The sequence below is a fragment of the Aegilops tauschii genome, chromosome 2 (genome assembly GCF_002575655.3).
Source record: "Aegilops tauschii subsp. strangulata cultivar AL8/78 chromosome 2, Aet v6.0, whole genome shotgun sequence".
Taxonomy (NCBI): Eukaryota; Viridiplantae; Streptophyta; class Magnoliopsida; order Poales; family Poaceae; genus Aegilops; species Aegilops tauschii.
Genome location: NC_053036.3, coordinates 314,542,812 through 314,686,990, shown reverse-complemented (window position 1 = coordinate 314,686,990; position 144,179 = coordinate 314,542,812). Strand labels below are relative to the sequence as shown.

Below are 144,179 nucleotides of genomic sequence, written 5' to 3'. Positions count from 1 at the left end.
GTGGCTCTCCACTCGTCGAGCTTCTCCGCGGCAGGAGGAAAGTCGAGGAGCAGTTGCACGCGCGCCAACGCTTCTGCTGGCGTGGGTTGCGGCGAAAGCTGCGTGGACCGAGACGGGCTCTAACTTCTAACCACGTTAGAAGGAGCCCTACCACGGTCTCGCGGATGCGCGCCGTTTCTGCCAGCGTCTGGGCGCGCATGCTGGCTCGGTGCATCTCGAGAGTGACGCAAAGGGCTCTTCCCGCGGCGGCGCCCGGGGGCACCGATGTCGCGGCGTTGCTCGTCATGCGCAACATGGGAAGACCGCGACGCAGGCGCCGGCTGGGGAATCCTAGAGGTCGACGTGCCACCCGTGGGCAGCACGGCCCCGCCCCTGGACCCAGCGGCGTGCAGCTTGTCGTCTTGGGCACGAACGACGCCGCTCGCCTGGCTCCGATTGCCAGAGTGTCATGGATGCTCGCGGGCCACGCCTCCGCCATCATCCGCGGCCGCCCCGTCGCCCGCCCGCGCTGGTACGGGCGGTTCGGCTCCAGACGAACCGATCGCTGTGATCCCCTTCTTCTTAGGAGCCATGGCGATGAAGAAGTCGATGCACTAACTTCTAGACCAGATTTTCACAGGCCTCTACCCCTACCTGGCGCGCCAAAGATGTCAGGGAAATGACACCTATGGGATCCCGAGGACTGCTTCTACGGTTGGCGGGGGTGAAGAGCTGTGCAAAGAGCAGGTCTAGCAATCAGCGCGAGGGGATTTTTACCTAGGTTCGGGCCGCAAATGATGCGTAAAACCCTAGTCCTGCTTGTCTGTGTTTATCTTATGTTCTTCAGTTCTTGGACTAGCTATTATGTGTGCCCAGTCCAAAAAGTCCAAATCCTTCCGCAGTACGCCTCGGGCCTCCTTTTATATGTCAAAGAGGTCGCCACAGTGGCACACAGAAGGTGGAAAGTATCTACAGTGTACAAGTTTAATGCGCTGCCTGCGTGCCCTCTTGCTTTATCGGGGACGGCAACAAAGCTCGCCCTGTCCGTCGCCGCCTCGCCTTGCTTCGATGCGCGTCCAAGCTGACGAGGCATGCAGCACCATGCTGGCTGGCTGATCGTTGTGCTGGTGTGGTGACAGGGCCTTCACGAAGATCTGCATGCCACCACGTAGGTGCTTGACTAGTTGGCCTAGAAGCTGCATGCTGCCATGCAAGCGCTTGCCTAGTTGGCGGGCTGGTTGCCGCGTCGGAACGGCCGCCGGGGCAGCAGAGCTTTGGTAGGTGTGGGCCTGGCCGCGGCCCCGCAGATGCCCCAGGCAAGGTTCTTGCCGGGGTCTCGCGGCCGTCCCCGGCAAGGATTTTGCCGGGGGTCTTCGTCTTTTGGTCCTTATGTAAACTCGCAGGCCTTTGGTCTTCACAAAGATCTGCATGCCACCACATAGGCGCCCCTAAATCGTGGTTGCGACGTTGTCGATGGTGTCAGAACTCTCAGGCTCAAGGGTGGTGGCCTTGCTGGTGTTGGGCAAGTCGCCCCGGCAAGGCTCTTGCCGGGGCTATGTAGGCCGCCCCGGCAATGGTGTTGCCGGGGGAAGTCCATATTTCCCCTTTGCTCTTCATGCCTCTGGCTTGGGTGCTGCCTTGGCAGTCTCGTACCTTTCCTTCCTCTGCCCCGCCCAGCATGGCCGCAGGTGTGGCTACGACTGCCCGTGCACAAGTAAAGGGGTACAGAAAGGCCCCTACTTTTGTACACCGACAGCAGGACGACGAGATCGACGACGGATCCTTACCCGCTACGGTGGATGAGGGACGTCGAGGTGTTGGTGTGGATGACGTCGTCGGGGAAGAGGCTCCGGCTGGGTGGCGGACGGAGGAGGGTGTAGGGCTTCGCAGGTTTTCGCGGCCTCGGTGTATGAATGGGTGGGCAGATGGGATGGGAGTGGGGAACCATGGCTTAGGGACGCGCTTGTCCGAAATGTGGGGCAAGTTACGAAAGTACCCCTATCGATTTGAGCTGGGCGGTTGTTTCGGTTCAGGGGTATCACGGGCATTTCGCGTGCCGGGATTTCATAGGAGGTGGGAGTTTTCGCGCGCGTTGTAATTTTGGAATAGCAAGGCGCGGGTTGAGATGGAGGGAGTTGTCGGAGCACAACGAGACAAAGATATATCTTAAATATTTCGGGGTAACAAGGTGCGGGTTGAAGAGGCGGGAGTTTCGCAGCACGATAGAAAGAGACGCTAGCTTGAAATTTCGACATAACAAGGCGCGGCTTGAAATTTCAGGAGAACAAGCTTAACGTGTACCAAAAAAAGACAATTCGCACCTCATCACTAGAGAGAGCCATGTCCCGTTTTACTATACTAGGTAGGAAGTGCGTCTTGCCGCACCCAGCAGCACCGCTGCCGGGTACAAGTCATATCCAATCCAGTAACAGCAATACAGTCATTGAAGCATTGCAAATATAGGTGCTGCCGGGTACAAGTCACATCCAATCCGGTAACGGCAGTACAGTCATCGAAGCATTGCAAATATAAACAATAGCATGCTATTGAAGTGACATAGGTTCAATCCTTAACTTAATACTATGAATAACCCTATTAGGACCCAACTTGATAACCCTATGAATAACATGCCAAAAAACCTAAGTAAACTTGCTATAATTTAATACTCCTTACATGATGTATGAACCTGTCACAATTATACAATTTAGCCAAAGGAAGTATTTGCATCACAACATGAATATGACCTTGTAAATACTCACTGGCTCAAGTAGAAATCAGAGTAATCATTGGAAATCACCAGTATAATATAGCAATATTATATCAGAAGCACAACATTGATATAAATATGTTCAGTACACAGAAATTGGCCCAAGCAACAACACAAGGTAGTGGAATCAGGTGTGCCAAAAGCAAGCCAAGACGATCCATCACGACTAAACAAAAATAATAATTGTGCCACAACATGGATCGAGCCATGGTCACAACGAGTGGAATCACAAGTAAGAATAAACGGCAGAAGTATGTGCCCGTGGGTAACTACCCTGAAGGGAGGCTGGTGGTGCAAGAGCGGCCTGTCCGGCGTCATCGCTGCTTGCCTGGTCTGGAGAAGAAGGAAATGAAAAACATTAGGTCAGATGGTGCCAAAACAAATTGCATAGTGGTAAAGAGAGGTGGGCTTTCTACTATGCTTAGATGGGCCTTTGGTATTTTCCAGAACTGCTCATCCTTTTACAATTCTCTTGCAGGGTCAAAGGAAAAAACACACATCCGGACTGTCAAAGATATTTGTAAAATGTTTTGTAGACCAAACTGCTCTGTATTTTGTAGGCAAAACTTTCATGGTCATATAGCATAATGTATACACATGATATCTGATACAGGCTCAATTGCCTGTGAAACTAAACCATCAAATCTACAGTCGTTTAACATTGCGACATATTTTGTATGCTACCATATTGACCAATCAAGATCGTCTCTCTGGCCCAATTGACAAATAACCTATTCTGTCTAGCCATGGTTGGATCTGCTGCTATTCTGTCAAAGATAACTGGAAGTTGTGTTTTTCAGTTTTAATTCCAAATGGAGGCATCAGATTTCCTCTATAAGAATATTGATTCCTATTTACTCTTTAACATTTGGCATTGTGCTTACTCACATGACATAAGCAGCCATGAATCTTGTTTATAAGCTCTGGTCGACCAAAAAAATAGAAGCATTAAAATCAAACATGAGAAGAATGAACGCGGGCAAACTGCAAGAGGCCACGATACAACTACTTTAATAGTTGTTGTAACCTAAACCAAGATTTCTAAATGTATGAACAAAAAGATACAGAGTTGCAACAGAAGAAATGGCAGGTAAGTAATTTGATGATACCAAAATAACATTGATAAACATGTGACCCACTATCAATCTCACATCGCTTATTAAAAATAAATCAAACCAAGGACCAACATGCGGGGTAAAGTCATACCTGTCGTCCACTCTAACGGGAGAAATTGGCTCGTGTGTACCAGTCAAAGATGCCTCAACCGCCGGCACCTGCTACTTGTTTTTATTGACCTTCGCAAAGTGAATAATCTGTGTATAGAAAGGTAAGCAAGGGTACATAAGTCAGGATTCACTTTCAGGACTTACAAATTTTTCAATCGCACAGAGCTAATCAAGTTAGTGTTCCTAAAGCAGAAAGATAATTATTCATCCATCGAACAGTTAATGGAGAAAAGGGAGTAAAAATGTTCTGCGCACTTCTGCCACTTACAAACCACTTCTATGAAGAGCTTATATAAGGTATCTTCATATCATCCTAGAAAATTAGTCGACTGAACCATATACATTGGCTTTAATGTCTATTGATAAAGTAGATGTTACCTTTATGAGAACCAGTGAGTTTTATGAATAAATCATCTACATGACCATACATGCTGCTGTTGAAAAATAAAAAAAGCTAACATATCAAGTGTGAGGTGAACTGGTAACTTTCTATGAGTTTGTTCATTTGTTGAGTTCCTTTGCTGGATTGCAATCCATGTACCTCGATTTTAATAGTGTATCTGGGACAGAATAAAGGTTGATGTAACATTAGGCACTCTCCAGATTCTCATTAACTATTCCACACCAAATTCGACATCCATCGCGGACAATCTATATATTTTCAGCGAGGGACCAACTAAATAGATAAACACATAGTGTGCAAGTATTAGGTGTGCGACAACAGAATAAATATTTCAATCAGTGTCGGTGATGGCTAATCGAAAAGGAATTGTAAATATCAGGGAAGGGAAAGGGAGTCATAGTTGCATATAATTTCACAAGCACCCCCTATCCGAAACATACATTCGGTGACAAAGCTATATAAACTATATGATGGACAAAAATGAAGCTCTTGACAACCTGCATATCAACTTTTCCTACTACAATGTGACAAAGCACATGAGTCCCATTTTTCAGTTTTATCCCGACCATCCGACGATTATGTACACCAGCTCTTTCACCCGTTGTTATGTAATGCATATTAAGTTCAAAAGACACCAAGTATGAGGTTGTACACTAAGGAAGCAAAGGTAAGAACATGCACAAAATATATCTAACCAGCCAGAGTACATACTCAAATAGCATCCTATTAGTAAGCAGAGGTGTATACTTTCATGTATTAGGCGGTTTTAGCATAAAAAAATCGTGAACATGAATGTATATGTGCTGACAATTAACCTGTAAAATATGTGACTTTATTTGTGAACTCCAGCTTAAAATGGTCTGTTGATAATCCAACATTAGTATATACTCCCTCCGTCCCAAAATAAGTGTCTCAACTCTAGTACAACTTTGTACTAACAAGACACTTATTTAGGGACGGATGGAGTATGTGAAATCAGAAGTCCTCTAGAAGAACTTTGTGTCACTTGCAATCTTATGAAAATGTGGCCTGAAAATATCGTAAGATCTCTCTCAGCCTACAATGCTCACCCTTATTGCAAATTGGAAATGGCATGATCGCGACCAGAAAATTAGGAACAGAATAATGGTTGCGAATCCAAGATTGTATGAAATCCATTCTTGGAACTGAATAAACAGTTCTTGGGCCTGCAGAAATCAAACAAAACCCATTAAAGATTTAAAATCCAATGTAAACTGGTAAGCCGCCACCATTGTCATTGAGCCACCATGGTAATTTAAGATGGCCGCCATGTGGTAAATACAAATCAGAAACATCCTTCAACTCATGAATTGCGAACAAATAAAGGGACTACTCGACTTGGTATAATTTATTGCAGTTAAACACCAGTGGGTTGGCAGATGAAAAGGCATACCATAATCAGCCAACAGGGTATTTTCAAAATAATATAGAAAATACCAACGGTTTTGCTCGCTGATCTACCACCATATGGCGCTCTGGTTACGAACCATATACCAACAGGGTATTTTCAATGTGGTATTATCGAAATATATATAGAAATTAAATACTACCGGCAGCAAAGTAACCAAGGCACGACTCATGGCGCATGATATCCGTCAAAGAAAGCGGTCCAGCGTTTGGTATTTCTTAGGGAAATATGCAGGTTCAAGCAGAATTTACATATGGTTCACTTAGAGAGCATCAAGATTAAGTACAAAGCAAAATATATATTGTGTATGTAGTTCAAGACAAAGCATAAAGATTCACAATATTACCAAACGTATAGCTTATACCATATCTTAATCCAATGCATGTGGGCTACATGCTTTTAAACAAACAACTTGCTCCCAAAACATAACAGTGAGATGATCTTTAATATAACAGTCCAGTTCGACTGAACCACAAAAACATCACCATATGACACAAAAAATGGCATGTGGAACCCTAGCTCGCAGACTATGTGCACTTGGAGAGAACTGGTCTTCTCCATTGATTTAAAAAATGCAAGGTTGGACAAAACAGTAGAATTAAGATGTAACTTGCCTACCCGCACAAATGCCCAATAACAACAAGGCACATGGATCAGTTCAGCAGTTGGCACACTTATGCAACAGAAATTATAAGATATATCCAAAGCAAGAGGGTCATGGCTGTAACCTCAGCAGAGGGCCATGTGCTCAAAAGCATAAATTAGAAGAAAGCACATACATCTCAAGGGAACGTAGTCGGTAAGCTTATTTTTTATGCTGAGAGTGACAGGTGTTTGTTCAACCACTACCTTTAATTGATGGTATTTCTGTGTGAAACCTTGATAGCAAAGAATAAAATTGTCTGACTAATGTACCCCAACCCCCTATTGGAATAGTCCTGCTATCTAAGGGAATATGATGGCTACAGTACAGTGTTTATCAGAGGCATCCTAGTTATTTTGTTCCAAGCTGTCACTGGTGCATCCAGAGGAAGAAGCCACCAGCTTCAGGAGTTCAGCAAAGCACGACCATATCCAACATTAGCACTACAATTTCATTAAAGGAGCTAGGTGGATTGTCTCCAAAACTGTGCAATGGAAACAACCAGAAGGTACAAACAAACACCGACTACTACAGAAATACTTGGATCATGTGTGTGTCAGCAACCATGTCTTTATTATCTATTTTCTACATAGTAATCAAGGACAAAATACTATTCTTGAAACAAACTTAAGTAAGTTGGCTGCAAAATAAAATATTTGTAGCCCGATAATTAAGCTACATAATCTAAATAGGAATTATTTAATCTAAATAAATGCTAGTAACTACATGACAACATATTTGAAGAAATTTAGAAGGTTACCTTCTCTGCCCATGAATCCATGTGTTGCAGGGCTTGGCAATGCAGTAATATGAATCATCCATACCACATAGGCCAATCAGCACCATCGAACATACTCTCGACCGCCCTGAAATAGAAAGTGGTGATTTCTTGCCTTAAACGTGTGCAACATTTGACAAAAGCAAGTAAACAGATCGTAAGGATGATAATGGAATCATAACTAAAATATCAACCCACTCTTCACTCACATCGACGGTATGTGTGTAACACAAATTGAGTTTTTAACATCCACTTCATTCAAAGCTAAACCAAAGTCCAAAATCAAACCTGTCAAGGTAGTACTTGGTTCATTAACAAAAATGTAATCACTTCAACTACCAAACTCTTTGAGAGTTTTTTCTTTCTCAAATGCAAAGCTAAACCAAAAACAAGCATGGAATACGACCTGATCTTAGAGTCTAATCACTCTCCACTTCATATAGGAATTAGTATGTCTTGAGAGTTCAGTTCGGTCAGAATAGGTGCTGTGGCCACTCCTTTTGTATTTACAGTAGCAACACTTGTATTTCCATAACAGAAACAAATATGTGCTCTGGCCACTCCTTTCTAATTTACTATGTTAAAGCTTTCAAAGTAAAACAAAAATGCTTCTTTTATCATCAAAGCTCTTCACAAGGATTACACGCTGCATCTCATACACTTTGCTGTGTCCATCACGATTGCATTCAAACAAAATTGCAAACTATCGAAGTGCTTGTCTTAATTAGTGGACATGCACACAATTTTTTTTGGCAAGATGAGAATTTTAATATTGGTTTATAATTTGCAGGGATATATGAATCTGAGATTCCATCATTCGAGAAGGTTCATAGAAGAAAAATTGATCTGCCTGTTGTTGTTGTTGTTGGGGGAGGGAGGGGAACCAAGACCTGGCTGCTGTTTCTCCCTGAAGATGCAATTGGAGAGGGAGGGGAACCAAGACGTGCCTGTTGTAGTGGTTGTTGTAGACGAGGAGGGGACACCTTGCCGCCGGAGCCGCCGGACCTGGTGAAGAGAGAAGAAACAGGACGGTCAGAGAGAGAGAGAGAGAGAGAGAGATAGAGAGAGAGAAGAAGAAGAAGAACCTGGAACAGCAGTAGATGGCAGCGCGACGGAGAGAGCAGCGCCGGCAGCGAGCTCGGCGGCAGGAGAGGATTGGGGAGGAGCCCGGCTTCCTCTCGTCGACGGCGCGACGACCCACTACTGCCGTCTGATCTGTAGCTTCTGCTCCTCCGTGGCAACCGCTTCGACAGGCAGCTCCTCCATGGCTGACGCGCGCCTCCTCGTCGTCTTGCTCCTGTACGCGGCCGCTTCCTACCGCCGGCCGCGCCAATCCATTCCGATGCGGGGTTTGGGCAAGTCACTGTTGTTCCTTCCCCGCCCCCGCCGTGACTCCTGCGATGCATGAAGATATTTGGAAACAGTCAATCAACTTTGGGAAACATCAATCAACCAGTTTTTGAAACAATCAATCAATTTTTGGAATAAATCAATTAACTTTGGGAAACAATCAATTTTTAGTGCACAATCAATCAATTTATTTTGGAAACAATGCTGCCATTTTCTATATATAGAAGGCCTATATATTCAGATTACATGAACATAAATGCAGCATCCATTTTTATCATATTGGAGAAGAAAATTATTGTAAAGAAATGCTTCCATATATTATATACAGACCGTACACATAGATCATATGGACAAAATACATGAACAGAAAAGGGAAAGGGGCTGAACCTGGATAATTGAAGCACAAAGAAGGTCGAAATATCAAAGGCAAAAGTAACCCTGCAATGAAATTGGCTAAGTAGATCGGGATAAATCAACCAACTGTTGTGGTTGGATCTGAGGGACAGCTCCGGTGCTCGGCAGATTCACTCCTGCCATTGAAAACATGAGAACTTTTCAAACTGAACTGAGGAAAAATGGTTGTTTAAGTAAATTTGCCATCTACTAACTGATGAAGTACAACAACATTCAGTTAATGAGACATTAAGAGAACTTATTTTCATACTATAAAGATTCTTTGTGAAACTAACTTCTAAAGGCAAGTATGTGACAATTGTTGGATGCGCCATATTACAATTTTTCTTCTGGACAATACCATGTTGTTCCAACAAAACCAAAAGAACTGTATATGAATCATTTTGTTAAGACAACCTTGCCATACAAGTATATACAACACCAGCAAGACCTAAGATTTAAATAAAATCAATCAAATCAAAAGGGAAAGTTGTTTCTAATTAAGCAAAAGACTGAACCAGTCCAGACTTTCTCAAATTTCTAGTTTGAAGTGGTTCCATTCGTAGAGCCATGCCACATAGGGATAATAAAAGGCAGAAATCAATAAACAAAAGTATAACCTGCCCCAATACATACACAATTATAGCACTACAAACTTATTAACGTCCTAAGCGGCTGTTGAGGCATACACCAAATCCAACATACAAAACTGCAAGTGTCTTTTCTTTTCATTGACATAAAAACCTTTATTATCTCAACCAGAACCAAAACAAAACAAAAATTATCTCACTATCTTTCTCTAGCTTACAAAATAATTATATTTTTTTACCATAAAACTGTAAGGCAAATGCCTTACTGTAGATCTTTTTCATATATATAAAAAGGGAGAAACATAGTCTTTACAATGGTTGTTGGGGAGACAGCCAGGGGAGATTATTGAAAAATACAAAAGAGTGAAAAGGAAAAAATTATTATATTGGTAAACATTTTTTCATCACATTTTTTCATTACTATATATGACTCTCCCATCGTAGTGCCTATGGGAGACGCAACGTGCCGGTCAGGCTCTCCTCTTCCTCACCCTTCTCCCTCTATGCTTCCTCCTCTTCCTGCTTGCTCTGACCGGCATCGATACAATATAGTCATTACTTGCGTTTGCTTTACTCAGAAGAGCCAATGGGAAGATAAACAATAATAAGTATGAATGTCTAAAAGGCATATATGATATGAGATCACAGGCAGAAGAAAGCAATGGGGAGGGAGACAATTACCTAGCCAGTTTGCTTGCAAGGTAAAGGATGGGCTTCTCAAAGTTGTAGTCGCTTTTGGCAGAAATTACATACTACTAAACCTTCCCATTCTTCACATCAACCTTGTTACTGCAGACAACCACGGGAATGTTCTCACACACCATGCAAGAGTTAGTATACATACATCAGAACTCCAAAGCACAATAACCTGCAACAAACATGATTTATTCAGAAGCAAACCTGCACATGTCCACGTGCCTCTATTTCTTCTCCTAAACAGATGTAGGCGAAGTTAGAATCATATTGGGTCAGCAATGTCCAACCAATCCCTGCAGAACAGTGAAAAATAATAATTGGGCGATTAGATAAAAGTTGAATTTATTAGATCCAACATATACACAAAAGCACCGAGAGGCAATCATATCATGCTGTACAAGCCAATAGACAGTGCCAATGCAATAGATAGTTAAATTAACATGAAGCTGGGAAGAAATGTGTACAAATATTATGTGTCCTTTGAATCTGAGTACAGAACCTAAGCAAGCACATGATCCTCTCTCTACCTACCTCTCTGAACCCAAAATCTTGATCCTAATCCACTGCACACAATAGAAATTTACTTAGGGGAGCAGCCGACTTCCACACTCTAGTCTGCACAACAATCCTGCCACTCAAATCTATGATAAGTATTAGATCAGGGGACTAAGACGTGGGTTACCTGAGGCGGAAACACTTTGTGGGATGGAGAGGCAGCACGAACACCCCAGTCTGCATCTGCAAGCTGCACACGGGCATATGGTGGAGCAGGAGGACGAGCTTCTCGTCCTGGATTGAGGCACGGCAGGGACGGCGCCGCAGATGGCTAGACCTCCTCGCTCATCCCGCCCACGATTATGCCGCGGATAGCTCTCCACTTTGCTATCTACGCGGCCCACGCTTGAACCTGGCCGGCCTCGAGGAGGAGGAGGAGGAAAGCGGCGCAGAGGAGCGGCGCCCGACTGGGCGGAGGCGACGGCAGCGACATGGGGTGCACGAGGACGGCGACGGCCCACGCTCCTCTCACCCAACTCCTCCGGTGAAGGGAGAGCGCCAGCCGGCGGCTTCAGGGGAGGTGCGATGGGGACGGGGGATGAGCGGCGGCTTGAGTTCGACGGTGGGGAGGAGAATACGTCGCGTGGCGGTCGGGAGAGCCGCTAGGAAGGGGAGCGGGGAGGAGGATGAGTGGGAGAGGGCGGCGGCTAGGGTTCCCGCGAGGGAGGAATGGGAGCAGGGAGGAGGACGAATGGGAGAGGGCGGCAGTCAAGGCAGGTTGACTAAACGTGAAAAGACCAAAATGCCCACCGAGGGGCACCGAAATAACAGGCGGTGGCACACCAGAGGACACACTGCTCATTGTAGCAGGGTCCAGCCTCGATCCGACGGCGCAGATTGTCTCACTCGAAGATCTGACGGCCAGGATCGGTCCACCCGGATATCCGACGGCCAGGACGCGCTCGGGAAAACGATCGGACGGCTGTTAGGGCATATGGCCTAAGGAGGCTTCATTTTGGTTCAGACTTTAACAATGGGATTACTAGAAATGCATTCAAATACAACAAAAAAACTAAAAAAATCAGGACAACAAACATAACGTGTACAGTACCAAAACAATTTGCACTTTCCTCAACAATAAAAAAATAATGTGTGTTGTCTAGCATATGGACTAAATTTGAGTACATTTTCCCTGTTTGAATGGGATTGTACTCGGGTTAGTTATACAACCATCTAAATATTATCTTCAGAACACATGACATGAATATAGGAGAAGTAAATTCATATATAAATACGAACTACATGTACTTACAATCTCAAATTCAAATATATATATCCATTTTATGTTGAATTCAAATCATAGTACATGTATGCTCTAGCTAGATGTTCGGAATCTAAACCATGTATGATATACTATCTACAATGTGTTTAACACGCACAACACACACACAAACACCACTTAGACTAGTAAGGTACACGTGCATTGCACGCATGAGATTTGGCAACCAAATTATGAATAAATACCACATTATAGCATGTAAGCTTTGAGTCATATATACATGATGTAGATGTTCGTTTAATTTTTATAGTTCATTTCATTCAAAATCATCTAGTTTTTATAAGAAAGTTAATCTATTTTAAGATTCATGGAATTGTGCGTTGTAAGGCATAAATTAAAAAAAATGATGGCAAATCATGTAGAAAAATATTTGGGCAATTATGATATGAAAGATTCTAGAACAAAGAAGTGCTTGTGTTTTGAGGTTTGTGCATTATGCTTAAGTTCAACCATGGAGTCTTCTAGATTGTACATGTGGCAAAATCTGGTGGAATCTAGATGATATCCAACGGCCATCTAAATATTATCTTCAGAACACATGACATGAATATAGGAAAAGTAAATTCATATATAAATACGAACTACATGTACTTACAATCTCAAATTCAAATATATATATATCCATTTTATGTTGAATTCAAATCATAGTACATGTATGCTCTAGCTAGATGTTCGGAATCTAAACCATGTATGATATACTATCTACAATGTGTTTAACACGCACAACACACACACAAACACCACTTAGACTAGTAAGGTACACGTGCATTGCACGCATGAGATTTGGCAACCAAATTATGAATAAATACCACATTATAGCATGTAAGCTTTGAGTCATATATGCATGATGTAGATGTTCGTTTAATTTTTATAGTTCATTTCATTCAAAATCATCTAGTTTTTATAAGAAAGTTAATCTAGTTTAAGATTCATGGAATTGTGCGTTGTAAGGCATAAAGTAAAAACAAATGATGGCAAATCATGTAGAAAAATATTTGGGCAATTATGATATGAAAGATTCTAGAACAAAGAAGTGCTTGTGTTTTGAGGTTTGTGCATTATGCTTAAGTTCAACCATGGAGTCTTCTAGATTGTACATGTGGCAAAATCTGGTGGAATCTAGATGATATCCAACGGCCAGTAGTGCTCAAATTTGCCATATCTGCACCATCGGATTGGCCTCATCCAACGACCATCTTTCAAAGTTAAAGTTATCCGCACACTATATAAAAAATATAAAATATAATATATAGGGGTATAGATATAGATATATGATGCGAAAGCCACCCATCATCTCCAATTAGAATGGTGTGTCCATGCACAGATGCAATGTGGCCAAACGATGTCTGCCATCGGTATCTCAAATTCAAATCAATCTGACCTTGTTCAATGTGTATACAGTACAACATGCTCGTTTCCAAACCACACCGCGCATATCTCAGTTATATTCATGCATGCATGGGTTTCAAACATCATGATCTCTTATTCAAATATTTGAATTCAACTTTACATTGATTATGACCTCACCTAGTCTTTTACACCCACACAGACGTCTTCTCTTTATAATTGTACCACTAACTTTCTCTCTTGCATGCATGCACACACACTACCAGTCGGCATTATCCATCGCACACATGCAATCTTTTTCTTCAGGCCGGTCTCCCATGCATGCACACACACACACACTCCTCCTCTCTATATCGGGCATTCCTTATCTCTCACGTGCATGTGCAATGATCGATGTTCCTCTATGTGTGTGTGTATATAGCTAGGTCTTTCATAGTTTTCCACACAAATCGATCAATCTATATATCTAGTGAGGTCTCACCTTCTTTACCATGTCCACATCGATCAATCTATACCTCTATATATAGGATTACATAGCTAATACACCCACATTAATTATATATCCAACGTCCCCCTCTCATCATCCATGCCTTCCGCTTCATGTCTCAGACACGCGCACAGTGGTGAAGACAGGGGGCAGCAAGGGCCCTGCCCCCCTAACATCACTATATATCGAGGCTAATATGAATGTGATCATTAGACAATTGCTGGTAAAATAGTTTAAGTTGATGAATTGGCCCTCCTCGTAAAGGATTAACAATGCTTGGCCCCCTAGCTCATTTATTTTTCATAGCTCTGCCACTGCACGCAACAGCGCACGTTCTCGCCCCCTCTCTTTAAATATCGATCTCGCACTTGTGCACTCCTTCATAGTCTCCCTCCACTTGGCCCCTCGCACCATCTTCTAGCCCCCACCAGATTTTGCCACATGTATAATCTAGCAGACTCCATGGTTGAACTTAAGCATAATGCACAACCTCAAAACACAAGTGCTTCTCCTTTGTTCTAGAATATTCTGTATCATAACTGCCCAAACTTTTTTTCTAGTTGAATTGCCATTATTTGTTTTTACTTTATGCTTTACAACACATAATTCCATGAATCATAAAATAGATTAAGGGCTTCTTTGATTCAAAGGATTCTCAAAGGAATTTTGGAGGATTCTAATCCTTGGGAATTTTTCCTATGTTGGTTGTTTGATTTGTAGGACTGTAAACCATATGAATTTTTCCATAGGATTCATTTGCACTAGATTTCATAGGAAACATCCCATCCACTCAAACCTCTTTGAAAGAATCCTGCGGTTTTTTCTATGCACAATTAAACACTCATAAAATCCTGTGGGATTCAAGATGACATTCCACTGTAATCCCATGTTTTTCCTATTCCCGCGTTTTGGAAATCCTATAAATCAAAGAGGCCCTAGCTTTTTTATAAAAACTAATTGATTTTGAATGAGATGAGCTATAAGAATTAAACGAAGGTCTACATCAGGCATATATGACTCAGAGCTTACATGCTATAGTGTGGTATTTATTCATAATTTGGTTGCCAAATCTGGTGCGTGCAATGCACGTGTACCTTACTAGTACTTCGAGTATGTGCAAAACACGTAAATTAGAATTCCAATGGCACGCTACATAGTGTCTCTCTTACAGTTCATGAAGCCACGTGGCACATGTGGAGGCGTTGTCACGACCTCCTTGTGTGGATTGATCACAGTGACGTGTTGTTGATTCCAGAAGAATGTACTCGTCCTCTCTGAGGCACACTAGCGGTACATGCACGAAGCGAAGATGTGCACGCACGCCACGCACGCACTCATTCCCTCGCACGCACACGCGGGTACACGGGGGGGACGCATTTTTGTACGAAGATCCACCCCATGTGATAATTTGACGCGTGTAAAGTCCTTCACTTCATTGATGGTCAATTAATATAGCGCATGCAAATTGAGTGGACGTGAGGGAGGAAGTAGTTGAGAAAGACATTACTACTCCACTGCGCGCATGCGAGTAGTTAAATCATGGGTTGCTACTTCCATTGGTCTCCTTCATATTTTGTGCCAATTTTTGACCATATTTGTAAGTAACAAAATATTTATGCATGTCATAAAAAGTGGCACAAAAAAAGGGGGCCAATAAACCAAGACGCAGTAGCATGATCAATTTTTGCCAGGGCTACTGTTGGTGGCCTTTGTATTTAAATATGGACGGAGTGGAGTAGTACTATCTTTATCTTAGCCTCGTAGGGCTCTCCCAACGCCTAGGCTCGCCTCCCCGCCTCGCCCACCGGATCCCGCCATGGATAAAACCTTAGGTCCCAGGATCCCGCGGGCTGCCCTCTCGCTGCGGCCCGCAGCACTGCCGCCTTTGAGAGAAACCCACATGTGTTTTAGAGGGGATCCATTGGTCTGGAATCACAGATCGGTGGCGCCGGAGGACATGCCAGGGCTGCGTTTCAGGTGGTGGGCAGCAAGGGCAAATCGGATCAAGGAAGCGTCGCATCAACTGGAGAGAAGTTCCAAGGAGCTGCGCGTGGCGCAACACAAGGCAGAGGCGCAAGCCGATCTCAGGGGAGAGATGCTGAGGGATGTCAGCATCTGGCAGCGTCGCGTTGGTTTCGAGCTAGGGCTAATGGCAGAGATCATATTCACGGAGTCGACTGCGGAGGAAAGAACGCGCATGCCTGCGCAATGGCATGAGCAGCCGGTGCAACTGTTTAAATGGGCGGTAGGAGAAGCCAAATCCCGCGACCAGTTGTAGCGGCGCCGCTGGGCATGCATCGTATCCGAGGTGAGCTTCCCTCCTTCCCCGCCAGCGATGTAGTGACCTAGTCGGTTGTTGCTGCAGTGAATTTGCAACGCCATGTCGGTTTGCAACCTTGACAATCACTCCATCTATATGTATTATATTCATGTGAAAATACTTGGTCGTTTGGAAAAAGATGGTAATTGATTTATCACTAGTTTTAGAATGCTTGGTCGTGACAATCAACCGAAGCCACAACCAGAAGTCTCCATTGCGTAATACTTTACGGTCGGTCGCACCAACAGACGGTCGGTCGGACCCGCGTCTCACCGAAGGGACACACATCGGCTTGGTCTAACATGTACGACCAGTTACATCACTGACTTGTGCGGCCGCATTTGAGCAGTGTAGTACTCCCTCTATCTCAGTTTACAAGTCTTGCACGTGTACCTAGGTCGTTAATTTGACCAACTTAATAAGAGGCATACATTACGAAAAATATATCATTGCAAACTTCAAATATTCTATTTTTAATGATATATTTTTTATGTTAAACAATTTATTTTATATAAGTTACATTGATGACCTAGATACACGTGCAAGCCTTGTAAATTGAGATGGAGGGAGTACTTGAAATTTATGTTCCACTAAACTCATCGGGAGTTGTTTCGGGCCTCGAAACCAAAACCATCAATTAATCTTTACCTTGTTCCCATCACATTCCAAAGTACTAGTGCTACAATTAAGTGCAAGCCTGCTCACACCTAATAGTACGTACCAAACCTGAACGTGTTCCCACTATGTAGGTTTTAGTACTAGTGCTAGTACTTAGGTTATAAAAAGGGGAACTACCTAACCGGAAATTACTCTACCTTCCTCCTCATAAGTCCTTCTTCGTTCGTCCTTGCCATGGCCGGTGTGCAGAGCTCTAGGTCAAGAACTACTCGTAACAAGGGAGCGGCAACCAAGGTTGCGGAAAAAAAGAGGGCTCGCCGCCACGCAGAGACCTCGAAAGATCTCTCACGGGCAGGCGATGGCTCCCAGGAGCGCCCTAGCCGCGGAGGCGAACATGCTGAGCTGGTGGCGCTGGAGTCGTTATCCCTCGACGGCATGCCCGATCAGCTCAATAAGCACCTCAATAAGCAGAAGGAGTTCATCCACGGCTTGGTGGAGCTGCTGAAGGAGAGCCTCGACGACATGCCCGCTGAGCTCAATGAGCAGGGGGAGTTGACCGCCGGCTTGGTGATGCTGCTAAGAAGAGCATTGCCTCGGGGAAGAAGGCGACCAGTGAAATCCTGCAACTTTAGGAGGACAAGGCGAAGCTCTGCCATGAGCTCGACCTGCTGAAGGAGGAGAACGCCGGCTGGAAGAAGCTGCATGAGAATAGTAGTTCCTCGATGAAGATGCTGCAGGCCCTCATCATGGAACAGAAGGAGGAGTTGGCGAAGCTCCGCATCGAGCACCCGGCTGCTGTCAAGGTACGTAATGCGGTTGTGGAATAGATGATGAAGGCTCGCGTCGAGAAATCCCGCGTCATGGACAGAATGAAGAAGATGGCGGAGGACACACACAAGGAGATCGAGGTCGTGGAGGCGATGAAGAAGCAGTTACGACTCCGCGGCCAGCAACCCTTCATGTAGTGGGAGCAGCGCCCCAGACTTGTGTGTGCGTCTTCCTTCTTTTTTGGGGTGATAATCTTCCTTCTTCTTTTGCTCATGTGTTTCTTCTTTTGCTTCGGGTGTTTCGCCGCACATGTCACGTTCTCTGCGAGGCATGAATAGAACAATGCTAACAATGAGATGACTAGCAAATTATATCATTTTTTATCACCACTAGCAAGATGCCCGTGCATTGCACGGAACATCAAGATGCATTTTTTATAAAACACCTGTTGTGATTGACCCATGCAGGAGTAATCCCATGTGTAAAAACTAATGATATCTCAAGAATTTTATCGAAAAAATGGTATCTCGAGAATTTCATAGAAAAAATGATATCTCGAGAAAGGTGAGAGATAAGGTGAGGAGGAGTGGGGCGTGGTGGTGACTGGTGGTCGGACTGGGCGGTAATGAGTCGTCAAAACACAAAGGCCCTCGCCTCTCTTGAAACCGACCTAGCTAGACTGCCCCGCCCTCTAGCAGTAATGAGCTGTCAAATCACAAAGGCCCTCGCCTCTCTTGAAACCGACCTAGCACTACAAAAAAAAGACACATCCGTGATATTTTGGGCCAAACGAAAATCTTTTCTGTCATACTTATGACACTTCTATGACGATAATTGTGACAAAACCCGATATCATCATAGATGTGGTGGGGTCCTACTTCTATGACAAAAAATCATGACAGAAAATGGGCTTTTCGTCCTGGGCGGGCCGTAGACGCAACTGCATGACATTCTTTGGGCCGTCCATGACGGAAAAAACCGTGGTAGAAGCGAGGGCGCGGAAAATATCGGGGAGTCCCCGGTTACAGTGGGTGGTTGGGGGCTGAGCGATGCGTGTTTCTCTCGTACGTACGCGCGTGTGTGCGAGGCATTGGGCTCTAACTGAGCCCGAGCGAGGCGTTGGGCTATAAATGACCCGAGCGATTGCACTGCAGGCTACGCGTTACTGAACCCGAGCGATCGATCGATGGCTGTTAACTGAACCCGATCGAGTGATTCCTTCGTTACTGCTGCTAACTGAAGCCGATTGATGGTGCCTCTAGATGAACAGTGAGCGTTGCTGGGGGGGTTTGGATGAACAGTTCCCGGTGGGGGTGGATGAACAGGACCCCATGGCGTTGCCTCTGGATGAACAGTGAGCGTTGCTGGGGGTTTGGATGAACAGTTCCCGGTGGGGGTGGATGAACAGGACCCCGATCGTTCGAGCCGGTTGGGGCTGGATGAACAGGACCTCGTGGAGGGCAGGATGAATAGGACCACCCCGTGGAGGGCAGGATGAACAGTAGACGGTGGAGGGCAGGATGAACAGTAGCCCGTGGAGGGGTGGTTGAACAGGAGCCCGTGGAGAGGGGTGGTTGAACAGTAGCCGATGGAGTAGCGCGCGGTGGAGGCTGGATGAACAGGAGCCCGTGGATGAACAGTCGCAGGTGGAGGCTGGAGGAGGTCGACGGTGGATGAACAGTAGCCCGTGGAGGCTGGAGGGGGTCAACGGTGGAGATGAACAGTATCCCGTGGAGTCCAGTTTTGCGGTACGCCACACCCCTCCCGATGAACAGGACCCCCGTTTCGACCGTAGCGCTCCAACACAAGTCCGTTTCCTCCGTTTTGCGGTACGCCACACCCCTCCCGATCAACAGGACCCCCGTTTCGACCGTAGGAGGTCCGTTTCCTCCGTTTTGCGGTACGCCAGACCCCTCCCGATGAACAGTATCCCGTTTCGAACGTGGTTGGTCGAACACAAGGCTGTTTCCTCCGTTCCGCGGTACGCCAGGCCTCGTTTCCATTGGCTGTTCCGTCCAAGCCCTCCCGATGAACACGACGACGCATTTCGTTCCGACCCAGCCTGTTGGCTCCCCATGAACACGACGACGACGCTGTTTCTCCGTTCTGACCCAGCCATGTACACGAGCCCTGGCCGTACGCACGCGCGAGTAGGCGTTCGAGACCCCGCCCGTATGTACGTACGTGGCCGTATTTACTTTCTTGCACCCTGGCCGCTGTACGTACGTGTACATGCTACGTGCGCGCCTCTACTACGACACGTGCGCGCCTCTACATCGACCAGTATGTATGTACACGTTCGCGACCAGAATGACAACGCTACGTACGCTTCGACCAGGTGGGTCCTGACTGTCAGGCACTTCCTTGCGTGCGAAGATGTAGCTGGTGGGTTCTAGCAGTCAGGGGAAAACGTTTTTTTCGCGAAATACGGTGGCCCGTCCGGTGGGTCCCCGCTGTCAGGTGGAGGAATAACTATTTTGCGCGTAATAAGGAGGCACTTCCTTGATGCGGCCGTGGACCCAGCTGTCAGCCTCTCCACGTATAGTCCACGTCCGATGGAAGTCGTTCCTTGACCACGTTGACCACGCCGCGCCGAGAGCACCAGGGCGGTAGACGACGACGAGGCCTAGGAAGGGGACGACGCGGAGCCAGGGAAGACGCGGCAGTGGATGCCCACGCGTAGAGCAGTATGAGGGTTCACTGGTTCGCTGCGGTGTGAGGCTGCCGTCACCGCAGAATAACAGGGGGTGTGGGTGAGTAGAGGGATGGCCTGGCCAGCGGTGGGAGTAGTAGGGGCGGTGAGGCCTCCGCCGCATCGCAGCCGGCCACGGGAGGTAGGAGCACGAGGCACGACCGGCACTGCTTTGGGCGTTGGAGCAAGAAGACCAGAGGTTGAAGAAGCACTACGGCCGTTGGATGGACATCGTACGGTCACTGGAGCTAGAATCGTGCATATTGACTAAGTTGACAACGCCCTCCGTCCCCGTCAACTTAGTAGGCCCACAAGTCAGCCTGCCACTATACTGGGTCCCAGCTAGCAGGGGGTATTCATTTTTTTGTGCGTAATAAGGAGGCACTTCCTTGCGTGCGAAGATATAGCTGGTGGGTCCAAGCTGTCAGCGGCGGTAACGTTTTTTTCATGAAATACAGAGGCCCTTTCGGTGGGTCCCAGATGTCAGGTGGAGGAATCATTATTTTGCACGTAATAAGGAGGCATTTCCTTGCGTGCGGCCGTGGACCCAGCTGTCAGCCTCTCCATGCACAGTCCACTTCAGATGCAAGTCGTTCGTTGACCACGTTGACCAGGCCGCGCCGAAAGCACCAGGGCGGTGGACGACGGTGAGGCCTAGGAAGGGAACGACACGGAGCCAGGGAAGACTCGGCAGTTGTTTCCCACGCGGAGCGGAGTACGACTGTACGAGGGTTTACTGATTCATCTGCCGTCGCCGGAGAATAACAACAGGTGTGGGTGAGTAGAGGGATGGCTAGGCCAGCGATGGGAGTACGGTGGTAGCGGTGAGGCCTGCGCGGCAGCACAGCCGGCCGCGGGGAGGAGGGAGCAGGCAGTCCCGCCAGCGCTTGTTTGAGCGGCTGGAGCAGGAAGAGCAGAGATTGAAGAAGCACGACGGCCGTTGGATGGACATCCAACAGTCACTGCTTGTGCGTCAACCTATTTTTAGGAAAGCCTCAAATCTGTGGAAAACATCATACAGCCCATCTGCCATTATTTCTAATAATTTACAGCCCATTTGCTAATTCTTAAGGGTTTTTTGGAGCCCATATTCTTTTTGTTAGCATTACAGCCCATATTGTGGCCACAGTTAAAAAGTTATACGAAATTTTGCATATTTCGGTGCGGTCCGAACTGTTTTTAATCCCGAAATTTCGAGTCACATTCAAACTGATTTTAAAAATAAATTTATATCAATATAAAATCCAACAAATTGTCCACGCATAAAAATCAATGCAATTTAAAATCTCAAAATGAAAAAAAGAAATTTGAAACTAATTGCCGGTTTGATGTGTTCTAAAAATGTACAGCCCATTTCTCATTACTGATAGGCCATTTTCTCGGCCAGCCGAATGAAGCTCTCCTCGTCTTGAAAGATTTGTAGCACAACAGGCCTGACAAAGCGACTTACTTAGTAAATCACAAAAAAACTGGGCTGTGGCCGTGGACCCAGCTGTCAGCCTCTCCACGTACAGTACTCTTCCAATGAAAGTCGGTCGTTGACCACATTGACCATGCCGCGCCGAGAGCACCAAGGCGGTGGACGACGGCGAGGCCTAGGAAGGGGACGACGCGGAGCCGGGGAAGACGCGGGAGTGGATGCCCATGCGGAGAGGAGTATGAGGGTTCACTGGTTCGGCTGCGGCGTGAGGTTGCCGTCGCCGCAGAATAACAGGGGGTGTGGGTGAGTGGAGGGATGGCCTGGCCAGCGGTGGGAGTAGTATGGGGGCGGTGAGGCCTCCGCGACAGCACATCCGGCCACGGGAGGCAGGAGCGGGCGGCACGACCGGCGCTGCTTTGGGCGGCTGGAGCAAGAAGACCAGCGGTTGAAGAAGCACTATGGCCGTTGGATGGACATCGTACGGTCACTGGAGCTAGAATCGTTCATATTGACTAAGTTGACAAAGCCCTCTATCCCCGTCAACTTAGTAGGCCCACAAGTCAGCCACCCACCATGGTGGGTCCCAGCTAGCAGGGGGTATTCATTTTTTGTGCGTCATAAGGAGGCACTTCCTTGCGTGCGAAGATATAGCTGGTGGTTCCGACCTGTTAGCGGGGGGAACATTTTTTTCACGAAATACAGAAGCCCTTCCCATGGGTCCTAGCTGTCAGGTGGAGGAATCATTATTTTGCGCGTAATAAGGAGGCATTTCCTTTGTGCGGCCGTGGACCCAGCTGTCAGCCTCTCCACGTACAGTCCACTTCTGATGGATGTCGTTCATTGACCACGTTGACCAGGCCGCGCCGAGAGCACCAAGGCGGTGGACGACGGTGAGGCCTAGGAAGGGAACGACATGGAGCCAGGGAACACTCGGCAGTTGTTTCCCACGCGGAGGGGAGTACGACTGTACGAGGGTTTACTGGTTCGTCTGCCGTCGCCGGAGAATAACAGCAGGTGTGGGTGAGTAGAGGGATGGCTAGGCCAGCGATGGGAGTACGGTGGGGCGGTGAGGCCTGCGCGGCAGCATAGCCGGCCGCGGGAGGAGGGAGCAGGCAGTCCTGCCGGCGCTTGTTTGAGCGGCTGGAGCAGGAAAAGCAGAGATTGAAGAAGCACGACAGCCGTTGGATGGACATCCAACAGTCACTGCTCTCGTGTGCATTATTTCTAATAATGTACAACCCATTTGCTAATTCTTAAGAATTTTTTTGGAGCCCATCTTCTTTTTGTTAGCATTACACCCCTTATTGTGGCCACGGTTAAAAAGTATACAAATTTTTTGCATATTTCGGTGCGGTCAACTGTTTTTAATCCCGAAATATCGATTCGCATTCAAACTATTTTGAAAAATAATTTATATAAATATAAAATCCAAATAATTGTCCACGCATAAAAATCAATGGAATTTAAAATCTTGTAATGAAAAAAAATTGAAACTAATTCCCGGTTCGATGTGTTTTAAAAATGTACAACCCATTTCTGGGCAAACCGAATGAAACTCTCCTCGTCTTGAAAGATTTGCAGCCCAGCAGGGCTGATAAAGCAAGTAGGTCTCGTTTGGGTATTTCTTAAAAAAAATAGAATTGGGCCAGCCATTTTCAGCAAGAGAAAAACACAACTGGGCTCATGATGTGGTAAACATAAATAAAACCCTGGCTAGACGGGCCACAGCCCCCGCACAGCCCCATTGTTACCCTGATCCGTCGCTAAAACTAGTATAAATAACTGGTTGGGATTTGTTAGTTGTTACAGTATTTCACTCTAAATTAAACGACTGGCAAGCCATTTGCCTTGCTTCAAAGAAAATATGACAGTCACAGCCGAGTTGAAAAGGGCAAGAACATCTAACTCTAGCTTACAAACTGTACAAAAGCACGAGGGTTAATTGTTCATCAGGTTTACAAAAAAACCCAGGTTGAAAAGGGCAACAACATCTAACTCCAACACTGTTTTTGGCAGTCACAGTCAAATGGATCGGTCAGGTCCATAGAATGAACATCCTAGGTCGTAAAATTTACTGGATTATGACCACAATATGTTGTAAATAGAAGCCCGGCACGTTCAGAAGCTCTTTTGCCCACCTGAAACTCCTTTTTTTGTTCTTCCACATACCCATCCGTCAAAACCATGCTGCTGATAAACTTAAGCCTGATGGACAATAGTAACCTCGCATTCAGCAGGAAGAATGTGACAAATCTAGTGTTTGCATGGTTGGCTACATATCGTTCTAGCGTTATTGTCTTCAATCGAATCTCATGAGAAGTGAGAAAATCCTGATGCTTATGAATCCACCGATTGGTTATAACTTTCTTACCCCGTCCTGTTGCCTAAATAGACATGAAGATTGAAAACAGTTAAGGTCTAAAAAAAGAGTGTCGAAAGAGCAACAGCTGAACGGTTAATTCTAGTACACTATATGCGGGCTTCCAATGTGCGTGAAATTATCACCTTTATATACAACTTCTTCAGACATGGAAAGCATTGCAGCAAGCGAATAATCTTGTTCAGATCAAAACTATTCATTTGGATATATAAGATCTTGACAGAATCCAGCACCATTGATAGGCCATCCATGGAGAAACTCTTCATTGAGCATAGAACATAATATTAGTACAAAATGTGTACTCCAAGATGACATATAACTTATGCGCAGAAATTTAAAATGCAGCTTATGGTTACAAGTGTAGATGATAATGTAAAGTACCTGAAGAACTGTGGAGCCAAACACCATATTGAAATGAGCACAGAGATCATGTATTACACCCAAGGTCTCCAGTTTAGGCGCAGAGAGGACGGTTATTTGCAACAGTGAATAACTAGAATCAATGATCAACCTTTGAAGTGAAGGGGCCTCTTGGATGATGAGCTGCCTTCCGTCAAAACAAATTCCAATTCTTACAAGGTTAGGCGACTTTATTTGGAGACAACCGATCCTAACTGTGAAAACAAGCACCAAGCACTCCAGGGCAGGGCAACTGGAGTGGATGATGTTGTGCAATGAGGCCTCTGATATACGAACCCGCACGAGTGAAAGTTTCTTCAGAAATGGGAGTCGAAGGTTTAGTACCAGATTGTCGGGTAGGTCGCACAACGCAAAGGTGGCGGTGTGGAGAGAGGAGGAAAACTGCGAGATGGACATCGGTGCTGAGGGCGCAGGTAGATGGCGTTCGGTATCTGGTAGGTGATTTCCAGGGGAATAGTAGAACTCAAGCAGCTGTAGTTCTGTGAATTCAGGGGATTTCAGCCAGGTGTCCACCGTGCAGGGCATGGTATGCTTGCTCAGGTAGCATGACGGGATGCAAAGGCTTTGAACGGAGCCCTGGTGGGAGGAGATGATGGCTCTGGGGATTTCAAAATCATTGAAGAGAGATAGCTGACGACAGTAGAGATTAAGGGGCACAGCGCGCCATAGAGGGCGCCACCGAATTGAGAGGACTTGGGTGCGGCAGCAATCCTTGGTGGGGAGAAGCGAGATGATCTCCCCAAGGACGGCGTCCGGGAGATCGCTGATGCGGTCCACCCGAGATTCTGTGGGTTCCTGGGATCCGGTGGGGGCGGGGTGGCCGCTTCTCCCCGCGCTGCTGGGTGCGGGATCTACAACAGGCATTGCCGCTAGCGGGAGCCTCATCTTCTTGGCGCTGGGGTCAGCCGACTCCATTTTCCTCGAGGGCGTCGCGTCGCGCTCACGGATTTGAGCAGAGTAACGAATGACGAGCCTAGTTGTAGTGCGAGTGAAGAAGAAGGGGAGCTGGGGTTTTTCTATAGTAGTGAGGAAGAAGGGGAGTTGGGGTTTTCTGTAGGAGTGAGGTGAGGAATTTGGGGGTACGAGTGGAGCGAGCTGACGTGAGGTTGGTGGGAGTGAGGAGGAAGAAGAACACCCAGGTTTTTTTGGGGGGCAGTGTGCTGGGTGTGGGTATCACCTCTCAGTAAATATATGGACTTTTGAATTGATTTTACTATTTACTAGTGTGGATGGGCTGTTTTGTCTTGGGCCCAGAGAAACAATTACTACTAGTACAGTGGAGACACTCTACAGCTACCCAGAAAAACAATTACTACTAGTACAGTGGATACAATACCGCTTCTGGCTCCTCCTAGGTCATCGAAACGTCTCCCTCTACTGAATGCCGTTATACTTTTGTTCACCGACATGCGGGCCATGCAGCGCGCGGACCGAAATGCCATCCACCAAATTAGAAGGCAGTATGCAGGCGGAGAGTCACCCCGGTCGTAGCGCGACAATAACGAGCCGTCGTATCACAAAACCCCACCTCCCCGCAGTCTAAGTTTGACGGATGAAGCAACCATCATTTCACTCTTTGCTGAATCCCCTTCTCCCTCACCGTCTTCAAGAAAGGCAACACTCGCATCTGCCACTGTTCTTCTCTCCCAACGAAGGGAAGGTAAGCTGATCCGTGATGTTGGTATATTTTTGTTCAGAGAAAAAAAAAGAACTTTTGCAAAGCAGTAACTGATCCTCACTCTCTTTTTTGTTTCATTGTCATTGTGATTGTGTTTTCCTTTCAATGGTCTCCTAGTATTCGTCAGTTTCATGATGGACCAAGGAGAACCAGGCAAAGATCTGCCGATATTGGAGCAGATGCGGGAGGCTGATCCCCACGAGACAGAGAGCTCCAAGAAGATGGAGGCAGCCACCGAGCCGACCCCAGATACGCTCATAGCCACTGCCCGTTTGAGGTTACAGGCCCCGTGGCACTGCAGGAGCAGTTTTCCCCCTTCGAGGATGTGTCCCCCCCCCCCGCTGAGCTGCCCAAGGTGATTTTCTTCTTTGCCGATCTCGATTGTGGTTTTTCATCTAAGTATGTGGTGATGAATAATGCAAAATTTTATTAGCTTCGATGCCATGCTATACATAGTGGTTTAAATAGCTTGTGTTTCTTATGCTGGAAAGTAATTCAGAAATTGTTTCTGTTTCAATTAGAGCCGTGATGCAGACAAGGATTGTGTGGTTGTACATGTCACTCGCTATGAGGCGGATGACCTGAATATACGCACTGGGAAAACAAATTTTTTAGGCTGTTGGATCCTGGAAGCCATTTGCGCTTATACCAATGAAGAGTTGTATTCCAGCCTCACTGTTGTCAGGCTTGTTGTCCAGGGTGTACTGAAGCACAAGAAGTTCAAAGCTACTCCTTCGTTTGTGAGGCATACTGTTCTTGTCAAGCTTACGCAGGAAGATGACGTGGCATGCCTCCACAAACAAGTTTATGAGTGGCAAGGCCACAAGGTTTTCTTCATGAAGGTTCACAGGATTGAGCTGCTGCCGGACGTCCTCGATGATGTTCATGGCAAGGTCCGTCTTGTGTCCAGCCCAAATTAGATCGAGGCATGAAATACTTGCCCCAGCTAGTGTTTAATAGTAGTTCGGATTCTGTCTAATTATCCGAACCTTGCCTATTATCGAGCCCTCTGGGGCTAGTACTCTGTTTGAATCCGTCTATGGGAACTGCTGCTACTTTTGTGTGCCCGTGAATCATCGTAATTGTTGCCGAAACAGATGCGTCCTCACTAGTTTTATCATACGAGCAGTGTGTGTTTTGATGAAATAGAGTACTCGTTCGAGAACTGTGCGCCGACGTATACATAAGTACTTGTAAACACTGTTGGTGCTACCCCACTTGTAAGCAGTTGTGCAAAACACGGCACATTGGCTCAACTCGCTTCAACACTAGGCTATCGACCAGCTAACAATCAACAATCTGCTGTCTGACATATAAGCAACTATGTATCTTGTTACAGTGGTTCATGCAGTTAACTAAGGCCACAATGTAAATTCCAAACGTTCACACGCTAGTCCAGCGTTCATGTGGAACACTCACATTAAACTCGGCTTCATAAAAAACTTGAAAAGCATAAGTTAAGAAATTTTATACATCTCAATGATTCATAGAACATAACAAACATATACTAGTTAATAGCAAAAGACAAAGTTGTGAGAAGGCTTACAAATAAGGAAAAAACAAGCAAGGCTTCTCTGAGCAAAGGGCCTCCCGGCAGGCTTAAATTTCCTGGAGTTCACTCTGTTTTTTTCTTGTTGCCACCATCCAGGGTTAGGTTCTCTCATTCCAGAATAACCAATTATAATTGTGTTCTCAGCTGGAATGCTGAACTGAACCATGCAGTGTACTGACCAGCTGAAAGTCTTGTGCATTCCACTAAATTTAAGCGCCGCTATTTGCAGAAATAAGCAGACCACAATGCCTCTTGTCCGCGCACCTGTCCCAAAAACCTCCGTGCAGCCGTGCCAGCTTGTCCTCGGTCCATGGATGAACTGGAGGAAAGTGCATTCCGAACTAGGATGCAGATTATTTTGCTCGTCCCTGCACTGCAATCAGGAAGTAAAACGTATGAATTAGCTTCTTTTAGATTGCGTTAGTCATTCTACCTAGTAACTACCAATGTAGGAATACCTGGAAGACGGGTGGTTAGATGACGGCAACGAGGGATAGCCATCTCATTTTGCGCAGTTCTACTAAAACTGAGGTGTGTGCTTTTGATTGCGCGGATAGAAACGATACGGAGACAGACATCCCGAAACGATATGGAGACAGACATCCCTGTTTGCCCAAATACGAAATACGGTTATTTAAACAGTGACAGATATTTGCAGTGGCGTATGATTAACAGCAACATCTATTGTGTTATAATTGGCACTAGATTGACAGTATGAAAGTGTCCTTAAGTAAGTAGCATCACATCACATCAACACTGCCACTAGATTAACATGCAGAACAATAGCATTAGTATTACTGCCATGAGAGTAGCACATGGTCAGTAAATGTGCAATCAAATTTGTGCAGTTCCACTGGGATGAAGCAATGTTAGCGGTGTGAGATTTAAGTGTAACTGCAAAAACACAATTCATGGGAAATAAAGCAAGACGGAAGCACTTCATAAAATGGTGGTGGCATTGCTTCAATTTATCGATGGCACTAGACCATTACTTATAGTGACATTAGGTGGCATTGCTTAATGCTTCATGTGATTTTACATTAACGGTAGCGATATGGGCGTAGGGACAACAGAGGCATAAAGTGGTGAGGCAGATGTGGTTGCCGAGGGCGGCAAACACTCAGGCAACATGTCTGCATTTGTCCCATTTTTTATCTCCTCGGCGACATTTTCCTATGTGAGCACAGGAAATCTAGACCTGCTCATTCTCATTTGCGTTGTCCCCCAACACCCGTCACTTTCTTTCCTTTTTCAACCAAGAGATAGGTCCACTTCCCCCCACCCTTCACCATCCACCATGCTTTCTTCGTCTTTTCAACCAAGAGACCGGTTGGGTAGCCAGTATCTACTACTTTCCCCCGTTTCCTCTTAGAACCAAGTCCTAGATTCATGCTACAGCTTTCCCACTTTCTTCCCTGTTTGAACCAACTCTTAGAGTCGACTGTATGAACTAGCTTTACCTCTAATAATAGTAAAAGTCTAGGTGACTTTGGAACAGCGGACGGAAGTAGAAAAAGATCCACACGAAGTCAAGTGGGGAGCTGGGGCAGTAGAGCAAGGCAGGTTTCGAAGGAATATATACCTGAGGGTCTTCGGCATGTGGCAAAGACGGCGTCGGGAGGCCGCATCTTGGCCACAATACCGCAGGGAGGAAGAAGGGGTCGGAGGCCCTCCAGAGCCAGCGCTCTCTCGGAGAGAACGGCACGGCCACCGATCGGGACGCGCGGGCAGCTGTTGGTCTCCTCCCTCGCCGCCGACGACAGCATGAACGATGCACCTACACCCCTGCCCCGGTCGAGGTTGTCCGGCCGGATTTGTGACCAGCCGTGAGCTGAGAGAGAGTGTGGCCACCTATGTCTTGCTTAGATCTGGAGAGCATGAGAGACTGAACGAGAGGAACCCTAGTAAAGCAAGCGCTAAGGTTCCTGCTTATATATGTAGTGGAGTGATTTTGTTGTACCAGCTTCAAAAAAATGCGCTCCTACGTGTACCCGTGAGTGGGTGTGAGAGAACTAGTGCGTGCGTGCACCGCTTCTCTTCGTGAGAGTACAATATACTATGCCCAAAGAACGTTCGCCACAAGAGTAATAGTATAAGTGTGTGACGTGTGAGCTAAAATAAAATGAGCGCGACGTCTTTTGTTTTTTAGAAGTTCTGAGGGTAGGGTGTGAAGAGCACATATGTGTGTGACGTCTACCTGCAGATAGACGGTGGGTGCGAGAGGACTCGGGAGGGTGCGTGTGCGTGAGAGAGAGAGGGGGGCACGTATCCATGCAATGCATGTGTCCGTAAATCATTATCCGACCGTTCGCCACAAGCCTTTTCCTGACGAACGCCGTAAGAACCGTTAGATTGGCATCCGGCAGTGTCAGTTTTTCCATGTCATTTAACAGAACAGCCACTCCTCCTACACACAAATCTTCCACGTGAGTGTTAGCAACTGCCGTATGCTCCCTCCGTTCCAAAATGCAGTGCATATAGCTTTATTGAAAATTCGAACCTCGCAAACTTTTACCGAGTTTTCGTGTACCAAATTGCACATGTAGAATACCCTGTATATATCATTTCATTCATCTTCGAGAGGTAACTATAAAGATGGGGGAGGAGTCTACAAAGAAAGACCATCGTATCACCTGAAGCAATTTCAACCATCCTTTGGTGTGGAGGAATATCATAGGAACTCTATATGATATGATTTTTATAGGATTTTTTCCTTTAGAGCCAATTGGTTCATAGGAATAGATTCATATACTCCACATTTCAAAGGAAATAAACATGATATCATTTCTATAGCTTTAGAGCCACTTGGTTCATATGAATGGATTCCTATACTCCCATAATTTCAAAGGAAAATAAACATTAGCATATATTCAATAGAAAAGTTCCTATGATATGAACCAAATTACATCTCTTTTCTAATCCCTCCTCATAGGAATTGAGATACATGTCATCTCAAGATTCAATAGAAAAATTTCTATGATGTCAACCAAATGACATCTCTTTTCCAATCCCTACTCATAGGATTTGAGATACTCCATGTCATCTCTTTCCCTACAACTTCCATGTATACATCTTATATTCCTAAATAGCTAGTACAACCCACTAGTAGCTTTTTCCAAGAGATGCAACTATGGCACAAGAACTATATAGTGTGCGAATAACTTGAAAGATGGTCGCTGGATGAAGCTAATCCGACAGTGCAGAGATGGCAAATCCGAGCACTACTGGCCGTTGGATATCATCAACATTCCACCAGATCTGCCACATGTACAATTTAGAAGACTCCATGGTTGAACTTAAGCATAATGCACAAATCTCAAAACACATGCACTTCTCCTTTGTTCTAGAATCTTCCGTATCATAATTGATTTTTTTTCTAAATGAAATGCCATTATTTGTTTTTTACTTTATGCTTTACAATGCACAACCCCATGAATCTTAACATTTTTATAAAACTAATTGATTTTGAATGAGATGAACTATAAGAACTAAACAAACATCTACATCATGCATACATGACTCAAAGGTTTACATGCTATAGTGTGTATTTATTCATAATTTGGTTTTGGAATCTCATGCGTTCAATGCATGTGTACCTTACTAGTTTTGAGTAGAGTAGCAAATTTCACGCGACCCCGGGTATATCAAAATGCAGGGCCCATGCATCATTGCCTTTCGGTCGAACCTACGTCCACAATTTTTTGTACGTACTATATCTCCACTGGTCCCCGAACCCAAAATGCTGCCTCGTTCCCCTAAAACCAAGCGGCCCACACATATTTAAGGTGTCAACTCGAACTCAATCCCTCTCCCGTTTACTACGACGTGGCCCCGCACTCCCTAGTAGTACTCCTACAAACCCTACCGCCGCACGCATCATCGGTTTTCTTCAAGAGGACGAGGGAGAAGCCGATTTGTAGTGGAGGCGCTTTAAAAAATATGATCTGTAGTGGAGACCCCTACCCTAGGGTGCCCTAGGTAGCTGCTGCACGCATCATTGGTTTTCTCTTTTCTTTATGCTCTTGCGCCCTAGAGTGAAATGATGGTTGCTTCGTCCGTCCAGCTTAATGCGGGAAAGGTGGGGCTTTGTGATTTGGCCCCTCGTCGCTCATTTTCTACTACTGCGGCGCTACGACCGGGGTGCCTCCAATTCCAACCGCTGCTACGAACTGTAATTTGGTGCATCGCACGTGGAACAAGACGGTGGATGAGCCATATGTCGGCCAAAGGGGTCCTGTTAAGTGTGTCGCCATTTCGTGTGCGGACTGACCCTGCTTGAGTCGCTACGCCAACACGACAGGTGCAGCCTACCACTTGGTTTTACTCCTTGGTGAGTCCCGACTATATTGATCTAAAAAGATACGTACTGAACTACCCTCTCTGTCTCGTTTTTTTAGACGTCTTGGTTTATAGGGCGTGCACGTAGTTCTAGGTCATCCATTTGACTAACTAAATCTGAGTTACTATGTCACAAAAAGTATATCATTGGATTATTAAGCGGATGTAGTTTCTAAACATATACTGTTCATCACATATATAGCCAGTTAAATTCTCAACCTAGAACGACGTGCATGCCATGTAAACCGATACGGAGGAAGTATAGTAGTAAAAATGAGGTGATTTTACCGAGCGATCGGTGGGGGAGCATGGCCTGTCATGCGGTCCCACGTGTCATGATGTACCAAGGCGATGCGCGTGTCCCTCTTGAGGCAGAAGCAATACTACGTGGTTTGAGAGGATGGCGAACCGAAGTGTGAAATAATGGTTGCTTCGTACGTCTGGGAAGGTGCGGCATTCTGGTTTGACGTCTCATTGCTCATTACTACTACTACTACTGGGGCGGTACGACTGGGGTGCGTCCCCTGCTGTTCTGCACTGTTATTTGGTGCTTCACACGTCGACCCAGTTGCTATATGTCCCACATGTCGGCGTCAGGAAGTACAGAATTCATGAAAGCGAGCGTCGACAGAGGAGTACAAGACACGGCTTGGGTTTTTGCTGCTTCGCGCGATCCATCGATACAAAACCGGACTAAAAAAAGGCGAGGGCGGGTCTTTTCCCGTGCGGCAGGCAGGGGAGTTTGGCATAGTCTGTTCGAGGCAAGGAGGCGGGAAGGGAAACAAGCAAATAAAGGTTGAGCGACTTAGTTTTGGGAAAATCTGATTTACGGAGTACATACCCACTAGGGTTTATAGGGCTCATCTACAAAACATTCGTTTTTCCGTTTTATAAGTCTCAATTCTACTACTAGTAGTAGTACCATCACATGTTGGATTTCGAGGTGCGTTAGATCACCCGATGCAAGCAGTTTCAAGAGAAAACTCACCAATGCATGTAGAAGTTCATGGAAATTTAGTGGTCATTCATGCATTCGTTCTAATTAATGCCTCGGTAAACATAACTTATTGAGAAAAACGAGTGTACTAATTACTTGTGCAAACTAGGAGTACGAAATTAATTCGACCACTCACCGTCTACCTTGGTTGGAGAGATTTTCAAATTGAGCCATAAACTGGAAAGGAGGGAGTAGTAACTTTTGTCTCGATTACTATTTGTGGCCTTGTATAGATTCAAAATGTATTTTTTTATAGTGGCCTTGTATAAGTAAATTGAGGGAGTACTAAAGGACATATATATTCCAAAAAATATGATAATCTCTCTAACCAAGGTAGTAGGGATGAGGAGTAAACGGAGGGAGTACTAGTAAACTTTTCTCCTCGTCCTGCGAGCCACCGCGCGCGTGGGCGAGGGAGCGGGCGTAAGGCGTAGTAAGCAAGCTTCACCTCATCCTGCAAGCCACCGCGCGCGTGGGCGGGGGATACGGTGTACCAAGCAAGCTTCTCCTTGTTCTGCGAGTTGACGGGACACATCGAAAGTACTCCAGTGTATAGAACCTTACCTCTAAGGTAGGCCCCACATGGTTTGCCTCTTTTTTAACATAAAGCGTCAAGTTGCAATTTGTTTGTTCACCCGTGGTAGACGATCCTCCCTCCATCTAGTGGACAACCAGTACACGTGTCAAGTTACCACGTGGGCTGCCTTTTCGTACAGAAATGAGCTCCACCGTGTACCCGCGCGGGTGTGGTTGGGAAAGAGACGGGAGTACGTGCGCCGTGCGTGCACCTCTTCTCTACGTGCACGTCCCCCACCTACGTGGGTGTGTGTGAGAGGGACTATAGAGATACACACCTAGACATAAAGACCGCTACAAACATCAATGTTCTGCTTATCACAGATAAGATTGATTAATACCCGTAACAATCCATGTCCTTAACAAAGGGTGCATGCACGTATAGGTTGAGCGTGTGTCTTGCGTCGTGTGCTGTGTGCATGCAGGCGTGCGAGTGTTGCATGCGTGCAAGGGTACGTTTTAGTATTGCATGCATGTGTGCGTACGTGCATGTGTTCGTGAGTGCATGTGTACGCGTCAGTGTTGCACGCCTGCATGCGTGTGTCGGTTTGTTATGTGTACATGTCAGTGTTGCACGCCTGCATGCGTGCGTGTCTTGCGTGCGTGCATGTGTACGTGCGGGGTGAGGCTACACGTCAGTCGACTGACTTTTTCATCTCTGGTCATTAGATTTTCCAGCCGTTGGATACGAAATCAAGGGCCTGCAGTTTATCATCAAACTCCACCCCCCTGAGCCGCCAGCCACCACCGGCCGAACCGCCGGCCCCTGCCGCCCCGCCCCCCCGAAACCACTCCTCACCGCCGGTCCGCCGCCGCACCGGCCACCCCTCTAGCCCCCCCCCCCCGCGCCGAGCTTTTTCTCCGGCGATCCCCACCCCACCGCCCAATCAACGCGCCCCCACCACCGGCGACTGCCAACCAGAGGTCTCACGACTTTGAGTACCCACCAACCACTAATTTATTACCATTTATGTCCTTCATATACGCGCTGACGGGTGGGCCCTATGGTAATGTGCGCTGCTGAATGTGGACCGTTTGACTGGTCAATTGATCGTGTCATCAACAAATTACAGAGCTGTATGGTGAGCCAGTGACCGTATGATCACCCTAAAATGTATTTTATTAACACAGTACAGACTCAAACTACCATTTCTTTCTTCCATATACGGGCTGACAGGTGGGCCCCATGGTTACGCGCCCCGATGGTGCAACACTAGTTGCGCCACGTGGAATGTTTGACTGGTCAATTGATTGTGTCATCAACAAAATACGGAGTTGTACGGGTGAGCCAGTGAACGTATAATCATGACATGTATTTTTTTAACACGGTACAGACGCAAGGGCTCATATATACGCGCAAGCACTCACCGCTATAACCGCACACACGCAGACCCTACCCCTATGAGCACCTCGAGAGAGTGGGCCAGCATATGATCTTGAGATTTTACGAAGTCACCATAGGTGCCTTGTAGTCGAGTGGAACGTCTCCTCCCACCGAACGCACATCGCCGGAAAATACTGAAATTAACCCAGGATAAATGCGAGCACCGGGACTTTAACCCTGGTGGGCTCGAGAAACCACTGTCCTCCTAACCATCCAACCACATGTTGGTTAGCACGACAAAATGTATGTGGTGACCGTGATGAGCTTATTCTGAAGTCCAGTGACCATATCGTGCTTTCGCTTCAAATACAATGACCGTAAGTGTCGTCAACAAAATATGGAGCACGCATCAAATGCAAAGTCCGTCAGTGTCATCAAGAAAATACGGAGACGTATCGTGAGCTAGATACCGTATGATCACCACAAGAATGTATACGGTGACCGTAATGAGCATATTCTGAACTCCAGTGAACGTATAGTGCTTTAGCTTGAAATACAGTGACCGTCATGCGTGAATGTGTCGTGGGCATGCATACTTTTAGAGGGCCGAGAGATAGTTTGTGTGCGTACGTGAAAGTGGTGTAGAAAGAGGGGATGTCCGGTGGATACAAGGAGAGATATGCCCTTCGTTTCTCTTTCCTGTGACTAATATTTTAGGAGAATATATAAACATTCACAATGCAGAACAAATATTTTTGGATGCACCATGCAATTAACTTTCATATATAACATTGTACTATTGTATATGCTTATTTTCTTAGTGGCCGATTGCGTGTGTGGTGTGGTGGGCACATCATTTCTAGTTGTGGTGGGTCAACATGAGGACTCATGGGTCGGTTCCATCCCGCGCCACATAGGTTGGATCGAGACGCGTTATACGAGGACCCATGTGGAGGACTCGGCGTACAACACGAAGCTAGCTACCAGAGTCGCGGAGGACTCTATCCCCACTGGTGATAAGCCGACTATATATGATTTGTAACCCTAGGCCCCCAGTATGTTATAGAAGCTTGGGGGCTAGTTCGTCGATAGTATCACACACGCACAATGCCTGGTATTCACGTGTACTTTGTACACACCCCTATCACTAATATACAATACCAGGAGTAGGCTTTTTCCTCAATTGCAAGGGTCGGAACTAGGGTAAAACTTTGCCTCGTATTACCATCCAGCCTAACAGTCAGGGATATCCTACCGAATGATATGATGGAATCATATCTGCCAACTACTAAGAGAGAGGTGTGTCTGGGGGGGGGGGGGCAATGTGTGCGAGAGAGGCCTAAAGATAATGTGCGTGCGGGAGGCACGTAGGCACATATATGTGCGTATAGAGGGCTAGTAGAGACCGTGCGTGTGTATATATGCATGTGAGAGAAATAGTGTTTTCCAACTGAGATTAGTGAAAAGAGTGGTACATAGTAGTCAGAAAGAGAGAGAGAGAGAGATACATAGAGAGCATGTGCGTGAGACTCCCCGACACCCCGAGAGAGATTGTGAGCATGTGTGAAAGAGAAATGCCGATGCATATAAAGTGTGTGCACTTATGCGGTAGATAGAGAGATATATAGCGCATTTGTGAGAACGGGCCGAGGCATAGTGCATCTACGTGTAAAAGGCGGTTCTACGCATTAAATTAAAATATAAATGGCATTATTATTTTTGGATGAGATCATGAATTTTGCAAATTGTGTATGGACGAAAATCGGTCTATCAGACACCCATACTCTATTGAATTCTAGCATGTGCATGTGTTTATTTTATATTATTGATCCATAGAGTGGGAGCGGTTTGAAATACAGGCAATGGATGCTTTTGCATTTCATATATAAACATTAATTAGTGCACTCCATGTTGTTAGTATGAAGCACTTTATACATTTGTCACTTGCATGGATACATTCCAAATTGCTAGCTACGAAATAGAATACATGTCGAATTCAACATAAAGGGGGTTTCGAAGATTCGAATTCATAGGAAGTGCATTCATCTATTTGAACCCGAGATAATGGCATTTGCAAATCAGATGTAAAAGGCGGCATCAGTCTTTGTTGTGCGTTTGAACATGCTATATATATTCATACGCATGTCTAATTTTTTTTGCAACCAAAGAGATTATATATGGAACCATGCATGAACTAAGGTAAGTTGCATATTTTTAATATATACTCGTGTACAATGTATATTCAAATGTACCACCTCCATTCCAAAATAATCGTAGCTTTAGGATTTTCAAGAGTAAAGATTTGTGAAGTTTGACAAATCCTGAATGTTCAATTCAAGAGAACCGAAAACGTTAATGCTTCTGCTCCCAAATATTGAACGAAGCGCCAAATAGGCCTCTGGTCACCCGAAACCGCGCGAGACTAATGTTTGGTGGTAGGAAATTACTGTCCTGACTCTGGCCCGTGTAGCCTATCGGCCCGATGTCCAAAGGTCTAAACTGGGGTAGGTTTGTAACTTCACCAAGACGCCAGTCTCAACCGCCTCCGAGAAGCATTCATACGCCGTGGGCGCCTAAACACCCATGCGCTCGGCCGAAATCTATCCCGCCCACATTTGGGACACCTGAGATTACTGTCCTACCCCAACCCGCAATATGTATGAAATTTTAGATGGGGGCAAAGTTTGTAACTTTCCCCAAATTTCAAACAAGCGCGTCCCAAACCGAAACATTGTCCCCCCTTAGTTCCCCGCCTCCCTCCGTTTCCCCATTCATACTCCGTGGGCGCCAAAACACCCTCTCCACCAACTGCAAAACCCCAGCCTCCTCCGTCCTCCACCCCATAGCGCCCAATCCACCGCCGCCCTCCTCCATCACGCCGGAGCCGATACCCCGACGTCGTCGTCCAACGCAACCACAACCGCAACGCCCTCAAGGACTTAGCAGCTGAAGCCGAGGTAGAGCTGCCTCCACGACGCCGACGCCGACGTGCGCCGTACCAGGACCACGCCGTCCTGCGCCTCACTGCTGCCGCTCCATTGTCGCAACCGTCCACCGCACCAGAGCTGTTCCCGCTACGCCGTCGTTCGCCGCCTCGGATCTGCTTCCCCGCCGCCGACAGACGGCCACCGCACCACACTCAACAACTTGGCCATGGGTTCGTCCAAGGCTGCACCGTCCTCCACAACTTCTCCTTTCCGGCGAACCACAAGAAGATCGTTGGAAAAACAGAAGGAGGACACAGCACTGCCAGCAGAAAGAGGTACTCCTCTTCCCTTATTCGTGCAAACCTTATGTCTCTGCTCACACCGTATTCATCCCACGAAAGAAACTAGTTGAGCACTTCTTACTGCATCTTCTTCGTGATACTAAATGCACAAGGTTTCCTTCCTTTACTATTTCACCTTTGCTAGAGGTCAGTAGCCCGCCTGGATTTCAATTCAGGGTCAGTCGAACCGCAATTAAAAGAAGCAGAACCCGCTTAGGCGCGCGGAGCACCTAGTCCGCCTGTTTGTCGAGGAAGCGGCACATCGGTGTCTATCATAGGGGTGTGGGGCACAGGAGCTGCTTGCGCCCGATCTGGAGGTCGGCGGGGCTTGAATGGATTGCCGGGGGGCAGTGCCAAGCACGGCGGTGCGGTGAGGTCGAGGGGAGGGCGCAGGCAGGGGACTGGGCCGGTGGTCGCTGCCGTTTCGAGGAAGATCGTCAACACTGACTGGCTGGAGGTAGATGAAGGCGATCTGCCCGTTCTTTGTACATTGGACGGTGCAGAAAAAATGGACTGACCTATTTGTTTTCAGTCGAATGTTATTTTCATAGAATCATGTAGTAATTTAGTGTGCCATGCATGTTGTAGAGCTCATATGTCTCCCATCATTTATTTCTCACCGACCTGCTATCTGCTACCTTTACACTGTACTAATTGTGCACACACTTCACCCATACTCACACTATTTTTTTATGCATGGGTATTTCAGACTCTGACGCAGTGTTGGTGAATGCTGAAAAGAAAAGACAGAAGTCGCTCCAGTGTAATTCGAAGATAAGCACTAAGCGTTTCAGCGCTCTAAAGGATGCAGTGTGAGCAGTTGGAGACAGTAAACGTAGCTCTGCAGTTGATGATCTCAATTGCCACACACAACCATCCCAGGTGCTTGCTTTAACTTCGCGCTGTCAAATGTGGTTGCATGTTGCATATGGTGTCTAGCTTGTATTGCTTCCAATTTGGTTAAATTGCATCTGCTTACTTTACACATTATACCTTTGATAATGACATGCCTTCCTGTTTTTGATACATAATCCCTCCGTTCGGAATTACTCGTCCAAGAAATGAATGTATCTAGATGTATTTTAGTTGTAGATACATCCATTTTTGTGACAAGTAATTCCGAATGGAGGGAGTACTACATATGTCTATTAACCATGTTCGTACATCAAACTAATGCTCTTTTGTATCCCTCGTCAATCACTTATGATGAGACAGTCACCCAGGTGGGTTACTGTGAGACGACATACTCGTTTAAAGAATGCAGTGTCATCCTCCCCACATGATTCTCAAGAAACAACAAGGCTAAATGAAGATAGTCAACGTAGCTCTCTAGTTGATGACCGCAATTCCCCCACACCACCATCACACGTGCTCGCTCTAACTTCGCAGTGTGATATGTGGTTGCATGTTGCATACGGTGTCTAGCTTGTAATGCTTCTAATTAGGGTAAATTGCATCTGCTTAGTTTACACATTATACCTGTGAATATGACATGCCTTCCTATTTTTGGTACACACTACATCTATGTGTTAACCTTGTTCTTACATGAAACTACCTCTCTTCTGTATCCTGCCTCAATCACTTACGATGAGTCACCTTTATTCGTTGCATATTGCATATTATTTCTAGCCTGTTGCCATGTATTGCTTCTAGTTTGGTCAAATACATTTGTTAGGGCACCCTTTTAATTGGGCAGAGTGATATTGGTTTCATCTTTCATATGGTTTCTAGCTTGCATTGCTTCTAACAAGTTCAAGCACCTTGTGCTTAGTTTACACTTTATACATCATACATGTCAATATGTCACGCCGTCCTGTTTTTCATACATATTCCATCCTCCTATCATGCGGCTGCCTTACATGAAAGTAGTGTTCGTCAGTATCATGCATCAATGAGTTCTGAAGAGCAAATTTTATTCCCTTTTCTTGTGGGTTTGACTTGACAAGGCAAAATCAAGAAAGAGGAAGGAAAAGAGTAAGGAAGGCAATGATGGTGGTCCTCTGCAGCAACGTAAACAGAGCATCGGTACCGATTCTCCTTGTACTGATAGTGCATTACAAGGTCCAAGTCTCCGCTCCCCTACTGCACCATCCAAGGTGCTTGCTCTAACTTGGTAGTGTGATATCTGGTTGCATGTTGCATATGGTGTCTAGCTTGTATTGCTCCTAATTAGTGTAAACTACATCTGCTTAGCTTACACATGATACGTGTGAATATGAAACGCTTTCCTGTTTTTGGTACATACTATATCTGTCTATCACACCATGTTCTTACATGAAACTACTCTTCTTGTGTATCCTGCATCAGTCACTTATGATGGAACACCTTTAAGTTGGCAGTGTGATATTGGTTTGCGTCTTGAATATGATTTCTAGCATGTATTGCTTCTAGTTTGATGAACGCCACCTATGACGAGACAGTTTTAACTTGGCAGAGTGATATTGATTGCACCTTTCATATGGTGTCTAGTTTGCAGTGCTTCTAATTTGTTGAAGTGCCTTCTGCTTAGTTACCACATCATAGGTGTGAATATGTCAAGCCGTCCATTTTTTCATACATATTCCATCCTCGTATCATGACTTTGCCTTTCATCAGAGTAGTGTTCGTTAGTATCATGCATGAATGAGTTCTGAAGAGCGAATTATATTCCTTTTTCTTGTCGGTTTGACCTCACAATGCAAAATCACTAAAGCTGAAGGAAATTGGCAAGGCATTGGATGATGGTGGTCCTCCCGAGCAACTGAAACGGAGGTTCTCTATAGATTCTACTCCGCCATCCTCCCAACAAGATTCGCAAGACAATGCAAGGCTAGAGAGTCAACATAGCTGTGTAGATGATGAGCACATCTCCCCTACTCCACCATCACAGGTGCTTGCTCTAACTTGGCACTATTATATGTGGTTGCATGTTGCGTATGATGTCTAGCTTGTATTGCTTCTAACTTTGTTGAATTGCATCTGCTTACTTTACACATAATGCTTGTGAATATGACACATGTTCCTGTTTCTAGAACATACGTGTACATGATGAGCACATCTCCCCTACTCCACCATCACACGTGCTTGCTCTAACTTGGAACTGTTATATGTGGTTGCGTTTTCCGTATGATGTCTAGTTTGTATTGCTTCTGATTATGTTGAATTGCATCTGCGTAGCTTACAACTTATACCTGCAACGATCACTTACCCATAAGACACATTTAACTTGGGACTATGATGTAGGTTGCATCTTGCATTGTCTTCTAGCTTGTACTGCTTCTAATTTCTTGAAATGGCACTTATGACGAGACACTTTTACCTGATAGATTGATATTGGTTGCATGTTCATATGGTGCCTAGCTTTCATTTCTTCTAATTTTGTTGAAATGCCTTCCGCTTACTATTTTTTCATACATATTCCATCCTCCTATCGTACGTGTGAATATGAAACGCTGTCTTTTTTTGTATATATTCCATCCTCCTATCCTGTGCTTGCCTTACATCAAAGTAGTGTTCGTCTGTATCATGCATCAACCAGTTATGCAGAGCTAATTTTATTCATCTTCTTGTGGTTTTGACTTCATAAGGCAATATTAGAAAATAGGAAGGAAAAGAGTAAGTTAGGGGATGTTGGTGGTCCTCCGCACCGACACAAATAGAGACTCTCTAGATTCTCCACTGCTACTGCTAATGAAGTTGAAGTCCCAAGTCTACATGATGAGTTCATCTCCCGTACTCCATCGCAGGTGCTTGCTCTAAGTTGACAGTGTGATAATTGGTTTCATGTTGCATATGTTGTCTAGCCTGTATTTCTTCTATTTCGATTAAATTGCACCTGCTGAGTTCATATGTTATACATGTCCATATGACATGGCGTTCTGTGTCTATAATACACTGCATCTATCTATCATACCATGTTCTTACATCAAAGTACTGTTGTTGTGTATCCCGCATCAGTCACTCATGATTGGACACTTTTAACATGCCAGTTTGATAGTGGTTGCATCTTGCATTGATTTCTACGTTGTACTGCTTCTAATTTTTTGAATTGCCACTTATGACAAGACACTTTTAACTTGGCAGAGTAATATTGGTTGCATCTTTCACATGGTGTCTAGCTTGCAACACTTCTATTTTCTTGAAAATCCTTCTGCTTAGTTTACACATCGTAGATGTGAATATGTCATGCCGTCCTGTTTTCCTTACATATTCCATCCTCATATGGTTGTCTTACATCAAAGTATTGCTTGTCTGTATCATGCATCAATGAGTTCTGAAGAGCGATTTTATTCTTTTGTGTTGTGGGTACGGCTTGACATGGCAAAGTCAAAAAAGAGCAAGGAAAATAATATAGTAGGGAGTGGTGTTACTCGTCGGGTGAAACAGAAAAGGATTGGCCGTCCAAATTCTGCTGGTACTTATAGTGCAGTAGAAGGTCCAAGTCCACCGACCAAATCTACAAACACAGTATCACCTGCTCCACCAGCTGCAGCATCCGCTTCAACTGTACCAGCATCTCAATGAGTTACTCGTTCGTTTGCTCCGGAACTGGCCAGTTCCCAAGCTGCCTTCACACCTAACACTACTTCCGAAGCACTGCTGACACAACAGGACTTGGCAAGATCAGATGAACCTCATGAGCATCAACACCAAGACGGTACCTGACCGAGTCAAGTTGCAGTTGCATGCTCCTTTATATGTACTCTCATAGTTTGATGTACACTAACACTTTCCATATTCGTTGTTGAACTAGCACCACGACGCAAGCGGAAACAGACATTAGGGATAATGCTTGATAGATTAACAAAATCTAAAGGAGGAAGAATAGAGATCCATTTTGAGGCAGGTCTAAAAAGGCCACGTGATGCTATAGAGTCAGCCAAGTTAGTATCAGAGGCAGCCGTTGCCGTTAGGTGTCATGCACGTATCCTCCCAACGTGGATCCAGTACAGGAATGAGAAAGACAATAACCAGTTTAACACCTTCCTTGACCTTTTATCCGTAAGTAATGTTATTCATCGCAATTAGTAACATTGTCTTTGCTCTGTCCCATACTTTCTAGCTTCCTCCTAATAAGACTCACAATCTTTTTTCAACAGATGAGGTTCAGGTTGGATCCGAAAGATGATGCAACTAAACAAGCATGCACTCATGTTTTTCAGTCTGCTCTGCGACAGTATCGGTACACCTTAGAAAATCTCACTTTGAAGGCAAGGCTAACAATGAAATCGCCCAAACATCTCCAGTGGAATATATTACAGATGAAGACTGGACAACCCTCGTTAAACACTGGTCTGATCCAAAGTATCAGGTAGGCTATATGTATTTGATCAGACCACATATTGAACTTGTATTTATGTATGTGCCTTACAAGTGTATCTTCTTCTAGGCTAACTGTTTGAAGAACAAGACCAACCGTTCTAAAGTGAAATTCCAACAGACAACAGGATCTCATAGCTATATTGCACAATGCGAGGCTCTTGTAAATAGCTGCTACTTCCTTCTTTTTTCTGTGCCATATTATCGTATCTATATTGACTTCTTCCAAATACAGAGGAAAGCCTGTGCGGACCAAAAAGAACCTGAACCGAATGCAGTGCAAATCTTCAAGGATTGCCACACCAGCAAGATGAAGGGCATGAGCACACCAGTTCAAGCTGCTGTTGTAAGTCCTTACTCCTCCTGCCTTTGAACGGATTGGTACTGTGATGTGTTCATTTAACTACTTGGTTTGCAGGCAATGTCAGTTACTCTGTTCACTTTTATACACAGTTGTCTTAGCGTATCATTTCACCTTACATGGTTTAAAAGAGATGAAGGATATTCTTTTAGTCTTGATCTGTAATATAGTTGTGATGTTCACGTGCGCACACAATGATACAATAGCCTATTTGTTTTATATTTGTTTGCCCATGATATGAATGGTGTCATACTATGTTCATCCTACTTTAAACCATGTCTCTTTATCCTTAGTTGTCAACGAATGTGATGAAATAGAGAATACAGTAAGCATGCTACATGGACATATGTTCCGAAAGTGATTTTATTATGTAGTTGGCACTACAATACACGCTAATGTATTACAGTAGTTCACCAAAATAAGTTATGTATAAACGTGAAACCTACTTTGTTTGTTTTTGTCTCATTAGTAACTTATCTGGTACACTAATCTACAAGTTCAAACTTCCAGGAAGCTATGGAAAAAATGATTGAACAGCCACAACCACCTGAAGGTGACGAGGCTACCACAGGCACAATGTCACCTCTTGCTGCAGTGCGTCAGTATCTCTCCACTAACAGTGCAAAAAGCACCTTCCTACGTAATTCTGGGTTGGTTGTCAAGGTAACCTCGTCCAAATCGCCTACAGAACAAAATCTTCCTGCTAGACAGAGTGATATATATGTGCTCCAGACACAAGTCCAATCCCTAATGGACGTCGTTTTGGAAACAAGGATAGTGGTTGACAAATGTCGTCAAGATATGAATGGTTTTGAAACCAGACTATCAGACATTCGCTTCGTTGTTCAAGAGCAATGGCGGAGAAAAGGTGAAGATCGTGCTGCTCCATCAGATTCTATAGCCTGAAACATTAGCACTCAGGTCAAATGATCTGTGCTTCTATACATCTGATGGTGCTTTTATCTGCAAGGACTGTAAACTTTATGCCAACAGGCTTTTTGTTGTGATACAACATTTATGCTGCTACCAAAGGTTGCAATAATTACGACGCTATTTTTGTATAGTGTAGGTTTATCTTAGTAATGTATTCGGCCGAAAGCTTCGTAGGAGCCCAACATGCCAACATTCGTCGGGCCCATTCCAATTGGGCTAAAAACGATTATGGGCCGAAATTTGCATGTAGCCCACTAAAAATATCTGGGCCTAAATTAGCATAAGATTTCATATTTTTCTGGTAGGCCTATGCCCATAGTGGGCCTTTAACAGGCCTAAACATAATTTGGGCTCTCAGTAACAATAGGCCGTTTACAGGTGTAAATATCTCGAGCCCATAAAAAACATGGGCCTTTAAAAGATCGAAAGTGAGATTGGGCCCATTTACGATTCGGATCTTTCACAGGCCGAAATTCGGACGGGCCGTAAATGCGCCAACCTAATACACGGGCCTTTAACAGGCCGGAAGTTCGGTCGGGCTAGATTATCGTCATTTTTATATGGGCCATTAATGGGCCTGATGTGACGTTGGGCCACATATGGCCCATGGATTTCGTCCGACGTTAACAGGCCGAAAATCACAACAGGCCGAAAGTGGCCCAAATCTATGGCGGGCCGCTAACAGGCCGAATGTCAGACATGGCCGAATATGACCCAAATCCTTCACGGTCGTTTATGGGCCGAAAGTTTCAATGGCATGTAAATGGGCCCAAATGAAGCAGGACCTTTAACAGGCCGGAAATACACCGGGCCGTAATTCGGCCCATATACTTAGCGGACTGTTAACGGGCCAGAAGTGATCATGGGCCGCGATGATGACAAGTTTAGGACAGGCCGTTGACGGGCCGATTTGACACTAGCCGTACGGGCCTTAACTGAGAATGTTGGGACTTTATCTGGGCCGGCCCATTATGGTCCGCAAAATCTCGCGGGCCTTTAGCTGGGCCGGCCCATTATGGACCGCAAAATCTCGTGGGCCTTTAGGTGGGCCAGTCCATTATGATACGAAAAATCTCGTGGGCCTTTTGCTGGGCTGGCCCATTATGGACCGCAAAATCTTATGGGCCTTTAGTTGGGCCGGCCCATTTAAACTTTATGGGCCACTATTGGGCCGGTCCACGTGTCAGCATATCATAGGCGCATCTCGCCATTGGATGAGTGACACCTGTGCCAACGCGGAGCTGACACGTGTTTCCGTCAGCCAATCAGAATTTTACACGTGGAAAATCCCCATTGGTCCTGGCTGTTAACGGGTTATCGGATCCAAAACCTGACCCGATAGCTTAACGGCGTTCCATTACGATGGATGCCACGTGTTGGTCACCCTTGACGAAAGCACTTTTGTGACGCGCGATTTATCGTCATGGAAGTGGACACTTCCGTGATGATAATTTGGGTAATGTCATGGAACACTTCTACGACAGCACAGGTATGACTATCTTGATTCTGTCATAAATTTGTCATGGATGTACATGCATGACAAAAAATGCGACCTACTGTGACAAACATGTATCATCATGGAAGTGTATTTTTTTTGTAGTGTAGCTAGACTGCCCCGCCCTCTAGCCTTTTAAAAAATGTATACTTTTGTACAGTAGTAGGATCAATGGATTGCGCCATGGAGCAAAACTAACAAGATGAAATTAAAGAAAAAAGGTGGTACATATAGAGAGCGCTCGCCGCCAAATTATGCATATAGTACTATTAAAAAAGCTAGTACGTGCTTAAATGGGGTGCTAAATTCTATTAAAGAAATTAGCATACCTATTTAATTCTTGGGTTCTTATTATTTATGCCACTAGTTGTGTATCACTACTCAGTTTTGCCATTGGAAGTTACAACTACTCAAAAATGCCATCGGTCCGTGAGATGCCTGCTCATAAATGCAATTAGATATCTAAAAAATGCCATCGTTAAGTTAGATTTTTGCTCAAAAATGCCATTAGACATTGTTATTTTCACGTCAAACCCGTTGACCATGTTATATGACAAAAATAAGCCGATTCTCACAATGATAAGTGTGGCCCCGCTTGTCAGGAGTAACCAAGCGAATAATTTTACAGGAAAATAAGAACGCTGTTGGGATCAAGTAGGCCCCACACTTTATTTTACTGTAGTGAGATAGAGGGAGAGCTGGCATGTTGGTCCATCGGTATTTATGTCATTATAACATGGCAAAAGAGATTTGAGTCACAATAATGGTGTCCAGCACAACACACCCCTCAAATAAAACTAAGCACCCTGAAATTCTTTGACAAAACTAAGCACCCTGAAATTCTTTGACAACTAAACTGCTGGCTATATGATGTTGGCCATATATATTGTACATATATAATGTGAAGAAACGAGTGGTAGTACTATACCAACTAAAAGATGAACTGTAAGAAATACTAGTATGTACGTACTGAAGAGTTAAAGTAACGAGAAGAAACATAACATAGTTCTGTTGGGGGCTCAGCACAACACACCCCTCAAATAAAACTAAGCACACCTGAAATTAAACTAAGCAACTAATCTGGTAGACACTGCATTAGAACCACCATGAGCAACGACACTACCACCTTACTCGGAGTCGCCGTCCACGTCCTCGACTTTGTCCTTGTCCCTCTTCCTCTTGGCCGATACTTCTTTGCTTGAACCGCACACTTGGCTCTTGCTCTTCATCCAACCCTTGTAGATATTCAAACAAAGGTCGACATCCATTGCAGCGTAGTGGATGTGGTCTATATCTAGTACATTCCACTGCCATGCACGATGAAATGTGTGCGGAGGTTTCTTCAGTTTACCATCGAAGGATGAACCATGGCTCCTGCCAGGGTCAGCATTGAAGGCTGATCACGGGAGGGCACCAGCCCATTCTTCTGGAGGTCGAAGGGGTTGCCTACAAGGAGGCCTATCCGATCCAGGACTCTTCTGTCGTTCGTAAAGTCTACAGTAACGAATTTGACTCGGCCGCCCTTGAGGAAGTTCTTAAATTCCTCGCACTCAACGTCGGCATGGCATATGTGGTAGATCAAGCATAAGTCATGCACGCAAACCTGGATCACGGCGGGCTTCATATTCTCTTCCTCCTTTAGATTCTTCTCTTTGCTCAGGGTTGTGGTGTACTCAACATCTAGCCCAGCGACCCACTCATCATTCGAGTTTTCGAACATGCGTCTGAAGCAACCAAGGCATCCTTTCACCGTCACGGAAGAACGGGTGTAGATGACGTCGAACTCATCGCCGGTGATGGTTCTAAGCTTGTACTCACCGCTGATCATTAAGATTTGGGATGCCAAGGATTTGGGAGGAGGGTTAGGATTAGTGGAACTGCCGTAATGTGAAAGGACGGGACGACTAGGAGCGAACTGCCGTAATGTTAAAGGACGTCCGGGGACGAGTAGGAGCGAACTGCCAGCGGTTTTTCGATTGTAAAAATGCTGAGTGGGGCGTGCGAGCGGCAGGGTAGCATAGTACTATGGGGGCCCAATTAGATGTCATGTCTACTCGACGCCCAATTAAATGGCTTTCGATGTCATGTCAAGCGTCGGGAAAATTATAGGTGATACAAAGCTTTCCATTCTCCCATGATACGGGCTTCCAAGAGCCCTTGGATGTGAGATCGAACGGTTGCATGGCGTGATTCTAGACCTATGGGTGAATATCCTATCCTGGAGGGTTATTCTGCAATTTTTCAGCAACTTAGCATGCGACCGTTCGATCTTAGATCCAAGGGCTGCCAACAGCCCGTATCATGGTCGCGCCTACCACGACTGTCGCCTCGCTCGCGCGGTCGCGCCCTTGGAGATTTAACATGGTGCGTTAGGCTATCTGATGTTGGCATGTCATACATAATCATCACTTAGTCACTCATACTACAACAAGGTTTGCTATAAGGTTGGCTATAAGAGTATTTTTTTACTTCTCTCTATCTCTTTCTTCGTAGTGTTTATTGCATTTGCCAAGGAGTGAACTCTTCCAATGAAATGGTGCTTAGATGAGGTGCTAAGGGCTTTAAATGGCTTAGCAACTCAAGTCCCCAATGCATAGGTGCTTAGTTTTTTGTTGCTAAGTTTGCTTCATTTAGTTAGCTATAGACTCAAAATTGTCTTTTCACCTAGGTACACGCGCTTAGCACCGTTTCTTCCTGGGGTCACCAAACTAGTCTCTCTCTTCTTATTATGCCTATGTGGCAGGCTTAGCACCTGTAGGAGCAAGAACAATAGTGGGCTATAAGCCCGCTTAGGCATTTTTGCATATGTGGAGGAAAGAGGCAAGGAAAAAGTGGAGGAGTGGGCTCTCATGCAAGAGCCAGCCTCTACATGGTGGAGCATTGCGAGAGGCACCTGTATGGAGGTGGTCAGGAATCAGGAGACTCACGTCGGTCGTAGCGCCGCAGTTAAAATGATAATGGCAAGTCAAATCATGGGGACCCACCTGTCCAGCAGTAACTCGCTGTCAAATCACACATCCCTACGTTTGCAGCAGCCTACTCCCTCGTCTTCTCGCGTCTCTGTCGAACCGACTAGGCGGAACTGCCCCACCTACCGTGCGGGAAAAGCCCCGCCCTACTTTTAAATAGTACAGTATACTAATTTTATATCCATGGATTGCGCCATGGAGCAAAGCCTCAAGAAAATGGCGGTACACATGTACGGAGTATACAGCACGCCTGTCACGTTCGCGTCGCACCCCAGACGGGCGGTCGGTCTGGCACACCGCTCTCCGAATGGAACGCGCGCCATATTGCATTTGCACACACATGCGGGACCGCAATTGAGAACCGACCATAGGCACACTCCCCGGCCCTGCAAGTCGGGTGAGTTAATAGAAGAGAGAGACGAGCGATAGTACTAGAGATACAGACGTTGGTCCGTGGACGATCCCTGCATGACACGGAAGATCAGTTTGTCCATGCATGTGACCAGACTCCAGCAAACACGCCTGGATTGGCTATCGTCTACATATCGTGCAGGCTGTGTTGTACATGGCTTTAGTTCTGATGACAAATCTAAAAAAAAGTTTCTTGTCATCTCGCAATATTAGGTGTCATGTGCTTTGGATCACTGCGAGGGTTAAACAGCGACAACTGAGTTCCTCCAAGGTGCTAGTCATTGGGGGCACATGCATGAAGACTACTCGGCTTCCATCTAGGTCAAGCCGGCTATGTTAATTAGGAGATCTGTCAATGGACCCCTTTTCTACGAGTTTATCTTTAATTTGAGCTTTGATCCTCGTCTAGTTTGTCCGTTGGGATTCATGTTGTCTCCTTTGGGCAGTGAGGTTATAGTTTCTTGTCATGTGGCTTTTTTCGTGTTATATGTTATAATCCGGTGCTTTAGATCAAAATGATGACAACTGCGCCTCCGGGGCACGTGCACGAAGACTTCTTGATAGTCATTGACGAGGTCAAGCCGACTCCGGTAGACAAAAGAAAACTAGTAGTACTCCACTACATAGGCAGGAGCCTCCGCGCTTGCTTGCTAGTGTTGCTCTCTTCACACTGCCTCGTCCTCTCCAGATCTAAACACGATAGCGGTGGCCACACTCTCTCTCTGTCTGCTCACCGCTGGTCACAGATCCAGCCGGATCCTCTCCGTCGGGGATGGTGAGAAGGTGCAACGTTCACGCGGTCGTCCTCGGTGACGGATCTTACCCACGGCCGGCACGTCCTGAATAGTGTGACTTGCCGTTCTATCCCAAGCACCGCTGGCTAGGGAGGGCCTCCGACTCCTTCTTCCTCGCTGCCGTAGTGTGGGCAGATCCGGCCTCCCGCCGCCCACCTAGTGACATCCCGGCGACCCTCAGGTATAAATTCCTTCAAAACCGGCCTTGCTCTACTTCTCGAGCTCCTGCCGTTGCTGCATTTGTATCTTTTACTATTTCTCAGGCCCCCTCATAGATAGGATCGATCGGCTGTTTGAAAGCCACCTAAATTTTTACCGTTAAGAGGTAAAACTAGTTCATGCACTCGAATCTAGTACTACTTGGTTCAAACAAGGAAGAAAGGGGGTGGGGTGGGGGAAGATTTGTTACCTGAATCTAGGACTTGGTTGGAAGAGGAAATAATGGGGGCGAAAAGTAGCAGAGACTGGCTATCCAACTGGTCTCTAGGTCTAATAGGGAAATAAAGGGAAACACAGTACAAACTAAATATAAACCCGATCTATTGGTTGAAAAAGGAAAGAAAGTGGGGACTGGGGGACAAGTCAACAGAGTAAGTCTAGCACTAGATTTACTAGCCTCACACAGTATAAGGTGGCTATACCGAACAAAAAGGGACCAACCCAGAGATCCTGTTCTGATGTTTGTTGCCCCGAGCCATTCTTATGTATTGCCACTGGTAAAATGTAGCAGTCGCACTGTTAAAAGTAAGAACACGTTAAACCAATGTTGTTTTCAATGTAATGCCTCCAGTAATATGAATCAATGGCACTTTTTTTTCATGTCCTGCTAAATTTTCCATTAAGATAAGTTGCTTCTTTTCGTTAGAAATGCAACTGTCCTGGTCCGCCTACTCTCCCGTGCCCAAATACCAACTCTGTAGCAGCTGTTAATGTAATGTTGCTGGTAAAATGAAGCAATGGCACCATTAAAGTAATGTCATATTTAACGGTTGTCGTAGTTAATCCTAATGCCCACACTAATATCTAGCGATGCTGCTGCTTTAGAAATTGCTACTGTCCTTGTAGGATTGCCATTCAGATAAGGAACATGCTTCTTTTCATTTGATGTATGTTTCATCACTTGTTAGTCACCCTCCTTTCCACCTTTTTTGTGCAAACAGAGATATACATTTCACGATTGATCTTAGTTGAACTGCACAAATGATATCCAAATTATAGTTGAACATTCCAGGAGCTTCACAACCAACCTTGATGTTGCTCAATTTTATTGTGACTAATGAAGAAGAAGCTTTGTGGGTTTCGTTTTCTGATGGAAATGGAACCGGGGCTGGAGCCCTTTTCTTAAAAAAAGAAGGAGAAGTTGCTAGCTCATGGGACATTGCTTCATTTTGGGTGAACTGCACCAAAAGGTCCCATGAATTGAATCATCCATGTTGGTGACTGGTGTCATCCCTTCTACGATGGCATTGACTGCAGATATGGTTCCCATCACGAGGTATGTTCCTTTTTGATCTGACCATTTGCCAAAGATCCTGCATGTTCAGTCAGCTCTTGTGCTACTATTTTGGCACTGCCATGATAAAGCAGTAATGTTATTATTTTGCACCTTAATCTAGTGGCACTATTAATTTGAGGCAATGTTTTGGCACCGCTAGTGCCACTAATTTTTTTATATATGGAAAGAGGGGGTTTCCTCCGATTTCATTAAAGAAACCCAACCATAGAGAACCATTATCCGATAACATCTCAGTGTAAACGGGCAGTTATGCAACTACTACTACTACTACTACTAGAACGGACTGAGTACTAGCAGGAGACAAGTTCGCCACATAAGCTAGGCAGGTAGGGGGACGCAGCACCAGCTCGACCAAGTTATGATTACAACCCAAATGCTACCACAGAAACATTAGGTGGGAAGATAGGGACTGAAAGAGCCAGCTCCAGCATCCCAATCTAAGCACCCCCGGCCTCCATCCTTGCGACGCACGGTACACCTCGTTTGCCACCTACTCGACCCTAGTGCCATTGATAAAATGAAGTAATAATACAGTTAAAATAGAGCAAATGTCCTCTCTACCATTTCATTTCCAATGTAGATAAAGAAAGTGCTTCTCTTTGTTAGTATATGTTTCATCAACTAGTCCCATTGTTAATGTTTAAGCGTTTCTACAAACTGGGGTGCTTAATTTTAGTTAATCTGCAAAAAAATAGAGATTGGAATGTCTCAAGGCCCCTCCTTGCACTACCGCTGTACATTGATATTCATCGCTAGCAGAAGGTGTATCGGGGAGACTTGGGTCGATTTCCAGTATGAGGCGTATCGTATGAGGCATCGCAGGGCCCATCTTGCCCTCGCAGCATGGCATACTATGATACTATCGCAATATTTTCTTCTATTTATTAGTGTATGTTTCATCAAATAGGGCTACTATAATGTAATCATGCTTTTTCATTATCTGTGCAAAACAGGGTTATTCAGCTGCATTTTGGTGGAACTGCACAAATGTACGGATGGAACCGGCATATATGCAGAGTGCGAGGTGTGCCAAGTAAAAATTACCGACACCAACCATGCTCCATGCACGCATTGGCATCCACCACCGGTAGTGGGATGTGTGGCGCTCTCTGTGGACGGATCTTTCTCGGCAGCAAATCCTCTAACCAAATACTAGTAGCTCATATTGGCAGTTTTCTAGGGAGTACTCTTTTCTGAAAGAAGCACCAATCTATTTTTCTTTATTTGTACACAGTGTCACAACTTTGACCCAAAGGTCGAGAGATATTTTAGGGTGATTGGCGTAGTACTCAGAGACTGATTGTAAGCATGCTTTTCATTAGCTGTCACACTGATTGTAAGCATGAGCAGATGGAAGATTAGGTTAGTGCGAAGCTTACCTTAAACCCTACCGCCGCCGTTGAAACGAGGCGAGCGTCGAGGGAACCGTGGAGAACGGCGGGAAAGCGACGTTGCGCCATCCGGTCTCCTCTTGTGGTGGGAGAACAAATACTCATGTGGCTCCGGCTGGCTCTGCACCCTCACGAACGACACACCGTACTCGATCGATTCATTATCCTCTGGGTGCTCGACCTTCGACTTGTACGCCCACCACCTCCGCCTGACTTTCGCCTTGGGCGAATCTGTCTGCTCCATCGCCCAGAGGAGCTACTCGATGAACTTGAAGGACTGCGGCATGACTGCCGCCGAGGAGTACATCGTCGCCCTCATCGTCGTCGTCTCGCTCTTTTGCATATGTCGGGGGAAACGACACCTATGGAATCACTCGGATCCCTTCTATGGTTGGCGGGCACGGGGTTGTGCAAAGAGCCGGTCTGGTGGCCAGCACAAGGATCATTTACCCAGGTTCGGGCCGCAAGGATGCATAATACCCTAGTCATGCTTTGGTGTATATTTGAGTGTTCTTGAGCTTTCGAACTAGCTGTGGTGCGTGCGTAGTCCAAAAGATCCGAATCCTTCTCGAGTATGCCTCGGGCCTCCTTTTATAGTTGAAAGGGGCTGCCACAGTGGCACACAGGAGGTGGAAAGGTATACAGTGGTTAAGCTTATCGCCTGTCATTACGGGACAAGACGCATTAAATGCGCTCCTTAGGTGTCCCGTTGCTTTATTGGGGACGACAACGAGGCCCGTCCTGTCTGTCCCCACTCCGTCTTGCTCCGACACGCGTCCAGGCCAATGAGGCATGCAGCGCCACATAGGCTGGCAGGCTGCTGAGATGGCATGGTGGAAGGATCTTCACGAAGATCTGCATGCCACCACGCAGGTGCTTGTTGAGTTGGTCTTGAAGCCGCATGTTGCCACGCAGGTGCCTGACCAGCTGGTTGGGCTGGTAGCTGTATGGGAATGGCGGTGGAGCCTTGGCAGACGCGGGCCTGGCTGTGGCCCCGTGGCTGTCCTCGGCAAGGGTCTTGCCGGGGCCCCGGCAAGTGGTCTTGCCATGGCGTCGCGGTTGTCCCCGGCAAGGATCTTGCCGGGGGGTCTTGTGGATCTCCTCGACAAGGATCTCGCCGAGGATCGTCGTCTTCTAGTCCTCATATGATCTTGTGTGTTTATGATCTTGACGAAGATCTGCATGCCACCATGGAGGTGCCTCCCGAGCCTTGGTTCCAATGTGGTTGATGGTGTTGGAACCCTTGGGCTCAAGGGCGGCGTGCTCTGCTGGTGTTGGGCAAGTTGCTCCGGCAAGGCTCTTGCCGGGGCCGCGGAGGCCGCCCCGGCAAGGGTCTTGCTGGGGGAGTCTGCTTCGCCCTCTTGCTCTTTGTGTCTCTAGTCTTGGCGCAGCTCTGCTTGTCTTGTGCCTCTGGCTTCCCTCCTCTGCCCTACTTAGTGTGGCCGTGGGCGCGGCTCTGACTGCCCGTGCACAAGTAAAGGAGTAATAATGATAGCCCCTACTTTTGTACACCGACAGGAGCCCCTGGGCCTGGGCCACACATAAGCGCAACGCGTTGTTGGGCCGGGTCCAGAACGGTGCGCGGGTAGGCGTGGCGGAATTTTACCGCAGTAACTTCTCCGCTCATTGCGCTTCCCCACAATCCACGTTGAATGCGCGGCGTGGAGGGTCGTGCGTGACGTGGGGGTCGTGCATGGGGCGGCCGCTGTCGGCGTTCTGGGAACGGGGGTCCCCAGACTTGCCTGCCTGCGGCCCACAGCGTGGCTAAGCCGGCAGGCTGTACGGCCCATCTTCATCGACAAGGCATCCAAGACCCTCGCGAGGGTCCAAGCCTCGCGAGGCGGACGACGCAAGACCTCCTCTGGAGTAGCCTAGCCAGGCAGGCTCACGAGGAGCGGAGATATCAAGGCAGGGCAAACCTCATGAGGCTCTCGTGACGTGAGCCATGACGAACGGCACTAGGCGGGCGCCAGGAGGGCGCCAGCGCGTGCAGCGTCCTTATTTCCTCTTTGGTGCTAAGGAGGCCAGCGCAGGCGAAGAGTACCGAGGCATCAGGCAAAGGTTGCCATATTGGTGCAACGAGACCAAGACCAGGAGGACGGCAAGGCGGAGGTCATCCTGGAGCCCAAGACGGCGTCACCCCAGAGCTTTTCACAGGCGAAGACCGCTTTTGTCAGGATAGCTTGTACTAGCTGTCCCCCTTCAAATTTGCCCGCCATTGTTGGCTCCCTTCCCGCTCGATATTTGGGAAGAGGACCAGGGCCTATATAAGTAGAGCTAGCCACCATAGTAGAGGCATCTCATCTTAGCTTGATCCAACCCGATCGAGAGCCTAGCCACAAGAACACCTCAACCTCAGGAGGCTGTTCTTCCCTTGTACTGTTCATCATCAGCCCAAGAGGCAATCCACCACCACCACACTGGAGTAGGGTATTACACCACAACGGTGGCCCGAACCAGTATAAACCTCGTGTCTTTCTGTGTTGCGAGTTCGTCGAGTTCGTCCGCGAGATCTTAGCAAGCTAGAGCGTAGATCGGTAGGAGGGAAAGACTTCGCGCGCACCCGAGTGTTCGAACCTTAAGGGTTTGCCGGAACCCCACATCCGACATTTGGCACGCCAGGTAGGGGTGCGCCATAGCTTCCCTTCCATCAGTTCGTCGCTCCATCGCTCCGTCGTCTCCATGGCGGACGCTCGCCGTGCTCGAGCTGAGCGCCGGGCTGCCCTCACTGCCCGTGTCGCTCAGACGGCTCCCGTCAGCGGGCCACCTCATCGTTCTCTGTCTCCCGCCGCCAACGCTGCCACCGGCCCGGCAGGGACGAGCAGCAGGCGTCCTCGCTGCATCCTTCGGTGCGGCAGGACGGCCGCACCGCTACTCCATCACTGAACCCTGCCGGTTCTTCGTCTCACGCGCACCGCGCTCCCATGGAGGCACGGGCCGCGCTCATCGCGGCAAACGAGCTCCTGCGCTACCGCCCCGTCGATGACCTCTACGAGGAGTGGCTCGACCGCATTGCCGAGCTTGTCCGCGCCGCAGGGGGCTCTCCGGCCCCGTCCCACTCTCTGCCCCCCTCAACCAGTCGCGGGCGACGGGGCACATGGCGTGCCTCCACCACCTCAGCCCCAGGACGTCGCCTTGGCACCAAGGCGCGCGGCTCCGCGGCGTGATCCGCCACGCCCGGCGCCCGCGCGCGAAGAGAGAAGCTGCCAAGAAATCCCGCGGTCGCGAGAAGCTGCACCAGCGCTCCCCGCGCCACCTCGTCAAGACCGCGCGCCGCCTGTAGCAGCGCAGCGCGGACCTCGTCAAGACCAAGCTCCACCTCCAAAGCGGCCCCCAGCAACCACGGCCGCTGCCGCGCCTTCACCCCCGAGCTACGTAGCGTCGCCTGGCCAGGCAAGTTCAAGCCAGATCTGCCTCCTCGCTACGACGGTACCGCCGACCCCGCGGAGTTCCTGCAGCTCTATGAGCTGAGCATCAAAGCGGCCAACGGCGACGAAAAGGTCATGGCGAACTGGTTTCCCATGGCTCTCAAGGATGGAGCTCGCTCCTGGCTCCTGAACCTACAACACGGCTCGATCTCCCCTTGGGACGAGATGCGCGATCGCTTCGTCGCCAACTTCCACGGCACTCGCGACCGCCCACCAGCCGCGGGTGATCTGCGCCGCATCAAGCAACAACCAGGAGAGACCCTCCAGAAGTACATCCAGCGCTTCAACAACACCCGCCTGAAGATCCCCAAGGTCACGGACGAGGCCATCATCTCCGCGTTCTCCGATGGCGTCTGTGACGTCAAGATGAAGGAAGAGCTCGCCATCCACGAGGAGCTCTGCACCTCTCAGGAGCTGTTCAACCTAGCGACCAAGTGCGCAAGGGCTGAAGAGGGGCGCCTCTCTCTCCTTGAGCTGCCAGCCGCAGGGGCGGAGGAGAAGAAGACCAAGGCCAAGGATGTGAAGCGCAAGGAGGCAGTTGTGCTCGCAGCGGAGCCCGACACCAAGCGGGGCAGAGATCAGCCCGAGTCATCCAAGAACGGCCGACCGTTCTGCGCCTTCCACTACCTGAACACCCACAACACCAGCGACTGTCAAGAGCTCAGAGCCATACGAGAAGGACGCTACAATCGACGCCCCGAGCGCAACGACCGGGGCTACGGCCGCGGAGGAGGACGTGGAGGCGGACGCTGGGACGACCGTGGCCCATGCCAGGAGTGGCGCGACCGGCCTCGTGAGGACCGCTAGCAGGACCAACCTCGCGAGGGCGCCTGGAGGAACCAGCCTCGTGAGGATCGCCCCCAGGGTAACGCGGGTCTTCCCCCGCTGCCGCCACCAAGAAGGAACGACGACCACCACCAGGACGAGGGGGCTGGGGGCTTCCAGGAGCCGCGTGCGATCGCCTGCATCTTGGGCGGTGCCCAGGCCCCAGCCTCTCAGCGCATCTTCAAACAGTTCGCTCGCGAGGTGAACGCGGTGCTCCCCAAGCTCGAGGCCACGCGCCCGCTCAGGTGGTCCCAATGTGCCATCACCTTCAACTCGGCAGATCAGCTCAAGTGCGCAGCCACCGCTGGCGCCCTTCCCATGTTGTGCTCCCTAGACATCAGCAATGTGTAGGTCACCAAGACTCTCATCAACGGCGGCGCAGGGCTCAACGTCCTGTCCGTCGACACGTTCGACAACCTCCAAGTGCCATATGAGCAGCTCCAGCCCACCAAGCCTTTCTCAGGAGTGACCGACGGTTCCACCATACCGATAGGGCAGGTCCGCCTGCCTGTCACCTTCGGGGAGCGCAAGAACTACCGCACCGAGCTCATCGACTTCGACGTTGCGCACATCCGCCTGCCGTACAATGCCATCCTCGGGTATCCAGCCCTGGCCAAGTTCATGGCAGTCACTCATCATGGCTACAACGTTCTCAAGATGCCAGGAAGCGGAGGAATCATCACGGTCCCGTGTGAAGAGAGAGATGCGGTGTGCTCCCTCGAGCGCGCCTTTCAAGCCGCAACAATCGACGACCCCGACAGCAGAAATGAAGGCCCTCCGGAGACCATCCCCAAGAAGAAGCTGCTGCGCCGTGCAGGACCTCAGGAGGATGGCGTCGCGGCAGGAGCCTCATCAGGATCAGCGCCCGCTCCAGGGGCGCCTCCCTCCATCGCATAGGAAAGCGCGCCCGGTGCCCTCCTCAGGCAGGGCTCGAGGGCTCTCTTCTGGAGGGCCTCGGACCTTGCCAACCTCATGAGGGAGGCGCTTGGGCAACACTTGGAGGCGTGCTTCGCGGCACGTGACCCTCAGGAGAGCACAGGGCAAGGAGTGCCCACCACTCAGGAGTTCATCACCAAAACCACTCAGGAACTGCAAGATGCAAGGGCCATGCGCGGCGATAGCCGCTCGCGAGGCGCAGTCCCGCATCCTGGCGAGGATGCTGGGCTGCGTGTCTGTGTCGACATCCCAGGGCTCAACAGGGCCGCATCTCAGGAGCGCTTCTGGCCATCGCGTGTGGGCCGCTGCGAGGGCCCACCACACAACTACGTTCGCATGCCTTTCGGCTTGCTGGGCGTGGCGTCGGCCTATCAGCGCAACATGCGACGTGTCCTGGCGGCTCAGGAAGCCAGGTACCACGCCGTTCTGGAGGAGATGGAGACAGTCTTCAGGGAACCTCCAGAGCCTCCCGAGGCTCAGGGCTCCGGTGGCTCATGAGGAGTCATTTCTTCAACGCACGCCTTCAACTGCACCAACTCTACTTCGTCTACAGAACCAGGTGACATCTTCCAAGCTCATTTAAGCTGGGAGCGCCCCTTGGGCTACATTATTCCCATGCCACATTGGTCAGTCCCTGTGGCATGTATCCCTTTTGCTTATGTCTTTAGCTTACCTTATTGGGAGCGCCCCTCGGGCTGCATCATCCCCAAGCCGCTCGGGCCGGACCCAGTGGCATGTATCTTCCTGCATTTATCCAAGTTGATCTGCTCTCCACTTGGCCTTAACATGCCAATGGATATCGCCCACTCGATTGCCGCCCGCCATGGGTCTGTTCATCCTATGAAATTCGCTTGCACGTTAAAAGGGGGGCTCCTGAGCATCGCGACTCGGGAGCTCTTACTGGCTCTCCAGCCCTCACCCCCTGGCCTTGACCACGGCATCGCGACCTGGCATACCAGCGGCGGCTGAGCTCGCTCAAGGGCCGGGACCTGAGGACGTAGAGTGCTTGCATCTAACCGCCTCACAGGAACATACAACCACCAAGACTCAAGACCAGGCGCAACCCGCCTTGAGGTAGGGCCTCGTGAGTCCCGCGCTGGCTCATGAGTGCCCAGATACACCTCGCAGCCCTGCCGTGCAAGCCATGTGTTAGGGCGGGGCTGTACATGCCCAGGGGGCTCCTCCCGGAGGGGGCCCCCATCCCACGCCCAAGTGGAAGCACCATGCTCCGCGCTGGCTGTCGACACTGCCGAGGAGAGGCTATGCCCGTGCACAAGCGGAAGCACTATGCTCCGCGCTGGTGATAAACAACTGAGCGCAACCCCACGGTCGTGCCAACCTCAGGGAGCCCAGGGCTCAGCGCCCAGCCTTACCGCAACGCCTCCCCTCGGGAGAGCCGCGCATGGGGGCTGGGCACGGGGGCTGCGCTCGGGTCACGCCCAAGTGCACGCCACCCAACTAGGTCCCCCGGACCTGGGCATCGCGCGCCCCTCTCGAGGCCTCGGCGAGGGCAGGTATGGAAATTGTTTGCACGTCAAGGGGGACTCCTGAGCATCGCGACTCAGGAGCCTAACTGGTCACGTAGCCCCTCACTCCTTGGTCCGTCCTGGTCTCCGGTCGGCCCAATGGCGGTTGAGGTATGCGTGGGGCCAGGCTCTGCCGACGTAGAACATTAATCTATCCCCACGAACTCTCCCTATATGCTGTTTGCGCGTCAAGGGGGACTCCTGAGCATCGCGACTCAGGAGCCTAACTGGTCACGTAGCCCCTCACTCCTTGGTCCGTCCTGGTCTCCGGTCGGCCCAATGGCGGTTGAGGTATGCGCGGGGCCGGGCTCTGCCGACGCAGAACGCAAAGCAAATAGGAAGGAAATCGCAAAATCTCGAAGCAAATATTACAAGCATATTGTCCTCACAATACCAAATGAAAAGTCTAAACGCCTTCACGAGGCCTGATACATGTCGCAGGAACAGAACGGGAAGAATGGCCGCAGGTCACCTCTAGACGTTGCCGTCGCCTGTGGAAGGTGCTCCCCCGTGAGCAATTTTGTCTTCACCTTCACCACCAGCTGCAAGGTCGACGACACCGGACAGAGGAGCGGAGACAAAGCCGCGGAACCGCCTCAGCAAGGCCCCACCTGATCCTGCACGACCACGGCAGCCTCCTCGCATTGATCTTCAGCTACAGGCTCTAGCAGCTCGTCAAGGCAAGCGTTGGGGTCGCGAAGGTGCAGGTGGCTAAAGACGCGAGTCAGCGCGGCTGAAGACAGGACACGAGCTTCTGCCTCCGCCATGGGACCGAGACCATCAACGACCTCCTCAAGCGCCTTCACCACGAGAGGGAGCAGCTGGGCGGGGCCGTCCTCGTCGGTGTCCAGAGGCTTCTCCAGGCCATGCTCGTAGAGCGTCTTCAGCGCCTTGCGAGATCTCTTCTAGAGATCGGCGAAAGCCACACGGTCTTCGGCCAGGACTTGCGCCTTGGCATCAAGATCGGCCTCCCTCGTCCCCATCTTCCGCTCCAACTCTTCCAACCGGTTGCGCTCGGTAGCTTGCTTCTTCCCCAGCTCCGTCAGCTCAGCATCACGGTTCTTGACGGCTTCCTCCCACGCCTTCATCTATTCCTCCTTCGCTTGGCGGCAGCGCACCTCTTCGGTGTGCTTGTCGCGCAGGCTCTGCAACTCACCCTCCAACACTTGGCAGTGGTCACGGGCGGCCTTGGCGTCTTTTAGCGCGGCCTCACGATCGGCTGCAGCGCTGGCGGCCCCTTGCTTCTCCTCCTCAGAAGCCGCAGCAGCCTGACCCAGCGCCGCGCGAACTGCCAGGTCGGAGTGAAGCCAGCCAGAGGCCAGCTCCAGACGCCCGGCCACCAGGCGCGGGTCCGTGCTCAGGAGATCCGCCTGTAGCTGGGTCATCTCCTAAAGGGCACGCTCCAAGACGGTAGTAGGAGCAGAAGAACCAGGGAGTGGAGGTGCAGCAGTAGGAGGAAGCGACATCGTCACCAGGGCTTGGGAGATCGCGGGTTCCGGAGCAGCTGGGACCTCGTCAGCCGCGCCAAGTACCGGCACCTCCGGAGCCAGCGGGGCCATGGGGGCTGATTCCACGCGGCGATGTTCCTCTTGGCCCCGCGAGGACGACCGGGCTGGGGAGATGCGGGCGCTACTGCCCCCTTTCTCTACGGAGGGAGGCACGGCCGCCGTATCCTCCTTCCTCTTCTTCGCCGAAGATGTCGGCCTGATCAACCGAGGGCGAGCGTCAGGAAATAACAAGTACCAGCAGGAATAAAGCGAAGCTCGAGGCACTTACCGATCCACTGCGATGTATTCCACTGACCGCTTGGGAAGCTTGAAGCCTGACAGCTTCAGGACCCGAGGAGCAGGCGTTCGGGCTCCGGCGGCACCAAGCGGAGCAGAGGCAGAACCGGAGCCAGCCCCAGGAGGTGCCGGGGCGAAGGCAGCACCACGGGCCACCAATGACGACCTACCCTTCGTCGGGATGAGGGGTTGCTCCCTCTCCCGTTGGAAGGCGTCGGCCTCGGCATCATCAGGAAGGGCGCGGAGAATCTCGGCCTTGCTCGGAGGGGAAGTCTCCCCCACCTCTTCCAGGGTCTTCTCCGAGTCCACCTCCTCTCCCCCCTCTCCGCGGGACTCGCCAGAAGACACCTCCACTGGTTCCTGCACCGTGGGAGCTCCCGGAAGTGCCGGTGGCACCAGCCCGCGCGCATCAAAAGTCGGCCTGGAGGCGACGAATTCCTCCCGGGCCCTGTGTTGGAACAGGGGAACGAAGGCGCTAGGCGGGTACTCTTGATTGTCCCCGACTATGAGGCGCAGGACGGCGTCCAATTCATCGCCAAGTAGGTCCCCTGGCCTCAGGTGGGTCTTGTTCTCCCCTTCTTCAAGCTCCCAGAGGGGGCGCGCGCGCCTGAAGTGGAGCAACCCGCAGCGTCAAGAACTCCCTCAGGAGCATCGGCCCCGTTACCTTGGCTGCCCTCGCGTTGCCCGGCTTCAAGTCGGTCATCATCGGCCCCAACACCAATGATGCTCGCTCGTCAACGAACTCCGCCTTGGGCCACCCCCCGTTGGGAGGGGGCACCGCTGTTGGCAACGCTAGACGCAGGCGGCGCGCTGGGCATCAAAATCATGACCCATTTGGATCGGATGTTGTCGGCCCTCTTCCCGGTGCTCGAGATCGAGTTGGCCTTGCCGCATGCGACGAAATTAGCGCACCCGGAGGTGTGCTCACCGCTGACGTGGAGGAAGAAGAAATGGCGCAGGAGCGCCACGGACGGCATAACGCCCAGGTACGCCTCACAGTAGTAAGCAAAGATGGACAGGAGGATGACAGAGTTGGGATGGAGATGCAACGCGTGCAGCCCATAGTGGTCGAGGACTTCATAAAAGAAATCAGAGAAGGGAGGAATCAACCCAACGGCGACGCTGCTCGAGAAGAAGGGAAAAAGGTGCTCCCCTCAGGCTCCGGCTCGTCGGATGCGAGTCGGAGCTCTGTCTTCCCCCACTCATTGCTCTCACCCGCCGTCAGCAGGCGCACGGAGGTGAGGCTCTTCTTCGTGATGGTGGGCGTCTCGAGGGCCGGCTCATACCAAGCCGGTGCTGAGGAAGTCTTGACCTTGCTCGGCGCCATGGGCGGCAGATGCAGAGCAAGGATGGAGCAGATCTGGAGATAGCGGCGGCGAAGAGCAAGAAAGGGGATCTGGAGCGAGGCAAGGAAGAAGCAATGAAGGAAGGAATTGCCCGCGCCAGCCTTTGTCAGGGCAAGCAGTTGCCGAGGCAGTGTGGGGAAGCGGAGACGCCCACGTCCAATCAACCGCCACGCGTCAACCAAGGCCGCAGGCTTTAGGGGCCCGTGGTGCTCTGAACTTGACCCCTGGCTTCGTCGCGAAGCCAAGCCCGAGCGCACCTTGGGCCCGGGGGCTACTGTTGGCGTTCTGGGAACGGGGGTCCCCAGACTTGCCTGCCTGCGGCCCACAACGTGGCTAAGCCGGCAGGCCGTATGGCCCATCTTCATCGACAAGGCATCCAAGACCCTCGCGAGGCGGACGACGCAAGACCTCCTCTGGAGTAGCCTAGCCAGGCAGGCTCACGAGGAGCGGAGATATCAAGGCAGGGCAAACCTCACGAGGCTCTCGTGACGTGAGCCATGACGAATGGCACCAGGCGGGCGCCAGCGCGCGCAGCGTCCTTATTTCCTCTTTGGTTCTAAGGAGGCCAGCGCAGGCGAAGAGTACCGAGGCATCAGGCAAATGTTGCCATATTGGTGCAACGAGACCAAGACCAGGAGGACGGCAAGGCGAAGGTCATCATGGAGCCCAAGACGGCGTCACGCCAGAGCTTTTCGCAGGCGAAGACCGCTTTTGTCAGGATAGCTTGTACTAGCTGTCCCCCTTCAAATTTGCCCGCCGTTGTTGGCTCCCTTCCCGCTCGATATTTGGGAAGAGGACAAGGGCCTATATATGTAGAGCTAGCCACCATAGTAGAGGCATCTCATCTTAGCTTGATCCAACCCGATCGAGAGCCTAGCCACAAGAACACCTCAACCTCAGGAGGCTGTTCTTCCCTTGTACTGTTCATCATCAGCCCAAGAGGCAATCCACCACCACCACACTGGAGTAGGGTATTACACCACAACGGTGGCCCGAACCAGTATAAACCTCGTGTCTTTCTGTGTTGCGAGTTCGTCGAGTTCGTCCGCGAGATCTTAGCAAGCTAGAGCGTAGATCGGTAGGAGGGAAAGACTTCGCGCGCACCCCAGTGTTCGAACCTTAAGGGTTTGCCGGAACCCCACATCCGACAGCCGCTGCCCTCATGCATCACATCATGGTAAATGGTAACGAAGCGGCCCGCGCCTTCCCCATTAAAAGGGAGAAACTGCGGGCGCGACGCCCATTTACCCCCTGTGCTCTCTCCAATCTCGAAACCGCCGTCCCTCCCTTCTTCCTTCTCAAGCTCTTGCTTTCGCTCGCCGCCGCCACGCCTTTGTTGTCCCTCATCCTTCGTCTCCCTCAACCGCCATGGCACCCAAAACCAGCAAAAACAAGGGAGTGGTCAAGGACGCCGGGGGGAAGGAGGCGCCGGAGAGCGAGTTGGCGGCGTGGCGGACATAGTTCGCTTACTTCCCTTTGACGGTCGACGCGATCCACCTCCGGGACTACTTCAAGCTCCTGTGGGGATGCAAGACGAAGGGGCACCCTGCCACGCGCATCATCCCCGCCGGTTTCGCCGAGGCCGGCCCTAATCGGTACCCATTCTTCGTTGATTACATTTCCTGCGAGCTCTGCCCCCTTTCTCCGATTTCTTCAACGACGTCATGCACACCTATGGCTTCCACCTTCTGGATTTCACTCCAAATGTCGTGGCGTGCATGGCCCTTTTTGCCCATCTCTGCGAGGGCTTCGCCGAGTGCATCCGAGCACAGCGCTCTTCCGCCACTACTTTTATGCTCATATCCAAAAGGGAGGCGCCATCTCCGGTTGTGTCGCCTGGAGCCCAAGGAGCCAGGGAAAGGGGACATATCCGGAGGGCGCTCAAAAGGAGAGGTGGGAGGAGTGGCGGGGCCGGTGGTGCTGGATTGAGGAGGAGGACCCACAGGAATTTTGCTGAGTCCGCCAGGCGTCGCTGGTTCGCAGAGATGATTGGAGCAATGTCGACGCCGATGATGAGAAGCTCACGGTCGTCACCACCAGGATTCACCGCCTCACCATGGCCGGGCTCACCCTTGAGATGATTGGGGCGGATTTCATCCGCCGACGAATTGCTCCACTGCACAACAAGGGGAGGCCAGCCTGGCTCTTCACGAACGCGGCCGACATCATGAGGCTTCGCCCTGGCTTCGACCACAACCCCACGGTGATGAGGCACACCCACTTGTGCCAGAGGCTTTTTCAGCTTGATGTGTACCACGACGGCAGGGCCGAAAGGTCCGACAAGGCCACGAAGGCCAGTAAGGTCGTCAAGGGCCCCTGTTTGGGTTGCCGGTGGGGGTGGTCCCGCTAAGCAACAACTCTCGCCGAAACGACATCATCGCCATGATGCCGGACTTCAACGCGCACGGGCTTGACCCAAACTGGGCCGAGCCGGGGGCGGATCAGGTGCAGGAGTTCTTCGACAAGCTGTCAGAGAGGTACGTCCATGCCGAGCCGCTGCTCATCCAGAACACCAGCCAGGTGGAGCTGGACTACATCGCCGCTAGGGCGGCGGAGGCGGAGCTCGCCAAGGAGGCTGGCAGCGCCGGCCACGTGAAGGACGAGGCTGAGGCTGCCGCGGAGGAGAAGGAGCTTGCCGGGTGGCCGGAGTCCGCTGGGGTGGCCAGCAGCGTCGACACCGGGGCCCCTCTCATTGAAGACGTGGTCGACGAGTCGACCGAGGAGGAGGCCGAGGCTGACGATCCTCCGGCCTTGGAGAGAAGGCGCGTCCTACGGCGGGCCACCTCTGGCGAGCCGGTCCGACCCGGCAGGACCGAGCAGCGGCAAGAGATCCAAGGGGAGTCCGTGCGCCTAGCGAGGGCCGCGACAGCAAAGAAGGTGGTGAAGGTCGCGGTGGTGAAGAGGAAGGCGACTGCCTCTTCTTCGTCCAAGCATCCTCGGACTCCACCTGCTTCCCCTCCTCCCGCGGATGTCGACACGGAGGTCGACTTTGACCTTGGGTCTCTGAGCCCGAGGAGGAAGAGGAGGCAGAGGATGAGTAAGTAACTTGTCTTCTGTCATCTCCGCCCCCCCAGACCGTGCCGCTTTTCTTGACTTGTCTTCATCTTTGCAGGGATGTGGAGACGCTAGCCCAGAGGGTGGCGAAGAGAGCCAGTGCCTCAACGGGTGGCCAGCCCCCGGCGGGCACCTCGAGTACGCCACTGGTGGTGGAGAGCAGCCCGGACAGCAGCCCCCGGCACAGCCCCCAGCGTGTGTTCACCACTCGCTCCCTATCAACGTGTGTTGGGGTACGATCTCCTTGCACTGACCTTGCCGTGGTTGTAGGAGGAGGACGGCAGTAGGAGGAGCCACTGAGGGCCACCCCCAACACGCTGCCCCCATCAACCACACCGCCCCGAGGAGCGTCCCCGGCAAGGGCGGCAAGCACCAAGCCCATGCGCACGGAGGAGGAGGAGGAGGAGGAGGCAAACCCGGGCGCCGGAGGCTCCGTCCCGGCACCGAATGTTGGTGGGGAGGGGGCCACTCATTCCCAGCCTGGCACGGGTGAGTTATTTGCCTTCTGTCCCTGTTCATGCTTCTTTCTTCTTCTCGGGCCCTGACCTTGGCTCCGCCTCATTGCCTTTCTTGGTGTCCAGGCCCCTCCTCGGCGGACCAGGAGGATATTGACGCCGTCATTGGGGAGGTCACCAGGGACGCCGAGGCCGAGGCCGAGAAGATCGCCGCCGAGGAGGCCGCCAAGACCGTTGCTGAGGATGCCGCCAAGGGGCCTGACGAGGAGGCCGACAAGGCCGCTACCGAGGAGGCCGGCAAGGGGCCCGCCGGAGAGGCCGGCAAGGCCACTACCGAGGAGGCCGGCAAGGGGCCCGCCGGAGAGGCCGGCAAGGCCGCTGCCGAGGAGGGGCGGTTGATGACTAGCCTTCCTCCTCTGCTGCCTCCGGCTCAGGAAAATACCTGAAGGTGAGTGATGATCTGTTTGTCCACCTCCCAGGGATGGCGAGCACCAGGATGCCCACTGAGGGGGAGGTGTTCGACCACGAGGTGCTTGCCGCCGCCAGGCTTGAGGTTGTTGACGAACCGGGCGCTGGTGGCGGCAGTTCCCAGGAGGAGCAGCTCCTCCGGGGCATGAGTGCCAACTTCCTAAAGCTCCAGGTGCTCCACCGTGCCCGCCTGGACAAGGCGAAGTCCAGGATGGCGGCGATGGACAAGGCGGAGGCGGACCTCGCGGGGCGCGTCGCTGAGACGCAGGCTTGGTTTTGCCAAGCCCATGAGGGGCTGAAGGTTGCCCAGGACCTGCTGGCCGAGCGCAAGCTGGAGCTTGTCATGAAGCAGGCCGACATCGAGAAGGCCCAGGAGGCGGTGAGGGAACAGGCCGCCAAGGACGAGGCCGCTCGGCACCAGCACCAAGCGGAGCTGAACTCCCAGGAGGAGGATCTTGCCGCTCGCGAGGAGAAGCTTGCCGCAACACTCCGCGGCAAGGATGAGGAGGTGGAGAAGCTTGTCGTGCGGCGGACCCAGGAGCTAGAGCAGAAACACGAGGAGGCACTCAATGCTCAGGCCCAGGTCCAGGCCAGCAAGGTGAAAGAGCTGGAGGTGGAGCGGGACGGGCTGAAGGAACAGGCCCTGAAGCTGGCGAAGGAGAAAGACACACTCAACGGTGCTCTAGTGGAGGCGCAGGGCGCAGTCCTCGGCAAGGCTAAGCAGCTCTCCAAGGCCCACGACTCCATCAAAGACCTGAAGCTAAAGCTGGAGGGTCTTGAGGCGACGCTCTCAGAGGTCAGGGCCCGGGAGGAGACCCTGACCAACAATCTAGAGAAGGAGAGGCAGCTACGGAAGAACGACGACGCCAACCACGCGGATTTTGTGAAGGGTGAAAACCTATGGATCAGCCGCCTCGCCGACGTCGCCGGCAGAATCACCACGCAGCTGGCTACCATGGGGATGCCGCACGTGAGGTACGCCCCAGAGCCAAATGCGATCCCCAATGCCATACTGACCCTGTTCTTCGAGGGTGTTCTTGGAGCCGTGGAGCAGTTCCGCTCCAACCGGGCGGCTTCTCTGGCCGATGAGGCCTGGAGGCTTTGCCGGGGTGCCATGACCAAGGTCCTCACCAAGGTGGCGTACTGGAACCCCAACCTCGACTTCAACGCCGCGCTGGAGAGCTTGCCGTAGGATGTGGACCTCGCAATGCTCGCGTATCAAGCCCATCATCAGCCGCATCGACGGAATCCAGAGGGTAGAGGGCCAGCGTCGGGACTAGGCACCCCTTCTTCATCGCCGTTGTAGGTCCATGACCAAGACAATTTTTATCTTTAGTTAGAACCGTAGCAACAATTGATGTAATATAACTCTGCAGTACTTTAATATCATGCATGCTATCTTCTCGTTAGATCTTTCTTTGTATGTTCGTACCCTACACTCATTGAGATAAGGCTGCCGGCGCGTAAACCCATGCCGTGGTGCTTTAAGGACGGATCCTTAGCACCCTGCCGGAAGGGCGCTTCTGCCGGGCGAGCCACCTTGCCGCCGCCAGCGTGGTCGCTTGAACTGTCGAGCGGACTCAAGGCAGGACAAGAGCGCAGCTGGGAACGGATAGGCCACCTTGCTGCCGCCAGCGCAGCCGCATGAACTGTCGAGCGGGCTCGAGACAGAAACAAAGGCATTGCCTACAGCGGAAGGGTCCCATCACGTGCAGGTTTCCCGTACAAAGAATGAGATCTCTCGGGGAGAACAGCCTTATATAAGTGAGAATAACCAAGATTTCACGTGACTTAGCTTTTCTGTCGTTGCGCGGGCGTTCACCGCATCCACAGGCGACGCCGCCCGTTTGGTCGTCTTCTTCCTTGGAGTGACGACCACGACGAAGCCGCTGCTCCAGTCAGACCAGATTTCCACAATTGCGCCCCCTACCTGGCGTGCCAAAGATGTCGGGGAAAACGACACCTATGGAATCACTGGGATCCCTTCTACGGTTGGCGGGCGCGGGGTTGTGCAAAGAGCGGGTCTGGTGGCCAGCACAAGGATCTTTTACCCAGGTTCGGGCCGCAAGGATGAGTAATACCCTAGTCCTGCTTTGGTGTATATTTGAGTGTTCTTGAGCTTTTCGAACTAGCTGTGGTGTGTGCGTAGTCCAAAAGATCCAAATCCTTCTCCAGTATGCCCCGGGCCTCCTTTTATAGTTGAAAGGGGCTGCCACAGTGGCACACAGGAGGTGGAAAGGTATACAGTGGTTAAGCTTCTCACCTGTCATTATGGGACAAGACACATTAAATGTGCTCCTTAGGTATGACGCCCCCGATTCAATCGAACACTAATCATGCACGCAAACGTGTACGATCAAGATCAGGGACTCACGGGAAGATATCACAACACAACTCTAAAAACATAAATAAGTCATACAAGCATCATAATACAAGCCAGGGGCCTCGAGGGCTCGAATACAAGTGCTCGATCATAGACGAGGTAGCGGAAGCAGCAATATCTGAGTACAGACATAAGTTAAACAAGTTGCCATAAGATGGCTAGCAAACTAGGATACAGATCTAAAGAGGCGCAAGCCTCCTGCCTAGGATCCTCCTAAACTACTCCTGGTCGTCATTAGCGGCCTGCACATAGTAGTAGGCACCTCCGGTGTAGTAGGAGTCATCGTTGACGTTGGCGTTTGGCTCCTGGGCTCCAACATCTGGTTGCGACAACCAGGTAGAATGGAAAGGGGGAAAGAGGGAGAAAAGCAACCGTGAGTACTCATCCAAAGTACTCGCAAGCAAGGATCTACACTACATATGCATGGGTATCTGTGTAAAGGGGTAATATCGATGGACCGAACTACAGAATGCCAAAATAAGAGGGGGATAGCTAGTCCTGTCGAAGACTACGCTTCTGGCAGCCTCCATCTTGCAGCATGTAGAAGAGAGTAGATGGTAAGTTCACCAAGTATCACTGCATAGCATAATCCTACCCGGCGATCCTCCCCTCGTCGCTGTGTGTGAGAGCGATCACCGGGTTATTTCTGGCACTTGGAAGGGTGTGTTTTATTAAGTATCTGGTTCTAGTTGTCATAAGGTCAAGGTACAACTCCGGGTCGTCCTGTTACCGAAGATCACGACTATTCGAATAGATAAACTTCCCTGCAGGGGTGCACCACATTACCCAACACGCTCAATCCCATTTGGCCGGACACACTTTCCTGGTTCATGCCCGGACTCGGAAGATCAACACGTCGCAGCCCTACCTAGGCACAACAGAGAGGTCAGCACGCCGGTCTAAATCCTATGCGCGCAGAGGTCTGGGCCCATCACCCATTGCACACCTGCATGTTGCGTGGGCGGCCGGAAGCAGAACTAGCCCCCTCAATACAAGAGCAAGCTCGGTCCAATCCGGCGCGCGCCGCTCAGTCACTGACGTCAAGAAGGCTTCGGATGATACCACGACGTCGAGTGCCCATAACTGTTCCCGCGTAGTTGGTTAGTGCGTATAGGCCAGTGGCCAGACTCAGATCAAATACCAAGATCTCGTTAAGCGTGTTAATTGAAGTATCCGCGAACGCCGACCAGGGCCAGGCCTACCTCTCTCCTAGGTGGTCTCAACCTGCCCTGTCGCTCCGCCACAAAGTAACAGTCGGGGGCCGTCGGGAACCCAGGCCCACCTCTACCGGGATGGAGCCACCTGCCCCTTCAGCCCCCATCTCCGAACAGTAGCATAAGTAATGTAACAGTATAAAGTATATAGCATATGCCCGTGATCACCTCCCGAGTGATCACGGCCCAGTAGTATAGCATGGCAGATGGACAAGAATGTAGGGCCACTGATGGAATACTAGCATCCTATACTAAGCATTTAGGATTGCAGGTAAGGGTAACAACCGTAGCAACAATGACAGGCTATGCATCAGAATAGGATTAACCGAAAGCAGTAACATGCTACACTACTCTAATGCAAGCAATAGAGAGAAGGAATAGGCGATATCTGGTGATCAAGGGGGGGGGGGCTTGCCTGGAAGCTCAGCCGAGAAGGAGGGGTCGTCAACCCAGTAGTCGATCGGGGCACCAGCAGCGGCGTCAGTCTCATAGTCTACCGGAGAGAAGAGGGGGAAGAAACAATAAATACAATGCAAACATAAGCATGACAATGCATGACATGACAATGAGCGGTGCTAGATGTGCCCTAACGTGGTACTAGGTGATACCGACGAAGGGGGAAAACATCCGGGAAAGTATTCCCGGTGTTCCGCATTTTCGGATAGATGGACCGGAGGGGGAAAGTTCCCTGTTCGATATGCTAGGGATATGTGGCGGACGAACGGGCTGCGCATTCAGATTCGTCTCGTCGTTCTGAGCAACTTTCATGTACAAAGTATTTTCGTCCGAGCTACGAATTATTTTATATTATTTTTTAAAGTTTTAAATCATTTTCTAAATTATTATTATTATTAATTCGAAAATTAAATGTTAAAATGCTATGGGTACACAGAAGTGTACCCACAGATGGGCTTGTGTGGCTGACCAGTAGGCCCAGTTGACTTAGTCAACTGCCCAGTCAGCAGAGGCTGACTGATGGGGCCGGTCAAAGTCAACAGCCCAGTCAGCATTGACTGTTGACTAGTCAAACTGACCAGTGGATCCCGCTTGTCATAGTCATAGTAATTAAACAGGGTTAATTAGCTTCAACTAAATGATTAGGTTAATCTAACCCGGATTAATTAAGTTAATTAATTCTTTAATTAATATTTTACTTATTATATTATTTTTTTACTTTCTTTTTTTATAAATGTTCTGGGGCGTGGGGCCCATATGTCATAGGCATAGGGGGGCCTAATGGGCGTGGGCGCTAGCGGATCGGGCGACGGGTGCTGGGACAGAACCCGCCCGATGCGGGGAGGTCGCTGGGCGACGGGGAAGCAGGGGGGACCGCGTACGCGGGCCGGCAGCAGCGGACGGCGCCGATGAAGGGCGACGCCGACTTTTGGCAGTGGCGGGGCGGAGGTGGCCGACGAGGGAGCAACCAAGCGGCTAACGAGGGGCTCCAGGGGCGGGGAGGATCCGCGGGCGACCAGCGTCGAGGAGCAGGGGGCGTGGCCACACGCGGCGTGTGCGCGGCCGACGCGGTCGGGGCACGCGGCAGGGTGGAGCAGAGGGCGCACGGTGCGGGCATCTGCGGGCGAAGGGCTGCTGGCGGGCGCGTGTGCACGGTGGCGCATCGAGCGTGGTGAGCAGGGGAGGCCCGGACGGTGTGGGGACAGGGGGAGTGCGGCGAGTCACGGGCGCGCGGTTGGGCGTGCAGGCAAACGACGCGACCGGGGCATGCAAGGGTGGCCCGCGCGGGCTGAGGCGGGGCGCGCGCACAGGCAGGGCGAGCTGCAGGCGCGTGTGCGACGCGAGGGAGGAGCAGGGCCGCTGTGTGGACGGCGAGTGCGGGGAGGGGGGGCGCTACTGAGCATGTGCTGCGGGTGGAAGGGCGCGACGATGCGGGGACGTGCGCGTGCGGGCGGAGCAGTAGTGGCGAGCGGAGGCGGGCGCGCACGCGGCCAGCGAGCGGGGCGAGGGGAAGAGGAGGCTGAGGGCCTCGCCGGGGTTCGTAGGGACGGGGCAACGGGGACGAGGAGGAGGGCGGAGACGACGCGGCAGAGAGGAAGCAGGCCGGCGAGGAGGAGGAGGCAAGCCGGCGAGGGCGCGCTCCGTCGAGGTCCAGGGATGGGGCGGCGTCGGGCGTCGAGCGAGGGCGAAGGGGATGATGGGATCGGGCTCCTCCCGATCTAGATCCAGACGGGGGAGTGGCGAGTGGGGTGTGGGGCGACGGGGGAGTGGGTTAGGGTTCGGTGGGAGTGGGGGGTTAAAGAGGGGTCGGTTGGGCCGGTCGGGTGGCCTGGTTGCCCAGTTGGGTCGAACGGCCAGGGGGTGGTCTCCTTTTGTTAGTTTTGCTTTATTTTTAACTTCCTTTTCTGTTTTCTTTTATTTCTTTAATACTTTTATATTAAATTTTAGCTTTTATAAAGTACGTAAGTTGCACCTAAAATAGTATTAGTAATAATGCCACTACCAGAATTAACTTGGCACTTAAAATAAAATAGTTTGTAATCGTCTATTATTTTAAAAGCCTTTAAATAATTGTTCTTGCTACTGTTTTATTCATTTTAGAGTATTTAAACACTTTATAAAAGTGTGGTTTCTCCACCATAATTACCTATGCATTATTTGGCACAACCCGAACATTTTAGTTTTAATATTTGAAAACCTTTACTGTTTGACTATAATTCAAATTTGAATTTGAATCGAATTTCGAACTAATGTGAGATTAGCAACTGTAACCAAGGTGACATGGCATCATTAATAGTGGTTTACTGTAGCTTAATTATCCGGGCGTCACATTAGGTCTCCCGTTGCTTTATTGCGGACGGCAACGAGGCCCGTCCCTGTCCGTCGCCGCTCCGTCTTGCTCCGACATGCGTCCAGGCCAACGAGGCATGCAACACCACGTAGGCTGGCAGGCTGCTGAGATGGCGTGGTGGAAGGATCTTCATGAAGATCTGCATGCCACCACGCAGGTGCTTGCTGAGTTGGTCTGGAAGCCGCACGTTGCCACGTAGGTGCCTGCCCAGCTGGTTGGGCTGGCAGCTATATGGGAACGGCGGTGGAGCCTTGGCAGACGCGGGCCTGGCTGCGGCCCCGCGGGTCTCCTCGGCAAGGGTCTTGCCGGGGCCCCGGCAAGTGGTCTTGCCGTGGCGTCGCGGTTGTCCCCGGCAACGATCTTGCCGGGGGTCTCGTGGATCTCCTCAGCAAGGATCTCGCCGAGGATCGTCGTCTTCTGGTCCTCATCTGATCTTGTGTGTTTATGATCTTGACAAAGATCTGCATGCCACCACGGAGGTGCCTCCCGAGCCTTGGTTCCAATGTGGTTGATGGTATTGGAACCCTTGGGCTCAAGGGCGGCGCGCTCTGCTGGTGTTGGGCAAGTTGCTCTGGCAAGGCTCTTGTCGGGGCTGCGGAGGCCGCCCCGGCAAGGGTCTTGCGGGGGGAGTCCGCTTCGCCCTCTTGCTCTTTGTGTCTCTGGTCTTGGCGCTGCTCTGCTTGTCTTGTGCCTCTGGCTTCCCTCCTCTGCCCTACTTAGTGTGGCCGTTGGCGCGGCTCAGACTGCCCGTGCACAAGTAAAGCGGTAAAAAGGAGAGCCCCTACTTTTGTACACCGACAACATACATTGCCACATGGCCCTCACCGTCCTCGAAATCTCCCACTCATTGTCAAACCAAGTAAGCATCTCCTTCAACCTGGCTAACTTTGCGTGGTCGCCGCCGGAAATCTGCATGATTCGGTGATGCATCCTCTCCATAGATGTCCTTCTGAGTGGTCCGGTGCTAGCTTTGGAAGATGGGAGGAGAGATGATGGTCTTGCAATACTGAGGAGGGAGAGGCGAGATGGTGGTTTTTGAATGGAGATGATGGAGAGGAGAGGGGGTGGTTATGCAATGGAGAAGAGGGAGAGGCGAGACGATGGTTTTGGAATGGAGACGATGGAGAGGAGAGGAGGTGGTTTTGCAATGGAGAAGAGGGAGAGGAGCGTGCGACAGCGATTTAGGATTGGATGAGAGGGCCGGCGCGCTGTGACTGGATCAAAATCAAAATCAATTTATCCTTCAATTAAGAAAGCGACCCCACATTAACTAGTCTCCCTTTTATTCTAGGTCATAATTGACCATGTTTTTCACAAATAAAATATATGTTATACGTTGCAAAAATAATATAATTTGAAAGTACATTAAGATACGAACCAAACGATACAATTTTTGGTGACATGCATTCACATTTTGCTTGTCAAATACAGTACATGGTCAAACTTTGACCCAAAGTACGCAAAACAAAAAAAACTTCCAAGACCAGCGACGCTCCTCTCCTGTTCCAATCTAAATCCAGCGCCGCTCCTCTCCTCTTCCATTTCAAAACCACCGCCCCTCCTCTCCTGTTTCAATCCAAAACCAGCGTCGCTCCTCTCCCATTCTAATCCAAAACCAGCGCTACTCCTCTCCTCTTCCATTCAAAAACCACCGCCGGCGAGTGAAGGTGCTGTGGAGAAGTAGATCGATGGAGGAGTACAACCGATACGTGAGGATCGCAGACGGCGACCCTGTGAAGCTAGCTAGGATGTTGGAGATACAGTCTTGGTTTGACAACAAGGACCAACTAGCGGCGACGGTGACATCCATGGCCAAATATCTGCAACAGAGCGAAAAGGCGGCGATACTCCCGAAGGGAGTCGCGCGGGAGTACATAAGCTGCTCCTCTGGGCCATGGAGCAAACAGATTCACCGAATCCGATTGTGAGGGAGCGGTGGTGGGGGTATCAATCCCAGATGGAGAATCCACCAGAGATTGAAGGATCGAGCATCTACAAGGTGTCGTTTGTGAGGGTGTGGTGCCAGAGCGAGCCGGTGGAGTCTTCGTGGACCGAAGCCAACTGCAAGAGGAGAAAAGCAGTTGGCCCGACGATGCTTCCCCACCACCCTCTCCCTCGTCGTTCACATCGTCTCACGGTGCGACTGTCTGCCGCCGAGGAATAGGAGGGGACTGCCCCCCCAGCCCAATAGTCGGGCAGGTTGTGAATTGTCAGGAGGAGCTTAGTGTTGTCAGTATTTGCAGGTTGTGAATTGTGTTTTGTGTTGTGTATTTTGAGAGTACTTCCAGATATGAATGTCTTTTGAATTTCAGATTTGCAGTATTGAGCATATGAAGTATTTTATGAATTCTAAAGATCTATTTTTAGCACTTAAAAATGTAGTTTCATAGGAGTATAAATGTGCAGACAATGTGATTCTCAGAGAAGAAACAACAAGTTTCAGATTCAGATAAGAAACTGCAAGTTCGGTTTCAGATAAGAAACTGCAACTTTCAGAGGTAGAGCATTTATATTAACACGGCCTTTTCTAACAGGGTTAACATCATGTTGGAAGTTTTATTCATGGTCGAAAATGGAACTACCGGCCAGTTAACATCAAGCTGATCAACATTCATGCATAGCACATCTTCATATGAAGCACAGTAAAAAAGATATGCTATTTTCAAACTGCCCACACAATGTCGAGTGTGCGAAAAACAGAGAAAATGAGGGACGAAGTTTTGGCAAGTGTTGGACGTGGTGTGTGTAGATGACAATGGGGACCCACATGTCAATAATGGCACAGGCAAAAAAATTGGAGATATTTTCCCTGCATCAGGTGGAATCGAACCCGGGCGGAACAGCTGTCGGGTAGTGTCACTTGGCCACTGGGCTAGTTCAGTACTTTCGTTACAAATAAGACACTGCCTTAGGTGGTCCGATCTCCTCCTGCGCTTTTCTGCGCTCGCCGTGGCGCCGCTGTCTGCCGTTGTGAACATGCTAAACAAACGAGAGGAATCTGGAGAGAACTGTACGTGGAGAGGCGGACAGTCGGGACGCACCAGGTCTATGGCCGTACGCAAGCAAGTGCCTCATTGAAAAAATACTTCCTCCTAATGCTATACTAACGTTGGGGCCCACGGGTTTGTCAACATAGTTACATTTTTTAGGTGCTTCAACGTAGTTACTATAGGAGATGAATTCACAACGAAGCCAGGGAGCTGGCAGGTATCATTTATTATCACTGGGGCAGCAAGCGTCAGCTGGGTTTTGGGCTGCCCCGTCTAGGCTTTCTTTTTTAACATGCACAGCCCACGACATGCCTGTTTGTATTTTCTTGAGGGTCGTCATGTATCGACTGGCCTATGGACCTCCCATCTGAGATTTATTTTTCCTGAAACATCAGCAGCCCAATTTATGTATTCTTTTGAAGAAAACGCAGAGGTCTGTTCTATGTTTCTATATAAGAATAGGAACGCCTGGTCCAACTTATGTTTCCCTTCTAACTATATTATATATATTTAAATTATTTTATATGTTATTATATATTATTGTTATTGTCATCATATATTTAACAGATACTTACATATGTAAGAAAACAATATCCCACATCTTATTAACTTATAAAAATAATTTCTTAACAATAAAATCCTGGATTTTTTTTGGCAACGAAAATCCTGGTGATCGTGTACAAAAGCTTGGTAAGATCTAAGGACCAATGTAATAATAAATCACTTATTATTTAAATATATTTATAACAAAATTCTCTGCCCCTGTTTATTTTTTGATAACATTGCTGCGCCCAACCCAACATTATAATTAGAATCAGCCCAACAAAATAGTGTATTTCGAGAAAGTGCAAATGGCCTGTAATTTTTTAGGAAAAAAAATAAATGGGCCGCATGGACGCTACATTATTTGTTCACCCAGCCCAGCAAATGGACTATATTTCAAAAAAAAGAGATCAAATTGACTGTAAATTCTGAAAAAAATGGGTTGAATACGTGCCACATTTTTGGAGGCTGAAATGGTGGGCCAATAGGTCGAAGCCAACGCAAGTCGTTGTCAACTTAGTCAATAAATGATTCTGACATTCTTAGTCGTTGGATTTACATCCAACGACCCGCATCCATCTTCAATCTCTCGTCTTCTTCCTCCAGCGCCGCCGGGACCACCTGCTCCCGCCTCCTGCTGCTAGCAGCTCTGCTTAGCACGCTTCACTATGAAGCGCTACCCCACCGTTGGCGAGGCCATCCCTCCACCCCTCCAATCCTCCTATTCTTCTCCACCGACTTTCGAACCACACTGCACCAGAACCAGTTAACCCTCGTACAGCTCTCCGTCTGCGACTCTACGCCCGCGTCTTCCCATCTCCGGCTCGTTGTTGTACGGGGCCTTGCCATCGTCCACCACCTTGGATGCGCTCGGCGCGGAGTGGTCAACATGGTCAACGAACGACATCCATCGAAAGTAGACTGTGCGTGGAGAGGCTGATAGCTGGGTCCACGGCCGCACGCAAGGGAATGCCTCCTTATTACGCGCAAAATAATGATTCCTCCACCTGACAGCTGGGACCCACCAGAAGGGCCTCTGTATTTCGCGAAAAAACATTCCCCCCGCTGACAGATTGGACCCACCAGCTATATCTTCGCACGCAAGGAAGTGCCTCCTTATTACGCACAAAAAATGAATACCCCCTGCTTGCTAGGACCCACCATAGTGAGAGGCTGGCTTGTGGGTCTATTAAATTGACGGGGATGGAGGGCTTTGTCAACTTATTCAATATGAACGATTCTAGCTCGAGTGAGCGTACGATGTCCATCCAACGGCCGTAGTGCTTCTTCAATCTCTGGTCTTCTCGCTCCTGCCACCCAAACTAGCGCCGGTCATGCCGCGTGCTCCTGCCTCCCGTGGACGGCTGTGATGTCGCGGAGGCCTCATCGCCCCTACTACTCCCACGAATGGCCAGGCCATCCCTCTACTCACCCACACCCCCTGTTATTCTATGGCGACGACAGCCTCACACCGCAGCCGAACCAGTGAACCCTCGTACTCCTCTCCGCATGGGCATCGACTGCCGCGTCTTCCCCGGCTCCGCGTCGTCCCCTTCCTAGGCCTCGCTGTCGTCCACCGCCCTGGTGCTCTTGGCGCGGCGTGGTCAACGTGGTCAAGGAACAACTTCCATTGGAATAGTACTGTATGTGGAGAGGCTAACAGCTGGGTCCACGGCTGCAGCAAGGAAGTGCCTCCTTATTACACGAAAAATAATGATTCCTCCAACTGACAGCAGGGACCCACCGGACGGGCAACCGTGTTTCACAAAAAAAACCGTTTCCCCCTGACTGCTGGGACCCACCAGCTACATCTTCGCACGCAAGGAAGTGCGTCCATATTACGAGCAAAAAAATGATTCACCCTCCTGAGTGCTGGGACCCACCAGCTACATCTTCGCACGCAAGGAAGTGCCTGACAATCGGGACCCACCTGGTCGAAACGTACGTAGCGTTGTCATTCTGGTCGCGAACGTGTATGTACATACGATCGGTCTGTCTGCAGGCTGCAGCGATGAACCGTGGCCGTGTAAGGAAGGGCACGTGTCGTAGTAGAGGCACGCACGTGTCATAGTAGAGGCGCGCACGTAGCATGTACATGTACGTACAGCGGCCAGGGTGCAAGAAAGTAAATACGGCCACGTACGTACATGCAGGCGGGGTCTCGAACGCCTACTCGCGCATACGTACGGCCAGGGGTCTTGTGTACATGGCTGGGTCGGAACGGAGAAACTGTGTCGTCGTCGTGTTCATGGGGAGGCAACAGAATGCGTCGTGTTCATCGGGAGGCAACGGAATGCGTGTTGTTCATCGGGAGCCAACCGGCTTGGATGGAACAACTGATGGAAACGAGGCCTGGCGTACCGCAGAACGGAGGAAACGGCCTTGTGTTCGACCGGCCACGGTCGAAACGGGATCCTGTTCATCGGGAGGGGTCTGGCGTACCACACAACGGAGGAAACAGACTTCTCTTGGACCTCGTACGGTTGAAACGGGGTCCTGTTGATCGGGAGGGGTGTGGCATACCGCAAAACGTAGGAAGCGGACTTGTGTTGGAGTGCTACGGTCGAAACGGGGGTCCTGTTCATTGGGAGGGGTGTGGCGTACCGCAAAACGGGACTCCACGGGATACTGTTCATCTCCACCGTCGACCTCCTCCAGCCTCCACGGGCTACTGTTGATCCACCATCGACCTCCTCCAACCTCCACCTATGATGGTTCATCCACGGGCTCCTGTTCATCCAGCCTTCACCGAGCGCTCCTCCACCGGCTACTGTTCAACCAGCCCTCTCCACGGGGTCCAGTTCAACCACCCCTCCACGGGCTACTGTTCATCCAGCCCTCCACCGGCTACTGTTCAACCAGCCCTCCACGGGGCCGTCCTGTTCATCCAGCCCTCGACCGGCTCGATCGATGGGGTCCTGTTCATCCAGCGGCAACACCACGGGTTCCTGTTCATCCAAACCCCCAACAACGCTCACTGTTCATCAAGAGGCAGTAGGTTCGATCGGCTTCAGTTAGCAGCAGTAGCGAAGGAATCGCTTGATCGGGTTCAGTTAACAGCCATCGATCGATCGCTCGGGTTCAGTAACGCGTAGCCTGCAGTGCAATCGCTCGGGTTCAGTAGGCGAACTCGCTCGGGTTCAGTTAGAGCCCAACGCCTCGCACCCACGTGCGTACGTGTACGAGAGAAACGCGCATCGCTCGGCCCCCGACCACCCACCGTAACCAGGGACTCCCCGATATTTTCCTCGCCCTCGCTTCTCCCACGGTTTTTTCCGTCATGGACGACCCAAAGAATGTCATGCAGCTGCGTCTCCGGCCCGCCCAGGACGAAAAGCCCATTTTCTGTCATGATTTTTGGTCATAGAAGTAGGAGCGCACCACATCTATGATGATACCGGTTTTGTCACAATTATCGTCATAAAAGTCATAAGCATGACAGAAAAAAATCGTTCAGCCCAAAATGTCACGGATGTGTCTTTTTTTGTAGTGGTTGCTAGATGAAATGAATAATAATATCAATGATCATGCTGTTAGAGTAATGACTAGAGGAGGTAGGATGACTCAGGAACCACTTTATCCTGAGGGACACCCAAAATGAATTGAATAAGACTCTCAAAGAGTTAGCACTGATGCACGTAGTCCTTCTAAAAAGAAAAAGAAGAAGAAAAATGATAGGACTTTGCATGCCTCTAGTGAACCGGAAGTAGAAAACCTCCTGATAATGATAATGAAGTTTCTATCTCTGATGCTGAACTCAATCTGGTATTGAACCATCACCTTCTGATAATGAACAAGATAATGATGAGGTTCATGAAAATACTCCAACAAATAATAAAGAACCAGACAATGATGTTGAGATAGAACCTGCGGTTGATCTTGATAACCCGCAACCCAAGAATAAAAAGTATGATAAAAGAGACTTTGTTGCTAGAAAACATGGTAAAGAAAGAGAACCATGGTAAGCCTATGCCCTTTCCACCTAAGTCAACTAAAAATAAAGATGATGAAGAATTTGAACGCTTTGCTGAAATGTTGAGGCCAGTCTTTTTGCGTACTCGCTTGACTAATATCTTGAAAATGCATCCTTATGCACAGTACATGAAAGATATCATCACCAATAAGAGAAAAATACTGGAAGCTAAAATCTCCACCATGCTTGCTAATTATACTTTTAAAGATGGAGTACCTAAAAAACTTGGAGATTCGGGAACACCAACTATACCTTGCTCCATCAAAAGAAATTATGTGAAAACTGCTTTGTGTGATTTGGGAGCTGGTGTTAGTGTTATGCCTTTCCCTTTATATAAAAGACTTGATTTGAATAAACTCACACCTACTGAAATATCTTTGAAAATGGCTGACAAATACTCTGCCATACCTATCGGTACTTGTGAGGATGTGCCCGTTGTTGTTGCTAATGTTACTATTTTGACTGACTTTGTTATACTTCAGATTCCCGAGGATGACAACGTGTCGATTATACTTTGTAGACCCTTCTTGAATACTGCAAGGGCTGTTATTGATTGCAATAAAAGCAAGGTCACTTTTCATATCAATGGTAATGAGCATACGGTGCACTTTCTGAAGAAACAATTCCAAGTGAATGGTATTAACGTTATTGAAAAATCTCCGACAATCACTATTGGAAATTTTCAACTATCTCTACCTACTGTTAAAAGACAAATATGAAATGCTTATTATTGGGGATATTCATATCCCCGTTGAGGTAACTTAGTGATTTATGAAAATTCTTCGGTTTCATGCTAATCGAAAGTGGTTGTTAATAAGACTTGATTAACCTTATTAATGGATCATTTTTGAGAGGTATGAAGTTGATGAATTTAGTAAGCACTACCTTCTGCCCATACCTTTTGTTTTCTGTTTTTATTAGTTAAATAAAATAGAATGCCATGTTTTGCCTGTTTTTTGAATTTCCCGTGCAATAAAAAATGACCCAAAAATAAAAGTTCTCAAAATGCTCTGAAAATTTAATATGATTTTTTCTGAATATTTAAGAATTTTTGGTGCAAATAACATCATAGGGAGGTGCACCAGGTGGGCACAACCCACCTGGGCGCGCCAGGACCCCCAGGCGCGCCCTGGTGGGTTGTGGTCCCCACGTGGCCCCCCTCACTTATCTTTTCATCCCACATCACCACCTACCTCCAGAAAAAAATCACCATTGCTCTCTCTCTCTCTCTCTCTCTCTCTCTCTCTCTCTCTCGTGTTCTTGCTCTCAAACCCGCGGATTTCGATCTCTTTGCTCGAAGCTCTGTTTCCGAAACTGTTTCAGGTGATTGTTGCTTGGTATGTGACTCCTCCGTTTGTCCAATTAGTTTTTGCTTTAATGGTTTATATTTTGAATAATTAGTTGCTCTTGGTGCTGCTGTAGATGAGCTTGCATGTTGAATTCTTAGAGTTTTAAGTAGTTTGAATGCTTGCTATGGCCTCTATGCATCCCTATGAGTAGTTGCTATCAATCTTGTAAAGTTTTGTTGAGAAAATTTTGTGGACTAAAAAATTCATAATTTTGTTCATAGGAAAAAGATGAGTATCTTTAGGAAGTTTGCTTCCAAGAAGAACTCCAAGGGAGTTATTGGGGAGTCATCTGACAGTGATCTCCATACCCAGAGAATGGCAGAGGTACGGCCGTGCGAATGGTCGCATAACCCATTCATGGAAGGGGCCGGAATCCTTCAAGAGTTTACACAATATGCTGCTAATGCCAGCCTCACCGACTTCATCGCAGCTGAATGTGAACATTATCATCTCCTCACAAATTCCTTTGTGCAAAGTTTTCATTTCCTTCATAGGAATAATCCTCCTGAGGTGCAGTTTAATTTATATGGTGAAACCCATCAGATCCCTCTTACTGAATTTTGTGATATTTGCATGATCCCTTCTGATGGGAATTTAGTAGAGTCTTGGCCTGCAGAGTTCGAAGGCTTTTATCGCACCTTGTCTGTAGGGGATGATAGAGGGGTGTCAAGTGTCACCTCCACTAGCTTACATTTCCCGGTCATGCATTATTTTGCTCTATTCATTGCGAAGTTTTTGCTTGCTAGAGAGAAGGTGGGTGCGCTTTGTGCTCCAGACTTGAGCCTCATACGCACTGCTCTCTCCGGTGACAGAAGTTATAATCTTGGAGCGATTGTTGCATGCAGGTTGCAACACAATGCTAGTAGTGGTCATTTCTATGGTGGGATTTATGCCACACGCTTAACAAGAGAGCTGGGTGTTTCACCTTTGCCCTATGACACTATTTTATCCATGCAGTATTTAGATTTTGATGCTATGAAACGTCATAAGATCCTTAGAGGTGAACCCCATAATTTCACCTATAAATTGTTGTTTAATCAAAGTTACGTTGTGCACACATATTTGCCTGCGCCTGCTCTCTTTGATGCTCACAGTAGGCGAAGATATTTTGTTCTGGAGAGCGAGGCCCGAGCTCATAACGCGGCGGTTGTGGCCGCACCACAGGCTGAGGTATCCGCACCAAGAGCCTCCATGAGCTATCACTCCGATCATTATGCAGGCTACTGACTGATTACCAAGTTAGGCCAAAAGCCTAAGCTTGGGGGAGTACGTATTTCCACTGACATTACATTCATGTTCATGCATTTCATTTCAGTTGTTGGTGCTCTCACTTCTTCATTGTATTATCCATGCTAAATTTATTTTCTCGCGTTCTTCTTGCGTGTTTGAAAAACTTTGAGAAAATCCAAAAATATTTCCTGCTTCTTTTCGGTTTTTCTTCCTAGTTTAATTTGTTGTAGCACTAAAAAGAAAACCCGAAAGGATTTCCTTGTCCTTCTTTTGCTTTTTGGGAGCTTTCTCGTGTAAATAGTTTTTCTCGTTTTTGTTTTTCCCTTTTATTTGCTTTCTTTCAAGAAAACCAAAAACTCCAAAAATATTTCCGTGTATTTTTCTGAATTTCTTTTCTTCTTATTGAGTCGTACCGAGGAGAAGACCACAATGAAAAATGTTGAGTGGCTCGCATATGCATTATTATTGATCTAACAAAGAGCCCATTTACCTTGTCTTCTCCTGTTGAATAAAATGTTTGCAGATTCCAGCTTAGTCCACGGCACTCTTGCACTATTATTATTTTTATATCATTCGGTCGTGCAAGTGAAAGGCAATAATGACGATATTTGATGAACTCGCCGTGGCAGAGAGAAACGAGTAAGAACTCAACTTGTTCTGTTTTTGTAAATATGTTTAACCTAGTATCCATGATTCAACTCATTATGATTAAACATGTTTGCAATGACAATTCGAGATTATAGTTCCTCATGCCATGCATAAGTAGCTAGGAGTGGATAATGATTTATCTTGGATGTCAACATTGCGTTAAAATGATTGTGATGTAGTATGATGATATGGTATCCTCCTCTGAATGTTTGAGTGGCTTGACTTGGCACATGTTCATGCATGTAGTTGAATCAAAACCAACATAGCCTCTATGATATTTATGTTCATGGTGTTCATATCCTACTCATGCTAGTATCCAATGTTACTTATGCATAATGAATGTTCATGACCGTTGTTGCTCTCTAGCTGGCCGCTTCTCAACCTATTTGCTAGCCTTCACCTGTACTAAGCGGGAATTCTGCTTGTGCATCAAAATCCTTGAACCCAAGTTATTCTAGATGAGTACACCATACCTACCTATATGCGGTATTACCCTGCCGTCCTAAGTAAATTTGCATGTGCCATCTCTAGAAACTTAAAATAAATATCATTTTTATGTGCCTAGATTGTTCATAGAACGACAGGAGGTAGTCGGTATCTTCCATGGTAAGCGGATTATTCTCAGGATGAGTGTTTATTCACTCGCCACTGCATAAGAAGAGGGCGGTAATAGGGATTCCCGGTCCCAAACTGCAAAAAGAATTGAGCTTAAAAATAATCAAATAGAAACTCCTACAGAGTAATAACCTTTACTTTATTGCTTGGGAATCGCCACTAATGTGTTTAGCATGGAAGATACTGATAACTGATGGTCGCGAAGTAAACAAGAAGGGTGCATTTCTCAAAATATCATTTACCTCTGTTTTAAAAACATGAGCCCTGGCACCTCTGCAAATCACTGCCTCCCTTTGCGAAGGTACTATCTATTTACTTTTATGTTGTGTCATCACCTTCTAAAATAAGCGCCAGAACCTGAGAGCACTGCTGTCATGCTTATGCATTGTGTGTAGCTAATGTTGGGTGCATCATGACTGGATCTTTTCTACCATGAATTACAATGTTTGGTCGCTGCTTGAACTTTGGAGGTGCTATGCATTTATGTTTCACGGTCTTAGAAAGGGCTAGAGAGATACCACTATTGTCATGTTATATCATGGTTGTTTTGATAACGTGTTCATGTTTGAGATATCTTATTATTGCTCGCTAGCTGATTATGTCATTGATATGAGTTAATATAATTTTTAAGAGTTATTGTCGACATGGTTAGTTATAATATTGGCTGAAAACCTGGGTGCTGTTTAAGCTTATTTATGCAAACAAGAGCAAAAGAGTTCATAAAAGTTTTTCTTTTTCACTTTCACTTTATCAACTTAATTGCTTAAGGACAAGCAAAGGTTTAAGCTTGGGGGAGTTGATACGTCTCCATCGTATCTACTTTTCCTAATGCTTTTCCTCTTGTTTTGGACTCTAATTTACATGATTTGAATGAAACTAACCCGGACTGACGTTGTTTTCAGTAGAACTACCATGGTGTTGTTTTTGTGCAGAAATAAAAGTTCTCAGAATGGAACGAAACTTTGCGAGGATTTTTTATACAATAAAAGAGAACTTCTAGAGCCAAGAACCACCGGAGGGGGGCACCTGGGTGGACACAACCCACCAAGGCACGCCACCCCCTCCAGGCGTGCCCATGTAGGTTGTCCCCACCTAGTGGCCCCGCAGACCCTGAAACCGACTATATAAAATCCTATTTTTCAGAAAAAATCAGGGAGAAAGAATTACCGCGTTCCACGAGACGGAGCTGTAGCCGTCTCCTGTTCTTCACTGGGAGGTCAGATCTGGAATCCGTTTGGGGCTCCGGAGAGGGGGGTCTTCGATCTTCGTCATCACCAACCCTTCTCCATTGCAAATTCCAAGATGCTCCCCACCGGGAGTGAGAAATTCCTTCCTAGGCTCGCTGGTCGGTGAGGAGTTGGATGAGATTCATCCTGTAATCGAGTTAGTTTTGTTAGGGCTTTATCCCTAGTATCCATTATGTTCTGAGATTGATGTTGCTATGACTTTGCCATGCTTAATGCTTGTCACTTTGGGCCCGGGTGCCATGATTTCAGATCTGAACCATTTATGCTATCACCATTATATCTATCTATGTTCTAGATCCGATCTTGCAAGTTATAGTCACCTACTACGTGTTATGATCTGGCAACCCCGGAGTGACAATAGTCGGGACACTTCCCGATGATGGCCGTAGTTTGAGGAGTTCATGTATTCACCGTGTGTTAATGCTTTGTTCCGGTTCTCTATTAAAAGGAGGCCTTAATATCCCTTAGTTTCCAATAGGACCCCGCTGCCACGGGAGGGTAGGACAAAAGATGTCATGCAAGTTCTTTCCATAAGCATGTATGACTATTTATGGAATACATGCCTACATTATATTTATGAACTAGAGCTAGTGCCGTATCGCCCTAGGTTATGACTGTCACATGATGAATATCATCCAACAAATCATTGATCCAATGCCTACAATTTTCCTACATATTGATCTTGCTAAGTTACTACTGCTATTGTTACTATTGCACTTGCTACAAAATCACTGTTATCACTGTTACCGTTACTATTGCTATTGCTACTACTATCAAAACTATCATACTACTTTGCTACTGATCACTTTGCTGCAGATAATTATTCTCCAGGTGTGGTTGAATTCACAACTTAGCTGCTAATACTTGCAAATATTCTTTGGCTCCCCTTGTGTCGAATCTATAAATTTGGGTTGAATACCCTACCCACGAAAACTGTTGCGATCCCCTATACTTGTGGGTTATCAAGCGACCGGGAGGAGCTCCGCCAACTGAAGAAAATTGCAGATTGTAAGCCTTACTTACTGCACAATGTCTTTGGTGGTCAGAAGTTCATGTTGCTCACATGAGTCTGGCATTCTTCACGCGCATTTGCGGAGCTTTTGAGGAGTGCGGCGGATGCTGCAAGGCACTATGCAGCTCAGGAGGGTGATGCCAAACACAGACTGTTTTAGGCGCAGTTTCGAGTGCCCGAACATCCTCCCCTCCTTAGCAACCAGATGAAGCAGCTGATGGAGCTGCATCGGATGGCCGAGCCAGCCATGAAGGACCTCTGTGTCCGGCTGTGGCCCGCAGAGCCCATACTGAGAAGCTACTTTGGCCTAGTGCAGAAGTTGCGCGACGCATCCTCCCAGGTTGACACTATGAAGCGCTCCGCATGCATCGAAGGGCGCGTGGATGGGCTTCGCGAGGACCATGGTGCACTCGCTGAAGATCAAGCCAGTTGAAATGGTTGCCGGTCCCCTGCCTGTTGGAAAGGAGCATCGTCGTCCCGAGTAGTATTTCTCCGTTCTTATGGATGGTGCTTGGGCGGTAGAGGACCAGGTCCCAAAGATGTAATCCTTGAGTAAACTATCATGTAATGACAATGAAACCTTGTGCTTAATGCGGCCTTTTGTATGGTTCATCATACTTGAATCTATTTTAGTTTTGTTTTGACTCCTATGCGGCCGGTTTGAATCTGAAAGTTGCCAGTCATCGGCTTCAGCCCCCATGTAGATGCTACAAGGGGTGTTCCACCCTACGCACTATGACCCTTAGCCGATGTCTCGGTGCCCAGAGGCGGTAGCGTGTGAGGGGAACAAGGCAATCAGACTATGCGGCTTTATTTACCTTCACTTAGCCATAGGAGCTTGACTGTGGGGGCTGGTGACTAGCCCCCAGTGTGATATTTGGGAGATCCGAGGTATATACATGTATCACTTGGCTTGCCCGAAGACACAAACCCTTCGCATTACATGGTGTAATCGCCAACGATTTTTAGTTTGATACTTGTCATCGGATCGCAGACTAGTTCTCGCTTATTATGACGGTCAGTTTTCGGCTTTCTCCACTGAGGTACTGAACCAGGTTAGCCCGAAGTACAATCGCAGTGGTTCTCCCTTTACCTCCTTACTGAACTAGCAGAATATAAGAAGGTAAGAACAGGAGCCAGGCAAGCCAACTATTGACCCAAGACATAATTCAGAATCGATGCATATAATGCAATACCTGAGACGCCGAACACGTAAAGAAAGAATAGTGTCGGACTCTTATGCATAGGGCGAATATTATGGTCGAGCCCCCGGTCTATTACCCGATGGTTGCCTTAAGGAAAAATTGTGCCGAACTAGCTTATAGTAGCATCGAAGAGTGAAAGAAAGGTGCAATATAGAAGACTGCAAGAGGACCATAAATATTGGTCTTTATAACAAAAAAGCTCATGCGTCTATCCGTACAATTCGAACTGCCAAAGCATCTGTTACAAGAACTTTATAAGAAAGAGGAATTTTTTTCAGATGAAAGGTTTACACAAGTCCTTGAAGCGTCGGTGGATATCCCTATTGTGCCCTACTGCACATCTACGCCTTTTCTTTTGTTGGGGGGAAGCTCCGTAGAGGGGTTGAGAATCGGTCGAGGGGCTCTTGACTAGGAGCCTTGAGAGGTCGCCGAGTTGTTCTTAGCTTAATGCCAAATCGGTCCGTAAATGTACTTGTTCGACATCCGAAAACGTGTATGACCAGAGTTCGGTTGAGCCGAATACTTGGTTTTGATTCGGTCCCCACAGCAGCCCATGGTATTTTATGTGCAAAGTTGTGCTGACGACGCACATAATGTGCGAATTGGTCGGTATGCTATGGGGGTGTATCCCTATTTACGCGAAATGCAGGATGTTCCTCAAATGGAGATAGAGCTCGGACCCGTTTCCTTGCTTCTTGTGCCTTCACGACGGGCTGATAATGGGCCCCCTCGATATTGTTTTTGACTTCGGCCGCTAGGGCCGCTGTATGTTCTTCAGTCCAGAGTGAACGTTTCGTATTACCATTGACTGTAATGATGCCCTTAGGTCCAGGAATCTTTAGCTTTAAGTATGCATAATGGGGGACAACATTGAAACGGGCGAACACCGTCCGGCCCAGGAGCACGTGATAACCTCTGCGGAAGGGGACAATGTCGAAGATCAAGTCATCACTGCGGAAGTTGTCTGGCGAGCCAAACACCACTTCCAAAGTCAAGATGCCCGAGCAGCGGGCTTCAACGCCCGGGATTACCCCCTTAAAGGTGGTGTTACTAGGCTTGATCCTTGACGGGTCAATGCCCATTTTTCTTACTATATCTGCATAAATCAGATTGAGGCTATTGCTGTTGGATTTTGGGTTCTGGCAAAACCCTTGAGGTTCGAACACTGGGGTGCGCACGAAGATCTCCCCCTACCTAATCACGCCCTCAGCCTCACCGCGATCTCAAGGCCTAGCTCAACGAACCCGCAACACAAGAGGCACGAGATTTATACCGGTTCGGGCCACCATTGTGGTGTAATACCCTACTCCAGTGTGGTGTGGTGGATTGTCTCTTGGGCTGAGGATGAACAGTACAAGGGGAAGAACAACCTCCGGAGGTGAGGTGTTCTTGTGCTTGGTTAGTGTGAGGGTGATATGAATCCCTTTTAGCTGAGTTGCCTCCTACGGTGGTGGCTAGTCCTATTTATAGAGGCCCTGGTCCTCTCCCCAAATATTGAGCGGGAATGGAGCCAACAACGGCCAAATTCGAAGGGAGACAACTAGTACAAGTTATCCCGACTAAAGGTGGTCTTCGCCTGCCAAAGGCTCTGGTGGTGACGCCGTCTTGGTCTCCACGGTGACCTTTGTCCTGCCGTCCTGCTGGTCTTGGTCTTGTTGCATCGATATGGAAACCTTTGCCTGAGGCCCTGGGACTCCTCGCCTGCGCTTGCCCCTTTAGTGCCAAAGAGGAAATGAGGACACTGCGCGCGCTGGCGCCCGCCTGGCTCCTGTCGTCATGGCTTGCATCATAGGAACCTCGCGAGGTGTTCCTTTCCTTGATCTCTCCGCCCCTCGCAAGCTAGCCTGGCGAGGCCACTCCCGAGGACGTCTTGTGTCGTCCGCCTCGCGAGGCTTGGCCCCTCGCGAGGGCCTTGAGTGTTTGCTGGTGAAGATGGGTCGTACAGGGCCGCTGGTGGAGCCACGCCGTGGGCCGCAGGCAGGCAAGTCTGGGGACCCCCATTCCCAGGACGCCGACAGTAGCCCCCGGGCCCAAGGCATGCTCGGACTTGGCTTTGAGGCGAAGCCAAAGGGCAAGTGTGGAGCGCCGCGGGTCCCAACAGCCTGCGGCCTTGGTCGACACGTGGCGATTGATTGGACGTGGGTGTCTCCGCTTCCCCATGCTGCCTCGGCAACTGCCCGACTTGACGAGTCCCTGCTGCATGCAGAGAAATATCATCATTACCTATGATCGTGGGGATCGCCGGTTGGCCTTCTCCTGCTATAAATGAGGAGGGGGCCGGAGCCCCCGTTGCTCATCTCTTCCTGCTCGCTTCTCCTTCCTCGCCTCATTGCTAGCGGCGACATCCATGGCGCCTGCGAAGAGGTTCTCGGCCGCCGAGAAGGGGAAGGCTCGCCAAGAGGGGCCCGGCTCCCCGCCGCCCAAGCGCGGGCGCGGCCGTCCCCGCAAGCACACTGCGATCCCCGCTATGGCCGTCCGCGGCCGCAGCGGCACCCCTTCGCGTGGCGGGAGTCGCCCATGTCGTGGCAGCCCCGTCGATGAGGGGAGACGCGCCATGGTCGCACGGCCTCCCCGGTCGTGCTTCCACTCGGCGGAGGTGCTACCGGAGTTCATCGTGTGGTCGGAGAACCCGGCTGGCACCTGGCTTCAGCTCCCGTGCTTCTTCGTCGCCGAGCTGCCGGCCACAGGTCCAGGCGGGCTCTGGCTACAGGCGGACGGCTACTGCAGCAAGGCTTCGTGGGTCGCAGTCGAGGTCTCCGTCGCGGGCAACGCAGCCCTGGCATGGGGGTGGCAGACGTTTGCCCCCGCGCGCGGCCTGGGCAGGCGGTGCACCCTCCACTTCAAGTATGACGGCAACGCGACCCTCTACGTGAGGGCGTTCAGGGAAGAGGGCCGCTGCATCGGGTGCTTCCTCGAGGACAACGACGGCGACGAGGTGTTTGGCCTTGGCGACGGTCGAGACGAGGGTGAGGATGGCCTTGCCTTCGGTGCTGGCCGCCGCTCGCCCAGCTACGTCGACTCCCCCTCCGACGACAGCTCCAGCAGCGGCGGTTACGATCAGCCGCGATGCTGCCGTGGCCTCTTCGAGGGCGGCAGCGAGTTGTCTCGTCGCCGTGCCCCGGTAAAGCGTGAGGAGGGGTCCGGCTGAGCCCGTGACAGCGCCATGGGTCCATCCTCGCGAGCTGCTGCAGGGGCATGCGCCGCTTTTGTTTTGTTCTTCCTTTTCTTCCTGCATTAAGAGAGAGACAGGTATGGGGCCCCACGGGGGCATGCAACAAACTGTGATTTCCAAGTCGTTATGCTGTGTTTATTGTTCCTGTGTCGCGTCGCAATATCAATGTCTTATATAGGCACGTAGGAATAACTTAGCCTGACGCGCTTGAAGTAGTTTCCGCCTCACGAGGCATCCATTTCTCAGTACCTGGCGAGGCATCTAGGAACTGCAAAAAATTGTTAGGAAATCCCGAGCCCTGGTCGCAGGCGCCGCTGGCCATGACCCAGCGCCTCGCATCGCGGTACCCAAGGGGCACGGATTGAGAGAGGAGCGCCAGCTTGTGGCTCAAACGAGAGTGCCTCGCAAAAAAATAGACAAGACGCTCATGAGGGCACCTGTCCAGCCCCCTCGCGAGGGACGCGCGAGAGAGTACAGGTCAAACAGAGAACCAAAGGATGAAACAGAGGCAGAAGGCGATGGAACAAGACAAATTTCGATTAAAGACGGGCAAGCCAACTACGGAAAGCAAATGAAAAGCCACGTCCCACACCTAGTCTTCTTGTCTTCTCACCAACGCGGAGCTAAGTGCTGCCACTAGGACGTGGGTGGGAGCCCCAGAGGCCCGAGGGCGGCATTCCTGAGACTCCGGGGTGTGTACAGCCCCACTCATTATTACGTGAGAGTGTCACTGGCACTGGGCCTTCTTCATAGGCGCTGGGCCTTCTTCACAGGCGCTGGGCCTTTCTTCATGGGTAGAACTTCCGGAGGTGCTGGATGTTCCAGGCGTTCTGGATGGGTACCCCGTCCTGCGTCTCCAGGCGCGCGGCGCCAGGCCTGGAGATGTGGGCGACCCTAAACGGGTCCTCCCACATGGGCGAGAGCTTATGCAGCCCTTCCCTGGAGAGCACCCGCCTTAGGACGAGGTCACCCACCTCGAGCGTCCTGGAGCGGATGTTGCGGCAGTGGTACCGTCGCAGCACCTGCTGATATCTTGCCGCTCGTAGCGTGGCTTCACGGCGGTGTTCCTCCCCCAGCACAAGGTCCATCCCCCGCATGGCGTCCTGCTGCGCCTCATCAAACGCCACGACCCGAGCGGAGCAATGCTTAACCTCGTGAGGGAGAACCGCCTCTGCTTCGTAGACGAGGAAGAATGGGGTCTCGCCCGTTGGCTTGGTGGCGGTGGTGCGGATGGACCATAGCACGGACTGGAGCTCGTCGTGCCAGCCCCTGCCGCAGGCCTCGAGCTTATTCTTGAAGGTCCTGGTCTTGAGGCATCTCAGGACCTCCGTGTTGGCGCGTTCGGCCTGACCATTGCTCCGGGGGTGCGCCACCGAAGCGTAGCAGATCTGCGTTCGAAGGTTAGCACAATATGTCTTGAAGAGATTGCTAGTGAACTGTGAGCCGTTATCAGTGATGATGCGGCTGGGGACCCCAGACCTGCTCATGAGACCTTTAATGAACTTGACCGCGAAGCCGGCTAGGATGGTGCGGACGACTTCTACCTCCACCCACTAGGTGAACTTGTCGATGGCGACGTAGAGGTACGGTAGCGGTAGCCCCCAGGCGCTCGAGGGAACGGACCCAAGATATCCAGCCCCCAGACCGCGAATGGCCACGAGAGTGGGATGGTCTGGAGGCCCTTAGCCGGCTGATGGATCTGCTTGGCATGGAACTGACAGGCCTCACAGGACTTCACCACCTCAGTCGCGTCGTTGAGTGCTGTACGCTAGTAGAATCCGCTGCGAAACACTTTGTCGACGAGGGTCCGTGACGACGAGTGGTGCCCGCAGTCCCCGTCATGTATGTCGGCTGGCAGCTCTTTCCCCTGCTCCCTGGAGATGCAACGCAGGGTAACGTCATTTGGCCGCTTCCTGTATAACTCACTGTCCTGGATGCAGTATGCCGTGGCCTGTCGGGCCACACGCAACGTGTCCTCCTCCTTCTCCGGCAGCGTCCCTTGCGTCAGGTATTCCTTGAATTCCTTGGTCCAGCACCCCTCCCGAGGCTCGAGCGCCAAGAGTAAGCGCGCTCCCGAGGCTGGGCCGCAGGCCGGGGATCCTGAGGCAGGCGGTTGAGCGAGCTCCTCCCGAGGCAGCGCTGTTCTTGAAAGTGGTGGTGTTGCCGATGGCTTGAAGAGCCGCTCCTCGAAGACGCCAGGCTCTTGGGGTAGCCGCTTGGATGCTCTCCTAGTGATGTCGTCGGCTTCTTTGTTGGTGCCATGAGGCACGTGCTGCAATTCCAGGCCCAAGAACTACTTCTCCGTCTTGCGTACCTCCGGGAGGTATGCCTCCATGTGCTCGTCCTTCGGATCATATACCTTGTTGGAGAAGTTGATGAGGAGCTGTGAGTCGCCCTTGATGGTGAGGCGCTTCACTCCCAGTGCCACCGCAGCCTTGAGACCAGCTATGAGGCCTTCGTACTCTGCTATGTTGTTGGAGACCTTCTCGCCCTGCTGGAAGTAGAGCTGCACGGCGTAGTAAAGCTTGTCCTAAGTGGGTGAGATGAGCACTGCTCCAGCCCCCGCGCCCTGGCGCACAAAGGCGCCATTGAAATACATAACCCAGCCGTCTGGCGCTTCACTCCCTGGCGAGTGGGACCGATCCTCGCCTTCTTCAAGCCCCAGGGCGTCCGTCCATTCTGCCACGAAGTCAGCGAGCGCGGCTCCCTTGATGACCCTAGTTGTGCTGAACTCCAACTGAAATGCCTGCAGCTCGATGTTCCACTCAGCGACTCTCCCGGCGGAGTTGGGGCTCCTGAGCACTCTCTCCAATGGGTAGGCCGAGACGACCTTGATGGGGTGACCTTGAAAGTAGTGCCACAGCTTACGCGAGGCCACCAAGAGCGCGAGCAGGAGCTTCTGAGGCATGGGGTACCGCACCCTCGCGTCCCGCAACACCGTGCTGACAAATTACACAGGGTGCTCGACGAGGGCAGGTGCATTGATGAGGCTCACGGCTTCCGGAGGTTGGGGCGCCTCCTGAGACGACGAAGCCCCTAGAGCCTGGTCGCTCGTTGGGGCCTCCGCAGGCCCAAGTGCGCCGTCTTACTGAGCCTGGTCCATTGCCGATGTCGCCGCAGCCCTCGTGGTGCCCTCTGGGTCTTGCGTCGGCTTGGCTGGGGGGGCGGCTTGGCGCGACGCATCCCTGACCCGGCGCTCCTCCCGGACCGCCACCAGAGCTGCGCTGGAGGAGTAAGGGGTGGCGGCAAGGTACAGCACCAGGGGCTCGAGAGGTCGGGGCGCCACCATCACTGGAGGGCTAGTCAGGTATCTCTTGAGGTCTTGAAATGCTTGGTCGGCCTTCGGGGTCCACTCGAATGGGCCCTTCTTCTTCATCAGCTTGAAGAATGGTAGGGCGCGCTCTCCCAGCTTGGAGATGAAGCGCCCCAACGCAGTCACGCGGCCGGCAAGCTTCTGCATCTCCTTAAGGGTCTGTGGTGGACTCATGTCTTCGATTGCCTTGACCTTCTCTGGGTTGGCCTCGATCCCTCTGTGGGACACGAGGAAACCCAGCAGCTTGCCGGAAGGGACACCAAACACGCATTTCTCCGGGTTGAGCCGCAAGTCCAGCCAGCGTAGGATTTCGAAGGTCTCCTCCAGGTCCTGAATTAAGGTTCTCGCCTCCCGAGACTTCACCACAATGTCTTCGACGTGGGCTTCGGCGTTCCTCCCGAGCTGCTAACCCAGGGCGATGTGCATCAGCCGTTGGAAGGTCGCGCCCGCGTTGTGCAGCCCGAACGACATGCAAGTGTAGCAGTATACCCCGCACGGGGTCAGGAAGGCCGTCTTCTCGACATCTTCTACCGCCATCTTGATCTGGTGGTAGCCTGAAAACGCATCCAGAAAGCACAACAGGTCGCACTCGGCAGTGGAGTCGACGATCTGGTCGATGTGAGGAAGCGGGAATGGATCTTGGGGGCAGGCCTTGTTGAGGTTGGTGAAGTCGACACACATGCGCTCCTTTCCGCCTTTCTTGGGCACAACGACTGGGTTGCCAACCATTCAGGGTACCGGACCTCGCGAATGACACCTGCTGCCTCCAGCTTGCGGGTTTCTTGAATGATGAAGGACTGCTTCTCCGTGGACTGCCGCCACGCCCTCTGCTTCACAGGGTGTACATTGGGCACACCTTCAAGTGGTGCTCAATCACTCCTCTTGGGACCCCTACCAGCTGATCGGGCTCCCAGGCGAATACTTCCTTGTTTGCACGCAAGAACTTCACCCGTGCCTCCTCTTGATCGGTGTCGAGGTTGGCACCTATGGTGAAGGTGTTCCCCGAGGACCCATCTTCCTCGACCGGCACCTTCTTGGTTTCCGCCCGGTCTTGAGTGAACAACTGATTCTTCTTGGTTGGTGTGGCTTCCTTAACTCCGGAGGTGTCTGCGTCGACCGGTTGTGCCGTCGCGGCGGTCTTGAGGGCAAGCTTGAGTGCCGCCAGAGCCTCCTTGGTATCTCCTACTACGGTGAGGACGTCCTTGCTCCCAGGCATCTTCATGAGGTTGTAGGCCGGATGGGTCGCCGCCATGAACTGAGCCAGAGCCGGGTACCCAAGAATGGCGTTGTACGGGAGGCCGATGTGGGCGATGTCGAAGTTGATCAGCTCGGTGTGGTAGTTGTCACGAGTGCCGAAGGTCACGGGCAGGCGGATCTGCCCCAGAGGACTGGCGGAGCTGCCGCCGACTCCAGAGAAGGGCTTGCTACGGTGAAGCCGCTCGAGTGGTACGTGAAGAAGGCTAAAAGATTCCACAGAGAGCACGTTGAGGCCGGCGCCGCCGTCGATAAGGGTCTTGGTAACGGCTACGCTGTAGATGGTGGGGGTGCACAGCATTGGGAGCACGCCCGAGCCGGCAGTGGTGACAGGGTGATCCCCCGAGTCGAAGGTTAGGTCAGCCTCGGGCGCCGCCCAACCCGGGGGAGCCCCCTGCCGCGTGGAGGTGGCGCCAATCTGGCGAAAGAACGGCTTGGTGTGGCGGTTCGAGGGCGGCGCTTGCAAGCTGCCGAGGAGGGCCGCGACCGCGTGGGCGCCGGTGCCGCGAAGTGCGCGGCGAAGAGGCCTCGCAACTCCTCCCAAGATGCCACCGTGGATCCGGGGAGGTTGAGCAGCCAGGCGTGCGACACGCCGGTGAGGGCCATGGGAAGCCAGTTGGCCATGACCTTGTCATCGCCCCCAGCCTTAAGGACGGCCTCCTCGTATGCCAGCAGGAAAGCCATCGGGTCCGCCGCGCCGTCGTAGCGCGGTGGCATCTCCGGCTTGAACTTGGGCGGTCACCGCACCTGCTTTAAGGTGGGGGCCAAGGCTCGGAGCCACCTGGCCCCGCCACTGGCACCAGTCGTCGGAGCTGGAAGTGTGACGCCTGCCATGGGGGTGAAGCGCGGTGGTGGCGAAGCGCAGATCGACGAAAGGAGAGCTCCGGCGCACCCCTACCTGGCGCGCAAAATGTCAGATTTCGGGTTTCGGCAAAACCCTTGAGGTTCGAACACTGGGGTGCGCACGAAGATCTCCCCCTACCTAATCATGCCCTCAGCCTCACCGCGATCTCAAGGCCTAGCTCAATGAACCCGCAACACAAGAGACTCGAGATTTATACTGGTTCGGGCCACCGTTGTGGTGTAATACCCTACTCTAGTGTGGTGTGGTGGATTGCCTCTTGGGCTGAGGATGAACAGTACAAGGGGAAGAATAGCCTCCAGAGGAGAGGTGTTCTTGTGCTTGGTGAGTGTGAGGGTGATATCAATCCCTTTTAGCTGAGTTGCCTCCTACGGTGGTGTCTACTCCTATTTATAGAGGCCCTGGTCCTCTCCCCAAATATTGAGCGGGAAGGGAGCCAACAACGGCCAAATTCGAAGGGAGACAACTAGTACAAGTTATCCTGACTAAAGGTGGTCTTCTCCTACCAAAGGCTCTGGTGGTGACGCCGTCTTGGGCTCCACGGTGACCTTCGTCCTGCCGTCCTGCTGGTCTTGGTCTCGTTGCACCGATATGGAAACCTTTGCCCGAGGCCTCGGGATTCCTCGCCTGCGCTTGCCCCTTTAGCGCCAAAGAGCAAACGAGGACACTGCGCGCGCTCGCACCCGCCTGGCTCCAGTCGTCATGGCTTGCATCATAGGAACCTCGCGAGGTGTCCCTTGCCTTGATCTCTCCACCCCTCGCGAGCCAGCCTGGTGAGGCCGCTCCCGAGGAGGTCTTGTGTCGTCTGCCTCGCGAGGTGTCCCTTGCCTTGATCTCTCCACCCCTCGCGAGCCAGCCTGGTGAGGCCGCTCCCGAGGAGGCCCCTCGCGAGGGTCTTGAGTGTTTGCTGGTGAAGATGGGCTGTACAGGGCCGCTGGTGGAGCCACGCCGTGGGCTGCAGGCAGGCAAGTCTGGGGACCCTCGTTCCCAGGACGCCGACAATTGCCCCCATCCATGAGGACTCTAGGGAGGTGATACCCATCGATAATGGGGTGGAGGACCAGAGCCGCCGACCCTCCATGACGGATACTGGTCAGATGGTCTCTGTGATCGAAGGTGATCGAGCATGCCGACCATGGGTTATATTTCGGTTCTACATGCTCTATGGCGTAGACATCCCGAAGTGCACATTCCCGCTCCTTGTTGGGTATATGGGTGGCGTAGATCATATTCACCATCTTTATCTAGGGGGGGAGGGGTTTCTGGCATCCATTGTTCGCCCTGCAAGGTTCTTCATCGTCCTTGTTGCGGGGGCTTTTGCCTGTGTCCTTGGCTGTGATCTTGCCGGCCTATTTGATTGACCAACAATTGCGATTGGTGTGGTTGGCGGGCTTATCAGACATGCCATGGATCTGGCAGGGTCTATCCAGGATTGTGTCCAACTTGGTGGGTCCATCCTAGTTCCCCTTAGAGGGTTTCTTCCGCGGTCCTGTTTTGGAGTCGCGGAATCTGGCATTCGCTGTTGTGGCGACGCTTAATTCTATTGCGCCATGGTTTCCCATTTCTGTCTCGGACTTCTGAGGTGTCGAGGTCTTCTGGGTTGGTGCGTCTTCGAGCGAACCAAGTATCCTCCCCCGCGCAAAAGCGGGTCATGAGAGAGGTAAGTGTTGCCATTGTCTTTGGCTTATCCTGGCCGAGTTGGCGCGCTAGCCATTCATCCTGGATACTGTGCCTAAATGCGGCTATTGCTTCCGTATCCGGACAGTCGACGATCTGGTTCTTTTTGGTCAAAAACCGATTCCAAAATTGTCGGGCTGATTCTCCGTGATGTTGGACCACGTGGCTCAGGTCATCGGCATTCGGATGTAAGTGCCTTGAAAGTTAGCTCAGAAAGCATCCTCGAGCTCTTCCCAATTCCCTATAGAGTTTTCAGGGAGGCTGTTTAGCCAATGACTAGCTGGTCCTTTGAGCTTCAATGGTAAATATTTTATGGCGTGGAGGTCGTCCCCTCGAGCCATATGAATGTGGAGAAGAGAGTCCTCGATCCGCACAGCTGAGTCTGTAGTCCCGTCGTATTGTTCGATGTTTACAGGTTTAAACCCTTCAGGGAACTGATGCCGCATTACCAAGTCGGTGAAACACATCAAGTGAGCGGCACCCCTAACCCGGGCTACATCACGCCGTAGATCGGCGGCTGTATCGGTCTGGTGCTGCTCCCGAATTCTATCATTTCAGTCGCGCCATGATTGGTATCTGTCTCATCCAGCCGGGGCATAATCCCGAGATCCATAAATGGATCGTGTTTTTCCTGCTCTAATGGCGAGGTCATGACGGAGATCATATTGGTATTCTGGCTGTGCCGCCTCCTTGCCTTTATGGTGAGGGGGAGCAGGTGGGTTTTCGGCCTCTCTAGCCGGCCTGTCCCTTCCTCAAGGGGGGGGGGGCGGTCGGGCTGGTCTGCCTGTGTGTATCTTGGTGGTGCGGGTGCAAGGGCCTCCTCATTGAATTGTGGCAGCAGCTTCCGCTTTGGGTAGCTTTTAGTCTACTATTAGTAGCCGTACCCTTCTTCGGCTGCCAGGACTTTTGTGCATCTATCATTGATGGTATTCTGTTCGACCTTTAGATGCTGCTTATTATTTAGGCTCCGTGGTGTGGCTATGATCTGCTACTTGAACCGCTCCTGGTCCAATGGATCTTCTGGAACAATGAATTCTTCAGCTTCGAGGCTAACCTCCTCCTCAGAGAGAGGCATATAGTTGCTATCCTCGGAATCATTGGGGTTCTCGGGGGTTATACTAACGCCCATGCCTTTCTGGGCCATCAGACTATTGCTCGGGGGCGGGATCGCCGAGGTCCTCTATATTTATATTTTCTGGAGTATCGTCCTCTCCAGTGCACGTGTTGCTTTCCCTGCCTCGACGCCCTTTGGATCGTCGATGTTGTTTCCGGCGTTTAGGGGGCTCCTTGCCAGGCTTGTTACCATCTCTTCTGGGGGTGCCATCCCCATTATTAGTGCCATCACCATCGTCCTTGGGGGTGTCCACCATGTAGATGTCATAGGTGGAGGTGGTCGTCCATCGGCCGGTGATGGGAGGGGCAGTCTGGGCCATGGCTTCGTTGTCGTCGTCCATGTCGTCGGCCTCCTTAGAGGCGTAGTCTAGCATGTCGGTTAAGTCTTTGACAATGGCTACTAAGTGGGTGGTGGGCGGGACGTAAAATTCCCTGTGGCCCACCTCAAGGCTCCGTTGAGTGTGACTTGAGGATGGGCCATCCATAATGGTCATCATCTGGATCCGATCAAGCGCCCCGTTTAATAGGGCGAGGCTAGCCGGATTGGCGTGTGAGGTTTCTTCGAAGCTGACCTCCGTCATCACGGTGGGGCGAGGCGTGAGCCCAGCCAGGGCGGAATCCTGGTCTCCATACGCCGCACTTGCGTCAAGGCTCAAAGTCGAGTCTGTCGTAAGGGGGCGAGTCCGGCTGGGGTTGGCTCCCAGTCTTCGGATGCGAAACTCCCGCTAGGGCTCAAAGTCAGATCCCCGGCAAGGAGGAAAGGTCCAGACGGGGTTGATTCCCGGTCTTCAGACGTAAGAGTTGCATCCGACCAACCAAGAAACGAAAATGAGCATAAACGAGCATTAAACATAACTAACACTAAATAATGCACCACAAGTAGGATGTAACTTCGTCGCATAACTATTGACTTTCGTGCCTGCATAGGGAATCGTAAACATTAACAGCAATATTCTCGTCTCGTGCAAATTACCATTACTATTCTTTAACTCTCAAAAAGATTTAAGTGAAGCACGAGAGCATAAATATTTCTTTGAAATTTTCAACTCTCAAAATGATATAAGTGAAGCATGAGAGCATATTTCTTTAAAATTTTACTAACTCTCAAAATAATCTGTGTGAAGCATGAGAGTATTTCTTCAAAATTTACTAACTCTCAAAATAATCTAAGTGAAGCATGAGAGCATTTCTTCAAAAAAAACCACCAACATCCTCAAAACGATATAAGTAAAGTACTAGAGCGATTCCCTAGCTCAAACAATTTAAATGAAGCACATAGAGCAATTATAATAAATCAGAATATCATTATGGCTCTCTAAAATAGGTGTGTCTAGAAAGGATGATTGTGACAAAGTAAAAAGAAAAAAAAGCAAAGAATCATATAATACAAGACGGTCCAAGCAAAACTCATGATATGCGACGAATACAAATATAGCTCCAAGTTAATTTACCGATGGTCGTTAGAAGAAAGAGGGGATGCCTTTCGGGGCATCCCCAAGCTTAGTTGCTTGGGAGTCCTTGAATATTACCTTGGCGTGCATTGCGCACCCCCAAGTTTAGGCTCTTGCCACTCCTTATTCCTTCATCCATCGTGATCTCACCCAAAACTTGAAAACTTCAATCACACAAAACTTAACAAAAACTTCGTGAGATTCGTTAGTATAATAAAGCAAATCACTACTTTAGGTACTATTGCAAACCCATTCATATTTTATTATTGCATTATACCTACTGTATTCTAACTTTACCATGGCTTATACCCCCCCGATACAATCCATAGAGTCATCAAAATAAGCACACAATGCAACGAAAACAGAATCTATGAAAAATAAAACAATATGTAGTAATCTGAACTTTGACCATACTTCCGTAACACAAAAAATTCTAAAAATTTAGGACAATATGGGAAATTTGTATATAAATCATGTTTAAGAAAATAAGAATTTTATCACGCTCGAACAAATTTTAACAATTCTACTACTGGATGCAAAAGTTTTTGTTTTCCAAGAGGATCAAATCAACTATCATCCAACATAATCCTAAAGGATTTACTTGGCACAAACTCCAATTAAAACATTAAAACACAATCATAACAGTAGCATAATTACATTTATTGAAAAATAGAAGGGAAAACAAAAAATTAAAAGATAACTATTAGGTTGCCTCCCAACAAGCGCTATTGTTTTACGCCCCTAGCTAAGCATAATGCATAGTTTCAAGTGTTGTCCTCTTTGGTTTTTGCTCCATAGGTTGCCCTCATGATTGACTCATGCGGTGGCTTAATTCTAGTTCTAGGGAAGTGTTCCATACCCTTCCTTAACGGAAACTAAAATTTAATATTCCCTTCTTTCATGTCAATCACGGCACCTATAGTTCGCAAAAACGGTCTACCAAGTATTGTGGGACAAGACGGATTGCAATCAATATCAAGTACAATAAAATCTATGGGCACATAATTCCTATTTGCAAGAATAAGAACGTCATTAATTCTTCCCAAAGGCTTTTAATAGAAGAATCTGCCAAGTGCAAATTAAGAAAACATTCCTCCATATTGGTAAAACCTAGAACATTACATAGAGATTTCGGAATTGTGGAAACACTAGCACCCAAATCACATAAAGAATTGCACTCACAATTTTTGATCTTGACTTTAATGGTAGGTTCTCATTCATCATATAATTTTCTAGGAATTGAAATCTCTAATTCTAACTTTTCTTCTAAAGCTTTCATCATTGCTTCTACAATATCTTTAGTAAAAGCTATATTTTTCCATAGGCACAGGGTGAATTTAGCATGGATTGTAACAAAGAAATGCAATCAATCAAAGACCAATTATCATAATTAAAGTCTTTGTAATCCAAAAGAGTGGGCACATCACTAGTTAAAGTTTTTACCTCTCCAAACCCACTTTTATCAAAAGTTTCAACAAGATTTTATCCCTTCGAATTATGATGATGCCTTCTAGCTAAAGTTGACTCTTCTTCAGTCCCCTTATCATCAGGTTTAATATTACTAAACAAGGAATCAATTGAAGAAACACCAATCATCTTAATATCTTCATCTTTACTAGTTTCTAAAGATTCCGGCTTAGCTGCCATTTGGTTTACTAGCGTAGCTTGTACAACGGCGATTTTCCCTTATAAATTTTCAGTATGAGCAAACTGGGATTGAAGATTAGCAACTTCTTCGCTGACATGATCAAGTTGTTTTGTGATAGCATCAAGTAAGATAGAGTGTTCTCTAAGTGCTTCGGTAAAGAATTTGTTGTGTTCAAATTGTGTGGTCATATAAGTCTTAGTATTTTTCTCAATTTCTACCAATATATTAGGATAGGAAATATCATGATAACCCTCTTGAAAGATAGTGACTACATAAACAAGATCACAAGAAAACAAAAGATCAAACAAGAAAAAGGCAAACGGAAAATATTTTTGTAAAAAAATTTAGAAGTGGGTGAGATAAAAACGAGAGGCAAATGGAAAATAAAGTAATTGCAAGGAGATGAGAGTTTATGCGTAGGTACTTGGTAGATGTTGATGATGTCTCCCCAACAATGGCGCCAGAAATTCTTCCTGCTACTTGTAATCTACGTTGGTATTTCCCTGAAGAGGAGAGAATGATGCAACACAATAGAGGTAAGTATTTCCCTCAGTTATGAAACCAGGGTTATCAATCTAGTAGGAGAACCAAGCAACACTATGTAAATAGCACCTGCACACAAACAAGAAGTACTTGCAACCCAACGCGTGAAGGGGTTGTCAATCCCTCAACGGTATTGAGATAGATTAAATTGTATATATTTTGATAAATAGATCTAACAAAAAATACAAAATAAAATAAATAAAAGAAAATTGCACCAAGGTATCTTTATTTTTAATATATGATAGGAAATAGACCCCGGGGCCATAGTTTTCACTAGGGGCTTCTCTCGAGAAAAGAGCATACGATGGGTAAACAAATTACTATTGGGCAATTAATAGAAAAGCAAATATTTATGACGATATCCAAGGCAATGATCATGTATATAGGCATCACGCCCAAGATTAGTAGACCGAAACAATTATGCATCTTGTCGCCCTTAATAGCAACGATACATGTGTGTCATGTCTCTTTTTGTCACTGAGATTGAGCACCGCAAGATCGAATCCATCACAAAGCACCTCCTCCCATGGCAAGATAAATCAATCTAGTTGGCCAAACCAAACCAATAAATCAGAGAAGAAATACAAGTCTATAACAATCATGCATAAAAGAGTTCAGAGAAGACTCAAATAATATTCATGGATAGATCTGATCATAAACTCACAATTCATCGGATCCCAACAAAACACCATAAAAAAGAGTTACATCAAATAGACCTCCAAGAACATCAAGGAGAACAAAGATCAAAAAAAGATAAGAAGCCATCTAGCTAATAATTATGGACCCGTAGGTCTGTGGTAAACTACTCACGCATCATCGGAGGGGCAGCAAGGATGATGAAGAACCCCTCTGTGATCCTTGCCCCCTCCGGCAGAGTGCCGGCCCTAGATTAGATATTGTGGTTCTAGAACTTGCGGTGGCGGAAAAAGTATTTAGTCGTCTCCCTAGGGTTTTTGGGATTTTAGAGTATTTATAGAGGCGGAGGTAGGTCAAGGCAGAGCCCTGGGGGCCACTACCCACCAGGGCACGCCAGAGGCCTCTGGAGCACCCTGGTGCCTAGTGGGCCCCATGATCCTCTTCTCATGGTCTCCAGAAGCTTCCAGGGTCTCTTTTTGCCAGAAAAAATCTCCAAAAGGTTTCGTGGCATTTGGACTTCGTTCGGTATTGATATTCTACAAAGTAAAAAAACAAGCAAAAAAATAGCAACTGGCACTGGGCACTAAGTTAATAGGTTAATCCAAAAATGATATACAGTTGCTAGTAAATGTATATAAAACATCCAAAAATGATAGTATAACAACATGGAACAATAAAAAATTATAGGTACGTTGGAGACGTATCAACGGGGAGCTATAATTTCATGCCACGACGGAATTTCTGAATTTGGTGCCACGACAACATTCTCTGAAATGGTCACCATGGAAATTTCTAAAATTGCCGCCACATCAACGTTTTTGAAATGAGTGCCACGGCAAAGAAATATTGGACGTCACGACGCTTCAACTAGAGATTGAAGATGATCACGAAGATTCCCAGTGCCCAAGGCTATACCATATCATGCTTTTATGAACCGCCTCAGATGTTTATCTCTTTGTTGTTTGCACCCTTTGATTGCAAAGTAGTCAATTATTGGGGTGATCTCTCACAGTAAATATCAAGTTATAAAGGTGACCTTCCTACTGTTGCAATTGTCTATAACACGTAGCGTTCCGGAGTGCGTCATGTCCACATGAGTGCAGAGAGACGTGAGGTGCAAGATGGAACTAGTTAGGCCATGTTAGCAAATAGCACTCAGTTGTCTTGAAGTTCTAGCATAATCATTTTCAGCATAGAGAACAAAGCATCAAAATATGAACAAGAGTCATATGGGGACATGATCAGCAAAAGTTTGCCCATCGGTCAAAATTTTCGTCATCAATGATGTCCACTGATACGTTTCCAATGTATCTATAATTTTTTATTGTTCCATGCTATTATATTATCTATTTTGGATGTTTTATATGCATTAATATGCTTTTTTATATTATTTTTCCGGACTAACTTATTAACCTAGTGCCGAGTGCCAGTTGCTGTTTTTCCTTGTTTTTGGCTTTTACAGAAAATCAATACCAAACAGAATAAAACTTTATGATGATTTTTCTTGGACCAGAAGAAACCTAGGAAGCTTCGGGAGGATGCCAGAAGACCTGCGAGGATGCCACAAGCCCTAGGGGCGTGCCCAGGGGGGCGCCCCTTAGGCTTGTGGGCCCTTGGGAGACCTTCCAACCACCACTATAAATTCCCAAATATCCCCCTTACGTTAGAGGGCACACCAAAAATACTTTTCCGCTGCCGCAAGCTTTTGTTCTCGTGAGATCCCATCTTGGGGCCTTTTCCGGCACTCCGCCGGAGGGGGATTCAATCACAGACAGCCTCTACATCAACCTTGCTGCCCTTCCGATGAAGCATGAGTAGTTTACCACACACCTACGGGTCCGTAGCTAGTAGCTAGTGTTGGGGAACGTAGTAATTTCAAAAAAATTCCTATGCACACACAGGATCATGGTGATGCATAGCAACGAGAGGGGAGAGTGTGTCCACGTACCCTCGTAGACCGAAAGCGGAAGCGTTAGCACAACGCGGTTGATGTAGTTGTACGTTTTCACGATTCAACCGATTCGAGTACCGAAAGTACGACACCTCTGAGTTTAGCACACGTTCAGCTCGATGACGTCCCTCGAACTCCGATCCAGCCGAGCTTTGAGGGAGAAGTCCTTCAACACGATGGCGTGGTGACGGTGATGATGATGCTACCGACGCAGGGCTTCGCCTAAGCACCGCTACGATATGATCGAGGTGGAATATGGTGGAGGGGGGCACCGCACATGGCTAAGAGATCAAGAGATCAATTGTTGTGTCTAGAGGTGCCCCCCTGCCCCCGTATATAAAGGACCAGGGGGAGGGGGAGGCCGGCCGGGAGGAGGGCGCGCCAGGGAGGAGTCCTACTCCCACCGGGAGTAGGACTCCCTCTTTTCCTAGTTGGAGTAGGAGGGGGAAAGGAAGGGAAGGAGAGAGGGGGAAGGAAAGGGGGCGCCGCCCCCCTCCTTGTCCAATTCGGACTAGAGGAGGATGGGGCGCGCGGCCAGCCCTAGCCGCCCCTCCTCTTCTCCACTAAGGCCCATCTTGGCGCATTAAACTCCCGGGGGGTTCCCGTAACCCCCCGGTACTCTGGTATATGTTCGATAGTCCCCGAAACCATTCCGGTGTCCGAACATAGTCGTCCAATATATCGATCTTTATGTCTCGACCATTTGAAGACTCCTCGTCATGTCCGTGATCATACCGGGACTCCGAACTACCTTCGGTACATCAAAACACAAAACTCATAATACCGATCGTCATCTAACTTTAAGCGTGCGGACCCTACGGGTTCGAGAACTATGTAGACATGACCGAGACACGTCTCCGGTCAATAACCAATAGCGGAACCTGGATGCTCATATTGGCTCCTATATATTCTACGAAGATCTTTATTGGTCAAACCGTATAACAACTTACGTTGTTCCCTTTTGTCATCGGTATGTTACTTGCCCGAGATTCGATCATCGGTATCTCAATACCTAGTTCAATCTCGTTACCGGCAAGTCTCTTTACTCATTCCGTAATACATCATCTCGCAACTAACTCATTATTCACAATGCTTGCAAGGCTTATAGTGATATGCATTACCGAGAGGGCCCAGAGATACCTCTCCGACAGTCGGAGTGACAAATCCTAATCTCGAAATACGCCAACCCAACAAGTACCTTCGGAGACACCTGTAGAGCACCTTTATAATCACCCAGTTACGTTGTGACGTTTGGTAGCACACAAAGTGTTCCTCCGGTAAACGGGAGTTGCATAATCTCATAGTCATAGGAACATGTATAAGTCATGAAGAAAGCAATAGCAACATACTAAACGATCAAGTGCTAAGCTAACAGAATGGGTCAAGTCAATCACATCATTCTCCTAATAATGTGATCCCGTTAATCAAATGACAACTCATGTCCATGGCTAGGAAACTTAACCATCTTCGATTAACAAGCTAGTCAAGTAGAGGCATACTGGTGACACTATGTTTGTCTATGTATTCACACATGTATTATGTTTCCGGTTAATACAATTCTAGCATGAATAATAAACATTTATCTTGATATGAGGAAATAAATAATAACTTTATTATTGCCTCTAGGGCATATTTCCTTCAGTCTCCCACTTGCACTAGAGTCAATAATCTAGATTACACAGTAATGATTCTAACACCCATGGAGTTTTGGTGCTGATCATGTTTTGCTCGTGGAAGAGCCTTAGTCAACGGGTCTGCAACATTCAGATCCGTATGTATCTTGCAAATCTCTATGTCTCCCACCTGGACTTGGTCCTGGATGGAATTGAAGCGTCTCTTGATGTGCTTGGTCCTCTTGTGAAATCTGGATTCCTTTGCCAAGGCAATTGCACCAGTATTGTCACAAAAGATTTTCATTGGACCCGATGCACTAGGTATGACACCTAGATCGGATATGAACTCCTTCATCCAGACTCCTTCATTTGCTGCCTCTGAAGCAGCAATGTACTCCGCTTCACACGTAGATCCCGCCACGACACTTTGTTTAGAATTGCACCAACTAACAGCTCCACCGTTCAATGTAAACACGTATCCGGTTTGCGATTTAGAATCGTCCGAATCAGTGTCAAAGCTTTCATCGACGTAACAATTTACGACTAGCTCTTTGTCACCTCCATAAATGAGAAACATATCCTTAGTCCTTTTCAGGTATTTCAGGATGTTCTTGACCCCTGTCCAGTGATCCACTCCTGGATTACTTTGGTACCTCCCTGCTAGGCTAATAGTAAGACACACATCAGGTCTGGTACACAGCATTGCATACATGATAGAGCCTATGGCTGAAGCATAGGGAACATCTTTCATTTTATCTCTATCTTCTGCAGTGGTCGAGCATTGAGTCCGACTCAACTTCACACCTTGTAACACAGGCAAGAACCCTTTCTTTGCTTGATCCATTTTGAACTTTTTCAAAACTTTGTCAAGGTATGTGCTTTGTGAAAGTCTAATCAAGCGTCTTGATCTATCTCTATAGATCTTGATGCCTAATATGTAAGCAGCTTCACCGAGGTCTTTCATTGAAAAGATTTTATTCAAGTATCCTTTTATGCTATCCAGAAATTCTATATCATTTCCAATCAGTAATATTTCATCCACATATAATATCATAAATGCTACAGAGCTCCCACTCACTTTCTTGTAAATACAGGCTTCTCCAAAAGTCTGTATAAAACCATATGCTTTGATCACACTATCAAAACATTTATTCCAACTCCGAGAGGCTTGCACCAGTCCATAGATGGATCGCTGGAGCTTGCACACTTTGTTAGCTCCCTTTGGATCGACAAAACCTTCTGGTTGCATCATATACAACTCTTCTTCCAGAAATCCATTCAGGAATGCAGTCTTTACATCCATTTGCCAAATTTCATAATCATAAAATGTGGCAATTGCTAACATGATTCGGACAGACTTAAGCATCGCGTGAGAAAGTCTCATCGTAGTCAATCCCTTGAACTTGTCAAAAACCTTTTGCAACAAGTCGAGCTTTATAGATAGTAATATTACCGTCAGCGTCAGTCTTCTTCTTGAAGATCCATTTATTCTCAATGGCTTGCCGATCATCGAGCAAGTCAACCAAAGTCCACACTTTGTTCTCATACATGGATCCCATCTCAGATTTCATGGCCTCAAGCCATTTTGTGGAATCTGGGCTCACCATCGCTTCTTCATAGTTCGTAGGTTCACCTTGGTCAAGTAACATGACCTCCAGAATAGGATTACGGTACCACTCTGGTGCGGATCTTACTTTGGTTGACCTACGAGGTTCAGTAGTAACTTGATCAGAAGTTTCATGATCGATATCATTAGCTTCCTCACTAATTGGTGTAGGTGTCACAGGAACCGGTTTCTGTGATGAACTATTTTCCAATAAGGGAGCAGGTACAGTTACCTCATCAAGTTCTACTTTCCTCCCACTCACTTCTTTCGAGAGAAACTCCTTCTCTAGAAAGGATCCATTCTTAGCAACAAATGTCTTGCCTTCGGATCTGTGATAGAAGGTGTACCCAACAGTTTCCTTTGGGTATCCTATGAAGACACATTTCTCCGATTTGGGTTCGAGCTTATCAGGTTGAAGCTTTTTCACATAAGCATCGCAGCCCCAAACTTTAAGAAACAATAACTTTGGTTTCTTGCCAAACCATAGTTCATAAGACGTCGTCTCAACGGATTTTGATGGTGCCCTATTAAACGTGAATGCGGCGGTCTCTAAAGCATAACCCCGAAACGATAGCGGTAAATCAGTAAGAGACATCATAGATCGCACCATATCCAGTAAAGTACGATTACGACGTTCGGACACACCATTACGCTGTGGTGTTCCGGGTGGCGTGAGTTGCGAAACTATTCCGCATTGTTACAAATATAGACCAAACTCGTAACTCAAATATTCTCCTCCACGATGAGATCGTAGAAACTTTATTTTCTTGTTACGATGATTTGCCACTTCACTCTGAAATTCTTTGAACTTTTCAAATGTTTCAGACTTATGTTTCATTAAGTAGATATACCCATATCTGCTCAAATCATCTGTGAAGGTGAGAAAATAACGATACCCGCCACGAGCCTCAACATTCATTGGACCACATACATCAGTATGTATGATCTCCAACAAATCAGTTGCTCGCTCCATAGTTCCAGAGAACGGCATTTTAGTCATCTTGCCCATGAGGCATGGTTCGCAAGTACCAAGTGATTCATAATCAAGTGATTCCAAAAGTCCATCATTATGGAGTTTCTTCATGCACTTTACACCAATATGACCCAAACGGCAGTGCCACAAATAAGTTGCACTATCATTATCAACTCTGAATCTTTTGGCTTCAACATTATGAATATGTGTATCACTACTTTCGAGATTCAACAAAAATAGACCACTCTTCAAGGGTGCATGACCATAAAAGATATTACTCATATAAATAGAACAACCATTATTCTCATATTTAAATGAATAACCGTCTCGCATCAAACAAGATCCAGATATAATTTTCATGCTCAACGCTGGCACCAAATAACAATTATTCAGGTCTAAAACTAATCCCGAAGGTAGATGTAGAGGTAGCGTGCCGACGGCGATCACATCGACTTTGGGACCATTTCCCACACGCATCGTCACCTCGTCCTTAGCCAGTCTTCGCTTAATCCGTAGTCCCTGTTTTGAGTTGCAAATATTAGCAACAGAACCAGTATCAAATACCCAGGTGCTACTGCGAGCTCTAGTAAGGTAGACATCAATAACATGTATATCACATCTACCTTTGTTCACCTTGCCATCCTTCTTATCCGCCAAATACTTGGGGCAGTTCCGCTTCCAGTGTCCAGTCTGTTTGTAGTAGAAGCACTCAGTCTCAGGCTTAGGTCCAGACTTGGGTTTCTTCTCTTGAGTAGCAACTTGTTTGCTGTTCTTCTTGAAGTTCCCCTTCTGCTTCCCTTTGCCCTTTTTCTTGAAGCTGGTGGTCTTGTTGACCATCAACACTTGATGCTCCTTTTTGATTTCTACCTCCACAGCCTTTAGCATTGCGAAGAGCTCGGGAATTGTCTTATCCATCCCTTGCATATTATAGTTCATCACGAAGCTCTTGTAGCTTGGTTGCAGTGATTGAAGAATTTTGTCAATGACACTATCATCCGGAAGATTAACTCCCAGTTGAATCAAGTGATTGTTATACCCAGACATTTTGAGTATATGTTCACTCACAGAACTATTCTCCTCCATCTTACAGCTGTAGAACTTATTGGAGACTTCATATCTCTCAATCCGGGCATTTGCTTGAATTATTAACTTCAACTCCTGGAACATCTCATATGCTCCATGACGTTCAAAACATCGTTGAAGTCCCGGTTCTAAGCCGTAAAGCATGGCACACTGAACTATTGAGTAGTCATCAGCTTTGCTCTGCCAGACGTTCTTAACGTCGTCAGTTGCATCTGCAGCAGGCCTGGCACCCAGCGGTGCTTCTAGGACGTAATTCTTCTGTGCAGCAATGAGGATAATCCTCAAGTTACGGACCCAGTCCGTGTAATTGCTACCATCATCTTTCAACTTTGCTTTCTCAAGGAACGCATTAAAATTCAACGGAACAATAGCACGGGCCATCTATCTACAATCAACATAGACAAGCAAAATACTATCAGGTACTAATTTCATGATAAATTTAAGTTCAATTAATCATATTACTTAAGAACTCCCACTTAGAAAGACATCCCTCTAATCATCAAAGTGATCACGTGATCCAAATCAACTAAACCATGTCCGATCATCATGTGAGATGGAGTAGTTTTCAATGGTGAACATTACTATGTTGATCATATCTACTATATGATTCATGCTCGACCTTTCGGTCTCAGTGTTCCGAGGCCATATCTACATATGCTAGGTTCATCAAGTTTAACCCGAGTATTCCGCGTGTGCAAAACTGGCTTGCACCCGTTGTAGATGAATGTAGAGCTTATCACACCCGATCATCATGTGGTGTCTCGGCACGACGAACTTTGGCAACGGTGCATACTCAGGGAGAACACTTTTATCTTGAAATTTAGTGAGAGATCATATTATAATGCTACCGTCAATCAAAGCAAAATAAGATGCATAAAGGATAAACATCACATGCAATCAATAGAAGTGATATGATATGGCCATCATCATCTTGTGCTTGTGATCTCCATCTCCGAAGCACCATCATGATCACCATCGTCACCGGCGCGACACCTTGATCTCTATCGTAGCATCATTGTCGTCTCGCCAACTATTGCTTCTACGACTATCGCTACCGCTTAGTGATAAAGTAAAGCATTACAGGGCGATTGCATTGCATACAATAAAGCGACAACCATATGGCTCCTGCCAGTTGCCGATAACTCGGTTACAAAACATGATCATCTCATACAATAAAATATAGCATCATGCCTTGACCATATCACATCACAACATGCCCTGCAAAAACAAGTTAGACGTCCTCTACTTTGTTGTTGCAAGTTTTACATGGCTGCTACGGGCTGAGCAAGAACCGTTCTTACCTACGCATCAAAACCACAATGATAGTTCATCAAGTTAGTGTTGTTTTAACCTTCTCAAGGACCGGGCGTAGCCACACTCGGTTCAACTAAAGTTGGAGAAACTGACACCCGCCAGCCACCTGTGTGCAAAGCACGTCGATAGAACCAGTCTCGCGTAAGCGTACGCGTAATGTCGGTCCGGGCCGCTTCATCCAACAATACCGCCGAACCAAAGTATGACATGCTGGTAAGCAGTATGACTTGTATCGCCCACAACTCACTTGTGTTCTACTCGTGCATATAACATCTACGCATAAAACCTGGCTCGGATGCCACTGTTGGGGAACGTAGTAATTTCAAAAAAATTCCTACGCGCACGCAGGATCATGGTGATGCATAGCAACAAGAGGGGAGAGTGTGTCCACGTACCCTCGTAGACCGAAAGCGGAAGCGTTAGCACAACGCGGTTGATGTAGTCGTACGTCTTCACGATTCAATCGATCCGAGTACCGAACGTACGGCACCTCCGAGTTCAGCACACGTTCAGCTCGATGACGTCCCTCGAACTCCGATCCAGACGAGCTTTGAGGGAGAGTTCCGTCAACACGACGGCATGGTGACGGTGATGATGATGCTACCGATGCAGGGCTTCGCCTAAGCACCACTACGATATGATCGAGGTGGAATATGGTGGAGGGGGGCACCGCACACGGCTAAGAGATCAAGAGATCAATTGTTGTGTCTAGAGGTGCCCCCTGCCCCCGTATATAAAGGACCAGGGGGAGGGGGCGGCTGGCCAGGAGGAGGGCGTGCCAGGGAGGAGTCCTACTCCCACCGGGAGTAGGACTCCCTCTTTTCCTAGTTGGAGTAGGAGGGGGAAAGGAAGGGAAGGAGAGAGGGGGAAGGAAAGGGGGCACCGCCCCCCTCCTTGTCCAATTCGGACTAGAGGGGGAGGGGACGCGCGGTCAGCCCTAGCCGCCCCTCCTCTTCTCCACTAAGGACCATCTTGGCCCATTAAACTCCCCGGGGGTTCCGGTAACCCCCCGGAACTCCGGTATATGTTCGATACTCCTCGGAACCATTCCGGTGTCCGAACATAGTCGTCCAATATAACGATCTTTATGTCTCGACCATTTCGAGACTCCTCGTCATGTCCGTGATCATATCCGATACTCCGAACTACTTTCGATACATCAAAACACAAAACTCATAATACCGATCGTCATCTAACTTTAAGCGTGCGGACCCTACGGGTTCGAGAACTATGTAGACATGACCAAGACACGTCTCCGGTCAATAACCAATAGCGGAACCTAGATCTCATATTGGCTCCTACATATTCTACGAAGATCTTTATCGGTCAAACCGTATAACAACATACGTTGTTCCCTTTGTCATCGGTATGTTACTTGCCCGAGATTTGATCGTCAGTATCTCAATACCTAGTTCAATCTCGTTACCGGCAAGTCTCTTTACTTGTTCCGTAATACATCATCTCGCAACTAACTCATTAGTCACAATGCTTGCAAGACTTATAGTGATGTGCATTACCGAGAGGGCCCAGAGATACCTCTCCGACAATCGGAGTGACAAATCCTAATCTCGAAATACGGCAACCCAACAAGTACCTTCGGAGACACCTGTAGAGCACCTTTATAATCACCCACTTACGTTGTGACATTTGGTAGCACACAAAGTGTTCCTCCGATAAATGGGAGTTGCATAATCTCATAGTCATAGGAACATGTATAAGTCATGGAGAAAGCAATAGCAACATACTAAACGATCAAGTGCTAAGCTAACGGAATGGGTCAAGTCAATCACATCATTCTCCTAATAATGTGATCCCGTTAATAAAATGACAACTCATGTCCTTGGCTAGGAAACTTAACCATCTTCGATTAACGATCTAGTCAAGTAGAGGCATACTAGTGACACTATGTTTGTCTATGTATTCACACATGTATTATGTTTCCGGTTAATACAATTCTAGCATGAATAATAAACATTTTCATGATATGAGGAAATAAATAATAAATTTATTATTGCCTCTAGGGCATATTTCCTTCAGCTAGATGGCTTATTCTCTCTCTTTGATCTTCAATACAATGTTCTCCTCGATGTTCTTGGAGATCTATTCGATGTAATGTTCTTTTGCGGTGCGTTTGTTGAGATCCAATGAATTGTGGATTTATGATCATATTATCTATGAATATTATTTGAGTCTTCTTTGAACTATTTTATGCATGATTGAGATAGTTTTGTATTTCTCTCCGATCTATCGATTTGGTTTTGCCAACTAGATTGGTTTTTCTTGCAATGGGAGAGGTGCTTTGTGATGGGTTCAATCTTGCGGTGTCCTCACCCAGTGACAAAATGGGTAGCGAGCCACGTATTGTATTTTTTCCATTAAGGATAAAAAGATGGGTTGTATCATATTGCTTGAGTTCATCCCTCTACATCATGTCATCTTGCTTTAAGGTTTTACTCTGTTCTTATAAACTTAATTCTCTAGATGCAAGCAGGAGTCGGTCGATGTGTGGAGTAATAGTAGTAGATGTAGAATCATTTCGGTCTACTTATCACAGACGTGATGCCTATATTCATGATCATTGCCTTAGATATCATCATAACTTTGCGCTTTTCTATCAATTGCTCAACGTAATTTGTTTACCCACCATATGCTTTATTCAAGAGATAAGCCTCTAGTGAAACCTATGGTCCCCTGGTCTATTTTCCATCATATATTTTCAGGTCTGTAATGTTAGAAATATGCCCTAGAGGCAATTATAAATTGGTTATTATTATATTTCCTTGTTCATGATAATCGTTTATTATCCATGCTAAAATTGTATTGATAGGAAACTCAGATACATGTGTGGATACATAGACAACACCATGTCCCTAGTAAGCCTCTAGTTGACTAGCTCGTTGATCAATAGATGGTTACGGTTTCCTGACCATGGACATTGGATGTCGTTGATAACGGGATCACATCATTAGGAGAATGATGTGATGGACAAGACCCAATCCTAAGCCTAGCACAAGATCGTGTAGTTCGTTTGCTAAGAGCTTTTCTAATGTCAAGTATCATTTCCTTAGACCATGAGATTGTGCAACTCCCGGATACCATAGGAACGCTTTGGGTGTACCAAACGTCACAACGTAATTGGGTGGCTATAAAGGTGCACTACAGGTATCTCCGAATGTGTCTGTTGGGTTGGCACGAATCGAGACTGGGATTTGTCACTCGGTGTAAACGGAGAGGTATCTCTGGGCCCACTCGGTAGGACATCATCATAATGTGCACAATGTGACCAAGGAGTTGATCACGGGATGATGTGTTACGGAACGAGTAAAGAGACTTGCCGGTAATGAGATTCAACAAGGTATCGGGATACCGACGATCGAATCTCGGGCAAGTACTATACCGCTGGACAAAGGGAATTGAATACGGGATTGATTGAATCCCCGACATCGTGGTTCATCCGATGAGATCATCGTGGAACATGTGGGAGCCAACATGGGTATCCATATCCCGCTGTTGGTTATTGACCGGAGAACGTCTCGGTCATGTCTGCATGGTTCCCGAACCCGTAGGGTCTACACACTTAAGGTTCGATGACGCTAGGGTTATAGGGAATAGATATACGTGGTTACCGAATGTTGTTCGGAGTCCCGGATGAGATCCCGGACGTCACGAGGAGTTCTGGAATGGTCCGGAGGTAAAGATTTATATATGGGAAGTCCTGTTTTGGTCACCGGAAAAGTTTCGGGTGCTATCGGTAACGTACCGGGACCACCAGGAGGGTCCCGGGGATCCACCAGGTGGGGCCACCGGCCCCAGAGGGCTGCGTGGGCCAAGTGTGGGAAGGGACCAGCCCCTAGGTGGGCTGGTGCGCCTCCCACAAGGGGCTCAAGGCGCAGGGAAGGGGGAAGGGGGAAACCCTAGGCTCGGATGGGCCTAAGGCCCACCTAGTGGTGCGCCCCCCCTCTCTCCCCCCTTGGCCGCCCCCCTAGATGCATCTAGGGCTGGCCGCACCCCTTTGGGGGGAACCCTAGATGGGGCGCAGCCCCTCCCCCTTCCCCTATATATAGTGGGGGTTTGGGGCTGCCATAGACATGAGAACATCTCTCTCTTGGCGCAGCCCTACCCCTCTCCCTCCTCGTCTCTCGCAGTGCTTGGTGAAGCCTGCTGGAGTGCCACACTCCTCCATCACCACCATGCCGTTGTGCTGCTGCTGGACGGAGTCTTCCCCAACCTCTCCCTCTCTCCTTGCTGGATCAAGGCGTGGGAGACGTCACCGGGCTGCACGTGTGTTGAACGCGGAGGCGCCGTTGTCCGGCGCTTAGATCGGAATCAACCGCGATCTGAATCGCTACGAGTACGACTCCTTCATCCGCGTTCTTGCAACGCTTCCGCATCGCGATCTACAATGGTATGTAGATGCACTCCCCTTCCCCTCGTTGCTAGATTACTCCATAGATTGATCTTGGTGATGCGTAGAAAATTTTGAATTTCTGCTACGTTCCCCAACAGTGGCATCATGAGCTAGGTCTATGCGTAGTTTCTATGCACGAGTAGAACACAAAGTAGTTGTGGGCGTCGATTTTGTCAATTTACTTGCCGTTACTAGTCTTATCTGTTGGGAATCGTAGCATAATTTAAAATTTTCCTACGCTCACCAAGATGCATCTATGGAGTCTACTAGCAACGAGGGGAAAGGAGTGCATCTACATACCCTTGTAGATCGCGAGCGGAAGCGTTCCAATGAACGTGGATGATGGAGTCGTACTCGCCGTGATCCAAATCACCGATGACCGAGTGCCGAACGGACGGCACCTCCGCGTTCAACACACGTACGGTGCAGCGACGTCTCCTCCTTCTTGATCCAGCAAGGGGGAAGGAGAGGTTGATGGAGATCCAGCAGCACGACGGCGTGGTGGTGGATGTAGCGGGTCTCCGGCAGGGCTTCGCCAAGCTTCTGCGAGAGAGAGAGAGGTGTTGCAGGGGAGGAGGGAGGCGCCCAAGGCTGTATCTTTGCTGCCATCCCTCCCCCCCACTATTTATAGGACCCCTGGGGGGTGCCAGCCCTTGGGAGATCAGATCTCCAAGGGGGGCGGCGGCCAAGTGGGGGGGGGGGGGGGAAGGGTGCCTTGCCCCCCAAGGCAAGGGGGAAGCTCCCCCCCCTAGGGTTCCCAACCCTAGGCGCATGGGGGGAGGCCCAAGGGGGCGCCCCAGCCCACTAAGGGCTGGTTCCCTTCCACTTTCAGCCCACGGGGCCCTCCGGGATAGGTGGCCCCACCCGGTGGACCCCCGGGACCCTTCCGGTGGTCCCGCTACAATACCGGTAACCCCCGAAACTTTCCCGGTGGCCGAAACTTGACTTCCTATATATAATTCTTCACCTCCGGACCATTCCGGAACCTCTCGTGACGTCCGAGATCTCATCCGGGACTCCGCATACATATATCTCTACAACCCTAGCGTCACCGGACCTTAAGTGTGTAGACCCTACGGGTTCGGGAGACATGCAGACATGACCGAGACGCCTCTCCGGTCAATAACCAACAGCGGGATCTGGATACCCATGTTGGCTCCCACATGTTCCACGATGATCTCATCGGATGAACCACGGTGTCGAGGATTCAATCAATCCGTATGCAATTCCCTTTGTCAAATGGTATGTTACTTGCCCGAGATTCGATCGTCGGTATCCCAATACCTTGTTCAATCTCGTTACCGGCAAGTCTCTTTACTCGTACCGCAATGCATGATCCCGTGACTAACGCCTTAGTCACATTGAGCTCATTATGATGATGCATCACCGAGTGGGCCCAGAGATACCTCTCCGTCACACGGAGTGACAAATCCCAGTCTCGATCCGTGCCAACCCAACAGACACTTTCGGAGATACCCGTAGTGCACCTTTATAGTCACCCAGTTACGTTGTGACGTTTGGCACACCCAAAGCACTCCTACGGTATCCGGTAGTTGCACGATCTCATGGTCTAAGGAAAAGATACTTGACATTGGAAAAGCTCTAGCAAACGAAACTACACGATCTTTTATGCTATGCTTAGGATTGGGTCTTGTCCATCACATCATTCTCCTAATGATGTGATCCCGTTATCAATGACATCCAATGTCCATAGTCAGGAAACCATGACTATCTGTTGATCAACGAGCTAGTCAACTAGAGGCTTACTAGGGACAGGTTGTGGTCTATGTATTCACACATGTATTACGATTTCCGGACAATACAATTATAGCATGAATAATAGACAATTACCATGAACAAAGAAATATAATAATAACCATTTATTATTGCCTCTAGGGCATATTTCCAACAGTCTCCCACTTGCACTAGAGTCAATAATCTAGTTCACATCACCATGTGATTAACACTCACTGGTCACATCACCATGTGACCAACATCTAAAGAGTTTACTAGAGTCAACAATCTAGTTCACATCACTATGTGATTATCACTCAATGTGTTCTGGTTTGGTCATGTTATGCTTGTGAGAGAGGTTATTAGTCAACGGGTCTGAACCTTTCAGAACCGTGTGCTTTACGAATATCTATGTCATCTTGTGGATGCTACCACGCGCTATTTGGAGCCATTTCAAATAATTGCTCTACTATACGAATGCGGTTTACTACTCAGAGTCATCCGGATTAGTGTCAAAGTTCGCATCGACGTAACCCTTTACGACGAACTCCTTTCCACCTCCATAATCGAGAAAATTCCTTAATCCACTAGGTACTAAGGATAAGTTCGACCGCTGTCATGAGATCCTTTCCCAGATCACCATTGTACCCTCTTGACCAACTCATGGCAAGGCACACTACATGTGCGGTACACAGCATAGCATACTATAGAGCCTATGTCTAAAGCATAGGGGACGACCTTCGTCCTTTCTCTATCTTCCGCTGTGGTCAGGTCTTTAGTCTCACTCAATACTCACACCTTGTAACACAGCCAAGAACTCCTTCTTTGCTGATCTATTTTGAACTCTTTCAAAATCATGTCAAGGTGTGCTGTCTTTTGAAAGTATCATCAGGCGTCTTGATCTATCTCTATGGATCTTGATGCCCAATATGTAAGCAGCTTTATCCAGGTCTTCCTTTGAAAAACTCCTTTCAAACAACCCTTTATGCTTTCCAGAAATTTTACATCATTTCGGATCAACAATATGTCATTCACATATACTTATCAGAAATGTTGTAGCGCTCCCACTCACTTTATTGTAAATACAAGTTTCTAACAAACTTTGTATAAACCCAAAAACTTTGATCATCCCATCAAAGCGTATATTCTGACTCTGAGATGCTTGCTCTAATCCATGGAAGGATCGCTGGAGCTAGCATACCTTTTAGCATCCTTAGGATCGACAAAACCTTTCTGATTGTATCAGATCCAACCTTTCCTCACGAAAAACTGGTAAGGAAACTTGTTTTGACATCCATCTGCCAGATTTCATAAATGTAGCTAATGCTAACATGATTCCGACGGACCTAAGCATCGCTACGGATGAGAAAAAAAACTCATTGTAGTCAACTCCTTGAACTTGTGAAAAATACTCTTTGCCACAAGTCGAGCTTCATAGACGGCAACATTACCGTCCATGTCCGTCTTCTTCTTAAAGATCCATTTGTCTCAATGGCTTGCCGATCATCGGGCAAGTTCACCAAAGTCCATGCTTTGTTCTGATACATGGATTCTATCTCGGATTTCATGGCCTCGAGCCATTTGTCAGAATATGGGCCCACCATCGCTTCTCCATAGCTCGTAGGTTCATTGTTGTCTAGCAACATGACTTCCAAGACAGGATCACGCATTACTCTGAAGTAGTGCGCATCCTTGTCGTCCTACGAGGTTTGGTAGTGACTTGATCCGAAGTTTCATGATCACTATCATAGGCTTCCACTTCAATTGGTGTAGGTGCCACAGGAACAACTTCCTGTGCCCTGCTACACACTAGTTGAAGCGACGGTTCAATAACCTTATCAAGTCTCCACCATCCTCCCACTCAATTCTTTCGAGAGAAACTTTTCCTCGAGAAAGGACTCGTTTCTAGAAGCAATTACTTTTGCTTCCAGATCTGAAATAGGAGGTATACCCAACTGTTTTTGGGTATTCTATGAAGATGCATTTATCCGCTTTGGGTTCGAGCTTATCAGCCTGAAACTTTTTCACATAAGCATCACAGCCCCAAACTTTTAAGAAACGACAACTTAGGTTTCTATAAACGGTGTCGTCTCAACGGAATTGCGTGGTGCCCCTTTTAAAGTGAATGCGGTTGTCTCTAATGCCTAACCCATAAATGATAGTGGTAATTTGATAAGAAACATCATGGTATGCACCATATCCAATAGGGTGCAGTTATGATGTTCGGACACACCATCACACTATGGTGTTCCAGGCGGTATTAATTGTGAAACACTTTCCACAATGTCTCAATTGTGTGCCAAACTCGTATCTCAAATACTCATCTCTATGATCATATCACAGACATTTTATCCTCTTGTCACGACGATCTTCAACTTCACTCTGAAATTACTTGAACCTTTCAATAATTCAGACTAGTGTTTCATCAAGTAAATACACTTAGCATCTACTCAAATCATCTGTGAAGTAAGAACATAACGATGTCCACTGCATGCCTCAGCACTCATTGGACTGTGTACATCAAAATGTATTACTTCCAATAAGTTGCTCTCTTGTTCCATCTCACTGAAAACGAGGACTTTCAGTCATTTTGCCCATGTGGTATGATTTGCATGTCTCAAGTGATTCATAATCAAGTGAGTCCAAACGATCCATCTGTATGGAGTTTCTTCATGCATATATACCAATAGACATGGTTCGCATGTCTCAATCTTTTCAAAAATGAGTGAGTCCAAAGATCCACCTACATGGAGCTTCTTCATGCGTTCTACACCAATATGACTCAAGTGGCAGTGCCACAAGTATGTGGTACTATCATTACTATCTTATATCTTTTTGGCATGAACATGTGTATCACTACGATCGAGATTCATTTTAGGTGCAAGACCATTGAAGGTATTATTCAAATAAACAGAGTAACCATTATTCTCCTTAAATGAATAACCGTTTTGCGGTAAACATAATCCAATCATGTTCAACGCAAACACCAAATCTCGATGGTAGAGGGAGCATGCGATGCTTGATCACATCAACCTTGGAAACACTTCCAACACATATCGTCATCTCACCTTTAGCTAGTCTCCATTTATTCCGCAACTTTTATTTCGAGTTACTAACACTTAGCAACCGAACCAGTATCTAATACCCTGGTGCTGCTAGGAGTACTAGTAAAGTACACATTCATATAACGTATATCCAATATACTTCTGTCGACCTTGCCTGCCTTCTCATCTACCAAGTATCTAGGGTAGTACTGCTTCAGTGACCGTTCCTCTCATTACAGAAGCACTTAGTCTCGGGTTTGGGTTCAACCTTGGGATTCTTCACTAGAGCAGCAAACGACTTGCTGTTTCATGAAGTATCCCTTTTGCCCTTGCCCTTCTTAAACTAGTGGTTTTACTAACCATCAACAATTGATGCTCCTTCTTGATTTCTACTCTCGCGGTGTCAAACATCGCGAATAGCTCAAGGATCATCATAATTATCCTTGATATGTTATAGTTCATCACGAAGCTCTACTAGCTTGGTGGCAGTGACTATGGAGAACTATCACTATCTCATCTGGGAGATTAACTCCCACTCGATTCAAGCGATTGTGGCACTCAGACAATCTGAGCACACGCTCAACGATTGAGCTTTTCTCCCTTAGTTTGCAGGCTTAAGAAACTTGTCAGAGGTCTCATACCTCTTGACGTGGGCACTAGTCTGAAATCCCAATTTCAGTCTTCGGAACATCTCACATGTTCTGCGACGTTTCAAAAACGTCTTTGGTGCCACAATTCTAAACCGCACTGAACTATCACGTAGTCATCAAAACGTGTATGTCAGATGTTTCGTAACATCTACAGACGACGCTGAGGTTCAGCACACCGAGCGGTGCATTAAGGACATAAGCCTTCTGTGCAGCAATGAGGACAATCCTCAGTTTACGGACCCAGTCCGCATAATTGCTACTACCAACTTTCAACTAAATTTTCTCTAGGAACATATCTTAACCAGTAGAACTAAAGCGCAAGCTATGACATAATTTGCAAATACCTATTTGACTATGTTCATGATAATGAAGTTCATCTGATTATGAACTCCCACTCAGATAGACATCCCTCTAGTCATCTAAGTGAAACATGATCCGAGTTTAACTAGGCCGTGTCCGATCATCACGTGAGACGGACTAGTCAAGATCGGTGAACATCTCCATGTTGATCGTATCTTCTATACGACTCATGCTCGACCTTTCGGTCCTCTGTGTTCCGAGGCCATGTCTGTACATGCTAGGCTCGTCAAGTCAACCTAAGTGTATTGCGTGTGTTCCGAGGCCATGTCTGTACATGCTAGGCTCGTCAACACCCGTTGTATTCGAACGTTAGAATCTATCACACCCGATCATCACGTGGTGCTTCGAAACAACGAACCTTCGCAACGGTGCACAGTTAGGGTGAACACTTTCTTGAAATTATTATAAGGGATCATCTTACTTACTACCGTCGTTCTAAGCAAATAAGATGCAAAAACATGATAAACATCACATGCAATCAAATAGTGACATGATATGGCGAATATCATCATGCTCCTTTGATCTCCATCTTCGGGGCACCATGATCATCTTTGTCACCGGCATGACACCATGATCTCCATCATCATGATCTCCATCATTGTGTCTTCATGAAGTCGTCACGCCAACGATTACTTCTACTTCTATGGCTAACGCGTTTAGCAACAAAGTAAAGTAATTTACATGGCGTTATTCAATGACACGCAGGTCATGCAAAATAATAAAGCCAACTCCTATGGCTCCTGCCGGTTGTCATACTCATCGACATGCAAGTCGTGATTCCTATTACAAGAATATGATCAATCTCATACATCACATATATCATTCATCACACCTTCTGGCCATATCACATCACATAGCACTTGCTGCAAAAAACAAGTTAGACGTCCTCTAATTGTTGTTGCAAGTTTTTTTTACGTGGTTTGTAGGTTTCTAGCAAGAACGTTTCTTACCTACGTATGACCACAACGTGATTTGCCAATTTCTATTTACCCTTCATAAGGACCCTTTTCATCGAATCCGTTCCGACTAAAGTAGGAGAGACAGACACCCGCTAGCCACCTTATGCATCTAGTGCATGTCAGTCGGTGGAACCTGTCTCACGTAAGTGTACGTGTAAGGTCGGTCCGGGCCGCTTCATCCTACAATGCCGCCGAAACAAGAAAAGACTAGTAGCGGCAAGAAGAATTGGCAAACTCAACGCCCACAACTTCTTTGTGTTCTACTCGTGCATAGTAACTACGCATAGACCTGGCTCTGATACCACTGTTGGGAATCGTAGCATAATTTAAAATTTTCCTACGCTCACCAAGATGCATCTATGGAGTCTACTAGCAACGAGGGGAAAGGAGTGCATCTACATACCCTTGTAGATCGCCAGCGGAAGCGTTCCAATGAACGTGGATGACGGATTCGTACTCGCCGTGATCCAAATCACCGATGACCGAGTGCCGAACGGACGGCACCTCCGCGTTCAACACACGTACGGTGCAGCGACGTCTCCTCCTTCTTGATCTAGCAAGGGGGAAGGAGAGGTTTATGGAGATCCAGCAGCACGACGGCGTGGTGGTGGATGTAGCGGGTCTCCGGCAGGGCTTCGCCAAGCTTCTACGAGAGAGAGAGAGAGGTGTTGCAGGGGAGGAGGGAGGCGCCCAAGGCTGTATCTTTGCTGCCCTCCCTCCCCCCCACTATTTATAGGACCCCTGGGGGGGCACCAGCCCTTGGGAGATCAGATCTCCAAGGGGGGCGGCGGCCAAGTGGGGGGAAGGGGTGCCTTGCCCCCCAAGGCAAGGGGGAAGCTCCCCCCTAGGGTTCCCAACCCTAAGCGCATGGGGGGAGGCCCAAGGGGGGTGCCCCAGCCCACTAAGGGCTGGTTCCCTTCCACTTTCAGCCCACGGGGCCCTCCGGGATAGGTGGCCCGACGCGGTGGACCCCCGGGACCCTTCCGGTGGTCCCGGTACAATACCGGTAACCCCCGAAACTTTCCCGGTGGCCGAAACTTGACTTCCTATATATAATTCTTCACCTCCGGACCATTCCGGAACCTCTCGTGATGTCCGGGATCTCATCCGGGACTCCGAACAACTTTCGGGTTTCCGCATACATATATCTCTACAACCCTAGCGTCACCGGACCTTAAGTGTGTAGACCCTACGGGTTCGGGAGACATGCAGACATGACCGAGACGCCTCTCCGGTCAATAACCAACAGCGGGATCTGGATACCCATGTTGGCTCCCACATGTTCCACGATGATCTCATCGGATGAACCACGGTGTCGAGGATTCAATCAATCCGTATGCAATTCCCTTTGTCAAACGGTATGTTACTTGCCCGAGATTCGATCGTCGGTATCCCAATACCTTGTTCAATCTCGTTACCGGCAAGTCTCTTTACTCGTACCGCAATGCATGATCCCGTGACTAACGCCTTAGTCACATTGAGCTCATTATGATGATGCATCACCGAGTGGGCCCAGAGATACCTCTCCGTCACACGGAGTGACAAATCCCAGTCTCGATCCGTGCCAACCCAACAGACACTTTCGGAGATACCCGTAGTGCACCTTTATAGTCACCCAGTTACGTTGTGACGTTTGGCACACCCAAAGCACTCCTACGGTATCCGGTAGTTGCACGATCTCATGGTCTAAGGAAAAGATACTTGACATTGGAAAAGCTCTAGCAAACGAAACTACACGATCTTTTATGCTATGCTTAGGATTGGGTCTTGTCCATCACATCATTCTCCTAATGATGCGATCCCGTTATCAATGACATCCAATGTCCATAGTCAGGAAACCATGACTATCTGTTGATCAACGAGCTAGTCAACTAGAGGCTTACTAGGGACAGGTTGTGGTCTATGTATTCACACATGTATTACGATTTCCGGACAATACAATTATAGCATGAATAATAGACAATTACCATGAACAAAGAAATATAATAATAACCATTTATTATTGCCTCTAGGGCATATTTCCAACATTATCTTGATTCGGCAGCATCGTGGGATGAAGCGGCCCGGACCGACCTTACACTTACTCTTACGTGAGACAGGTTCCACCGACTGACATGCACTAGTTGCATAAGGTGGCTAGCGGGTGTCTGTCTCTCCCACTTTAGTCGGATCGGATTCGATGAAAAGGGTCCTTATGAAGGGTAAATAGAAATTGGCATATCACGTTGTGGCTTTTGCGTAGGTAAGAAACGTTCTTGCTAGAATCCCATAGCAGCCACGTAAAACATGCAACAACAATTAGAGGACGTCTAACTTGTTTTTGCAGGGTATGCTATGTGATGTGATATGGCCAAAAGGATGTGATGAATGATATATGTGATGTATGAGATTGATCATATTCTTGTAATAGGAATCACGACTTGCATGTCGATGAGTATGACAACCGGCAGGAGCCATAGGAGTTGTCTTAATTTATTGTATGACCTGCGTGTCAATGAAAACGCCATGTAATTACTTTACTTTATTGCTAACCGTTAGCCATAGTAGTAGAAATAATAGTTGGCGAGACAACTTCATGAAGACACGATGATGGAGATCATGATGATGGAGATCATGGTGTCATGCCGGTGACAAAGGTGATCATGTCGCGCCTCGAAGATGGAGATCAAAAGGCGCAAGATGATATTGGCCATATCATGTCACTTTATGATTTGCATGTGATGTTTGTCATGTTTACATCTTATTTGCTTAGAACGACGGTAGCATAAATAAGATGATCCCTCACTAAAATTTCAAGAGACGTGTTCCCCCTAACTGTGCACCTTTGCAAAGGTTCGTTGTTTCGAAGCACCACGTGATGATCGGGTGTGATAGATTCTAACGTTCGAATACAACGGGTGTTGACGAGCCTAGCATGTACAGACATGGCCTCGAAACACATGCGAAACACTTAGGTTGACTTGACGAGCCTAGCATGTACAGACATGGCCTCGGAACACAAGAGATCGAAAGGTCGAACATGAGTCGTATAGTAGATGCGATCAACATGGAGATGTTCACCGATGATGACTAGTCCGTCTCACGTGATGATCGGACACGGCCTAGTTTGACTCGGATCATGTATCACTTAGATGACTAGAGGGATGTCTATCTGAGTGGGAGTTCATTAAATAATCTGATGAACTTAATTATCATGAACATAGTCAAAAGGTCTTTGCAAATTATGCCATAGCTTACGCTTTAGTTCTACTGTTTAAGATATGTTCCTAGAGAAAATTTAGTTGAAAGTTGGTAGTAGCAATTATGCGGACTGGGTCCGTAAACTGAGGATTGTCCTCATTGCTGCACAGAAGGCTTATGTCCTTAATGCACCGCTCGGTGTGCTGAACCTCAGCGTCGTCTGTAGATGTTGCGAAACATCTGACATACACGTTTTGATGACTACGTGATAGTTCAGTGCGTAATGCTAACGGTTTAGAATTGTGGCACCAAAGATGTTTTGAAACGTCGCAAAACATATGAGATGTTCCGAAGACTGAAATTGGGATTTCAGACTAGTGCCCACGTCAAGAGGTATGAGACCTCTGACAAGTTTCTTAAGCCTGCAGACTAAGGGAGAAAAGCTCAATCGGTGAGCATGTGCTCAGATTGTCTGAGTGCCACAATCGCTTGAAATCGAGTGGGAGTTAATCTTCCAGATGAGATAGTGATGGTTCTCCATAGTCGCTGCCACCAAGCTATTAGAGCTTCGTGATGAACTATAACATATCAGGGATAGATATGATGATCCTTGAGCTATTCGCGATGTTTGACACCGCGAAAGTAGAAATCAAATAGGAGCATCAATTGTTGATGGTTAGTAAAACCACTAGTTTCAAGAAGGGCAAGGGCAAAAGGGATACTTCATGAAACAGCAAATCATTTGCTGCTCTAGTGAAGAATCCCAAGGTTGAACCCAAACCCGAGACTAAGTGCTCCTGTAATGAGGGGAACGGTCACTGAAGCAGAACTACCCTAGATACTTGGTAGATGAGAAGGCAGGCAAGGTCGACAGAAGTATATTGGATATACATTATATGAATGTGTACTTTACTAGTACTCCTAGCAGCACCAGGGTATTAGATACCGGTTCGGTTGCTAAGTATTAGTAACTCGAAATAAAAGCTGCGGAATAAACGGAGACTAGCTAAAGGTGAGATGACGATATGTGTTGGAAGTGTTTCCAAGGTTGATGTGATCAAGCATCGCATGCTCCCTCTACCATCGAGATTGGTGTTAAACCTAAATAATTGTTATTTGGTGTTTGCGTTGAGCATAAACATGATTGGATTATGTTTATCGCAATACGGTTATTCATTTAAGGAGAATAATGGTTACTCTATTTGTTTGAATAATACCTTCAATGGTCTTACACCTAAAATGAATCTCGATCACAGTGATACACATGTTCGTGCCAAAAAGATATAAAATAGTAATGATAGTACCACATACTTGTGGCACTGCCATTTGAGTCATATTGGTATAGAACGCATGAAGAAGCTCCATGTAGATGGATCTTTGGACTCACTCGTTTTTGAAAAGATTGAGACATGCGAACCATGTCTATTGGTATATATGCATGAAGAAACTCCATGCAGATGGATCGTTTGGACTCACTTGTTTTTGAATCACTTGAGACATGCAAATCATACCACATGGGCAAGATGACTGAAAGGCCTCGTTTTCAGTAAGATGGAACAAGAGAGCAACTTGTTGGAAGTAATACATTTGATGTGTGCAGTCCAATGAGTGCTGAGGCACGCAGTGGATATCGATATGTTCTTACTTCACAGATGATTTGAGTAGATGCTGAGAATATTTACTTGATGAAACACAAGTCTGAATTATTGAAAGGTTCAAGTAATTTCAGAATGAAGTTGAAGATCGTCGTGACAAGAGGATAAAATGTCTATGATATGATCATAGAGATATCTGAGTTACGAGTTTGGCACACAATTAAGACATTGTGTAAAGTGTTTTACAATTAATACCGCCTGGAACACCACAATGTGATGGTGTGTCCGAACATCATAACTGCACCCTATTGGATATGGTGCATACCATGATGTCTCTTTACCACTATCGTTTATGGGTTAGTCATTAGAGACAACCGCATTCACTTTACATAGGGCACCACGCAATTCCGTTGAGACGACACCGTTTAGAGAAACCTAAGTTGTCGTTTATTAAAAGTTTGGGGCTACGATGCTTATGTGAAAAAGTTTCAGGCTGATAAGCTCGAACCCAAAGCGGATAAATGCATCTTCATAGAATACCCAAAACAGTTGGGTATACCTCCTATTTCAGATCTGGAAGCAAAAGTAATTGCTTCTAGAAATGGGTCCTTTCTCGAGGAAAAGTTTCTCTCGAAAGAATTGAGTGGGAGGATGGTGGAGACTTGATGAGGTTATTGAACCATAACTTCAACTAGTGTGTAGCAGGGCACAGGAAGTTGTTCCTGTGGCACCTACACCAATTGAAGTGGAAGCCTATGATATGATCATGAAACTTCGGATCAAGTCACTACCAAACCTCGTAGGTTGATAAGGATGCGTACTACTTCAGAGTGGTACGTAATCCTGTCTTGGAAGTCATGTTGCTAGACAACAATGAACCTACGAGCTATGGAGAAGCGATGGTGGGCCCGGATTCCGACGAATGGCTCGAGGCCATGAAATCTGAGAGAGGATCCATGTATAAAAGCAAAGTATAGACTTTGGAAGAAATACTTGATGGTCGTAAGGCTGTTGGGTGCAGATGGATTTTAAAAGGAAGACAGACAATGATGGTAAGTGTTACCATTAAGAAAGCTCGGCTTGTCGTTAAGATGTTTTCCGACAAGTTCAAGGAGTTGACTATGATGAGACTTTCTCACTCGTAGCGATGCTAAGAGTCTGTTGGAATTGTATTAGCAGTCTTGCAGATAGGATGTCAAACCATTGTTTCCTCGACGATTTTCTTGAGGAAAGGTTGTATGTGATACAACCAGAAGGTTTTTGTCAATCCTGAAAGATGCTAACAAGTATGCAAAGCTCCAGCAATCCTTCTAAGGACTGGAGTAAGCATCTCGGAGTTGGAATGTACGCTTTGATGAGATGATCAAAGATTTTGGGTTTATTAAAAGTTTATGAGAAACTTGTATTTCCAAAGAAGTGAGTGGGAGCACTATAGAATTTCTGATGAGTATATGTTGTTGACGTATTGTTGATCAGAAATGATGTAGAATTTCTGGAAAGCATACAGGGTTATTTGAAAGGTGTTTTTCAATGGAAAACCTGGATTAAGCTACTTGAACATTGAGCATCAAGATCTATAAGGATAGATCAAAAATGCTTAATAGTACTTTCAAATGAATACATACTGTGACAAGTTTTTGAAGGAGTTCAAAATAGATCAGCAAAGAAGGAGTTCTTGGCTGTGTTACAAGGTGTGAGTATTGAGTAAGACTCAAGACCTGACCACAGCAGAAGAGAGAGAAAGGACGAAGGTCATCCCCTATGCTTTAGACGTAGGCTCTACAGTATGCTATGCTGTGTACCGCACATGAAGTGTGCCTTGCCATGAGTTGGTCAAGGGGTACAATAGTGATCCGGAAATGGATCACATGACAGCGGTCGAACTTATCCTTAGTATCTAGTGGACTAAGGAATTTTCTCGATTATGGAGGTGGACAAGGAGTTCGTCGTAAAGGGTTACGTCGATGCAAACTTTGACACTAATCCGGATGACTCTGAGTAGTAAACCGGATTCGTATAGTATAGCAGTTATTTGAAATGGCTCCAAGTAAAGCGTGGTAGCTGCATCTACAAGATGACATAGATATTCGTAAAGCACACATGGATCTGAAAGGTTCAGACCCGTTGACTAATAACCTCTCTCACAAGCGAGATATGAACAAACCCTGTGGGTGTTGGATTCATTACAATCACATGGTGATGTGAACTAGATTATTGACTCCGGTAAACTCTTGGGTATTAATCACATGGCGATGTGAACTAGATTATTGACTCTAGTGCAAGTGGGAGACTGTTAGAAATATGCCCTAGAGGCAATAATAAATTGGTTATTATTATATTTCCTTGTTCATGATAATCGTTTATTATCCATGCTAAAATTGTATTGATAGGAAACTCAGATACATGTGTGGATACATAGACAACACCATGTCCCTAGTAAGCCTCTAGTTGACTAGCTGATTGATCAATAGATGGTTACGGTTTCCTGACCATGGACATTGGATGTCGTTGATAACAGGATCACATCATTAGGAGAATGACGTGATGGACAAGACCCAATCCTAAGCCTAGCACAAGATCGTGTAGTTCGTTTGCTAAGAGCTTTTCTAATGTCAAGTATCATTTCCTTAGACCATGAGATTGTGCAACTCCCGGATACCGTAGGAATGCTTTGGGTGTACCAAACGTCACAACGTAACTGGGTGGCTATAAAGGTGCACTACAGGTATCTCCGAAAGTGTTTGTTGGGTTGGCACGAATCGAGACTGGGATTTGTCACTCCGTGTAAACGGAGAGGTATCTCTGGGCCCACTCGGTAGGACATCATCATAATGTGCACAATGTGACCAAGGAGTTGATCACGGGATGATGTGTTACGGAACGAGTAAAGAGACTTGCCGGTAACGAGATTGAACAAGGTATCGGGATATCGACGATCGAATCTCGGGCAAGTACTATACCGCTGGACAAAGGGAATTGAATACGGGATTGATTGAATCCCCGACATCGTGGTTCATCCGATGAGATCATCGTGGAACATGTGGGAGCCAACATGGGTATCCAGATCCCGCTGTTGGTTATTGACCGGAGAACGTCTCGGTCATGTCTGCATGGTTCCCGAACCCGTAGGGTCTACACACTTAAGGTTCGATGACGCTAGGGTTATAGGGAATAGATATACATGGTTACCGAATGTTGTTCGGAGTCCCGGATGAGATCCCGGACGTCACGAGGAGTTCCGGAATGGTCCGGGGGTAAAGATTTATATATGGGAAGTCCTGTTTTGGTCACCGGAAAAGTTTCGGGTGCTATCGGTAACGTACCGGGACCACCAGGTGGGGCCACCGGCCCCAGAGGGCTGCGTGGGCCAAGTGTGGGAAGGGACCAGCCCCTAGGTGGGCTGGTGCACCTCCCACAAGGGGCCCAAGGCGCAGGGAAGGGGGGAAGGGGGAAACCCTAGGCTCAGATGGGCCTAAGGCCCACCTAGTGGTGCGCCCCCCCTCTCTACCCCCTTGGCCGCCCCCCTAGATGCATCTAGGGCTGGCCGCACCCCTTTGGGGGGAACCCTAGATGGGGGCGCAGCCCCTCCCCCTTCCCCTATATATAGTGGGGGTTTGGGGCTGCCATAGACATGAGAACATCTCTCTCTTGGCGCAGCCCTACCACTCTCCCTCCTCATCTCCCGCAGTGCTTGGCGAAGCCCTACTCGAGTGCCACACTCCTCCATCACCACCATGCCGTTGTGCTTCTACTGGACGGAGTCTTCCCAACCTCTCCCTCTCTCCTTGCTGGATCAAGGCGTGGGAGACGTCACCGGGCTGCACGTGTGTTGAACGCGGAGGCACCGTGGTTCGGTGCTTAGATCGGAATCAACCGCGATCTGAATCGCTACGAGTACGACTCCTTCATCCGCGTTCTTGCAACACTTCCGCATCGCGATCTACAATGGTATGTAGATGCACTCCCCTTCCCCTCGTTGCTAGATTACTCCATAGATTGATCTTGGTGATGCGTAGAAAATTTTGAATTTCTGCTACGTTCCCCAACATGTAACACCAAAACCCAAAAATCCCTTGCTGCAATTTATTTATATTTACTTTATTTTACCTTTTACTTATCTTTTATATCTATCTCTATTAGATCTCACTCTTGCAAGTGGCCGTGAAGGGATTGGCAACCCCTTTTTCACGTTGAGTGCAAGTGTTTGTTAGTTTGTGCAGGTGCATATATTGTTGACTTGCTTGTGCCTCCTACTGGATTGATACCTTGGTTCTTAACTGAGGGAAATACTTATCTCTACTTTGGTGCATCACCCTTTCCTCTTCAAGGCAAAATCAACGCAAGCTCAAGAAGTAGCAGGAAGAATTTCTGGCGCCATAGCCGGGGAGGTTCTATATCAAGCCTACCAAGTACATATCATACACTCTCATCTCTTGCATTTACATTATTTGTCGTTTGCCTCTCATTTTCCTCTCCCCCACTTCTAAATTGTTTTCAAAAAATACAAAAATATTTGCCTTCTTATTCGCCTTCTTTCCGTTTGTCTTGTCGTTTGCTTTTTGTTTGCTGTGTGCTAGATTGCTTGCTTTGTCATGAAAAAAATACCAAATTGTGTGATTTTTCCAACACTAATAATAATCATTTTATTAGTACTTGATAACCCACAAATATAGGGGATCGCAACTGTTTTTTAGGGTAGAGTATTCAACCCAAATTTATTGATTCAACACAAGGGGAGCCAAAGAATATTCTCAAGTATTAGCAGCTGAGTTGTCAATTCAACCACACCTGAAAGAATTAATATCTGCAAAAAAATATTTAGTAGCGAAGTAGTATGGAATTAACGGTAACAGTGGCAAAAGTAACAGTAGAAGTTTTGTAGTAATCGTAATAGTGGCAACGGAAAAGTAACGGAGCAAAGATCAATATGAAATGAGCTCGTAGGCAATGGATCAATGATAGATAATTATGTCGGATGGCATTCATCATGCAACAGTTATAACATAGGGTGACACAGAACTAGCTCCAATTCATCAATACAATGTAGGCATGTATTCCGAATATAGTCAAACATGCTTATGGAAAAGAACTTGCATGACATCTTTTGTCCTACCCTCCCGTGGCAGCGGGGTCCAAATGGAAACTAAGGGATATTAAGGCCTCCTTTTAATAGAGAACCAGACCAAATCATTAGCACTTAGTGAACACATGAACTCCTCAAAGTACGGTCATCACCGGGAAGTGTGTGGCACCCCGGCTCAGAGAAACTGGAACGCCCCGTATTCCAGCCCAAAGATCGAGGAGAAGTCTTCTGGAATACGACACCGCTTAGCATAGAACAAATCAGCTCTTTATTACAATCTATATGAGTACAAGGGGATAACATCGGCACGACGACACTACGCCTGCCACGGTTACTCCATGCAAGCAGCAGAACAACACAAAGTAGCGGAATAACTACTGGCAGTGGAACAACGACGACGGTGATGAACTCCACTCCGCAGGGACTCTGGCTGGAACGCTTATCCTAGCTCGCAAACAATGAATCCACGGCAAACAAGCAATCAACTCCGGCATGACCTGTAAATTGGCATGACACGCCAGGTCAGTACATTGAATGTACTTGCAAGCTCGCAGCAACCAAGAGCAATCAAGACAGACAACAACATGGCAATTACAGGTTAACAAGGATTAACATGATACTATCAAATCAATCATAGCATGAACAAGATGAACATGATACAGCTAGAACAATATGAGCATGGCATGAACATATGAACATGATGATACTAGCATGCAACATGATGACGCTATCATGCACCAACTTACTCTGCTCGGGTTACCTTGTAACCATCACATGCACAAGCTTACCATCACGGACATCACACTATCATCTCAGGATCCAATCAAGCTTGGTATTAACCATACCGTAGTAATCATTACATGACCACAAGGAGCTTGATCTTTACCCACGATTCTCGCATAACACCACAAATATCCACCAACTCGGTATCCGCGATACCACTGTGATCCTCTCACGATCACATAAAGATCGACCAACTTCTCTCATCATCGAACCAGGGTTGTTATTAAGAACATTATTATTATTACTATTGACCCATAGTGTGATCGACTACGAACTGGGCCCATATCCGCAGGCGCGGCTATCAATAGATTCAACACACACTCTGCAGAGGTTAGCACACTATACCCACACCACGGAACCCAAGGCCTCATGCTCCCATTCGGGTGGACCAACGACAAAACCGATCTATAGCGAAGACACTCTCCCAACCACTCCGACAAATTCCCCTTTTGGCTAAGTCATGGGTGGCCCCGATGTCAACTCGTGACATCCGCCACCTACGTGGTCGGCCACCATCATGGCGAAACATAAACGGTCCCAAACGGGGACAAGGATCCTTACAACAACAACAACAGGCACACAAGGCTTATGCCGTCCTACCCGGCCAAGGTAGCACCCGCGCATAACCTTCCCTCGTTGGAGGCACCGGTGAGAGGCATGACAATAGAACCAGTTAGGACCCCCCCATAAGGCAAGTGTGGCTACACTGGTCGGCTCGATTTGGTGGCACCATGACTCAGCCAACAGTTATTCAAGTTTGATTATTATCCGGTTAAACTTGAATGCAATAAGCTGAGCCATATTAAAATAACATGATGCAACTATAATGCATGATATCAGCATAAGAATGGGGTGCAACATAATCATCAAGCATATCAACAACAATAAATCATATTTCCGAATGAGCATGGCATACTGACGAGCATGAATATCACAAGTATAACACTACTCATAGCATAACATGACCACTATCAACGGAAATAACTACCATGCAAGAACATAACGATAATACTACCAAGTAAGCATATAACCAGCTAGATGCAAAGGAAACATGCATAGCAACGGTACATGATAATAGATATTAAGCATGCAACAAATGAGCATCTACCACCAACACGTACTACTACTACCAAGCAAGGCATATGAAAGTAATACTAGCAAGAATACATGATAACCAGGTGCATCTGAACATGTCATGAAGATGAACATGAAACTATAAACATTACCGAAGCACCGATAACAGTAGCAAACCAGACCGACAGTTATTAAATGGCTACTGCATGCAATCATGCAAGTGGTTGTCGTGGCTTGCCTTGAGATGAAGAATACACCAGGAAGAAGTGCGGAAAGCTCGCGTAAAGAATCGCTGGAAAGGGTTCTCCCTCGGAGGGGGATGATTAGGGGCAAGGGCAATAAGGTCATTTTCACTGTGGAACCACCTGGTGAAAATGATACCTACAGATAGAGCCCGATGATACGAAAACGTGGGCTTTGGATTCACCTCAATCGGAGTTACGGTCGCGGAGATACGGAAGGTTAAAATCCAGGGACTAATCTGTAAAAATATCTTCACCAACAGGCCCCTGACTAGAAAAACAGAAAGCGCAATTCTGAGAATACGCTTACTTATAGAGAAAATATACTCTAGGTCCAAGAAGGAGGAGAATACGCTTTCTGACCTGGAAAACGTTCCCATGAATACGTTTCCACTTATTCCAGTCAGCAGCTCGGGTCAACACCTGTTAGACGGACGAGCGGGGTCCGCGGGGCGGTAGGGCCCGCCTGCAGGTCCTTCTTCTTCCTCCTGTCGCTCGTGAGCCAGAGGCAGGGGAGCACTGCGGGCGGCCGTTCCGGCGACCTGGGTCGTCTCCGGCGACGCCCAGCGCACCGGCGAGATCGGTAAGACGAGGCGCTCCCGTCTGGACTCCTCACGCTCGCTGAGATGCACCGGAAGGAGCGCAGCCTTGACTGCGGCGGACGGCGTCTACGGTGAAGATGGGCTCGACACTAAGGCCGCGGGGAGGAGGGGTGGAGCCGTGGGGTGGCTTTTAGGTGGTGGTGGGAGTCCTCTGGAGGTGGAAGAGTGGAGAGAGGGAGCTCGGCTCGCCGGAATCGAGGCGGGGCTCACCGGCGGCCGAGGCGACAGAGGGAGGTGGGGAGAGCAGCTCCGGCTCGGGGAAGAAGTGGGGCGGGGTCCTGGGAGCGAGGGGAGGCCGATGGAGATGAAAGGAGGGGCTCGGGTGGCCTACTTATAGCCGAGGCGCGGGTGCCGTGGCCGAGTGCCGCCGCTCGGACTCGACCAATGCTTTGGCGATGCTCAGCGATCAAGGGAGGGCTCGGGACCGCAACGAAACATCGATGCAGCGGTCACGGAGCAGAGACAGCCAAGGGGGCACGGGGAGGAAGCGACCAGAGGAGGAAGACGATGGTCGGCTACAGTTTTCCCATGGGCGCGCGGCGACGAGCTCCAACGAGCGAGCTACAGGAGGGGGAGGGGGGTCCAGGGGGACGGCGACGACTCAGGGAGGCTGCTAGACATTCACGGGCGCGCTAGGACGACGAGCAAAGAGGGGGAGAAGAAGACAGAGGCGCCAGAGCACGCATATGGCATGCCAGACTCGTGATCACCGCATGCACTAGTGCACACAGTGCAACACGGGCTATCAAATAATGTCTGACACGAAGTCCCTCCAAGATAGAGCAGCCCTGAATCAATGAAACAAGCAGAAGTACTGTGGTTGGGTTGGAATGAAGCTCAGAAGTTTGATGTAGCAAACTTGACCGCACTGTTGTGATCAACTTAGTGAGGTTAAGTGAAAAACTTGATGCCAGGAAGGTTTATGATAGAAAGGACTACAATCCTGTGAATTTTGAAGGTATTTGGACAAGTATTTAATATAGTTGCTTTGCAACTGTCAAATCTGGTCCAGGAAAAAAAACAGGAAGTAGCACTCACATAGAGTGATGACTTGGGCTGGAAATGAACATGGCAGGATGATTTGGGCATATGAGAGTGCCATAAAAATTTCATGCCATTTGGCCAAGCCAAAATGATACTTCCTTCATCAAGCACACACTGGTGCGCATCGGTGCTATACAAACGGATTTTAACCCCTTTCCGCGACGGTGTTCGGAACCGTCGCCAAGTGAGTGACGACGATAGGGGGGTCCTTCCCACACGACCCAGAAACCGTCGGGATATGCCCTCCTAGCACACGCGCTCGGCAAAATGAGGTCGTGTGCGACCGGCGAGCGCTCTAATACGGAAATACGTACAGTAGAGCTAAAAATATAATTATACAGGCGAAATTGTTTTCAGTCGCATGTATATCCCACACCGTCATTCTTTGATAAACATTTCTGTCGTATGTACATCCCACACAGTCACTTCAAGGAAAACGTTTCCGTTCACAGGTACATCACACACAATTTTCTCCGTTAAATCGTTTGTGATAGCGTTGCCATTGCACACGATATTAACAATTTTATCGTTTGCGTTATTGAATGCATCACACACGGTGCGTAGAAAAAACTGTGTGGCAAAGACTGTCCATCACACACAATTTTTATATGGTAAACATTTGCGCAAGGTGGCCTAACACAAACAGTTTTCAAGAGGATGTCGTGTGTACAGTGGAGATTGATCGCACACGTAGTGGATCCTAGAAACGTTTCTGATCTCCACATCTATCGCAGACGTTTCGCTTTCGCAAACCGTGTGCAGTGTAATTCCTAATTAGTCCCTAATTTAAAAATCACTAGTAAGATGCCCGTGCTACGCTACGGAATCACAAATAATCAAGTAGACATTGTTTACTTAGGAGCATAGTGGACAAAAAAGATGTATCATAACATTGATCACAGTGATGCTATATTGTTGATGTGTACGCATTGAGCAAAAATCAAACTTATGGTTTCTGATCGATGACCCCTTGTCCAAGCCAAATATTTTCTTCTCCATTTTTACCTTGGCGAAGATTTGTTGTTCTCTCCACCCAGCTTTCTCATTACTCTCCAAATTGAGGGGACAGAGCATGTGACAAATAGAAAATCCATCCACACACATTTGGGAAGTGTTACAATACTAATCTGCTTTTGGTTAACACAGGCTCCACCTCCAGCCCACACAATTAATATATCCAAATAACATACTTACGGTTGCTTGAGCACACTTTCAAGAACAAACAAGAATGAAGTAGAAGTGTTCAACTGAATACTTTGATAAATATGCACAAGCATGCTGCATGCAATAGCACCATGAAGAGAAAAAAAATTGATTCATGCTTAGTTACATATACCATAGGCATATATGAGGCCGTGGAATCATTTTCCATCTGCAAAGCATAGTATACCCTTCTTTTAGTTGTTTGCTCAAAACATTTGTGCCAACAATATTAGCTCTCGAACTCCAACTTAATCTATCTTCTCACCTAGAAGGACATTAGGCAATCAGTACTGCATATATATAAACGGTCTGTAGTATATTTAGACAAAGGAAAAAAAATAAGGAGCCTGTAGAGGGTCTGTGTTATATTTAGACCAAGGAAAAAAAATCATAGACTGCACTACATTTTGTACTGAGCAAATAAACAAAAAATAAAGTAAAAGATGCTTTTTGAACCATATATGTATATAAAAGGGGTGAGTGCACAAGTACATACATACGAAAATATTAGTACTAGACTACTGGTAACTTCCTTAACCAGGTTTCTGCAAAGAAAAATGCTGATGACAGACAACAAGGAAACAAATATTCAGGTTGTGGCCTGAAAATTTTGAGTGGGGAAGTGAAAACATTGGGGAGCTGCATCTCATATTCTCTGTCCCATGAACATACCATGCGGCAAGGTGATCAGATGGCAAGCATAATTTTGTCGCACAGAGACTTCAAGTGCCGGAAGTTGGACGACAAGGGGTGTCAATTGTGACCTCACTTCTAGGTCGGTTGCCAAGGAGAATGGCTTGTTATGCAATATGTTCTAAACCTGAGGGCAATCATACATGCTTCTCCACATATGCACAATCTGAAGTCAACAGAAGCAATGAACATAGAAAACATAAGATATAACTAACACAGAATTAACACTTTATGAGAAAAGGGAGGAATGCAAAATTAACAAGACAAATACTGCAACCACGAAATTTTGCAATGATATTTTGGTAATGCATCTATCAACAATGAAAATGATACAAGAGGCATGCGACACAACTACATTCTGACACAAAGAGGCAAATACTAATTCCTCTCTGTAGGGCATAGGCCAAGCATGAACGGCAATAGAGTTGCCGTACTTGGGTGCTTGCGAAGAAATTATATAGCTATTGGAACCAAGGACACAGATAAATAAAACTTGACGAAGTGCATTACTTGTATCATGAATTTAAAACAGAGACCATCCACCTAAATACTGACAGTGAAGTAGTAGCTCTGAACTATTGAAAATGCTAGTTTACAAAATTTTGAAGCTCACTTTGCAGATAATACGAATAACCCGAGGATATAACTACCCATGCATGATCTTTGACATGGTCAAGCATGTCCAGCATACAAATTTCCTCTAAAGGTATTGTCCAAGTTTGCAATTCTATTATCTGGAACTTTATGTACATTTTCTCTGAATTCTAACCATGCAGCTATGAGCTGTACTTATGTATTGGACTACATGAAAACAATAACCAACAATCATAGAAGAGAACCTGATTGTCTACTGTGATCCAAATTCTGATCATAGGCAAGGAAAAAAATATACAAGTATGTGTACCAAATATGTAGAGATCCATGATGTTGTTCAACATGTAGCCATAGATGAGTGGATATCCACTTGTCTCCTTCATTGTAGTACGCAAGGAGGCGAACAAGGTTGCCGTGGCAGAGCCTCGCCATCACCACTTCTCTTGTGAAATTACCTTTGCATTTCCTTGTGAGAGCAGACTGCCTAAGGCTCTTCAAGCAATCGTTCTCCCCGTCTGGTTGTCTCCCATCAGGTAATTGGCCTGATAAATTATAAATTGTTAAGCTAGGGATTAGCCTATATCTCTAAGATGAGCTGATTAAACTACTGCAGGACCGAAGTTCATCAAATAAGCAAATCTCATACGCATGCAAAATTGGGGATGAAATAAATGTGCACGTACCTCCCAGCGGATAGAATCACAGCGGCGAAGTGAGGAGGTCGAATACGACAGCAGCGCCGTGGCAATCGTTGAGGAAGACAATGCGACACGCTGTGCCGGTGATTGCGCTGCCATCGGATAAACACGGGAATACCCGGCGTACACCTGCATTGGGCACGCCGCGCCAGCGGAGCGCCCGCAGGTTGATGCATCGGCAAAGGCAACCTAGACCTCCTGCCGGGTGGCCGGGAGCGCTGGCCTGGACGAACACGGCCATCTTTCCCCGTAGGATGATGCGGCATAGAGGAAACGAAGGATCGCGCCCGATCGTGCGGGGGATGGGCTCATCTCAGTTTTGGGGTGATAGTTCTCATGGGGAGTAGAAAGACAGGAGAGTGAGGAACTTGGACAAGGAAGCAACCGCCGCCATGTCTCCCTCTCCGACGGTCTGCACGGCCAGATCTGGAAGGAGAGACGCCAGGGAAAGCTCAACCCAAATCAGATTTATCAAGACCTTAACTACAAATACAGCTATACAGGAGACGGGACCCTCGCCCAATTCAACTCCGGCGGTCGCCGGGAAAAGACGCTGCGAAAGAGAGGGTAGGGGCCGGCAGCGAGGAATTGTGGAGAGGGTTCTCGAAGAATCTGCTTGGCGAGAGAAACCTCCATGCTATCCGTGCTCTTGTTCAGATGATGCCACAAAGTCTCAATCCCAGCCTCAGATTCCAGATCGAACGGTATAGATTGCACCAAGGCAGACACACCATCATCACCAACTTCCATTTTTATAGGAGTAGAGACATGTTTTGAATTTGAAAGTAGGCAATCACTTATTTCATATCCAACCATGTTTATTACAAATATAGGTTTAACCACGAATGCATAATTCAATGCACAGGTACATATACTGAAGAACTACAGAAGCACCAAGTAAAGAATGATGAACCACATTTGTACTAAAGACTGTAAAGAGAGAGGTGAAAGACAGTTTGGTTGCTGGAGAAGGTGAAGCAAAATGCTTATATTGTGCCCTCCACCATGCGTAATGCGCGCACGACTCTAGGCCAACCCCTTGTGATGGCTGCCCGTCCATCCTTGACTGTCTTCATTAGGACTTCTCGATTCTCATTGTAGTCTGGATGAAATACTTTAACCTTCATTGTGTGTCCACCAATCATGTACTTTGCGAGGTAATCTTGAGTGAACTGCTTCGGGAGCCACTGCGAACGAAAAAGATTCAGACATTGTTGTCTAACAACTCATTATGGGCAGTAAAAAGAGAAGGCTGCAGAGTTTGTAGTTATCATCCTACAGTTCACTGTTGTGTTGGATAGAGCATAAACAAATAATTTGTTTGCCACCATTCGTATCTTTTTGCTAATAATCCTTATCAGTTTCCTCACTTGATGCTTGTTCATGAATATCTCATTGCCCCATACGCAAAAAGGGTCGATGCGTGGATGCTTGCCAAGGGCATATGTACCTACAAGCAACAATTAAATATTAGAAGCTAACAAGTGTCCAAGCCTGGATCTATATGCACTACATTATGGAACGACGGGGGGAGTACAAGTCGAGGGATGAAGCTAACCTCGGCGGAAAATGGTGGCCACTCCCGTTGTTGTCCTGCATAAGTAGTGGAAAGGCATGATAAGTATAGCAACCTTAATATCAAACAAATATAGCAAAGGTAAACAACATCATCTCCAAATGATAGCTTGAATGTGTTGGTTTCAACATGTTGTTAAAGCAGATATAAAATGGAAGGCAATGTTACCGACAGCAGGCTTAACAGCCATCAAATATTGCAATTCAAACTGGTATTGTTGAAAATGAATAGAACGTAGGTAATGCTTAAACATCACACTGGATAAATGTGTAAAACTGAAATAAAGGGCATGTGTTAACTACACCAGGAATAACTGGAACCAAATATAGCCGTTCAAACTGGTATTGATGTAGTCGAGCAGCACAGTTCCGACTTGCACATAATGAACAACACATTGTGAATGACTGAAATAAACAAGGCATAAATGACCAGTACAACAACCATATATAGCCATTGAAAACTGGACAAAGTCTCACTGCAACCAACGGCATATGCTTGAAAACTGGACAAATGCTCACTGCAACCAACCTAACAAGCAGATACAGATAAACAAAGCATCTACTTGATAACTGGACAAATGCTAACAAAGCAATCTAACAACCAAATACAGATAAACAAGGCATCTACTTGATAACTGGATAAATGCTCACTGCAACCAAACTAAGAACCAAATACATATAAACAAGGCATCTGCTCGATAACTGGAAAAATGCTCACTCCAACCAACCTAACAACCGAATACAGATAAACAAGGCATCTACTCACTATAAAGAACCAAATATAGCCATTCGTGAAACTGAAGTGGACAATTCATACTTAAACATCACATAGCCCTGTTGAACAATACATTTTTGCATAACTAAAATAATTAAACATGGCACAGTTAAAGCACCGCACGGAAAATGCTAATACAACAAAGGGTATGGGTTGGCAAGCTAGAAAAGGTAAGATTTGCTGATAGGGTGTTGCCTCACATTTCATGGACGAGATCCTTCCAGTTGGAAGAGCACAGACCCATGGTGCGCTCTCTGATGTCACAGATGGGTTGTTTCACCTTGGAAGAACCTTTGTGGGTGCCCACCTCATGGTCGTGGTCATGGTCGATGAGATCTGACTTGGCAATTGAGGATCCCAAGCCGCCGCCATAGAACGTGTCCTTCAGAAATGACAAAATGGGCTCGATGGCGTATAAAGATCACAAATCCTTGACCACTTGGCGGAGGACATCAGCGCCAGGGCCGTTGAAGAGATCAACGGCTGTTGAACCAGAGGGGTTAGGGATGGACCACTTAACCTGTGACACGACCCGCGTGAAGCCATCGCTGTGGACGAGCTTGATGTTGTAGCCAGCTTTCCCAAGATACAGTAATACGCTAGCCCGCTGACATGAAGCCTTCGGCATGGCAACGTAGTCAACGTCTTCGACGGCTTCCACGGCAACGTGTTGCTCCGGGATCGACAAGTCAGGGTGAACGGCGGCCACCTCGCCAACGTCCGCCAGAGAGGCCATGATAAACCTCTTCTTGGCCGAACGCTCGTCGGGCTCCCCGGGATACGTGGTCGAGCTTAGGCTGCGACATTCTGGAGCAGGAGATGTGGATCTGGCATGGAGGACACCGCAGGCCTCATCTAAAAACTCAGGGGAGTGGGGCGATGGTATGCGAATCGTTGGGTAACCTGAACTTTATTATCTAAGCTAGGAGGAACGGGCAGACCGACAGGGGTTGGCGGCGGTGCCGGCGGCGGCCGCGAGCTAGGGTTCGAGTGGGGGAGGGGGCGGGTGGGGGACTGTGGAGGGGGGTGTTTGAGGATACGACGTGGCTACTGAAAATTTTAGTAATGGTGGGTGGAGATGGTGGTGGACGAGGGATGGGGACGGTTCAAATGCCCCGGCTACTGCAATTTTGCTATAAGGTCGGTGCTGGAGGAGTGTGGGCGACGGTTGAAGTACGGCGGCTACTAAAATTTGG

At 48.2% G+C, this 144,179-nt stretch overlaps 1 long non-coding RNA gene across 2 annotated transcripts; it reads right to left on the bottom strand.

Moving 5' to 3' along the window:
- Positions 1-2,742: 2,742 nt before the first annotated feature.
- On the bottom strand, positions 2,743-8,764 carry LOC109765998 (uncharacterized). 2 transcript variants are annotated; one of them, XR_012202585.1, is made up of 6 exons: positions 8,311-8,764; positions 8,173-8,230; positions 7,208-7,313; positions 5,446-5,562; positions 3,953-4,059; positions 2,743-3,079 (listed from the first exon to the last, which is right to left on the bottom strand). It is a non-coding gene; the product is annotated as an uncharacterized lncRNA (long non-coding RNA). The 2 variants fall into 2 exon arrangements; XR_002233507.4 differs by having other exon boundaries at positions 8,116-8,230; positions 8,311-8,629.
- Positions 8,765-144,179: the final 135,415 nt, after the last annotated feature.